The sequence below is a fragment of the Argiope bruennichi genome, chromosome 2 (assembly GCF_947563725.1).
Source record: "Argiope bruennichi chromosome 2, qqArgBrue1.1, whole genome shotgun sequence".
NCBI lineage: Eukaryota > Metazoa > Arthropoda > Arachnida > Araneae > Araneidae > Argiope > Argiope bruennichi.
The window spans coordinates 98,498,678-98,642,856 of NC_079152.1; the positions used below are offsets into that span (position 1 = coordinate 98,498,678).

Sequence of the window (144,179 nt, forward strand, 5' to 3'; positions counted from 1 at the left end):
GAGGTTAGCATTGTACCAGCCGCATATTAGTATTTCCAGATATAATAATCAAAAGGTTTATATCATCTTACCCATATTCTGCTTTAAGGAAATCAAACGTTTTCTTGATAATTACGATGTCATCTACATCTAATGATGCAATAGTTTAAATTCCCTAAAAATGTTATATTTCGTTTAAGGGATGAAATATTCATGAATAATAAAATAGATTACAAACGGTACAAAAACAAATGAATCTTTAAAAATAGCTGTATGATATCCTTATATCCATGTTCATTCAAACTAAAATTCAACGCAAATAGGAAAAACGCGCCTAATATCCTGGAATGTTAATCGGTATGAAAGTGACATTGATTTAAAAGTAATCCTTGACTGCATGAGAGAAACCATAAGAAAATTTCGCCAGTTAATGAAATTGGCGAAGATTCATGAATGCAGTTTATAAATTTTTAAGGACTCAATACGGGATCACATTCAGGTATGGCTATAACAACACTACCTTGCGAAATTGATCGAGAATTGTCTTTTAAGGGCATTCCACTGCTGAGAGGCGGCCTGGAAGGAACGTTCGCTGCTCTTACGTGAGAATAATACTGATTATCCGGAGTCACTTCTTGGTAGTGATGACTTCGAGAATCTAAGTTCAGAACCACACAGTCTCTTTGCATTGTTTGACCAGACGTATCGCAGATTGTTTCTAACGAATGGAAGGAATCTGGATTGCCTTGTGGACGCGAAGTCGCTCTATAGCTATGCTTCCCAATAGGTAATGATCCTTTCTTGGGTAAACAATCATGACTGACACTTCGACCAGGTGAAGTTTTTAAAGGCGTGTTTGCTGTACCAGAAGTCTGATCATCTTCTCTAATAGTAGGAAGACATGGACTTGACGGCCAGTCTGAAAGACGTGAGAAATCAAGTGCCACATGTGACTCTTTATCTGTAGCAACATTTGGTGAAGATGGTGATCGTGTACCCAACTTTATCTTGTCGTAATTATGAATATCTTCAGAAGTTGACGATTTAATTTCCATTTCGACGACCGTTTCTTGAGAACAACTTGACGATACAGAGGCTTCATGATGACATTCTCTACTTTTATGAGTTTTGACATCTTCCATACTCACACACCGGGCTTTACATATCGTACTTGCTGTTGGAATAGTAGGAAGGCTACCTTTTCTGGTTTTTGGTGGGATTTGGTGAAATAGTCCTACGTTCTTCTCCGGGGGAGCAACATAATCAGTTTTGTCATTTTTCTCCGTCATTATTGTACCTTGGCGATTTTCCGGATTTATTAAGCTCGTATATGAAGAGGAATGGGGCACATTGGACGACATCCCAGCAGCAGCCCATTCGCGCACTGCACCAATGGTTTTGGACGAACTTTCTTCAATGAGACTATATTTTCGACCTGAGCGAGGATCGCCGAGTTCAGAAGTTTGATTCTTAGTCTGTACTGTATTTCGCATGCGCAGTACTTTATCCCAGGTAAGAGCTTCACCACTAGAATGACGTCTGCTGTTGCTTCCGCTTTGTAAGAGAACGTTTTCTTCAAATTGTTGTACTAACATCTGTACTTCCCAATCATTAGTATTTTTTTGTGTATCTTTGTTTATTTCTTGCAGGTCTTCTTCGGAAGGATTTACTGTGTCTATAAGACTTTCTGCTACTACTGGAAAGATGGGCTTTGAAACATTTAGCCAAGGGGCTTCTTCCATATCTGGTGGAGGCGGTGGAAACTCCAAACGCCATAATTCTTCCTGCTCTTCAGCTGTTGGATCCTGTGAAAATTTGCTCATGAGATTAAAGAATAAAATGTATAAAAATATATATCACTAAAGACGTAAAGCCTTTCATAGATAGCGAATATTGTTCGTAATTCAGGAACTAATTCTCACAACTGAAAATAGAAATTTTCTGCTTTTTTTTTCTCCAGAAAAATGGACCCTGTAAGTGTTATCTAACTTTAATTTTGGCAAGAAACTTTGCTATTTATTAAAATTTTATATAAACTTGACTTTTTTTTTTAAATGAGTGCATCAATTTGGAATGCAAATGCAAATTTTTAAGATTAAATAATCTGGAATATATACAAAATATCACATTATCACTTTAAAGAAGCATAGTGCTGAATTATGGGTAGTTAAAATTTAGATTTCATAATATTAAGATGGTTTTTCTCAATACGTTTTTAAATATAATTCGTCGAGTACAATAATGCTTGTTTTGTATTAAGCTATTACATATACAAATAAAAAAAATTTGACCTTTTCCATATTTAAAATAATATTTTATAAATTTAATTAATTATTATAGATATTAATATTAAGAATTTTTTTTAAAAATTCTGAATAGAAACAATATCAAAATTTTGTTGTCTATAAGAAAAAGCTGCAACTGAAATACTGATAAGTAATGGTGAAGATATACTGAACAATTTTAAAGAATTCAGAATACCGCTATTTCAACTCTTTACAGGTGATATAAAAGTTAAAGATTGATATAAAAGTTATCTTTTCCAATAATTTCAATATAAAAAGCAAAGATGAATCAAATAAGCGAATTACCAAACAAATTCGATATTTTTAGTAATCGAATGAAAGGAGTTTTATGCATAGTTAAATGATAAGAGTCGCAGGAAGTTCTGGGAAATTCTTAACTAATAGAATAATAATAAGAAAGGATTTAAAAAAAATAGTCTAGCGAAATACAAATAAATACATTGTAGTTTCATAATTATGAACAAAAATATGAACAAATAAAATTTAAAAAAATTACGAAATGATTAAATATTGGCATTAGAATTTAATGTAATGTCATCTGTAAAACTGAAATTTAAATTATAAGTTACTTGAATCTATTTCCCTAAATGTGATTCTTTCTTTTTAAAAAGCACGCGGATATAAATGTCACATAAATAATTTTTACAACCGATATTAATTTTCCTTTGATGAAAACTTAATCATAATAATTAAATAAGAAACATAATCGAAAATCGCAAAAATAGGGTTTATTTTATATTTTTATTTTTTTAAAAACATTTGATTTTGTTTATCAACAAATCTAAAAATAATTTTGATGAACTGTTTTTATTTTACATAAATAATTTCTGCCTTTATTTTAGGATATTGGAATTTTTCAAAAATTCCAATAAGATGTGAGAAATGATATAAGGAAATATCAAAACATCAATCTTTATAAACCTGGTTTTAGTTACTGAGAATTGATTTATGAATGATGAAATTAAGATAAAAAAGCTTTGTTTGCGTTGAGTTTTATTTTTTTAATTTCTTTTCCGTAAATGAAAATGAAATAAAATATTCATTTGGACAAATAATTTGGATTGTATTTTAGGCCATAAATATTTTAATAAATGATTAAGCATTTCAGTTAAAATGATCGAATAATTAATGAAATATAAATAGTTAAAGAAACAGTTATAAGAATGTTCTATTTTCAACACTTGTGTATGTTGATACAACCCCTTAGAATTTTTATTTTGTTTATCTCATGTTTTTTTTTTTGTGTGTGTGTTTAGAATTACCTAAAATTTCATATTCTTAATATAAAAATTAGTTTAAAAGAGGAAAATTGAGGTTTGCCATTCGTAGATAAAAAGGAAACAAACATAAAGACAGCCTTTGACATAAATGGGATTTACATGTTTTTAACGAAGATATAGTATTAAATGACTAATCATATTTCGATTAATTTTAGGGAATATAGTATTTGGAAGCTTTTTTTGACCGATTGTACAGTAAAACAAACATACAAACACAGTTTTAGAAAATCCGTCAATCTTGAAAATCGATGAATGGCACTCAAAAGCAGTTAATGCGAACATAAAATGTATCGTTCTTTTCCATGTTCTTAGATAATTCCCGCTTTTTAGATTAGTTCCCGATAAAAATATGTTTTACTAACAAACGACAGTTTTTGTTTTCTGCTCTTTCTTATAGTGAATTTCTAATTATAAAATATTTATTTGGGTCATTTTGTCACTTTTGGAAATCATATTAAAATTATTTAAAGGAGTTGTAAATTTAATTAAAAGTTGCAAGTTAAATTGAAAATTAATTCAATACAGATAAAAATATATTTTATTAACAAACGAAAATTTTTTTTCCTGCTTTTTCATATGTTGAATTTCTTATTATAAAATATTTATTGGAATATTTTATTACTGTTGGAACTATATTAAAATTATTTGGTTAAGTTGTAAATTTAATTAAAAGTTGTAAGTTAAATTGAAAATTAATTCAATTTCACTGCTATAAATCGAAATTATTACTCGCTTGTGTACATTTGTAAATAAGTCTGCTTTGCGATAAGTTGATACTTTTAGGTAGTAATATTTTATGTAGACTTATTAGTTTTAAATATGAAAAAAGAATGAATTTAATTTTTTAAGAATTAATCTCATTGTTATATCTAAATTCGAGGCAAATCCCTTTCATGCGGTAAGAAATGTTGTTTCAATAATGAATGCACATGCTGCCATCGTAATTTGGCAGAAATATCGAAGTTTGGAGTGCATAATTTATCGTATAGTTAAAAGTAATTTTGGACGTGTTTTTCTTAAAGATTTTGCAATTAGAATTATTTTTGCATTTCATAAATTTATTTTAGAACAATAATTTATGCTTTCAAATTAAACATTTTCTCGATTTTATTTTTTAACTCGCATTAAACTTATGAAATGATATGTTTTTTACGATTGGAATGTTAAAGAGATTCACCTAACTTTTGCAGTATATGAGTTTTTTTTTTTTTTCATGTTCATTATAACTATGGTTGCTTTTATTTGAAGGATTGTAAAGTGTTATTGTTTAACCTAAATATTTATTTGCATGTAGACATTTATAACCGAAAATATTCGCTTAAAATTACTCTTTAATTACAAAATTTTGGTACTGATATTTAATTTTTATAAGAAGCAACGACTTTATTTTAAATAAATATTTATTTATATTACCAAAAATAAAAATAATAACTGCAATTGAATTTTTATACTTTGATGAATAATCTAAATATGATTTTGAAAACTTTTTAAATTGTTGCTTTGATTCCTTACATTTCATACAGTTTCCACTTTATTAGCATATATTGCATTCAATTAGAGTAAAATATTGGTCAGTACACAATTTATCAACAAGTTATTAATTATTTCCACTTTTTTAAATTTTTATTGTATCTTTTCATGCGATTTAAATAATAAAGTGAAAATTTGTTTCCATTATCAGTACGACACGCTTCAAATGCTTTGAGATTTGTTTTCTAAATTAAAATTTTTTTTTTTATTACAGTTCTTCAATTTTTTTTTATCTGAGATAATGCGAATAATTAAGTAATCAAAATTATTATTTATTATAATATAAATATCAAATTAATTAATACTTAATAGTTTTTTAATTAAATAAAAAACTAATAATCGTGTATTATTTGTAGTTAAATTGGAGAAGTGCTGCTTCTCCCCCCCCCCCCCACCTCCAGGTGAGTTTCTGTCTCTAATATAATATATCTCTGAAAATGGATCCATGAAATTATATTTGTCCGTGTAGAATATGCCAAACACATTTTTTTAACCATTTACTAACTATTTTGTTATTCAGTAATTGACTACCTTTTCGGTGGCATTGTGCGGGTAATTAGCGCTTGGGGCAGAGTAGAATGTTTTCGCCTTCATTCGTCATTAGTGATTTGGTTAGTGTAAATGGTATTCAGGACGCTTTGTTATTTCTTCGACATTTCATGATACTTCACTTTAAAATGGGCGAAAAAACCGCATTAAAGTTTTAGCAATCTCCATCCTTTCTGCTACTGCATTTTTTGGGGGTGGGGGATATGCTTGTAATTGATCCCATCTTATTTAATTTTTTCGTTACATATTTTCTCCGTTTAATTTTAACTGTCTAATTACCTACTTAAGAAGAAAAGAAAATAAAATTAGAAATATGTGGTTTAGACAATGATGCATTTTTGGACTAGTACTTTGCAAAGTAGCACCTCACTTAATTGAAAATGACAAATTAGTATGTTACATTCTACTTTTGTTCCATATTCCATAGACAAGTTTATTTAAGTTAACAGAACCATATGAGGTTGCCTATGACTTAGTGAAATTATAATCACGGTAAAATATATACATTAAGTTTATTTTTCATTACAACAGTGGCATCGCTGGTGGAAGAAGGAAGCAAATAAATGAAAGAGAGATGATACAGAAAAAATAGACGCTGAAATTAAACAATTTGTTGAAAATAAAGATATTAAAATTTAAATTCTGTAAAAATAATTTTCATGATACTTGGAATATTAATATTACAACTTGCTAAATCAAATTTGAAAATGCGTATGACAGTCTATACTAGTAATAATTCAAGAAGCAGGTATATTCCCTCCCTGTTTTTTCGCTGCGGATCTTCAATGAAAATCTTTGAATTCATCAGGAAGACAATAAAGTAAAAATCAATAAAAAGGTATTTCTATTGTTCTTACTTTAAATTGGGAGGATATGTTCTAATTATTATTTCAAAAAAATCTGAAAAAGAAATTACAAGATTAGAATGGCAGATAGAGAAATTAAAAAAATTTCAGAAACACTGTCTACATTTTAAAATTTTTTCAAACGGGAGTAAATTTTTTTTGGATTTTCAAAACAAATTTAAATTTAATTACAGTTGTTATTCTATTGGATGGTGTCCCCTTAAATCATCAAAAATGATACCACGGTAAAATATATGCGAAAAATTATTCAAAAAGTCCTAAAAAATTAAATAAAAAAATTCTTGATTATATTTTGAAATTCGAGTTTAGAGATGCTAATTTAATATAAAAGCAGAATTTAAATTATTTAAAAATAATTTCTACGCTTCTTTATTTCCAGATGTTAGCTCCTTGCCAAATCAACGGAAAAGTAAAAATTTTCCTTCTCACAAGAAAAAAAAAAAAAAAAAAAACCTTCTTTTTTGCCGCGGATCAGTAAAGATAATCTATGAACACAAGAGAAAATTAATTAATTAAAAATCATTGCAATATTTTTTGATAATTCTTATTTTAAGTTAGAGAGAAATGTTCAAATAATGATTTTAAAAAATTTAATAAAAGAAAAAGGAATTCGAACCTTGATTGCAGAATTTTCGTTTTAATTCTTAAATATTTTAAAGTTATTTTTGAGACTATTTTTAAACCTTTCTCTAAATTCTGTAAATTACTCCAGAAATGCAAAGCAATTTTTTTAGAGCAACAATTGTTTGTTCTCTTGATGGTACAGTTGATTTTTCTCTCTGCAATCATAAGATATCACGATCAAAAGTGTGTAAAAAAAATCATCCGCAATAACACAAAGTATTAAATAATTTCTCTACATTAAAATTTACATTCGGGCTTCGAGATGAACTGAGTCATCTTTATAATTACCTGTATACTAGGTTTTAAAGCTGTTAGTCTCTTAAGAGTATAAGCTATTCAGTTTAAAATATTATATTCGATCAGTGAATTTACTTTTGGGTGTTTTTATCCCATTCAAAATCAATTAATAAAAGATTCCTTCATTTTTTTTTGAAAATCAGTCTTCCAGTTTTGGGATATAACAAACCATTATTCAGGCAACTAAAGTTCGACGAAAAGAATATATTCGCATAAGTTTAATATTAAATCTTGTCTATTTACGATTGCTCTACTAATTTTTATATTTAGTCTAGATACCTTGCTGAAGTTTATTAATCATTTTGAAGTATCTTTGATACTTAGTTTTTTTAATGATTACAATCAGAGTCATGCTGAATTTGAAAGCACTATAATTTGTATTCATATTAAATGTTTTAAATATATTCGCACTTTTCACTATTAACCTGTTCGTCGTCCGGTACGCGTCTAGCGCGTTCAAGTGAAATTTCTCCAGGGCGGGGCGGTCATAACGCACTTCAAGCGTTCTTCTACATTTTAAAACTTTTAAATGTTTAAAAGCTTTGTAAATGTTTACTTGTTTGAGTTTTAAATTTTGTTTGTTCTAATGCGGCGAAAAATAGAGGAAAAGCAGAAATTTTCGCCGACAGGAGAGGACGACGAAAGGGTTAAATCCCCTACTGAAGAGTGAATGATTTCCTATAATTAAAGAAGTCATATTGAATTTTGATTATGGAATTTTTTTAAAAGTTTGTTTAAGTTTTTTTTTAAGTTGGTTAAGTTTAAAGTTGTTAGAAGTTTCAAAATACCGTAAAAATACAAAGATTTAAGGGTTTCAAACACAAAATACATACTACTTTTTCCAGCTCGAGGCATAAAGATAGAAGCAAAGTAATTGAATCTTTAGGACCTGCTAAGTAATGGAAGTTCATAGAAACTATCAATGAAAATTGAAAGATGCTTTCTTTATAAATGTAGAGAATAACTTTTTTTTTCAGAGACAGGATAGCAAAACACGAGCTTTAATTGAATTAGAAAATTTTGTCTCTTAATATGATTCTTCATGTGGGGATCTATGTAACTCATGTATATTTTCAACGATATTCTACCCAATTTAATTTTAAAATCTGCATCTTTTTTATTTATTGCTTGTTTTCCTGTGTGTGTGAGAGAGAGACAGTATGCAATGAGATGTTAGATGATAGTTGCACTTATTTTGTTATGTCATAGTGACGTCATGCAAAGTGACTTCACTTAATTTCTTACCTCATCTAACATCTACCTGCACGTTGTCTACAACGATGTTGAGAAGTTTAAATAGGTTTGTTTCTTTCACAACATATTCTAAAACGAAATTGTAAAATTAAATGAATTATTAAGATTAGATTTTAAATTTTCGGTTCCTTCGGAAATTTATTATTCAAAAGTTTATAAAATCATGCAATATGATCTGCTTTGATTATTTTCTAATCTGCTGACCTATTCCATTTGTGCATTATTATTAAAATATTTGCACTATGTATTATTATTAATTGAATATTTCCTATACCATTAGTTTTGATTTATCAGGTACTTCAAAAATTTATAAATGAAATATTTATTGAGTCAGGAAAGTAAATCAATTTGGACTTTCTTCCAAACTATTTATATAGATTTAGTATTATGAATTATTGTTATTATAAACTGAGACATTCTTGCACAATTTATTAAAATTTTTAGATACTTAAAAAACTTATAATTGAGAATATAAAATACTTTAAATAGATCAATTTGAAGCTTTCTTATTAATTGTTTATGTACAACAAGTGTATGTTAATTTTTTTAAAAAAATAATGTATAATTATATTTTAAGATATTCTGTATGAAGCAGGAACCTAGTCATTATTTCAAAACGAATATATTACAAAGGAATGATAGTTAAAGGTAAATTATTTTAATGTTTAATCTTCTCTATATTATTGAAAACATTATTAACTATAACTAAACCTGTGTTTCATCGTCGAGAGACATGCTTTTGGGTTCAAGTTTTCTACGAATGCTAACTTGAGTGGGCCAAGATTTCCGCTGGAATCTTAATCGATCCCTAAGAGCTAATACTTCTTCGTCTTCTAGATCTCTTTCTTCACCATCTGGTGGAATTTCATAGTCTTCTAAAGGTTCAGACTGAAAAAAAAGGAGTAAGTAATTTTTGATATTTTATTTGTTTATCATTGTAAAACAAAAATATCTATCTCTACATAAAGGTAATCTTTATATGTATGTTCTTTGTAGATTAAAAATCTACGAGAATCTCTATCTAATCTAAATCTATGAGATTCTGAGAAAAACTTAGAATCTCAGATAAATATATGAGAATACTGTTGTAGAAACTGATGGATCTTTAATTTTTTTTCTTCTGAATAGTAGAGATAGATAGAGAGAGAGAGAGAGAGAGAAAGAGAGATAGGCAAAAAAAAAAATGACGAAATATTTTTAAAAAGTGAATAATTGAAATTTACTTCTTTTCTTGATCCGTGTAAGTCTTCTTTAATTTCCGAGACTGAGATAGAGGATGCTCCTAAGCTGGACACTTCTTCAAAAGACTCCCAAGGCTGAGTTTCCTATACAGAAAGAAAATGCACAAATTTTATTTTTAATTGATTTATCATTTATTTTACGTCTTTCGAAAAGTATTTATAAATTTGTAGAAAATTAGTGCAATTGAAAATTTTGGAGAACATTTTCAAATTTCATCTGCTTTTAGTTAAATTACTGCAATTTACTTTTCATTAATTTAATTACTTTTTAAAGTTATAAGTAAGAATTAAGTAACTAATTTAAATGGTAATGCGTCCAACAAGAAAAAAAACCATGTTTTCATCTTATGGAATTCAATTTTGATTGATGATAGAAAATTCAGTTTTAAAGGAGTCTATTTTATTCATCAAGAAAATAAGAAATGATCATATATTTCAAATTTTTAAACAGCATACAGCCATGCGATTCGCAAAAATGTAATAATTAAGGGATTACAACTTTAACGTTCACTTATACTATCAGTTATTAATTTCCAACAACTTAAAAAAATTATATTTTAGGAAAATGGTACATTACATTAAAAAAATTATAAGTTATAAAAAATAATCATTTTAGTTTTATCAAAAATGAAAGCCTAGTAAATTTTTTGCCAAGTAAATTTTTTTTCTCGTTAATTTGTAATAATAAAAAGTAGTTTATTCTTTCGATATTATTAATTTATAAAATGATTCAAATATTATTACTAGTTGAAAAGTATTAATAGATTTGCAAGTTTCAGAGATTGATATTTTTATATATTTTAACATATTTAAAGAAGCTATAAATAAATAAATTAAATAAATAAAACAAGAACCAGCAGTTTTTGTTTGTTTTGTTTATATAACTAATTACGTGATACTTTTTTTTTCGTATATCGAGCATAAAATATTCAAAATACAATTGAAATATTCGAATTATTATTTATATATAATAGTCATATCATTCTTCTACTGTTCTTAATTTTCACTAAAAGTTTTGAAACTATATCAGTGCTGAAGAAAAAGGAAAAATAACTTATGAAAAACCACGATTAATAAAGTTAATGATACTAATGATTTTCAAATAATTTTAACTTTATAACAAATAAAATTTATTTGTAGGTCTCGAACTTTTCAGAAAATTTTTTATATTACTCTTTGCTGTTTTTTCTTTTTCTTTTTATATTTGAAGAAATAATAACTTTTATTGTGTTATCGATAAGAGTTGGATATTTTCTATCAACTTTGCTACAGAAAGAATTCGAAGAATATATAAATAAACTTTACCTCAGCTTTAGACATCAGCTTTTTAATGAAATTATTTTTGTTGCTTTGGTTTTGCTTTAAAATTTCATTTTCTTTCAGCAAATCTTGTTGCTGTTCCAGCTGAAATCATAAAAGGCATAAATTATTTTCTAAAAATATGGTTTCATTTAAATTTGAGAAATATATATTTGCTATCATAATTTTTAATAAAAAACTAGAATACAAATGCAATTCAAGAGATGTAGGAATTATTGTGATTTTAAAACATGTACAGTTATTGATGTAAAACTTGTATATTTTTAAAATCCTTTTAGTTATTAAATAATAACTAAAAATTATTATCCTTTTTAAACTTGCATATTTGTAAAAGAAATTTTACAAAATGATAGATTTCAGATACATGAGTTTAGAAATTTGATTTTATAAAATTTATTTAAATTACTTAGAACTTTCTAAGCAGATGCTTCTATAAATTTTCTATATAGTAGATTCCTAATTATCTGGCTTAATGTAACGGAAAAGCCAGTGGAATAACAACAGCACCAACAAAAAAACAACAACTAAAAAGCAAGAAAAAAAAAACATGAAGAGGCTGTAGTTTAAAATCTGTACACGTCTTATTCCATCATTCAAAAACTCCTTTTTTTTATACTTATTCATATATTATGATAGTACAGATTTTTCCATAAATGTTTGTCACATATTGTTTAAAACATCTTAAAAGTTTGTTTAAAAACAACAAAAATACCCCCCCCCCCAAGAATAAAAGATTTTATATGTTTTACGACAGTATTTTATAATGTCTAACTTAAATACAGGAAGCACACATTCACATACAGTATGCAGCATGGATACATACATTTTTAAAATGAACGTCAGTGGTATCTTGACAAAAAATAAAACAGTCCTCATTTCATTATGAAGAATTAATATTTTTTTTTTTTTATAAAGTCAGATAATCACGAGACAGAAATTCGACATTATCCTAGATTTGCGACATATAAAAATTCTATGTTAGATTTCTTACCGAGTATGCCTTTATCACAGTTTGCAGCTCGGTGACCATTTTGGTCAAGTAGCTTCTTAATGCCTGGTCTGATTCTGATTCGTTTGTGCTTGTTGCTGGTATATTTATGTGCTCCAAAGCAGATCCGATTATCTGAAACATCAAACAAAAGTATTTTTTAATGCAGTCTTTACATTATCTAAAATTGTGGCCAATTTGAATTTTCTATAAAAATACTAACAGACAATACTAACAGCATAGATTAAACACTAATATAGTTAGCGCCGGTGACGTATTATTTGTATGTGAGCTTTACTGAAAGTTTGAGGGCAATTTGCTCGAGATTGGTTGGCTATTGCGCTTTAATATTTTAATGAATGAGCATCTTAAGGTATGCTATAACTATATTAAATCTCATCCCGAACTCCATTTTAAGATGATAAATGAAATGCCCTCCACTTGTCAGTTGGTCTAATTTTGGAGGCAACACGATGATCAATCATATGATACTCACTTTTGACCAACATTGATTGATATAAATAGATATATTGTTTTGGTTTGAATTACTTCTATAAGATAGTGTGATACCCCATATGAGAGAAAACAAGAATTCTTATTCGCTCCTTTTTATGGCATTTTATATAGTAGTAGCAGGAAGGTCCAGTTACTAAATAAAAAAAAATGAAACTGAATGTTTAAATTTATACGATATTATACGATGTGATACCAAATGAACTGTTGCCACAGAAATTGCAATGTTGATATATTTTGGAATTAAAAATGGACATCTGATGTGAAAAATATTTATCTTGCTAATAAGGAATCTTAAAAAATTATACTTATAATTAAATTAGTTTTAAAAAAGGATTTTAATAACTAAAATGTCTATTCTTTAATTATTGTTAACCTTTAAAATTAAAAGGTTAAATAAAAATGTTCTTTTTAAAAAAAATTACTTATGTACTAAAACTTCTACAACATGCATAGAAATTTTATACATTTTTCCTAAAAAGAAATAGATTTCCCAGATTTATTCATTTTATAATAAAATAAGAAAACAGTTCTTTTATAATCTTGAAAGCTCCGCTATTTAGTACATTCCTGTATTCCTAAATTTATATCTTCATATAATAAAGATGAATGTATGTATGCCTACTGGCGATCTGCAGGCCAAATCGTTTGAGCTGAAGCTGCCAAACTTTACTCATACATACTTTAGAGCATGGGTATGTGCAGCTTGGAGCGGTTTTTTTTAGAAAAAATTAATTATAATTATAATTAATTAAAAATTAAGCAAAATTTTGGAGTTTTTTTTTTCTGCTATAACTTCAGAAAATATTAAAGAACAAAATAGCAATATAGCATTTTCATAGCAATTTAAAATTCAAGATAAAATCTTGTTAGTGCTATAAATTCTTTCTATTAAATGTCTTAAATTTAAAATTAATCTACAAATTTATTTAAGCATATTGAGCAATATATATGAAATATATTGTCCAAAAATATATTTCACAAAATAAAAAAAAATTTAACCTATAAGAAAACATTATGCATGCATGAAAAAAAAGTTTTTATCAACTTTTTGTCATCATCCCGACAAAAGATTACATTAAATCTCACTGCAAACTAAAATCTAGAAAAGTGTAACATTTAGAAGACATCTGTATGAAATGAAATAAATATTATATATTATACTTTCTGGAAAAATAATTGTAAGAAAACGTTTTCTGTGACCTTTTAAAATATCTATATTAATTATTCAATGCTTTTTGTATTGTTTAGGGAAAATATAGTTTATATATACAAGATATCCGCTCTGATTGATATATATTGATATTAATAGATATATATATATATCTAATAGGAAAAGTTATTTAAATATAGTAAATAATTATATTTTATGAAGTTTGAATCAATAAATATTCTGATAATTGCAAATTTTAAACTTTTATACATGCCCTTAGTTATGAGTTATATTTAATTAAATAATCTTGAGACAGTATCGTTTCATATAAAAAAATTCCACTCTTTTGAGATTAAAATTGACCAAGTTATGAAAGTTTGAATATTGGTGTCGTACAAAAACGCGCGATTTTAAACCACACCATTGACCTTGTCAAAGAAAATGTGCCGATCACCATCCGGGATTGCCCCACAGCTGATTAATCTAAAATGATGAAGTTATTGATTGTCCTAAAATAGTGATATTCAAAACCTCATGAATAGATCAAATATTGGGCGAAGAAAATAGAAACGGTTTTGATTTAAAAGTTAGAGTTTTACGAAAATTTTACTGAATATTATTAATAGGACCGAAGAAATATATAAAATTTGGACTGAAATTTTTTTTTCAGAAATACACTTATTGTCTGAAATGATATAAAATAAAATTATTTACGTCATTTAATTCCTTTTGAAAATAAAATTCACAATCATATTTTATATTGAATCAGAGATATTTTATTTAATAATTCTTTAAGATATTGCTCAAATTATATAAAAAAATATTCCGTAGTGCACATAAGACTTCCATACTGAACAATTCTATTTTCTGTACTCCGATTTTTGAAATAGTATGCTTGCTTCTAGCAAAAAGTTTTTGTATTAATTGAAGTTTAATCACTTCTGTTTCAAATTAGAAGTTCAAATTTCAGGGGAGATGAAGGAAAATTAGAGAAATACATAGTACATTAAACACAAAGATGTTAGGGTTCTTATATAACTATGATAAGTTATATAAGTTATATATGACCATAAAAACTTGTAACTTTAAATATTTTGAAGAAGCTATTAAGACCATGATTAGAAAATATTAAATCGAATATTTTATCTACTATTAATATTTTCAAACTAGGGGGTTAGCATTGGCGGCTAGTTATTAATAATATCATATTTATGTTCATTATATTATCATTTTAAACAATTATATGTACAATAGAAAAATATAACCAATTATTAAATTGTGTTTTGCAATTGTGTATATAACAATTATCATTCAAACTATTTCTGTCCATACAATGTGAAACAATGTCCGTTGTATTCATATTGCATTATCATCTTAAACAAAATAGATGTACAATAGAAAAAAATATAACTAATTATTGAATCGAATTTTGTGAATAAATTGTAAAACATTTATCAGTCAAACTATTTCTATCCGGGCAAATAGGAAACATTGTCCATTGTATAAGTACAGTAGTATTAATTTAAACAAAATAGATGCACGATAGAAAAAATATAACCAATTATTAAATTGTGTTTTGCGAATAACATTATATAGCAATTATCATTCAAACTATTTCTGTCCATACAATGGGAAACAATGCCCGTTGTATTCATATTGTATTATCATCTTAAACAAAATAGATGTACAATAGAAAAAATATAACTAATTATTGAATCGAGTTTTGAGAATAACATTGTATAACAATTATTAGTCAAACTATTTCTGTGCGGGTAATATGAAACAATGTCTATTGTATAAGCACTGTAGTATCACTTTAAGCAAAATAGATGTACGATAGAATAACAAATTATTGAATCGCGTTTCGTGAATAACATTGTATAACAATTATTAGTCAAACTGTTTCTGTGCGGGTAATATGAAACAATGTCTATTGTATAAGCACAGTATTATCACTTTAAGCAAAATAGATGTACGATAGAATAACAAATTATTGAATCGAGTTTTGTGAATAACATTGTATAACAATTATTAGTCAAACTATTTCTGTCCGGGCAATATGAAACAATGTCTATTGTATAAGCACAGTAGTATCACTTTAAGCGAAATAGATGTACGATAGAAAAAATATAACAAATTATTCAATTGAGCTATGTAAATAACATTGTATAACCATTATCAGTCAAATGTATTCCCGTCAAAAAGGCAAAAATAACATTTATTTTAGCTTCCATTTGCATCTGCATCTTTTGATCGTCGATCGAAATCAGTAAATTTTATCACAGCTTTAAAATTTATGAGCCCAGAGAGAGAAGAGAGAGAGAGAGAGAGAGAGAGTTTTCAGTGTCAATTCGAATTCCCATCGACGAAAACTAATTACCTCGGTTTGACACTCAGTGCTTTTGACGAAGGGGTCCTCTGCCAGGACTGAGTTTTCATCCGAGTCCTCTCGAACAGCCATCATGCGGCTCAAGCGCCCTTTCGGGGGTGAGGTTGATTTCTGCAAAACGGAATCAGTTAGTGCTTTTCTAATCTATTCAAAGCATTTGCTGACAGAACATTTTACAAATCGTTTGCATTCAATCATGGCGCATCGTTAATTCAGTTTTTATTGTTTTCAGTATATCACGATTTCGAATTATTGAATCAAAGACAATTGTCAGTAAAATCAAAGTTGTTAACTAATGACTTTCAGTAAATGCCAATTATGTAATTTCGTTTGGTTTTTTTTTGGAATAAATGACGTTTAAATTTGTTAAGAAATATTATAGAAAGTAGTTATCTTAGAGCATTAGAACTATTAAAAGTCATGATAATTGTTTTGGGTTTATAATAAAACAATACATGATTACGAAATTTTTAAAATTAATTGTTGATTTTAATGTGTCTAAATATTTCCTATTTATTTTTAATTCGCAATTTTTTCTAATTAAATGAATATTATTTGTATATTTATATACATGTTTAAACCGATTGTTTTGTGTTTCATATATTTTAAAGTATTATGTGAAAGTTATTTATAGGAATAGTTACCCAACTTGCCTGGCACAAAATGAGGGATTGGTATTAATTTTGAATTTGTTATTTCTTTGTTTGAATAAGAACATTTTTTTTGGTTGATGGGCAAATACATCTTTGATATTATTATCCTGTAAATTAATGAAAAAAACTAATTAAAGTTTATACATAATAATATTAATTCAAATATCCAAATTATAAGAATGCTTATTGACATTAAAAGTTTGATTAATCGATTTTAATTTTCCTTTATGCTTGTTACTAATATAATTTTCAGACATATTTCTAAAAAAAAATTTCACACTTTTATTTAAACTAAGATTCTTTCATTGTTAAATTAAGATAATTATGTAATCTATATTTCATTAAGTTCTTGATGTACTTCTAGATTTCTAAAATTTTATAATGTGTCTCCACTGTTGCTACAATATTTTAATATATTTAGAACTTCGTTATTTATTCGACGATTTAAAGTGGCAGTGATCAGCGGTGTAAATAACTTTATAATAGTCAGTTAAAAACTATAAACATAGTTATTAATCTCTATTTTATATCTAGATTCATAAGACCCCTAAAACAATTATAATACAATATTTTTGTTCATGAATAATATAGAACTATTTGCGACACATTCATTTCTAAAAAATAAAGCTAATGAGTCTAACAGCACTGTAACTGCAACCCATTCAATTAAATGCTTGATTTTAATTAAAATTTAATTTCAAATGAGGGGAGCCATGTAATAATAGATTTAAGAAAAAAAATAATAAAAATCAAATTAAATGCATTTCAGAATTAAAAATTATTTTAAGTTTTAATTCTGAAATGCATTTAAAACTAAAAACAGAAAAGAATAAAAATGTTTTTAAAAGACAATTTATTGATATATAATAAAGTAGAAATATTTTTTAAAATTAAAAATATAGAGATGAAAATAAAAATATAAAAATATGATGTGCTGAAAATAATATTATACTAAAATTAAGCCACAATGAATATATGTAAGGAAGTTTCTAAGCATGATTAAAAAATAAAATATAATATTAGTATGATTAAAATGTAAACAATTTTTCAGTTTCCTATTCGCCCTTTTATGACATTTTTCTGAACATTCATATTTTTGAAAAAATATGAATTTTATATTTTTCTTATTTGATGAATAAATACAAAAAATTTTCACATTTTTCTTATTCAATGAATTAAATACAAAATTTTTCATATTTTCTTATTTGATGAATTAATTACAATTTTTTTCATACTTTGATGAAAAATATGAATATGAAATATGTATTTTCTAATATGGAAAGAAAAAAAATCTAAGGTAATTTTTAAAAGCTTTATAAATTTTTTCTATCAACAAATGAATTCTCTTTAGGTCTTTTTGCTGATTAAAAGTGTTGTACAATATGATGATACATTTTAAATTTAGACCTTAAGAAAAGTAATGAACTGGAAGTGTTTATAACTAATATCATATAAGATGCCATATTTTTGGAATAAAAAAGGAAAATTAAAATGATTAAGTTCATTAGTTTTTCAGAAAAAAAGTTAGCAAAACTTTTTCATGAGATTTAGTTATCACTCATTTTTAACTTTAATTGAATGAATATAAGTTTAAAACTATGTAACTAATAGAAATACAAATCCATTTAATAACCGGAAGTAATACAAAATACTAGAATACTTACAGCTGCTTTTTTCTCTTCTTTTTCTTGCTCTTCTTGGTTTTGTTCGGAACTTGAAGAGATGACATTTTCGCTCGAAGGAGAGGGTGTTAGTGAAGAAGCATTGAGACGTTGCCTGGGTTGTGTTTTAGTTGGAGGCACAACATCTTCACTCATTTTGAAGCCAAGAGTTCGGGAGAATTGTTCCAGATAAACTCGATTCGAAACAGTTTCCTGAGAAACATCGGCATTATCGTTCTTAATATCTTCATTTGAAAGAAATTGCTGATTGGAAGAAGCTCCCTGCTGAGTTTTTATGAACAGAAAATGATTTTGAATATAGAGTAAGAATTGATATTAAATTTATTACGAGATAAGATTAAATAATTGAAAAATTATTGTCTACATATATCAATAATTTTGTAAAAAAATATTGTAAATTCTTAAAGCATCTCATATTTGTTATAAATGTATTGTGCAATGACTCGATATCAAGAATTAAATAACACGAAATGTTTTAATGTAAAAAGAAATGACTGTGAATTAAATTAGCCCATTTTATAACCAGATTTTAATTTAAAATGTTGCCCTCTAACTTAATGCTTTGGAAACTTTGGGTTTAATATTTGGGATATTAATTTAGTTTTAAATGTTTTAGTTACTTTTGTATTAATTAGCATTTTTTTAATAAACAATTAATTTATTATCAGCTGTACCTGTATATAAATTGTTTAAGTTTGTTTTTTAATTATTTTGTATTTAAAGGACCGAAAATGTAGTGATTATCGAAGGCGTTGTAAATAATTTCAACATTTTCAATGTTAACCGTTTTTCTGGTTCTACGAGATTTTTATAGCAGCATTATTTAAGATTCCCATTACCAGAATAATCAAAATTTAGGAGAGGTTTGACATCACTCTCAATATGATTATTAAAAGAAATAAACTAACCTCAATGTAATTACATGTTTAGAGAAGAACTGAAATATTTAGTGCACATTTAGTGTAAAAAAATTTGCAAAACATTATCCTTAAATTCGCAACTATTTCCAGCCCATGACCTCTGTAAGTATCGTTGAGATTAAGTCCAGATTGACCTCTTAAGTTCAAAAGCCGTTGGACATATTTTCACAGTCAAAGACAAATTTTAATATGGTAATATACTGTTTTATAGAAAAAAGTGGATAGAGATTTATTGAAACACTTGGCAATACTTGTCTATATCTAGTTACATTTGGAATTAATTGAACCTCCGGGAAAGTATTGTAAAAAGCATTGTAATCGAAGGTGATTTACAATACTTTTTTAATGAAGTTTACAAAACTTCAGTTGTTTTCAAAGTATTATCCAGATACTGAAATCAATTCGTTATTGGCTAATTCTTACCAAGGGAAGGTATATCAGTCTTTTAATATATGCTGACTTAATCAAGAATTCGGAAATCTGGAACTCCTTTTGCAATAGACAAAAATGATTCCGTTATATTTTATTAATTCTTAGATCTTCTCTTCTATTATTTGAGTTGCTAAAACTGTTTTGGAAATCGTAATTTGCAGAGTTTTTTTTGGAGAAATTTTAATATATTTGATTTTTATCTGTTTATAAAAGTATGCCTTCATATTTTTAAATACCTTTCTAAAATTAATTCATCTTATTTCCGTTCTAGAAACCTTTGCATCCAATAAGAAATAACTGGAAGACATTGGACTATATAAATTAAAATTTAAAGACAAGGAAAAGAATCTCTAATTAACAAGCATTTTGTAATGCTATACATTGAATTTATTGCTTAGCAATTACTAATACCTCTTCTCATTTTATTTGAATCATTTGCATGCTATAAAACAATTTGCCATGATTATAAATCACTGATTTATAATTAATTCAACAGATCTTGTGGAAAAATTTTAAATTCATTATAGTAATTTTCACTTTTTACACTGCACCAACAAAATTTATTGTATAAAAATTATCTTTTCCTTCACTTCCCGCAAAATGAAATTTTAATGTGCAGTTTCTTGCACACAGTGAATATCAGGATTAAGTATCAGCCCATTACTTGGTTTTCTGCTTGAGAATCTTCAGCCTTCTTTTCGTCCATCACTTTTCGAAGTAGCACCTTCTTCAAAAGTGGCAATTCGGAGGAAGTTTCCGGTAATCTGCTTTTAAGGGCCACGGGAGATTTCTTTCCATCAGGCGATCCTTCCTTTTTGGGAGATTTCTTGGGCGATTTGGGAGATGTCGATCCCTTGGGAATGACCGATGTTAGCATTGAGAAAGGATTGCTTTTAGATTTGGGAGATGATGGCTGCAAATGTTAAGGATTAGCATCAATAAGAGTTTGGTTAAAATTGAGACAAAAAAAACATAAAATGTCTCAATATGTCAAAGTTAAAATTCAGTAATATACTAGTTTCAAATCAAGATTTGGCATAGTTCGAGACAAAACAAATAATATTAAAGCAAAAAAAAAAAAAAAAAAAAAACAACAACAACAACAACAACAATTATCTTTTAATCTGTTCTGTGCAAATAGAATCTTTTTTCTTACGTATATTTCCTAATTTTTTTATCTTTACCTGTTGACTTGGGAATTAAGTGTTGTTCAGTTTTCTTCATAATGAAAATATTATATTGCATTTTATTTTTAAAAATTTCAGGAAAGAAGCCATCATCCCATTAACATTGTATTTATTTGTAACAGAACTTGCAAAGGTTTACACATAAACATATTTTCATAACTTTTCAAAATTACATTAGCTGGTTTAAGATTTGGGACAAATGCTCAGTATTTATAAAAACTGTTATCTTGCACTAAAATTTCTTTACACATAAGTAATTATTTTAAGAATTAATGGATTGATTTAAATAAAAGAGTATTTTATAAATCTTTTTCTTTAAAGCATATAGATGACAAGGGCATGCAAATTAGTTACCTTCCCAAATTATTTCTTGTATTGCGATACAAAAAAATTAGCGTTCAGTGTTTTTACTCACCTGTTGCTCTTGTTTTACTGTAAGCTCATGTTCTTTTTTAGGTGAAGACGATCTTTTTCTTCCAATATCTTCTTTTTTATGAATATTTTCTAAATAAGGACAAGTATAAACAAATTTTAGAATTTCTTTGAATAAATAGAAGTGGAAAATTACGATAGGAAAAAAAGTGAAATTTATTTATGAAATTAAAAAAATTCAATTATGTTATTCAATTTTCTAATCAAAAATTCAGTAATGAAATTTCAACTAGTGATGCTATATATAAAATGAACAGAAAAAATTTGAATAAACATACTAAAGGTTTGTTGATTATATTACCATCCCAGTTTGAAAGTGACATATAATTTGGGACAAATTTATAATTTCGAACGGAAGACAATTGTTGAGAATAATACTGGGACCGACACCCCTCAAATATGTCGAAAGTTTGATTTTTATAACTGTAATTGTCACTTTTCTTTAAAACTTTCAAAATCCGGTATTTTTTCTTAAATATAATTCGAAATTAAAGTAAAATCTTTTGATGAAATAGAATTTCACATGTCTTCTAGAATAGCATGCTCGATCTTCAAGAAACAATAACTTCATAGATTCTGCTAAAAGATATGGGAAGTGCTTAAGGAACAGATAAAGTGGTAAAGTATATAAAAGAAGTCATTAATGCGATGTAGGTTTGGTAGATAAATGGCTTAATATCCGCGAGTAAGCCTGATATTAGCATAGACAAGTAGGTATAACTCAGAAGATCAGATGAGCGATTTTCTTGATAGCAGAATAACTGATTGATAATAATGTGGGAGGACCAAAAAGAAATATCTTAGGAATAGGTACGCGTAGAATGTTAATTTTAAATTATAGAAGCAGTTCCTAGTAGATGGAAAAGTGCTAGATGCTTCTAAGTATCAAAGCAGCAGAGTATGTGTGCTATTTTTTGAATAATCAACGATGCCAATCTGATTCGCATTATACTTAAAAATGATGAGTATCAAATCACAGTAATTGTAACCAAAAAACAGCAATGAACCCTACCAACATGCTGTCAACGGACTGATGATTTCGAACAAGGTTATCTAAGATTTGTGAATGGATCTCCATGCTCAATGGAGAACCATGATAAGCCAAATTTATCGAGTTCCATTTTACAACAACATATTCATTATCAGGAAAGGGCATTTTTTCTTCACTGATAACAATGCCAATAATCACGAAAGGACGATCGTAGACGAACGTGTTAAAGAAGAGATTATCATTTGTTTGGTATAGCAGTCTTCCTTCCTAGATTTGGACCAATTTGAGCTTGTATATGAGTGCTCATGCAGGGGACTACGACATGTCAGCCATCCCCTACCTCAAGATATATTCCAAAATTTTGGATAACTCTGATTGAAGAATGGGTAATCCAATTATTAGAGCAGCTAGATAATTTATTTCTCAGTACATCCAGACTTACTGTAGTATGTAGTTTGTTAATTTTTAGAAAAACCATATGGAGATATAGAAACTGCAAAATTTTCCAGATTTCAAATTTTTTGCCATTAATTTGCTTAGTTCGGAAAAATTGTATGATAATACCGGTTATCAGGTATATATATATATATATATATATATATATATATATATATATATATATATATATATATATATATATATATATATGTGTGTGTGTGTGTGTGTGTGTGTGTGTGTGTGTGTGTGTGTGTGTGAATAACTTTTATATAAATTAACAGTTTTGGGTAAATAGATCCAGAGAAGTATCACTGAATCTTCAGTGAAGCAATCAAGTAGCTTTTTTTGGTAATTAATTTTGGTGAGGGTAACGATTGAGTTAGAGAAAGTGAGATCATATGTTGAATTCCTTCAAAGGAGTTTTTAATGCTCACATGAGAACGTCAGGACCAATTGGACGTTGGATGTCAGGGGAAAGTGGATCCTGAAGAAATTGTTAATAAGACTCCCTTTCACTAAGTAATTTCAATATTTTATGAAATTTTGTAGCAGCGGGCAGATGATGCCATAGTATAAACATTCCTCAATACCACTACATCTTCGTATGTTTGTGGAACTTGAGTTGAACTACTTGAAGTATGATGGAAAAGAACTATGTTCTCTGGAGAGAGGGAAAGTTGCATTAATTCTTTGTTTTAAGTAACTGCTATGTGCAGGATGGTGCATACGCATATCTTCAGAAGTAGACCGTTCAATTAATAGCAATTATTACTGCTTTAGAAAAATTCTTATAATATACGATGGTTTTGAATGTCATTACTTCTCTTACAATTCTTTGAAAATTCAGGAGGAAGATCAAAATTTTTAAAAATGTGGCTTCTATGATAACGTTTTAAAAAATTTAGTTAAAATCTTTCTAACGATCATTTAAAATTATATTATCTAACACCAGCACAAGCTCACCTGTTTTGGTCTCATCCTGGACACTTGTTGATCCCATCATTTCAGATTTTTTCTCTTGAGCTCCTAAAAGTCGAACTCTTTGAAGCAAGGGTAAACTTTTATTAAGTGGAGTGGATGAGTCTGCGCTATCATCTGTTGAGACTGATGAGGATTCAACGTAGCTTTTCTCTGTTTTGCGGAAGCTGCTTAGCTTCTCGCTGAAAGCTGGAATTTTAAAATAAAAGGTAGAATTATATACAAGAATTTAAAAAAATACAAATCATAAAGTTAAAAGCAATTTTTTAATGAAACTAACTTATTAAGAAAAATTTTCGAGCAAAAACGTGATTTAAGAATAGATACATTGCATTAAGAGGGTGCTAATGCTGCTACATCTAAATCACAATGAAATTATCCAAAATAATCAATTATAAATAGAATTATAAAAGAAAATCAGTTATAAAAATTATAGAAATAATCAATAATTTTAAGTTTAAATTGAATAAAATAGAATAAAATGGAATAAAAGATGTTGAACTAATGTTTTGAATTCAGCATCTCAAGGGCATATTATTTTTATATATAATATAATTTATTTTTAGTTTGCATTCTAGAATTTATTCACTTTTGTTTAATTTCCTGTTTAAAAGGTGGAATTGCGGAATTCCTTTTTCATTCACTTTTTAATGCATTGGAACTTTGAAATTTTGTAACATTTTAATACTTTCAAAAATCAGTAATAATTAACCAGTTAATTACAATCAAATATTTATTCCATGCGAAAAGCGATTGATTGTAATGAATTGAGAAAAACTAACTACTCGTTTCTATAATATTTATAATAAATATCAGAAGAAGAAAATAATAAAAATTAAAACGCTACAATAACTCGATTTTTTAGTGTATTAAAGCGCAGAAAGCAACTTTTTAATCACAAATATAAAAGCATGAGGCGTTGAAGATAGTACTATATGAAAAATTAAGCCACAATGAGTATTACAAGGAAGAAAATTCACAAGCATTCATCACAAATTAAAAGTTTAGTATTAATGCATTTAAATTGAGATATATTTTGAATATTCCTGTTTGGGCGTCATTCTTAGATAAAAATTATTTTCTACTTTTTAATTCAACAAGGCAAAAATGCTTTTAAAAATTCTCAACATTTTTGTTGATAAAATAAATTTGAGTACTAAAAATGTTCTTAAAAATCTGTTTTCTCTTTATTCAAATATTACCATCCCTCGAGTGTGAGTTAATTAGGGTTCGGAACCAAAATTCTTTATTATTATTAAATCTTTATTATTATTAATATAGTCTTTATTAAATTAGAACTTTGTTATTAATAGCATTTTTCAAATACTTTAATAAACTCATGCTAAGATGATAAATATCAAATTTGCTGAGTCGATTTAATTTCGAAACCTTTGCAGATTGCAAGGGAAAAAATAACGTGATGATATGTATTATGTTTGTTATTTTACTGCAACAGCATTTGAATCTATTATTTTATTTAAAAATAAAAGGAAAATAAGGAAAAGAAGATCGAAACATTGAGGATTAAGGTTAATTAAGTTATTTGAAGTGAAAGATTAATTGATTGTAAATAAAAGGAAATATTTTAATTTCTTTTACCCAATTGTTTTATTTATTTAATTTACCCCCATTATTCTGTAAGATCACAACTTACTTTTTACGCTTGTTGAGGAGTCTTCTCGCTTGAACTGTATTTTCCTGTAAAATTAGAAAATATATAAGTAAAACATATGTATATTTAGAAGAAATAGCATTTTTAAAAATGCAGTAAAACTGGAATCATTTCTTTAATTACTTTACAAGGATTACTGTGAAATGACCCAAGTCTCAAAGAATTGATGCAATTGGTCGATTACAGAATTAATCAGAATTCTTAAAGTATGAGGTGGGTTCAAAAATATTTGATATTGACGTGTATTGATGTACAGCAGAGTTACTCTAATTTGCTTTAAAATGTCCATCTTGCTATTAACTTTCTCAAAAATTTCTGCCAATATCGATTTGGTTGGCTGCATTTACATCCTATTTTTCAGCAATACTACAGCTATTTCAAAATGGGCTTCGCAATTTTGAACCGCAGTTATGTGATGAGGACGTCACCTGAGTCAGCTCTCTGACTCTGCAATAACCTGCACAACACCAAGGGAGGACGTTTGGCCTCAACGGATTTAACGTACCCCAGACCCACTTATACGACTTTGGTAGAATCGAGTTCCGAACCTGGAATCATTCGGCCCCGAAGCTCCCCGCGATGTCATCATTTGTTTAAAATCTCGTTCTTTTCAGCTATATTTTCAGTTAGGATAAAATTCAGAAGTCTAATTGGGCCAGATCTGGAAAGTAGAGATTATGATGAAGAGCAACACTGCTTTTGGACAAGAACCCCTGTATCATTTTCTGCTGGATCACTGCTAATTTAAAATTAAATTCGACAAGATTCTGTTGAAATCCAGTATCAAAATGGAATGAACCGATGAAATTTGTGTCACTTTGCCTCTAATCTGATTGTTATACAGCTATTCTGTATCATTTGAGTATTCAATTGGTCTCCCAGAAAATGCCTCACTCTCTACTGATTTTTGTCCATTTTTGATGCGGTTTTGACAGTTCTTTATCTATGTGGTACCCATTATTTTGTATCTGAAGGCCTATTGAATTTTGCGCATCTTTTCTATTACCGCCAAGCTTTACACAAAATTTAACGCATCAGAATTGTTTTTCATTTGTTTTTATAAAAAAACGAAAATATGATAGCATCCATTTATAATCCCTAAATTATCAACTATGTACCAGAGAGAGATATCTGCTACTCACACGAGAAAAGCATGAATTCAAGCATGTGCATTAGGTATTTGAAGATAATATCATTTGCTCATTCCCAAAAAATTACAATAGGATACTTTTTGAACAAACCTCGTATAATTACTTTATAGGAATAGATCATATTATTTTATATACATGAATTAGATAGAAATTAATTATTATTTGAAATAATTTAAATACGTGGAAGTAAAGTTACCAACTAGTAGAGTATTTTATGTTGAATATATCTTTTAAAACACATTAAAGCATTCCATATTTATCGGTAATGCTGCTCCATTATTTGTATCAATTTTTCAAGTACTTTTATGGCACAAATTTAGCTTTTAAATTATTTAAAGAACTATTCGCTCACAATTAATATAGAAAGTAATTAAAATGAAAATACTCACTGAATAAAAGTCTTAAATGACACATTTCTCCGTCTGGCGGTCGTACCGTCTGATCTCAAATTTAAATTTTCTGTTTCGCTTGTGGTCAGGGGTTTCAGTTCAATTGTCTCAGCAGAGTCACTTTCATTTCCCCTGCAAGATTAATAGATTCGTAAAAATAAAATAACTAAATTTTCATATAAATGTCAATGTTAATAAAAATTTTCAATTTATAAAAATAATAATTTGACTTCAACTAATATAATTAATAATCAACAAATGCATTAAAATGTTCACGGTATTAAAATAAGAATAACATGGAGGGCATTAACTACAAGTGGAACATAAGAGAAACTTAAACTATATTTTAAATTATCCTTAAAGTCAATGAATTTTTCAGAAACTTTGGCAGGGTTATTGTTGAAACCGATTTCAACGATGCGAAAGATTGAAAAAGGCCATTATCGCGATGGGATCTTTTATAATGCAAACAGTTATTTATATTGAAAAAATAAAAACGTTGTGCCATTCTTAAAGATTGCAATAGTAGTATGAGGATATGCCATAGAGTTTCATGAAAAAATGGCTTTGTAATTGTGTTTGAACGTTTCGTATTATTGAGTGTGCATGTGTATGGAGGATATTTTTTTTGAAAACTCTCTGAAAAAATCATCAAGAAAAAACAAAAGAACTAGCGATAATTTGATAGCAAATAGCGATAGAAATAGATAATAAATTCGTAAAACCTCTTGATTGATTCTTGATTCTCTTGATCGCGAAAAAATGATTGATATTTTTTCTTAAAGATGGATACTTAACAAGCTTTCTATTGTACTCAGTGAATTCATGAAACCTCTTGATTGACTTAGATTCTTTTTCTCGCGAATACATTACATATCTTTTGAACTTTTTCATTAGAGATGAATGCTTTAACAAATTTACTAATATACTCAGTAAATTCATGAAACCTCTTGATTGACTTTGATTCTCTTGATTGCGAATACATGATTGATCTTTTTCATTTAGAGATGGGTACTTTAACAGACTATCTAATGTACTACATGTATTTTCTTATAATTCCAAGAACGAGTTGCTTCGACAGTACTTTCGGTAAAAATGCGGTTATATTCGTGAATTTATTTTTATCATTTCAAATAAAAAATGTTGGAATTCTTGTTAAAAGAAAGAAAATCCTGATTTAAAATTTAGTCTCTATTAATCGAATTTTCGGTTATCCGAGATTATTAGATAGCTATCATCTCGGATCACTGAAATGGACTTAATAAGAATAAACTAATTATTCCTTTCCAGTGATTTGTTTTGGATAAATCCGCATTTTATGAAGCAAAAATAAGGAAAAAAGGGCATATTCACAAATCAAAATAATTTATTTTCCTGCTCCACTCAATATATTTCTTTTTGACAAACTGTCCAAAACATGATTTTTCATATTCAACTAATGTAAGAAAATATACTCTAACGAATTATTTCAATAGCTTAATGATGAAACGAAGTTAAAGCTATAAAAATCTTACGTTGCAGTTGATCGAGTTCTGAGAAGATTTTTCAGACTGCGAACATCTTTGAGCTTAGTAACCGTAGATCGGGCTTTAGGTGACTCAGATAATTCTGCTTGTTCTTGTAGGGAAGTAGGTAAAATGGGTTCGTTCGGGTTGCCAGTTCTATTGATAGTAGCTGCTAAGCGTGCTTCCATCAAACGTTTACGTCCCATTGTTTGCAATATATCCTACAATAGAAAACAAAACGAAGTAGCATTCATTTTTTTTTGTAAGCGAAGCAAAAAAAAAAAAAAAAAAAAAAAAAAATGGGTTAAAATTTTAACACATTTTCAAATATTAACATAAAAAAAATCACATCCCATTAGAAATAAATCAAATGACAGAGACCAGTATTCAGGTCGATAAATTGAAAAATAAAATCCTTGACATCAATTTTGCTGTCGTTCACATTTTTAAAAAAATTTTTGTCAAATTTTTAAAAATAATTTTATGCATAATACCTTTTATTGGTGTTATAAAACTCAAAGAGTTTTCAATGTTTGTAAAAATATTTAATCATCCGTTTTCTTCCAGTGTTAGAAACTACAGAATAAAGATCTTCGTCTAACAAGCAGCTCAATCAAATACCCAAAAAATCAAATACCCCCCCCCCTGCCAAATTTTTTTAACCACTAGAATCTATAAATATTTCTTTTTGCCTTACTAAGAACATGAGAATTTACATTGTAGTTTCAGAAAAAACACCACTATAATTATTATTGGTTGCTAAAAATTCAGTTGCTCTTGCTCTAGTAAAATAAGAAAAAATGAAAGGTTTTAACTTTAAGGTTTCACTTTAAAATTGAATTTTAAGTAAACCTGTTATTGGGAAGATGTATAACTACAATGAAGATAACGAAAGCTCTTGTGTTACGTGTCTTATACACAATGAGTTCAAATATCCTTATAAAGAAAAGTTGAATAATTTAGAAATTTAATTGATAATGAACACAACCTGAAGCCGCTAGGTTGAAGAGGGCCGCAAGTAGATCGTTTTGAAAACTTTATTTTCTTTGTTACTGAATAAATAAGTATGAAAAATTATAAATTCTGTAAAAGTTAAAATATTAGGCTATTTTTAATACTTTATCAAGCATAACTGATTGATTCCAATATGTTTCGTTAATTTTACTTCGTTATTATACAGTTCATAAAACCGAATATCTACTTCTATAATACTGTGCAGAAACAGGGATACTGCATCAAATTTGGAGCCATGATAGATAAATAAAAATTTATATTTATTAAGTTAATAAAATACAAGATATTAATAAAAAATAAATTCTTAACATATAAAAAATGTGCTGTTATTTAAAATTAAATCGACCACCTTAAAAAAAAAGGGACCTCATTGTATGTAGAAAAATATTTAAATTAGCCACTGTTAATAGTAAGCGGCAATGAATCAGCTATGCGCTTTTTCATAAACAACGATGCAGATTTAAGCTCCTCCTATTCTTTCACTCAAGCGGAATCCAAATGCTTAATTCTTAGATCAACTAGACAAACGAAGCACTGTAAGTTAGACAAAAAGAAAAAAGAAAGATAAGTTTAGCGAAACAATAAAGACATTTTAAAGAAAAGTTTTAGATCAATAGTTTTTTTTTACTTTCTTGCATAAGTAGTATACAGAAAAAATATTAATTGTCAAAAAATTCGAACTCTAAATTTTGACAAAACTGGGCATTTTGGACATCTGGAGTAGAAAATTCACGCATTTGCGTTACCATAATTGGCGTTGAAAATTCGCGCATGCGCATTGTGTTCTGATTGTTGACAAGCATTTTCAACGGATACGGACTTGGTTTTGAAGGTTTAATATGTTTTCGATAGACTATTTAAAACGATTCTGTTTATTTTTTTAGTGTTTGATGCATTTAAAACTAAACATTGTTAATGAATCGATCCGTTCTTGATGAATCTGAGAAAATTTTGTTGACAAATTCTTGAGATATTATATAAATTAAGAAAGATATTCTTTAGTGCCCATAAAATTTAAATACTCAGCAACTCTGTTTTCAGTACTCATATTTTTCTAAAAAAATGCTTCCTTTCAGTAACAAAAAATATTATTATATTTATTGCAGTGTAATCATTTCCACTTTAATTTAAAGCATAAATTCTACGGGAGCTAACAGAAAATTAGAGAGATATATATTACATTATGGCTTAAGGCCTTTATAATATTATGAGTGAATTATATGACTATTAAAATTTGAAGTTTTAAAATATTTTAATGAAGAAGCAATTAAAATGGGAGTTCCATAAAATATTTAATTATTACAATTTTAACGTGCATTAAGATTGGCGAACCGGCTGGTCGCCAAATGCGGCTAGTAATTAAATATGAAATTTTGGTGCATGATTTTGTGATTACAAATAAGTTTTGTGTCATATATTTGTTTCAATCGTTTGAGAAAAACGCGTCTGCAGTACGAATTCGATTTTCGGATACTATTAAGGGCATGCCAAGGATTTATTACGAAATAACTAGCTAAGGATCACATGATAGATTCAATAAATTGGTAAATTCACGTCAAAAGTTAATATTTTATAATTATTGTACACCAATGCCATGCAAGTTCACTGGTATAACAAGTTTATTAGAGATAACTAAGAAAGTTTTGCGGATATATCATTTCCAGCTGGTTTAAGTAATATATTTAATCAATGTATCAAATACAGTGAAAATGTTACTTGCGATGCAACATAAAGTAATATTTGATTATAATTAACATTTTTTAAAATTTCAATCCACATTCGGGAGAAAGTTTTGGAGACACCACTCTTACCTGGTTTTAATTATGGATACTTAATACTCCAAAGAATATGTTTGAAGCTGTTATTACCAAAGTTTTTACAATTCTATTTTTACTACAGCCACTTGGAATGATTTTGGTTCGTAGATCATAACTATAGAAGATTTCAATAATTTAATAAGAGTAATGCACTGATTAAACTAAAATGAACTTTCTTTAAAAAAAATCATTTTGCTATTGAAAGGAAGACTAGATACTTTAAATCGAATATGTTCCATCCATTTAAAGCTACCGACTTTAACTAATGCAGTACCGTGGAATTCATACCTATTAGCAAACACTAATAATATCGGTGTGGTCGGAGCGCTTTTAATCTAGCCCTCCCTAATGAACAAGGATTCATTATTCCACCTAATAACGGTTTGAGGTTTCCATGACCGAATCCCCTTGAATATTCAGCGCTATTTCATTATCCCCTCTCGACTTGGGCCATCAAAGAGGAGAATTGCATTAGCATAACGCTTTCAACGATCGTTAAGAAGACATATATTACAGATGAAATAGAGAAATGCCTGTCTGCAAATTGGGGAATCGGCGAATTCGAATGATGCCCTAATGGTGGCTGTTTAACGAACAGTTTTTTAGTTCACATTTTTTTGTGTGGAAATTTAAATAAAAAAATTAGATTTATTAAATTTATTTCGAAGAAAAAATGCTAGCATATATGTATTGAATCAATTCATGATAATTCAATGTGCGTAAAATGTGCATTACCAACTTAATTTGGAAATTAGAAGTGGATCTTGTATGAAAAAAAAAAGAAGTAATATCCTAGCTCAGAGAAAAGACGACGTGTGGTTAGGTGATTTGAGCAAATATTTTAATCAAGTGTTTTTAATGTAAAAGGGATGAACTCTATTAAAATAGGATACATCCTATTATTGATATATTCAAATTATAATAAAATTAAATATTATTTATTATGTATTAATTAATAAATGATAATTTATTTGATTAGAATGAATCCATAATATTTATTATAAAAGGTTAATGTTCATTAATAGAATATCAGATGTTACAGATAATTTTGTCATTTTGCATTATTAAATTTAATTAAAATGATGAAATTATTGTGAAGTAATTAAAATTAAATTTCTGTATGATTAACTAACTATTTTCCCACAAGGAATACAGAAAAATTAGGAAGAAAATTAAATAAAAAGAACAGTTGGAATTATTTTCATTCAGAAGAATATTTTTTTTATTACAGTTAAAAAAATCTTTATACTATTAAATTATATAGTTAAACGTAAAATAAAGCTTTGAGAGATTTCTAGATGTTATTTTTTGCATTTTTTACAGTAGTATATTAATTTGTTAAGTGAATTATTCTGATTTTATTGCCTGTAGCCTTTATTCTAATTATTGCATTGTTGTTCATGTTTCACAAACTTTGTAGAAAATGTATTCATTACACATTCCGCAAATATTTATTACACATCATATAAAAACATTTTGTACGAATTTTACTTAACAAGCTACACATAACATCGTACTCTCTTTTTCTAAAATGAAGCTATCAGATGCATCCATTTAAGAGTGTATTAAACGTTTGAAATATTTTTTTAACTAAAATAATAATTTGTTTAAATTTAATTTAATTGATGGTAAAACAGTTATATATTTTAATATCTTTCAAGCACTTATCGGATTTTCAATACGTAGTTCAAACAATTTACCTGAGCTTCAGGATAATCTTTCATTGCAGCAAGTATATCTTCTCTTGATAAACTGAATAGTTCTGAGTAGCCAACTGATCGAACATCCGCTGTGCGCCTTTAATACATAAGAACATCAAATTAAATATAATAATGCATACTAATTTTAGAAAATAAACAACATTAAATCAGTAAATCACATGAAAAAATTGAAAAATTTTCAGTCAGCTCTGTAGAATTATATAAATGGTATACAATTAAAATCAGAAAATTATCAATTTTATTCCAGTCATTTCCTGCTGTATATAAAGTTTCATTAAATGCTAAAATAAATATTTTAGGAGTGAAAAGCGACATTTTAAATGTATTAAAAGAAATTGCAGTCATGAGTCATTTTTTTTTATTGTCATTTGAAAATGCAGTATAGCCGTAGAAAAGGTTTGTAATTCTGCTAAAAACTTTTTACCTCAATGTAAGACTTTAGATGGGTATACACAAATCAAATAATCTAGCATTTCTGTTCATTTTATTTGTTATTGATAAAAAAAATCTGTTTATTTAAGTTTTAAGATATAGACGAGGAAAATGAAATATATATAACATTCAACATAATTATATTCACATTTATTTTTACATCTTTTTCTATTTACACAACGAGTATTTGCATTATTACGAGATAGGCTTGACGTAGTGCAATTATGTTGACAATTTTTCTTATTCTAATAGTACTTAAAGAATATATAAGAATTCTAATAATGGCTTAGCTGCTAAGGGTCATAAATGGAGATAAATAGCCTACTGAAATTGTTTTTGATCAAAACGATAATGATTAAGCACTTTCAGATTAGACTGTAAGCAATGTTTTAATATTTCGATGCTAGAAATGGAAAATATCTAAGATGTATTATTCACTTCACAACCTTTGCTTGCATTTTAAAATAAATAGCAAATTGCATATATCTTTAAAATTTAGTTAAAGTTATCCGTTAATAAATATTTCGTAACTGCCGTTAATTCAAAAGATTAATACAAAAATATAACATTGGCGTTCCTACTTTCTAATATTTTCAGACTACGTTTTTGCCTTTCAAGTGTAAAATATTAAATTATTTTCTTTGTAAAAGATGGAAATATAATAATTAATCCAAGTAATATCTAGATGAATTAATTATGAAATTACCATATGAGTATTTATAAATTTAACTATATTTTCAGAAAGGTTAAAATAACTCATCAAAATTCAGGATTTTTATTGCTTGCACAAGAAAAACACATTTAATAATAGTACCTTTAATTGACTATCATTGATGCAGATTTCAGTGAATTAGCGCTTGAATTTCAAACAAGAACAAATTATTACATAAGCTTTAAGAAAAGTTAATATGTATATTTTAACTCTAATTTAATGTAGATAGACTGTGAATGAGAATGCGAATGATGAAATATTTGGAATAAAATAAATTATCGACGCAAATAAAAGGATCCAGTGGTTGCATCTTTAAAATAATCTTTTATAGGCCTTGATTGAACATTTCAAAAATACTTTTAAACGACATTTCTATCCCAAAGTTTCCTCTTTTAAGAGAATCTTAGCATTACTATGTATATATAATTATTACTAATTCATTCAGGTAAGTGGATTCTTTTTGTGAAATTTTATCCTGTAAGTTAAATTATTAAACGTTAATTTTATTAATATATTTGATATCTCGATTGGTTAAATATTGTTTCTGCATTAAAATGTTCATTGAATTTTAATCAATGACATAAAAGTTTTTTATTGTTCTTTATTGCCCAAATTCGGCATGTATGCCATTTTTGTCCCTGACTGGGGAAATAATCATTTTTTAATTTTTCTTAATTATCTAAATATTATGTATACAAAACTGTATTAAATTAGGAAAAGGGATTAGGAATGCGTTTATTCTAGTGCTTCCTTTATATTGATTTATTATATATTATTATAATTCAATATTTAATTGCGCCCATTCTGTACATTTGCTTTTCGTTTAATTTAGTGGATGTCATTCGGCTACTTTTAAGTTAGCCGGGCTCAAATGTCGCCAATTGTGAACCAAACGCGCGAATTTGGCGTAGGAAATTTGGTGAAATTCTACATTATTTGGCAATTTTTCGCTTGTGCTCGGCTAACGAATTGTGAATCAAATGCCAATTTGGCGGAATTCTACATTATTTGGCGATTTTTCGCTTACGTCCGGCTAACGGAAAAGTATCGTCATTAGCCAAAATCTTACCAAATCTTACTTTATTTAAATGATGTTGTTCATGAAAAAAAGTTGTTGAAAGTGTTTCTTCAGTCAATAATTTTTTTTTTGTTGTAGCAGTTTCTAGTGACACAGACAGAAAATTTTTTAATATCCTATCTTTAGTTAACCTACATCCCACTAACTGTATCAGAGAGGTTATTATTTTCTTTTCAGAACACGGTCCTTTTCCAGCCTACCTCAAAAGGTTCAATCTGTCTGAGAGTGACAAATGCAGTTGTGGTGGGATTGACACGGCACTTCATTATGCTACTGAATGCATCCTCACAATCTCTTGGCATATGAAAAAACCATCACCAAGCCATGAACAAGAATGGCCGAAAAAAGTCGCCAGCAACTCCCTTTCCAGGCAAAAAAAAAATCTACAGGATAATTGAATTTATAAGTGAAAAAGGGATCTATTCTTGCCTCCCTAACTCTCAACATCCAGTGTCATACTAAAGATGAAAAAAACAAGCACCGCAGTCTCCTATCATACATTTGCATTCATAAATTTCAACCAAATAAAGTCTCTCTTCATTTCGATTAACCAAATTATTTCTCATTTGATTTTTATAACTGCATCCTCATCTTCTATGTCATAAAAATAAGTAAACACAGAATATATGTATATTTTTACACATTTTATCTTTCAGCATATTTTTATTCCAAATAATTTTTCAAAGTTGAAAATCTTTGTAATGGTTTCATCTCAATATCATTTTTTTATATGCTTATAAATTCTGTATATAGTTATTTTTGTTTCTTTCTACTGTAAATATTTTGGTGCTTAAATAAAATTCCCGTAACATGCCCACTAAACCATTCAGTGACCAGAATGATCACGGATACGGGGGTATGAGACGGCGTTCTGTTCTGTAGCAGTTTCTATGAATGCTAATATATTTATTTTCACAAAATTTGTGATAAAATTTATTATTATTTTTGAATTAAAAACAAATGTATTGACAATTCATACCTATTAAAGCCATCTAAATTCAGAATACCAATTTCTCCAAAAAAGTCTCCTGCTTTCATTTGGGTTAGAACTTTTCCAGTTTCACTGTAAAAATAACAGATTTTAAATTATTTCTTACATTATTTCTGTATAATATCACTTTCTTGTCTTTTCAGAAATAATATCAAATGAAGCAAAGAACTTACAACTAATTCGACTTTCACACTAACTATAATAATCGAAGAATAAAAGTAATAAATAAAGTAAGTAGTAAAAGTAGTAAATAAAAAAATATAAAATAAACGTGAAAAAAGACACTGTAATCTTCTATATAATTCGAAATAGCGAATAAAGATGCCAGTTATTGTGATAATTCTAAGCGCTTATCGCTTTTAGCACTTGCAAATTTACCACTTTTAGTTTTCAATTTATATATATAATCAATAACAATTTATAGCGGATGCCACAAAATTTGAATTCACTATAAAAAATACAAATTTAAATTCATTATAATAAAAATGAGTTATGATAAAATAATTTGATTTATTCAAAAGGATGGCCCAAATTATTTTCATACAATTTGCATTTTGAACTGATATCTCTACTAATATTCTGGGTAATATGAAGTAATAAGTAAGATAATTGTTTTTGATTTTGAACTTACTTTTTTATTAATGGATTCATTTTATATAGTTTAAATCATAATATTTTTGTTAGAATTCTTGTAAAATAACTTTTTAATTCTAATAAATCATAATAATCATTTTGAATTAAGAATTAAGTCCACTAGTCATAAGAAACGAAGTAAGAAAGTTTGGAGATGTATAACAACACGACTACATAAACATAAAATGGAAGTTTGGAGATGTATAACAACACGACTACATAAACATAAAATGGAACTTTAGGTTAAAATTAAAGAATAAATGATATTGTAAAATTCATATTTCAGAAATCTTAAATAAAAGAATTTTTCATTTGATTTTAAAATGGTGGATTATGATATATTTCGACATTTTTCTTAGCTATGCATTTTCGCTAACGTTATTTTTCTGAAAAATATTAAAAATGATCAAAACCGCTTTTGATCAAATATTCTATTTAACTGGGGAATTAAACGGCATAAGTCAGCATTTTAATTAAGTGAAGAATTAGAAATAGAGATATTTTTAGAAAGTTTTGTCTCTCAAAAGAAAGAAAATTCAAATAAAACATAAAAGTTTTAATATAAATATTATATTTATACTTAAAAACCCAATTACTGTAATCAACTCGATTATTTAAAACCATTATACAAATTTAGTAGTTTCAAATCAATTGGATTATCTGTTTAAAGAAATATGTTTCAACTAAAAAGAATTTAAAAATATTACAAACCATATAGTATTTTGTTATAAGACAGTTTTGTCTAGTATTCCAATAATTAAGTATTTTGGATTTCAAATTCAACCTCAACAACGGTAAAAAAGTAAGAACGAGAGGGTAGTAAGTAAATAAATATAAAAGAAAAATCTTTCATAATTTAGAAATTCTATTTTGGGAATTTAAAATATTTCTAAATATTCAAAATATTAATTGTTTTATAAAACTCATACATTAATTAAGATTGCAAACATTCAGCAATGTTTTATAGCTTTTATACTGCGGAGTACAACTTTTTTTAAGAAAAGGTCAATAATTAAATTTTGTAAATAAAATCTTGTGAACAACTGTGATTTCAGAAAATATAAGGAGATTTTAAATAGATTTTATTAGTTTAAGCCCTAACAATATGTGTATAGTGTTTATACACGTATTGTTAGGAAACCTAATTAATGAAAAATTAAAGTACTATGAATCAAAAATAATATCAGGAATATAAAAGATCATATTTAAATTCATCAGTTATGAAATCGTAATGTATAATATTTATAAAGTCCTGTGCAATTAAATCAATTCGAATTGCAAAACCAATACATCTTCATTTTCTTTCTATTTAATGAATCAAACCACATACGTTATAAATTGAATCTAATTAGTAATTCCATGAGATATTTTTAGAAGAACAATTTGTTTCTCTCTTTCTTTATAAAAGTACTAGAAGATCAGCTGCAACGTTAAAAAACAAGCTTAAAAAAAGATTAACTAGCAAAATCTTAACAATGAGCTGGTAAAATTAAAGATGTTCTAAGATTTATTCTACTTTTTTCAAAATTGCAAAAATAATTACATGTAAAAATAAAAGCAAAAGTTTAATTTTAGTTCGATGATACTGCTTATCTCCGTTACAGTTTATTTAGCCTGAATTTTTAAGAAATAAAAATGTAAAGATACGGAATTAGAATTTTCGTAATTAGAAAAATATCTCTTTAATTCTGAAAATCAAGGTTATAAAAGGAAATAAAAATTATTTTACCATCTAATTAAGATTGCCTTAAAAAAGTATTAACTTACATTATTGGTTTTGAAGCGAAATTTTCTTTCATTTTTAAATCCTTAAATAGATAGATATTATTCCGAAATATAAAATTGTAAAAGAAGTAGCTGATGTTATATTTAATGAATCATTTTTATATCACTTAAATTCCAAAAATATTTAGCGAAATGTATTTTATTTTCATACAATTTTTAAAAATTTAACTTCAAGAAATATTGAAATTTATTTTTAAAAGTATTGTACTGCAGTGCATTCCATTGTTTCAGTAACTGAGTTTATGCACACGCTCGTAGCGACGATATTAAAAGTAGTTTTTGAATGAATAAACTTTAGAAACAAAACAAAGATATAAGAATTAATCTTGAAATAATACGATTACATGACATTCGGTTGAGAAGTTTAAATCTTCTTTAATTTTTTATCCTGAATTCGAGATAATTTTTTTCTTTTCAATAAAAAAATCTATTATTAAACGTAATTGTGATTAATGTGTTCAAAAGTTCGATATTTATATACATTTTTTAATTTAATTTTAAGAAATGTTTAAAAATATTTTTAAACATTTACATTGTATTTTAATGCAATGCTTTTCATTGTTTCAACAACTATGTTTATGCACACGTTTGTAGCGACGATATTAAAAGTAATTTTTTGGGCCTTTTCGTGTGAATAAATTTTAAAAACAACACAAAAATGCGCAAAAAAGTCTTAAAACAATACGATTCTATGATATTCGGTCGAAAAGTTTCAATCATCTTTAATTTTTATTTCGAAATTTTTAGTATTTAAATCTGCAATTAAACAAAAATATTAAGTGATTGAAATTAAAATTAAAGGAGTAAAATTATTTGGAAACTCTTTAAGGTACTTTTTATGTTATTACAAGGATTGAAATAATAAAAATGTCCCAAATAGGTTTTTTCTAATTAGGAGGTTAAGCAGGGTTCAGGAGGTTGTAGTAGGACAACCTAATTAGATAACCTCCTAATTAGGTTGTTTAATTAGGAGGTTAAGTAAATTCGCAGATCAAGAGTAATTTTAAAATTTTTTTTTTTATTAAGTCTAAAAAAGAGAGTATGTGAAATAATATTTTTGGAAGTTAAGAAAAATGTGGAAATCTTGCTAATTTTAAATTAATTAAAAAGTAAAAAACAAAAATTTCTGCTCGAAATAACAAATAAGATCCTATCGTTTTAAGTATATGTGTATTGGCTGCTGCAAATCAGATGATCTACTCTGTGGAGTATCAACACGCATACGCTTACACAGATACACCGCAATCAACTAGTAGATTTTCTGACAGTCCTTACCTGATGACTTCTAATATACCATCTGCAATGATGAACATTTCTCTGGCCACTTCTCCTTTCCGACAAATGAGATCCCCCGGGGTGAAGATGTAAGCCCTCATCTTGAGCACCAAGTCATGTAAAAATTCTGGCTGACATTCCTGGAAAATACTAACCTGTAACGGAAAATTAGTGTCAGTGGTGTTCGTGATAAAAAATTAATATTGATTCGTTTTATTGCAGTAAAAGAAAAAAAATTATTTGTGTTTCTAGTTAGCTCGAAGAATCTTTTATCTTTCTTAATATATGTCTTTTAATAATCATCAAATAGATAATAAAAAGAAAAATCGTATTCTTCTTTAAATAGCGAAATTAAATATATAAAGTAAATCGTCACGTTATGAAGAATGATCTAAATGTTAGCTATGCTAAATAAAGTAAGAATAGAATTACAAGTTGAAAGCTGGATAAAGTAAGAGCTGGATTAGAGGGGAAAAATCTAACTGGAATGAATTAAATTTTCAGTACTAAATACCAGTTACTATGAAAATGAACCCTAGCTCACTCGTAGAGCTAAAAATCCTAGATAGTAAAATGCATAGAATAGAAAGATTAAATGAACGTGTTAATGATTGATAAAAGGATTTAAACTTCCTCTATTAGTACTTGTTGCTCTGTAAACAGACAGTGCAGAGGTAGTAAAATTAAACCTCATGTCCGATTAAAAAAATTCTAAAATTTGTTTTTTATTGCAAATTTTTATAATTTTAATTATTTGGTATTAAAGAAAAACTACACGAAAGAGATTTAACACACACACACACACACACACACACACACACACACACACACACACACACACACACACACACACACACACACACACACACACACACACACACACACACACACACACACACACACACACACACACACACACACTATTTTAAATAAAATAATAATAAAAAAATGTTTTTTAATGCTCTCAAATTGCCTTTGTTCTCATTTTCTTGACAAATGCACTATTTTGAATCATATAACATGGTAGATGTCTTTGGCTTTATCAATTGAAATTCTTGTTCTTCAGCAGTAAAGCAGTAACCATTATATAAATTTAGTTCAATTAAATCCATTTTGTGACTATTTGTGTTCAAGTGACTCACTTAAATTGATAATGTTGTAGGACTGTTTTTCACAAATTTATTAAGATACCTTCTGCACCATATTAATTTCAGAAAAACGTAGAAAATACGCCTTAAATTAGTGTAATTTTAATTTTTACCTATGCTTGATTGTGTACTATATAATTTGAATGACCTTACCTTCTTAAGTGTCTTGAGATTGACGTGCAAGGCGAGTTCTGTCTTCAGTTTATCGGGTAGGATTCCTAGTGCCGAGTTGATATCGCCACCGCCTTGCATGCGACCCCTGGAATCGAAATTGAATTTGAATTAAATTACCGCATTAAAAATTAGATAAACTATTATAGAAAATAAAGAAATACTTTTATATTTAAACTATTTCTTTAATAATAAATATAAATATATAAAATTAAAAATAAAATAAATCAGCGAATTTTTTTTAAATAAAAATTGTTCAACCTTTTATGGATTAAAAATATAAATTTACAAATTATAGGGATACTCAAAATATAAGTATATAGATTCAGTGTATAAATTATGAGATTAGGTAGGGGACATAATACAAGCCAAAACTACATACATAAGAAAATATAACCTGAAAAGTCTACTAGATGAACTAGAAGGAGCTGTCCACCGATTTTATTTTTGGATTTCAGCGATAGTCATTTAAATTTCCTAAGGCGTAAAAAGAGCACACAATTGTTTACGATTGATTAGATGGGAGATGTGTCTGTTACAAAGAATTATTTGCCAAATATTTAATTCTTATGTTTCCATTCTATTTCTTTATGTAATTCTTAATTTTCAGTTTTAATTTCCAAGTAATGTAAATAGTGTGAAGCAATGAAGAAATATAAAGAAAGATTAACGAAAGAAGAAATATAAAAAAAGAAAGACGATTATAAAGAAATTAAATATATTTTCAGGTCACTTACCTTGACCATGAATAGTCGTACCATCTTTGAACTCTGCGTTGCATGTTTCTTGGTACTTTATGGTGACGCATGTAAAGCTTAGCTCCATCCTGTAGGGAAAATATCACCGAGGTATTAACTAACTCTTCAAAAATATGGAAATAACGTTCATTTGTTGGATATCATATTTTAGATAAATATATAACTATTTCATTCTAAGGCATACTTGGTAAAAGATCGTCTTCATTGTGATTTTAAATGTTACAATTTTATTTAATTATTTTTAATCTTGTTAAATAATGAAACGTAATAATTATTTACCAAAAGTCGTTCAAATTCCAAACGGCTTGCGTTTCTGTTTGTTATCACTGTTCCAACTTGACCTGTAAAAAATAAGCAAAAATATATTGATTTCGATTTCTTATTTAACGAAATAAAGAAAAATATATATAAAAATCAACAAGTTTTATGCTAATTAATCTCAAGAATTTATTTCATGTGTTTATTAATTATAATAATAAACAAGAGTTTCTATATGTTTGTTGAAAAATAATTTTTGCTCACATTATTAAGGATAATCATTTTAAACTGCCCATTAATACTTTAAGTAAGAATTGAAATAATATAATTTAAAGTAGTAACTTTTAAATCTAATATTATTTTAAGTGACAGTCTCATTTCATTCTTTTAATTTAAATGAGGAATATTATGTCTAAATAAAAATGAAAAATAAAAGTGACATATTACGGAACCTTAAAATGCGCTCGTTTTTTCTATAGAATTGTTAGTTTCAGATTTCTAAAAATGAATATTTGTAAATAATTGTGATAATATGATAAAATTATGAAATTTGGATACTTATGTACTATGAACTTTATTAAAACCCATCACTAACATTAAAGATTCATTACTGGAGAAGATGAATAAATACATAGGAAAGTATAGATGCGAAGACATTTCAGACCACATTCCATAAATCTCTAGGCTACTGGAAGATATTAAAATCGACGTTCAGCATAATTTATTTAATCTTTAATTCTGAAATTATAAACAATAAATTTTATGATATTTGAGCTACTTCCTTTACAAACAGATCATAGTGTCTTCAGTTCTAGTCCTTAAGAAACAAATTCCAAAGTAATGAAAACCATATTAAGAATCATAAAGATACTGAATTAGAATTTATATATATATATGTGAAAGCCTTTCATTGTTTCTATCAATTCAAATATATCAAAGCGAAAAAAATATAAATTGCACCGTATTTCGAAGTCTAACAATACAGACACTATTATCAGAAAATGCCATTCCTTAAGATGAGTTTCTGAGTCGCTAGTTAAAAAATTCTTCGTTTAAGAATTGTTCAAGTACGAAAGAAATTGAATCAACTCTACTAAAAGGTGAAAAAGGATAAAACAATTACCCGAGAAAGGCTTGGGACGAAAAAATATTTTTTTCCGATGCGTTTCTTTATAAAGTAAAGAAATTCTTCCCTGATAAAAATTCAAGAATTTTTTTCAGTGAATTCATTATTTATAAAAAAAATAAATGTAGATACTTTATTTTTTGCTCGAAATTCTCAGATGAAATTACTAGAAATGTAAAAGTTCATTGAAGAAAAACAAAACTTTCGAAAGTATCACAACTTAACAACCAGTTTAGAGGTAAATTAGAATAATTTTAAGAATATACAGTTTAGAAGAGAAATTTATTTTCTTTGATTTCTATTTATAGATAAAAATGGGCAATAAAACAAATGGGAAGAATGAAGTGATGGATTAATGAATAGAGTAAAGTAATGTAAAGAAAATTAATGCATAAATGTAAGTTATGAAATATTCCATAATTGACATAAATAATTTTAGTATAATAAAGGGTGTCCCAAAATTAACAAAAGATTTGAATTTGCCACCATTCGTACAGTAAAGTATTGGCAACCCTATTAAAAAACCGTTTGACTGTTGATAGTTTAAGGTTAATAAAAATGGATGACACGATAGAGCAACGTGTTTTTATTGTTGAACAATATTTCAAAAATAATAAAAGTCTAGAGCCCACAATTCAAAAATTTCAGAACTTGCCCCTTAATAATACCATTGGAATTTTTATGGAGTTATTTTATGTCAAAGGTTTATGCCACAAGCACGCGTGCATTGAAAGAGGAAATTCAAAGTTGCAACAACGAAATTTCGCGACATCTACGCAAAATGTCATGGAAAATTTCGACAAAAAAGTGAGTATGTGCCAGCAAAGCCGTAGAGGCCATTTGCACTATTATTCCATTTGTACTATCCTTTGTACTTTGCGATTAAAAAATATAACAATAAAAAAATCTGTTTTTTTTTATATTTAGTTCAAATTTTGCTATAACACGCTGTTCTATCGTGTTTCCTTTCCAGGCAAAATATCCACAGTATAATCAAATTTATAAGTGAAAATGGAGACCTATTCTTGCCTCCATAGCTCTCAACATCAAGTTTCACACCAAAAAAGACTAAGGGAAAAAAACAAGCACAGCAGTCTCCTGTCATACATTTCAATCAAACAGAGATTCTCTTCATTTCCATTTCACAAATTATTTTTCATCTGATTTTTTTAAAAACTGCATTATGATCTACTATATCATAAAAAATAAGTGAACACAGATTATATGTATATTTTTACACATTTTATCTCTCAGCATTATATTTCCAAGTTTATTATTACAAATTGTATTTCTAAGTTGAAAAATTATGTAAACAGTCTCATCTCAATATAATTTTTTATACAATTGTAAATTCTGTAAATAGTTATTTTTGTTCCGTTTTCCTACTGTAAATATTTTGTTAATTAAATATAATTCCAGTAACATGCACACCAAACCGTTCAATGACCAGAATGGTCACGGATACGGGGGTATGAGACGGCGTTCTGTTCTGTTATATCTTGTAATGCTCCATTTTTACTAACCCTAAACTATCAGCTGTCAAATGGTTATTTAATAGGTTTACGAATACTTAACTGCACGAATGGTGGCAAATTCAAATTTTGTTAATTTTAGGAAACCCATTATAATATTTTAGAATAATAATCCACTACTTTGGGCACGATATACTTTTCCATAATGCCACCAAATGAAATATTATTCAAAGATCTGCTGACGTCATAATTTAATATTTGAATGAGTAGAATTAAATGCATCGGTAACTTTAACATATAGGTGAATGAAAGTGAAATTTCTGTAACGCTCACTGTTTATTAGTATAAATTGTTTGTCATTAAGTTAGCAGTTTTCTGGGACAAAGGATTTGATTTTGAATAAAGTGAGGCCAGTTATAAAATTCTAGTTTTCGTTAGTGTAGTTGCTTATATAATTGTTGTATCAACCTATAAATTTCATGAATACTGAATAGATGCGTATACGTCATGGGTATTATAATACGTAGAAATAATCTCTACACTGTGTTTTTAAATATTCAGTTCAAGACTGAATAGTTCGTATACTAACACGAGAGTAACTTGAAAAGTATATCAAAATGTCAATTACAATTATCTTGTAGCTTGTAATCACTAAAACATTCGATAAACATATTTCCTAGAAGGATGCTGACAGTTCAGAGTCGACATTTATATTTTTCTGTAACTAGACCGGCTTTACGACTACTTGCAGTATAAATAGTTAAGACAACCAAATTGTTATTGATATATATATATATAATTCTTTCAGAAAACATTGAGTGCTAGAAAAGAATTCTTTTTTTTTTGCTCGATATTGCAGAACTTTTCTGAGATATCTTAAATATTTATTTTCTTAAGTTTCTTTTTTTGTCCTTATCTTTTGAAAATTGCAACGGTCGACCAATGAAAGTGAACAGAACAACAACATTATGCATTATTAGCAAATTTCGTTGAAGTCATGATAATCGGATGATATGCTATTAGACAAATATTCATGTACGAAAAATTTTCTTTTTTTCCCTAATTTGCATTTTTGGAATAGATTTTTTCATCTAAATGTGTAATTAGTCCCTTTAAATTTAAAAATAACGTATATCTGACAATTTTAATGATAGTAAAGTGAAATTTTGTATTTAAATAGAGGAATGTAAGAAAAAATTTTACTCATTATCACGTTTTCCTGACTAGTACGTATAAAAATTTAATTTTTTAAAATTTTCTTTATCATTCTTATTTTTAGAAGTCGAACTCACTTTATGCACTGAAACTTCATAATTGGAAGTATATGCCTAGTGTAAAATTTAGAGACATAAAAATCCGCTCCACTTTTTTTGGACACCTTTATAAGCATATTCTTTCACATATTTGAATTTCATCCATTATCATTTATTATCTTTCAAAAAAGTATTTCCATAGTTATGGGCTTAAAGTTATAATTGTTTTTTAATTTTTTTGAAACTTATAAAATCCTTGAGACATTATTTCTCAGAAATTTTTTTAAAGCTTTCTGAGTGGGAGCTTTTTTTTTGCCGTTATTATTACATATCCAAATATAGATGACAATTTATTAAAAAACAATTATCTTTATAACAATGCAATAAAATAAAGGCGAGATTTTCCTTTATCAGTGCTCTGTCTCACAAATACCACGCGAAACATCATCTTTGCTATGAAAAGTCGATTTGGTTTTGCTATCTAGAGTAATTACAGCTCTCATAAAGACGCTTTATAAGAAATGAGAAAGAAATGCTTTCGCGGTAAGACACCGGCACAGTTTCAAAATCGTACAAAAATGTAGACTATATTAGAAAAGCAGACTGATTTATGGATCTCCAGAAGAAAAATATTCGCCATCTTCCTTTTTACTTACCTACTATAGTAGCAAAAATGAAGACGCCAATGAGGTAGCTTACGATAGTGAACATGTATCTGTAAATAAAAGTTTTATTAGCATATTAATAAACCATGATTATACAAAATCACAAAATCTATTAGAAAAAAAATTAAATAAAATATTAAAAACAACAAAAAATATATAAAATGATATATGAAGAATTGGTCTAATTCAAAAAAACCATTATTCATATAAAATAAGTAGTAATTTTTTGAAATAACTCGAATAATTTCAAGTATTTCTGTATGACGTGGTTGCGTATTTGAAGCTATTCAAAATGATACTAATTTCATACGAAGGTTTAGATAAGTTAACTATCATAATATTTTGCTCTAATTTACACAGAATTTAAGCTGATTATTCATCGTCACTCCATGACAATGGAGTTGTGGCACTCCATGTCATTTTATTTTTAAACAATCCGTTTAGGTTGGTCATTCATGAACACTCAACGCCACCTTCTGGCCCTATATATTATACATATATTCTAAACTTCTTTCGCCCATTTTATGGATATAAACTGGACGGATTTGGAGTGCCATCACTCTATTGACATGGAGTGAAAAGACTGTGAATGTCTAAATTATGCCCTGAAGAAATTTAGGTAGATTCTAAGGAGAGCATTTGGAAAGAACTATCCATTTTATGAAAGGTTATTTTTGGATTGTAAGTAAAAGTTGAAGAGGCTGATCTGTGTTTTGCAAGACCGAATAAACTGAGTAAAATACATATCATAATTAAAATAATAAAGCGTATTTCTTTTCAGAAAAGAATTCCCTAACTATCTAAAAGCGTAAAGCACTTAAAATATTTTAAAAAAAAGAAAAAAAAAATCTTGTATACTTTAACAACTTCAATCTGCATCATTAGTATTGTGTGAGAGATTAAATTTTCTAAATTTTTCTTCCAGAATTCATAAGACTGAAGAATTCTTGGCTTGTTATGCATCTCAAAACGGTAAAATAATGAATTATCAAGTTGCAACCTTATTAACAAAGTATGACTTGTTAAATATCTGAATTGTTTGATATTTGAGATAAGATGCTAAGATAATGGAAGAGAAGAGTTTTAAGCAGAAAAAAAGTTGGTTCTGCTAACAGATAAATAATCAAAAGAGATTATTCTGATTTTCTAAGCAGATAGAATTACTGAAGTATTTTTTCATTGTCTTTTCTGTTAATTTAAAAGTTCATATTTGTTAAGGTATCAGTAAGGCCTTTATCGTATTTCACATGTTAGTCAATTTATGTTCATTCATTTATTTAAATAATAACTATTAGTTTTTCAAATAAAGCATTTTTGGTTGAGATTCGGTAAAAGAAAATTTCATATCAATAACGTGTTCTATGACATAGTCTACTTTCTACATTGAATTTCTTTAAAAGTCTTTTAAATATTACCATCACATAGCTAAGTCTGAACTATCAACTTTTGTTTATAATGGCTCAATTTTATGTTAAAATTACTAAGAATTTCTATAGATCTGTGATAAAAACAACATATATTTTGTTCTAATTTCAGGTTTTTAAATATCTTTTATTTGTTGGCATAGTGGACAAAATTGTAAGTCAATATGTTATTTTTTGCTTAAAAAAGTTAACAAATATTTTTTTGTTAGTTTTTTTTTTATTTCAGTTCCGTTTCAGAGAATTTAAGCACTTAAAAATATAATTTATTTTGTTGTAATCAAGTTACTTTTTATTAACTAAAAAGTTGATCTATAAATTAATATAATTTGATCTCACTTTAGATTTTTAAATACCTTTTCCGCATGCAGGCTTACAAAAAATTTGTAAATTAATACGCTGTTATTTCCTTGTGGCAATAAAAAATTTAAAATTATTACTTTAATGGACAGTAATTATTCCACTTGTAATCAAATCACTTTTCATTAATTAAAAATAAACAGAGTTATTATTTTAATAGACAATAATTAAAAGAAATGCATTCAATACACTTTTTTGATTCTTTTGTTTAAATTTATGTTGATATATTTAGTTTCAAATTAATTTGTTATTTTCAAGAAATCAGTAGCCGTAAAAGGTATTAAACAAGAAAGAAAGACGACGATTAAATTATCAAAGATTAATAAAACAAAAATCATTTTTTTAAAGACAGAAATGAAAATAAAGAATGGAAAAAATATCTTTAATTACTTGAACTGCAAGGAAATCAGCGACAAATATAAAAAATGCCGCTTTTTTATTTTTTAAATAACAATTCGAGAATATTTTGTTCATATGATCTATCGCTTAAATTAAAGTTTTCTAGGAACAGAAAAATATCCTGAACACTTTTTTTAAAATTTTGAAGAAACTCGACAGCAAATAAATTAAGAAACATGATACAATTCTTTTTTATATTTGCTATTAAATGTAATGTGAAATGTTTTGTATTACATTTCACGGGACAATCATTTGAAATACTCTTCTTCTCGGAAAATATTCATTATAAATAAAATACTTGGTGTAGAAAGGAAAAAACTCTTTTTATTAGACAACGAATTTTAAAATACATATTAAATTTTTATGAATTTTAAAGCAGTGAGGACTTATTTATTCAGAATTGTTTTGAAATATTTGGTGAAAATTTAAATGTAGTTAAAGAGAACCAAACTAAGCAGATTTTTTTTTTTAGCTAGACTTTTTGAATGGAAGTCTAGCTAAAAAGAAAGACGTTAACGAAACAAAATATGATTTTAGTTTATTTCTGAGATCATTTTACATATATATATATAAGCAATTAGATTTATTAGAACGAAGCAACTCACAACAACACGAGACTGAGAACTTACCCATCACTGATGGGGCTCAGTTTTTATGCACATATAGAATATTCGAGATCATTCCAATTTGAATATTTAAGAAAGTTCTAGAACCTTCCAGATCTTAGATAAATAATAGATAACATTTTAAATAAAAGAATTCCAATCTTTGAATAAAATATCGTGCCTAGGATTTGAACTATTTAACCAACCAATCAGAAGACAGAAACTTGGTCAATTGAACCACGGCAATTGCTGGCTGTTCTGATTTCTGCGGAAATATATATATGTATACTCTTTGATACATTTTATTTTATAGCAGGGATAAAGCTATGATTTCCTGCCTTTTAATCACTTTTGAAGTTTGAATTTTGTATTTATTGACTCTAAAGCGCAATTTAGCTCAGATTAATTCAGGAGTTTCACCTAACAAATTGTAACTTATTATGAATGTTTGAAAATTTAAATTTAGAAGAATAAAATTTGAAACAAGTGGTTTTAAATTTTAATAATAGATGAATGGCTCACACGTTGAAACAAAAAGAGGATTGACAATGTCAAATTATAAAAGTAGTTAATTATTGAATAGAATGGCAATAAGCTAATAAAGTCTAGAAATATATGGAATTTCTGAATAGAATTTAACCATTTTTGAATTAATTTACTAAAAACATTATGGAGATATATAAAAACAGATATTTGAAATGGTTTTATCATATAGGAAAAAGGGCATTATCATAAAATTATGTAAAATAAAATGATTAAAATGGGCTTACTGTAAATTAGTAGCAGGTGTTGCCAGATCCCCGATGGTAGTAAGAGTTAGGGTGGACCAATAGACAGATCCCAAGTACTTCCTTGATAGTGTAGCATAATCATCGACAGGTTTACGGTAGGACCATTCTCCTACGAAATCCTCTAACTCTGACAGCAGATAGTAAAAGCAGCCAAACCAATGTGCGAGAAGCAGGAGAATGTGAATCAAGTTTACCACCCGCCATAAATTAGGATAGATGGTGCGTGATTCCACCATATAATACAAACGAAAAGATCTGTACAGCTTCAGAAATCTGTTAAGGAAACAGTGAAAATTATCTTCTTACAATGAAAAAAGCATTAATGTCTATAAATATTTCCATGAAACAAGAAAACATATTAGTGGAGTGCTTAGCGTTATTTATTAAAATGTGTTATGAATAAAGTTTATTTTATCGATGCAAATGTAGGATTGAATTGATTGCATCATAGTATCAAGCTGGCTTTGAGTAAAGCCAATTTGATTGATTTTAATGTCAGGTTGATCTAGAATAAACAATGGTAAATACATTTCGGCCGCTTTTATATCTTTGAAAAAGTTTTTCTAAACTAAAGTATTGTCGTTTGTTTAAGATTAGTTGAAAATGGGACAAGATGACTAAGAATAGGAAAATATGATAGTTGTGCTTCAATTGGTTTAGAAACATCGATATTAGTAAAGAGGCGGGGAAAATCCTCGATGGCAGAAACGGCTATTTTAATTGGGCCCCGGTGACCTGGTGGTAAGGTCTCAGCTCCTGAGCCGTAGGGTTTCAGGTTCGAGATTCGATTCCACCGAAGAACCGCCGTGTAGGGGAGTCTGTTATACGTTAAATCCATCAGGGCCACACATCCTCCCGCTGGTGTGGTGTGGGGGGTGGGGTGCCAGCTCAGATGCTGTCCTCGTCATCTGACTGTGGTTCATAATTACGAGGTCCGTCCCAAAATAGCCTTAGTGTTGCTTTAAAACGAGACGTTAATATAACTAAAACAATTTAATTGTGTCTATAGTCGCGTGCAAACATTTTTCGATTTTCGAAAAGTATTCTAGTTTATCTTGAAAAGTTTATTCGTGTAAGTGCAATCTGATGTTAATTGATGATTTAACTTAGTTAAAATATTGCCTCTCTTTGAAGGAACACTAAGATTCCTTTGGAATGGGTTTCATAATTTTGAATATCTGTCAAATGACGAGATCGACACCTGAACTGGCATTCCCCTATTTACTGTTGTACCGCAGCGTAGCATCATCATTGGACTTTGGAGGACAATTGACACCAACAAATTTAGCATGCGAAAGGACCACCTACACAGCGGTTCTTCAATGCCACTTCGGTTCGAAAGTGGAACTCTCCAATCTCCCAAGCCGAGACATTAGACAGACCTCTTTGGCTCTATAGTAGCATGACGGTGATTTATTTTTATAACTTCATATTCGCTTATAAAAAATTTTGCATTTTGCAAATGATTTATAAATGTTACAAATATTCTTGTTAAAATCTAACAAATATGCGTAGTGGGACCAAAATATTTTTTGTGGTGATTGATGGGATAGCGACAATGTTGAATTTAGACTTGATGAGCCCCTAAGCTATTTGTGATATAGAAGCATTTATTTATGCATTTCAGTAGAACATTTAAAATTTATGATATTTGCTCATTCGAAAAATTTATCTGCTTTCTCACCAAAAAGGGAAAGAGGCTTAGCTACAGTTTGTGTAATTAATACAAAATTTCGAAACTGTGTTGTGATACATATTAATTCGAACTTGCTAAAATGTGCTATTTTCTTGGCTGATTTATGGAGATGATTCGGATATGGTCGAATGGGATGGGAATTGGAATCGATGAAAATGCCGATACTTTAAACTAAATTTGAGGAAAACTAAGCTAAATACTGAGTGTTTTTACTGTAATTAATATTACTAATAAATAGTAATTACAGTAAATAATTAATTACAGTACTAATGTATACAGCCACTACTGATATTGGAAATATAATTAGGAGTGTAAGCGACGGACTCATTGCACTTTGTAGGTTAAAAAAAAGACGAAAATTATGAACCAGTTTATGACTGTTAGAACATTAATGCTATCTCATCCCACCCAGATGGGCAACATGGAGCTTTCTTTTTCAAACGAAAAATTCTTTTTTTCTTCAGATGATTGAAAATACAAAACAAATTCATTTGTATATAATAAGCTTCATTACTCTGCAATGTGATTTCTTTCAATGATTTTGTTCATAAACATTGATTTCATCAAACCTAAAATATTAGGTAACCTATTTTGCTTCACACTCCCCTGATATATATCTACGTATAATCAAATCAGTACTTAAAGCTGACTGAGCCATTTTTTGCATTGTTTATCCCATTTAATTTTAGAAATGCATTTATGAAATTTTTGCTATGCACACAAGGAGGCCAATTATGGAAATTTAGGAATGATAGGACAACGATATTTTAGACTTATTATATTATATCTCAAAAAAATTATTGAGAATATGATGGTGAATTATTTCACCGAGTTAACCGTGTAGGATCTTAATATTTTTATTATTGAAGTGAGATATGATTTAATAAAAAATCAGTATACTGATAGTACTTTCTGGGCAACAGAGCTTTCATGTTTATCGAACATCTTTTCTTTCAGTGTTTTATTACTTATTAGACTTTTTGGCTTATTAAGTAGAATTTTCTATTTCTTCAGAAACTATTAACATTAACTGTTAGTAACATAATGTTTTTAAAATTAGCTATGTATTTTTAAACATTTATTTAACCCTTTAAAGGGCCATTTTTTTTCTGGTCAAATTATGTTAAAATATTTTTAGGCTTGAAATTAGAATAAGAAAAGGGATTCATTTAGCTTATTAGATCAATTTAATTTGATTAATTAATTAATTTGTTTAATTAATAATTAAGTAACAAATCAAGATACTTCATTTTGTCTGAGATAAAGAACTGAAGCATCTAAGTCTCTGACTTACTAAAATTTTTTGTCAGAACTTATGCCAACCTACATAATTTCATACAAAGATTGATAAATTTGGTGGGAAGCATACTTCCCACGGCCCTAGAAAGGGTTAACTAACGTTAAACTTTACCAAAATATGTACTTTTAAAAGTTTAGATAAATTCCAGAGATCATTAGACATTGTCCTTAGTTTTTTGAATATATTATACAAATATATTTTATTTGAAATTTTCTTTGTTTTTATTAATTAATATTAAATTTTGTTATTCTTATTTAACTTGGGAAATAATAATCAACACTTAAAAAAAAAACCAAAAAACAAACAAACTACAACTAGCGTCTATGGGGGGGGGGTTAAATGATGACACAAAGAAACTTAATAATTTTACACTTTTAAAAAATCAAACGTGATTGTTTAATTATATCATTTAGAAAGAATGAATTTCGATATAAGTTAAAAACTTGCATAGTCTTGTTTAGAAGAACTCGAATGGAAAAAAATACATATTTTTAAAACAGTTAATGATCAAAAATAATTTTCTATTTTTTGTTTTTTTCTGTTAAATATACAAATGAAAGAAATAAATTTTTAAAGTATGTATAGATATTCCAAAAGCTTGTTCTGAGTAACAAAACTGGATAAGTGATTGACATGCCCAGAACTGTTGAATTCCAAATGAAATGAAGTGATTTCACAGATATTGTAACCTAATGTCAAAAACGTAAAAGGTAATTCTTAAAGCTCTTACCTAGGAAATCTAAGAATCGGTATAGTACCGAATTGAAGTTGTACTAAATCCACAGGTGTGATGGCTGCAATATCGAGAATGAAGCTCTTAGATTTGATGTAATGACACGCCAATTTTTTACTCTCACATACCATCAAGCCCTGTTCTAAATACCCTGTTCGGAACTGGAAGGCTATGTCTAATATAAAAACAGCGTCTGAGAAGGCATCAAAGCAGTACCACATTGTGGACCAACCTTGTTGAAGTTCTGGAAAAGCCTGTTGTGGGAAATAAAAGAATATATAATTAAAAAAAAATCATATACACATATTTGTAATCTTAATGAATAGATTTTACTCAATTAGAAGTTTGTTACATTATTCATGAAATCAGACAGAAGAGTCATTGTTGTTTGTATAAAGGTTTTTACATATTTTCCTTATTAATCATTCAGTATGTTCACCTCCTGAGTGAGAGACTACTTCTTTAGTCCTTAACCAAAAGATAGCTTTAAAATTAATTAATTATAAAAATATGCATCAGTGACTGACACTTATTTCTAAAACCTTTGTTTCTTGTTTCTTACGAAGCAAGTTTTAATAGTTAGACTATGAATGCTAAAGATATGTAATGAAATTAAATGCCTTAAAATATTAACGAGGACAATGAAACAACTTTAAATGAAAGTTTTAATTACTTTCTGGTATAAGAAGAATTGGAACTCGGGATTTTGATGAATCTCTACATTTCATACTTATGAACTTATTTCATATAATTTCATACTTACATTTCATACAAATGAAAGTTTTAATTACTTTCTGGTATAAGAAGAATTGGAACTCGGGATTTTGATGAATCTCTACATTTCATACTTATGAACTTATTTCATATAATTTCATACTTATGAACTTATTTCATATAATTTCATACTTATGAACTTATTTCATATAATTTCATACTTATGAACTTATTTCATATAATTTCATACTTATAAACTTATTTCATATAATTTCATACTTATGAACTTATTTCATATAATTTCATACTTATGAACTTATTTCATATAATTTCATACTTATGAACTTATTTCATATAATTTCATACTTACATTTCATATAAATGAAAGTTTTAATTACTTTCTGGTATAAGAAGAATTGGAACTCGGGATTTTAATGAATCTCTACATTTCATACTTTCTTTTGCCCGAAAGAAACATTTCATAACTATCGCTCACTAATGCCATGCGGCGTTGTCCAAAGTCCACAATTCTATGCAGAGAGGGAGCTGGGTAAAGATTTATTAGAGAATAGGCTAGAAGACTCCCTCTAGTTTTAAATTTTAATTTATTTAATTCATTAGGGCCATGATGACCTGGTGGTAAGGTCTCGGCTTCGGAACCGGAGGTTTCAGATTCAAGACCCGATTCCTCCGTCGTGTAAGCGGTTCTGGTGCACGTTGAATTCGTCGGGGCCAAACGTCTTCCCGCTGGTGTGGCGTGGAAGATTGTAGAGAGGGTTGCCAATTAAGGTATCGTTCTCGTCATCTGAGCGCAGCTCAAAAGTACGAGGATCGTCTCAAAATAGGCCTAGTGTTGCTTTAAAAACGGGACATTAATATAACTAGACTAAACTAATCTACTCATTTGTAAAACTGCCTGAAAGAAATAATTATAATAGCTTTTAGTACTTACTTGTCGTACTATGATGGTCCAAGCATTGTACAAAAGACAGATAGTAAGCAAGGAGAGCCAGTAAAAGAGAATGTTTTCATCCGGATTGACGACTGACCGCCAGACCCCGAGGAAGTGGCTTTTCATGATTCCTTCACCTGCTAGCCGGGAAGAGCCTTCTGCGGAGTTCTGATCTGGTACAGGACGGGTTGAAAACCGCTTCAGGAATGAATCTTCTCGCTTCAGAGGAGGCTTTTTGGACACCTGGAAGAACAGATCCCGCGTAAGCAGAAAAATTTTTTCTGAATCAATCTGCCATCTGCTGCTGACCCAAATCAGTTATTTCAATTACAGTTATGCTTCAAAGAAAGAAATCATTATAAAAGAACACGTGACCGAAGTAATTCTTGTATCAGGTATTTATACAAGTCTTCCTTATCCAATGTAATTAATAAAGTTAAAAGAGTATATACGATCAACAAAAAAAGTTTTTCTTGAAAAGCTTCGGAATTCACTCTTGTCTTGAAAAACTGCATATTGCTTCATGCTTCAAAAATAAAGTTCTATACTGATTTTTTCGCTAATATTTGGAATATGGTATTCCTAACTTTTAAGGTATACGACAAGGTTGAAAACATAAATTCGGATAAAAACTAGTTTTTTTTTAATGCAGTTTCAAAAAACAGGTACATTTTTTTTCAGCGATATCTTTATTTTGTCCCTATGTCAATTAGAAGCCATGTTATATCAAACTATTGACACGTAAATGACGCTTATTTATAAGCATTTAAAAACTTTAAATGTATTTTCTGAAGAAAGAGTTTATTTTTTTCATAATTCTACTCTACAAGTATTGTTTAGTGTAAATACTGTTGAAAAAAATTCCAAAATTTCTTAGATATTTTCATATATTACACACAAAAATTTTATTTTTGAATATAATTCTTAGATACTTGTTAGTTACATTCGAAAATATGCTACATATGTAATGCTACAAAGAAAACCAAAAAACTGTAAATGTTTCTTTCTCTAGAATAATTTTGATTTTTGTAAACAAATGCTAAAATTTAAGTTAAAACATATTTTTTCTTCAAGAACTACATATATATTTAAATTATTTCATTTTTATTCAGCATTTTATCTTTATGTTATTAAAAAATCATATAAACATTAAAAAAACCCTATCAAACCTAGTAAGTTAGTATGTTTTAAAACGTAATTACTTAACTTATGACTTAACATATTACTTAAAACATAGTACATCAGATGAAATTGGCACTTGGAATAAGGTATGCGACTACATTCGGAATGATTTTTTTTTCATAAAACGGTCGGAAATGGTTATATTTTTGAGTATTTGCATCAAAAAGATAAGAAAAAACATTTATGAAACCAAAATATACCATTTAAGAGGCAAAAGTTATTTAAAAATTGGAAAATAGGACTTTTTTTTGGCTAAAAAGAGGTAGAAAGGAAAAAATCTTAAGAGATTATCAAATGATTTGCTAAAATTTTGGAGATAGCTTAAGAAATATATTATCTAGTTCCTGAATTAAAAAAAAAACTGTATTTCTATCTGTTTTTTAAATATTCGGATTCGACTGATAAATAATACGAAATGTTCATTTCTTTTTTTCACGTTATGAAATAATAAAAGAACTTTAAAACATTTTGAAAGGAGTCGATTGCTTATTCTCCAGTTCAGGAACTGCAGAATATAATAATAAAACATTATCCAAATTTGAACAAAAAATATTTATTAGATTTTAATTTATGAGGTTTTTCATAAGAAAATTCTATCAAAAATTAGAATTTGAGAAATAGCATCTAAAGATATAAAATAGCATTAAAACATATGTATATGCAAATATAAAAATCAGTGTAAATTCCCCAAAATTAGATTTAGAAACAAAATTCTAAAGGTTTTATAAAATCGCCTGTTAGAACATTAATTATATATATATATATATATATATATATATATATATATATATATATATATATATATATATATATATATATATATATATATATATATATATATATATATATATATATATATATATATATATATATATATATATATATATATATATATATAAATCGTAATTTCGCAAAAAAATTAACTTTTCAGTGTGGTTATCTAATTTAAAATTAGACCAATGAAGTTCTGGATTATTTATCTTTTTATATCCTACAAAACTCAAAGACAACATACAAAAGACTCAGATACGTTGACATTTACATGTCGTTATTGTCTTTGATCTTGAGGGAATTGATTTTTCTCATTTGGTGGAATTAGAGCTTTATACATATCAACAATGCGTCTTGTTTGCATTTGTTTTTCTTTTCGATCATCACCGACCGTACCTTATTCTAGCATTTTAATAATTTTATTGTTATCTATTGAGAAGGAAATGACTGATAATTTATTTCCATTAGAATTAGTTGAAATGACAACGATGCATCGTTTAACATTTAAATATATCCTCAAGAGTTTTGCTACTACTATCCACGTCACATTACCATTCGTGTGTGACGAATAAATCCTCCGTACCAGTTTGGAATGTATGTGAGTGGAAAAAGAAAACTCTAAATGAATTTTAAGCATATATTATAATCATTTCGATTATGAAAAAGGTTATGTAAGGCTTTGCAGAAACTTACATAGCATCCTCATAAGATGGAACTTCAGTTTGATCGCATGAATGAAATACGAGATACTGAACAAATAGTGTAAAGTTTGGAGTGTATTTATTATTATTTGATTATAGTATGCATGACAGAATTAAGAATAATTGCATCATGATAGCACTGAATGATGATGGTACATCATGAAGGTACTGAAATTATTCCTGGTTACTGACAAGTTCTGTATTTGCTGGGTAAAAATAAATTAATTTATCTTTACAATGATACAAAACTCCTAAATATTTTGATTCAAAATCCTCACAAGATTTGCCAATTACAACACGAAATATTAACACTAAAATCTAAATGGCTATGAATTTTTTTAACAATTTTACTAAAGAGGAAGTTTTTTTTCAAATGATATTGATATTTAAAGGATGACCAATACCTGTGTGATTGCTGAGGATAGCTGGACGGTGGTACGTAATTTCAACCAACGAGACCGGCCACTAGTGGTAACGGATGTTTCTTCAGCAGGTTTTGGCGCCGTAGATGTTGATGCTACAGTGACTGAACTATCAGCTGGAGGTGAGGAAGAGAGCACAGTTGTTGGTGCTGAAAGACAAAGAATAACTTCTTTAATATAAAGCTATATTACATACAGAAAATTCAAAGAAAATGATTATAGATATGATTTAAATAGAAAATTAGTTTTCTATTTAAATTATATCTCTAAAGACAAAATCTAATAGATTCAAAGATCCTGTCAAAATATCGTAGTATGACAGAATTTTGCATTGTTTAATTTAATTGTTTTAACAGAAATATCGTGAATAACCAGAAAGAGCTGACTCCCTTCTTATTCTTTAATAATGGAATTATCCTCCATCCTACCCACATAAAATTATGGATCTTGGGATTCAGTTAGGGATTTTAGAACACATGAGATATTCATGAAGTACTTGGGATTTTTGTATTGCATTTATTTATTTATTTGAATGAGGATTTCTCAATGATAAATATCTTAGAATTGTTGAATATGAAAGATTGCTAACTCTTTGTTAATAAGCTTATTGTTATTAGTGTTTAATTTTGCAACAATTATACTTTGCTTTATTGTTTTCCTTGAAGAAGTATAGACCATGCGAAAAAATGTTTATTCAATATTCCTAATGTACAAGCAGGGATTTTTGAAAATTTAATTGCTAAGAATCTAAGTAAATAATAGTGCTATCTAAATAGATAAAAGAAAAAAAAATCTCGGATTGCCCTTTCGTAAAAATTAGTATTATAGCTTTTTTAAAAATAGAACAATTACAAAATTTAGAATAAAATATCTTTCTTCTTCATTTAGAGGGAAATCTGTCAATTTTGACGTTTATTTATCTACGTTACAAGGAGTTTTAACAGGCGCTGCTTTCTTAAAATTAGTTTAAGATGAAGCATGATATTTTAATAGCATCTCAATAACTTATTTAAAAATATTGCAAATTGACGGCATTTTTAACTTTATATTTGCGTGAAATAAAGATGAACGTGTTTGTGTGTGTTGGCACGCCACTATCTAGATCGTTGGATCTAGAACATTCAAACTTCACACATTCTTCACACAAAGTTCACACTTTTAAGGGTGGAAACGCCACTTTGGAAGGATTTAAAAAAATTATAATTAAAATGTTAAGATATTAAAAATTAAGCGAAATTTTGGCGCTGCCCTGCGATAATTACCGAAAATATTTCAGTAAAAAATTATTTTTACATCTTTTTAAAATTCAAAAAATTATCTTTCTAATAATTCTAAATTTTTTACCGTATAAATGTTTCTAAATTTAAGGAATTAAAAAAAAATTTTTTTTAACATGTTTTCTAATATGAATACAAAGATATGCAAGAATTCTGTACGAATTTTAAAAGTATCACAAATGATAATAAAAGAAAACGTAAAAATTCTGGATGAACCCCAAAGTTATTGTTAAAAGTAACTATTAAAGTTGCAGATACTTTTTTTTTTTTTTTTTTTTTTTACAATTCATTTCTAACTGAATGACCGGACCACCGCAACAGCAACATTAAGGGGAACTATGATTGAGTCCTAAGGGCTACAGTACCACTCTTCCCTTCAGAAGTACGTCCCGCCATTGATGGGAAGCAGCCGACCCCTACATTTTTTTGTCTCTAGTGTGGGGAGAACCAACCACCATACTGGAATCTTCTCATCCTCAATGATGAGGTACCCCCAATGGGAGGGGAAATGTATAATAAATAAAAAGAGTGCCTAAAGTTTGCGAAATCAAATTATATATTTATAAAAATTTGAAGTTTGAAAATATTTTGCTGAAAAAGTAAGCAATTGCAGCTAACTGGGATATGGTGGCTTAATAGTAAAGCCTTGAATTTGTAATCAGGCTTTAGATCGGCAAAAGATTTCACTAAAGATCCAGTGTGTATATTGAATCTGACGTTATTCGCCAGATATCCTTCCGTTGATGTAGCGCGGAAACTTGAAGAGGAGACGCCAGTTCAGGGGTCGCTCTCGACATCCGATCGAGGCTTATTCCAAATTAGCCGTTTTACTTTGAAACGCGACGTCAATTTAATTAAACCAAAATATATATTTCTCGTCAGATGATCGTCAAAAGTGGCTAAGTTTCTAGTAGAGAAGTATTTTCAATTGTTAAACCTAAATCAAGCTGTGTATTTTGTGTTTTTAGATATAAAGATTTTCAAAGATAAAGATTTGTTTTAAGTATCATAAATATAAAAAATAAAATGAATCATAATAAATTATAAGAAGAATAGTCTTAATTTATTAATAATTTAATTAAAGTAATCTGAATAGATTATAATTTCATAAAGCTTTAGTACAATTTAAATTATATTAAATAATGTTGCTAAATACAAATAATTTTAATTCTAAAATTATGACATAAAATAAATGGTACACATTTTAGAAACTGACTAAAATACCCCAAAAATTTAATTTTATGCTACAGTTAACATTATACTTCTAAGGAAAATAAATAAAAAAGTTAGCAAATATCTCAAAGAACAAAAGAATTGACAAAACCTTATGAACAGCAATTGTCGTAAGCCACTTTCTGTTATTACATGGATATGAATTTGCGCTAATGAGTGTCGAGAAAACTTTATTTAATGAATAAATGAGGAAGCCTTTCCCCTAAACATGTATATTATCATCGTATGTTTATAGGTTTGTTCTTATTTTGTAGTTGTGGAAATAAATATAGGCACGTTGCTGTGTTATGCCCCAGAATGTTTTCTCCTAATATTCTGATTTATAAAAAAATTTGAGGTAACCCTCTTGATAAAAAAACCCCATCTTTAAAAATCTATTTTTTGAAATAGTTTTTTTTTATTTTCCACTAATTGAAGCGGTTTTTAATAGCTATTATATAAAATATCACATATAATGTTATAAAAACATCTGAGCAAGATTAATATCTTAGTATTTTTTTCAAACTATGGTCATATTTTTAATTAATACGTTTTAATGCAAAATTTTGTTTATAAAACTGAAATTAAGGACTAATTATTAAGTCTGAACTGAAAGGTTGGCTGAAATCATATTACTGCAGGCAAAGCAAAAGGTCTTATATCAAAAAATGAAAAACGGTTGATATCATCTACTGGTGTGCATGTCTTCTAACCGATAATTGATATCATTCCTCTTGTACTATCTAATACGAGCTACTTTAATTTAATTTTAATGTCTTTACCACTTTTTGACTGTGATTTTAATGATGGTATATAGCACATCTTTTCTGTGAGATGGCTAATAAACTTGAAATTTCTTTTAAGAGAGAGCAAGAGAGTGACAGAAGTAGAGAAAGAAAGATAAAGGATGTATCATATTATTTCACTGCTTAAAAAGTCAATTAATACTTGGCATTAGAGTATAAAGTGACATGATGTAATTAATAATCTAATTCCGAAAATTTAACAAGGCCGAAAACTTAATTTTTTCCCCACAAATCTCGACTGCCTTACAAAAATGACATTTTTAATAACAGTAAAATAAAATTCTTCTTAGAAATATATAAATTTAAAGCTAAAAAAATTATAATTCACAATTCTTGCGAGAGCCAACAGAAACCAACTTCATCATATTTTTGGATCAATATATCGTATATTCAAAAATAATATTTCTGTGCAGTTAACCCATACAAATCAAATTAATCAGATAAGAATCAAATGTAAAGAATGGGAAAGATGAAAGAATAAATTTAATTCGATCACTAATTTTATTAAATATTGTGTCTTTTTAAAAATATTTTCAGTCAAGCAATGTTTTTAATCCTTCTTTTAAAATTCAATGAGATCCAAAAATTGCAAAATGTTTTAGCTACCATCTATTGAATTATGTTAACTAATTATAATCTTAACCGAAAAAAGCATACTCTATTTTTGCTTGATATTAAACAGAAATGAGTTTTTATCTAAAAGCACATTTGTAATTAACATCGAGCAATGCAATTACTTTGGATGGAAATTCGATTGCTTTCTTTTTACGTTAAGAAGAAATAAAAAAAAAAAAGATAGCTGAAAAATATGTTAATGATTTATTAACAGTAATATGTGATTAAATGCTTCTGACAAATCGTTCTTCTGAAAAATACCAAATGCGAAAAAATAATATCATGAATTGAACTAGATAAATAAATGCAATATCTACGTATTTCTGACTCTCTACAGCATTTGTGCAGTAATCGCTTTATTTATTAACTTTCATATAAATGGACTAATTAATCTCTAATTAACTTCTGTTTCTTAATAACCAGTCATCTTGATTTTTTAAAGGCTTTGATTCTGCGAACAGTGACTCTAGTAAACGATAATATTGGAAAAGGTAGCATCGTAATTGACTTTTCTGAAAAGCGTGATTTCTGTTCCCGTGTTTCAGAGAAATACGTATTCGGAGAAAACAATAAGACAACTTTGCAACTAATGCAATCATTGCTAAATACCGTTTTGGTATACTGCTTTTCTTGTTTCTTTTTAAGCACATGAATTTATAGGGAAAGTATTGCAATCATCAATAATTTCAGAGCCTTTTAATTTTTTTAATATTGTAAATTTTAACATGGCAACATCTAAATGGGCTAGTGTCTGTAAATTGCGTGATGTGATATGTATAATTCAAAAGTTGCTCAAACGCTGTAAAAAAGCATTACATTCAATCTAAAGCCAAGAAATTTGCACCTAATTATTTAGTGGTAGTAAGTGCTTCGATAAGAAATGTTACTTTCAAAATATGTATTGAATTTCAGTTAAAAACTATTCGCCATTTATGAGTTTTCCCTCAATATTTTCGGAAATCATAATAGAGCAAGACACATTTTAAAATTCAAAAATAGGATTTTTAGTGACATCCAACTAGTTCCGTAATTAATATTTCCAATTTTTTATAAATTGAAAAATATTTTTAAGAATATTTTACAACAATTATTTACTGGATTTATACTGATCCGATTTCTCTTATGACAATTTTAGATACATTATTTTTTTGTTTGCCCGTTGCTGTATAATTGAATATAATTTAAAAATAAAATATCGATAAATGAAACAACCTTAAAATTTTCACATATTATCATTTTTCAGAATACGAATTCTCTTACATTTTTTAAATTTTATTTTCTGGATTACATATGATTATTCTACAGAATTTTCAAAAATAGTTTTTACAGTTAATTCAGTAAAGTAACTCAAGAAAAAATGCTTGAAAACTGAATTATGGAAGGTTTCTTATGGAATAGATAAACTCAGATAAGATTGGTACTTCATTTCTATATGGATCTGATTATTTTGCGGATGGATGTGGATTTTCTAGCTCTGAGAAACATGCCTGATTTTAATAACTACTGCCGTTTAAATAATTGCAGCTGTCTTAAGGTATCCGACTAAGTTGAAAACATGAATTGAAATGAAAATGCTCTTTTTTGTAGTTTCAAAAAATAGGTACGTTTCTGTTTCCTATGACATCTTTATTTTGTCTCTATGTCAATTAAGCCAAGTTAAAGCTAATTATTGATATGTAAATAATGCTTATATATAAGCATTTAAAAACTTTAAATGTATTTCCTGAAGAAAGAGTTTTTTTTTCATAATTCTACTGTACGAATATTTTTATATCTTAAAAAATAATTAAGATGATAATGAAGAATAATGAAGATAAGAAGATAATCAGATAATAATAATGAAATTTATAATTAGTGCTCGTTTTGTTATACAGAATGTAAACATCGATAGATTTGACTTTGAATTTTCTAGAAGAGAATTTAGCATGGTTTAATGCAAATATTGTTGAAAAAAAATCCCAAAATTTTATAGACAATTGCATTTATATTAGACACGAACATTTTTTACTTTTGAATATAATTCTTAGATAATAGTTAGTTACCCTCTAAGATATGTTACGCATGTAATAATTTTGTTACAAAGAAAAATGAAAAATTGTAACAATTTTTCTGTAGATCAATTCTAGTTTTTATAAATAAATGCTAAATTTACATCAAAATATGCTTTTTCTACAAAAGTTTCATATATATTTAAATAAATTCACTTTTATTCATCATTTTATTTTTATATTAATAAAAAACACCTTATAAACGTTAAAATATTTGATTTTTCGGAAAATCCCCTCCGAACTTAGTCGGATACCTTAAGCTCTAAAGAGAACAGATACTTGTTTTAAAATAAAATTGAATTTAGAGAGCATTACGATCGGAATTAACTCTAAGAGAATCAATTACCGATTCTAATCAAGCGAATATCTGTCTGATCGAATATTCGTAATACCGTTAAATTGCGACAATTTCTATTAACAAGAACGTTCTCTGATATGACATTTGCTGCATATGCTCTTTTTAAATCAGAAATAGTTTTTATAATTAATTATTACATATTACTTATCATTTATCACTAATTAATTACATTATTTTATAGTTAAGATATTAGCTTGATGAATTTCAAGGTATATAAAGAAGGAAAACCCAAAATTAAAAAAAAAAAATTCAAGTGCAGGAATTAATTCTCCTAAATATATGGGAATTTTTTCCGCCATCTGAAGTTTTACTATCCATTTTGAAGATCAAGGAATGTATAATTTTTTTTAAATCGACCAATAACTCTTTGAAATTATCTGAGGAATATCTGGATATTCAGGCACGTCTCAATATTTTAATGATGTGCCATTATTTAAAAAATGTCCGTATATTTTGTAATTTTTTTCCTTCATTTATTTAGTACTGGAGTCAAATAATTCTTTTATCTTAAAAAAATGGGATTATATATTATGGTCTGTATTCTTGGATTATTACATGTATTAAAAGTGTTGCAAAATTAATCGTTCAGTGCCGCTGAATACTTCGAAGAATTTTTATTTTTGACAAACAAAATATTAATGGCCTACGCTCTAATCCTTTATTTTCCTTATTTCTATCGTTCATGATTTTAAGACCTATCTAAAACCAGATGGATAGTCTCCCGATACTTTCTCGCATAGTCTCTAATAAACATACTTTCATATTATTAATAGTACGTCATTTGGTGGAACAATAATTATGCTATAATTATTATTTAGTGATTTTTTTAGCGATTCATTGCTGTTATGCAAAGAATTCACAAGGACCAGAACGCTGATTAGTTTTATGCTTTTTGTTCTTATCAATTAAAAATCAACCCTTATTACTCAGAGGGCCTTGAATGTCCGTTACCAAGGTATATTTTAAAATTATATCTGCGGGTCAGAAAATCTACTTGTGGCAAAAGTTGCGATTGAGACAGAAGAATATTATGAAAGAAGTGGCCACTTGTCGAAGATGTAATGTAACATGTATGTCATACTCAGTCATCTGGTTAGACTAGGATGATGTTACTTCTTTCATGTATCTCAAGCAAATGAATGATTTAATTAAACACAAAAAATAATGAGGGAAATTAAATTAACGAGTCAATTAAATACAAATTGATGAGTGACTTAAATATAAATTAATGTGTGAATTAAATACAAATTAATGAGTCACTTAAATACAAATTAATGTGTGAATTAAATACAAAATAAGTGAAATTAAATTAATGAGTGACTTAAATTCAAATTAATGAGTGACTTAAATACAAAATAATGAATTAAATACAAATTAATGAATTAAATACAAATTAATGTGTGAAATAAATTCAAATTAAGTGAAATTAAATTAATGAGTAAATTAAATACAAATTAATGAGTGGAAGATCTGCACTTTACCTGTTGTTGTAATTGGTGACTTGGTAATTTGGAGAGCCTGTTGCTGAGTACTGACGCCTTGGTGGGGTGGTGGATTGATGGTGCTGTGGCTACTATCGACCATCATCACGCCACCACCACACTCCACGGACTCCTGAAAAACAAAAAATTTAACTTGGTCAGAACTCATTATCACAGAATATCAGTAAGTATATATATATATATATATAACTCGTTAAAAATTTCAATTTTATGAGTAAACGGAGAGAGAAAGTTGTTGCATCGGAAATCCTATTTTGTACAGTATTACAATAGATAACATACGGTATGCTCTGTTCAAGAATTAAAGGATCACTTATCTTTTTCTCAGCGATACATATGTTCTTATCATATTTTTTTCTCCTCAATTTAGTCTTAAAAATGTGTGACGTTAGACAGTTTGGCGTACAAACTCCCCTTTTTTCTGTTTAATAGATAAAATGCTGTTTAAAACACATTTTAAATGTTCCAAGGACTCATAGTTGACTCATAGTATAATGCAATCCTAAGCAAAGATGCAATCTAATTATAACAGAAAAAAATAGAACAGATAAAATTGATAGAAAAATTAGATAATTGAAAATAGGCTCTTAGATATTATTTTCTGAAATATGTATTGAAATATTTATCTTGATAACTAGACAATTTAAAAGATTGTTGTCTTGTATTAAAATAGTCAACTATATATTGATTTTTTTAAAGAGGATAATTTTATTACATCTATTGTATATAATTCTTTTAAAAATCACATTAAAATGACTTATCTAATGTTTTGATAAGTCATTTTTTGAAAATTTTGAGTGTAGAAAGAAAAATTATATTTGAATTTAAAAAATGTAATTGCTATAAAATTTTAATAATGATTTTTCCAAAAGGTTTTCTTCTTTAAGTTATTATGTTGCATAATATCATTTAGCATCACACAGTATCTCAAAATGCTGCATGATATGTATACATTGTATAGTATTATACTATATTATTGTATAGTGTTATTGTATGGTATTATACTATATCATATATTATTGTATAGTATTATACTATATCATATATTATTGTATAGTATTATACTATATCTTTTGTAATGAGTTTGAGTGAGAATGAGCAGTGAAATCTTTCTTAAAAATTAATATTGTTAAAGCTATAAAATTATTAGATATCGTTGTAACTACCTCGAAAAGAAACATTTTAAAAGATTAATTAGCTCAATAGTAATTATTTATATTAAAATTGAGTTAAAGAGTTTCAATAGGAAATATCTAAGAATATCCAACCGCAAGCTTACTTTTCTCACCTGTATTTTCAATTTCTTTTATCATTATCTTTAAGGAAAAAACTACTTTATCCCAACTCAAAATTCTTGAAAGAACTTCAAAGCGTGACTTTCATATCAAATGAAAGTTTATCCTTTATGTACCTAGAAGCACATTTTCAAACATAGCAGTTCGGAATAATCCATAAAAGTTTCAAAGCATGGGATCAATTATTGACGAGAACATGTCTATGACTCATAAGGTAAAATGAGTTTCTAACATCGTTAGCGCTTAAATATACACAAATGGAGAGTCTATTTAGTTTCAAAAGAAAACTACCTTTCTGAAAGTGGTTCAGTTATGAAAGATGTTAATATCGAGAATTATAGCCTCAGAATGATAAACAGCTCCTAAAATCTTTCACCTGGAATTGTTATCATTAATAGTGTTCGGGTGGCATTACAGAACATGGAGTAAATTTGGAGGGAAATTTTCTACTCGGTTTGAGTGAATGCCAGAAACTGAAATGAGTCATTAGCATTTAATGTGATTGTGATAAACTTCACTCGTTCCTATATGTTTTATTTCGATACGCAATTACACTGTGAAATAGCAATTTACGTTTAAAGAAGACAATAAAAATGATGTATGTGTTTTGGATGACAGCTTTATTTTGTGTCATTAAATCTGAAATATTTGAGATGTTGGGGGAAAATTTAACTTACAGAAAGAAATTTGTATTTGTTTCAGAAAGCGTATTGAACCAGAAAAAGAAAGTAAATTCATAACTTTAAATTAATTACTTATATGGAGCTTTCTTAACTCGAAAATTTCGATATATCAAAATTTTTATTGGAAACTTAAATTCTGAACATCAAAATAGTTTCTGTATAGCGAACAAAATTTCTATATATCGAAAAATAGCAAACTTAATTAAATTAAAATGTAATTATTGAGTGTTTTTAGGAAGAATATAAACTAAAGTAGTAAAAAAATCCTTTCTTAGATTCTCAAACCACTAAAAATTCTTGAAGAGTTAGAATTCGTTCATAAAACGGTATAACCCTAGTAGTCATTTGTTATTATTTATTTTTATTTCACTAATCATTTTCTTAGAATAAAGCGAGTTTTTTACTTGAAATTCTATTATTTTTATATTTTTAAATCGAATATAATACTAAAGAGCTTTTTTTAAATATAAAAAATTCAGCTTAATAAAAGTCGTTAAAAACTAAGTAAAAAAAAAAAAAAAAAAAAAAAAAATTAAAATGAGGCGAAAATGTACAAAACTCTGACGAATATGGTAACAAATTTTTTTGAAAAATCTCAATATTTAATTATATTTTAAAAAATATATTTTTCGACAGATTAATTGTTTTAGTTTCTTTGAACCCTAAAAATTAACAACGTCTTATATTTTCCATAATGAGCAATTTAGTTTAGTTATATTAATATTCCGTTTTAAAGCAACGCTAGGGCTATTCAGTGACAGACCTCGTAATTTTGAACCGTGGCCAGATGAAGAAGAGGACACCTGAATTGACCCACCCATCTCTACACCACGCCGCACCAGTGGGATCACGTTTGGCCCAGACGGATTTAACGTGCACCAGACCCGCACACACTACGGTTCTTCGGTGGAATCGGGTCACAAACCTGAAACTTTCCGGTTCTGCAGCCGAGACCTTACCACCAGGCCGCCGTGGCCCGAGATAGTGAGAAATATTTGAAAATATATATTCCTTTACATAGAAATTTCTATGTATCAAAATACTTCTATTGACAAGGAATCTTCATATTCAATATATAAAGGTTTGATTGTGTTTCTCTCAATCATTTTTTTATAATTTCCTCCATTCATTTAATATAAGCTATCATTGGTAAAAATTAGGTACTTCTAGAGTTGTTTCGAATGACATCATCTTAAAATTGTCAAAATCTAACAGTGGGAATAAGAAAAAAGAATGGACATATCATTGCAATGAACTAGCTTTTATCCTTCCTTGAATTATTTCTTCTACTGATTGTTTTCATTGTCTTGTTTTCGCTGTCATTATTTATCGTTTATTTTTTAAATATTGCACTCCAATGAAGGGTTTGGCGCATAGTAGCAGCAGTCAATGGCTTCAGTGCTATTTTTAAGGAGTTTGGTTTACATTTTAATGAAATATAGTATTCACTATTGGTACACACATATATCGTCGTGGAGACACTAATTTTATCCATCATTTTAATTTTGAAAGTTAGAAATACACAATAGTTTCAAGTGAAAAAAAAAGTTTTAAATGCTTCGTATTAATCATAAAAATGCTTTGTTATTTATATTTGTAAATACTCTTGGCAACATTTTTCTGGCATGAAAGTTCAACGGGTTACAGAGCTTTGTAAATCTCATTCGTTATTTTAAACCAATCAATAGCAACCTTTTGAAATGAAGTCCTTGATTGGCTGATTCTTTTTGAGGTGATCGCTGAAATGGCCTAAAATGGTTAGAAAAAGTAATATTCCAAGTTCCCTAATTTGACTCAATTTAGTAGTAGAATAGATGGATTCGAAGTGCTATATGTAAAAAATATTTAAGTACATATGACTACTAAGATCAAGCACTGAATAAAGATTCATATTTCGTAATTTTTCAGCAGTAAGTTTATTGACTGAAACATCATAAATTATAATTTTATACGTCATTCAAATTATTTTTGCAATTGGAATTATATGCTTATTACAGAAATCAGCTGTTTGAGTTAAGATCAAAGTGGATATCTGTTTTTCCAAGAATTCGCCGAGGAATATCGTTACCTTTTATATTTACCCATGCATGTCATGATTTGAAATTTTTATCTATATAAAAACAATGTATTTTGATCGCTGAGAGCGATATAACCATTTTAAAGGTTTCTTCAAAACATGGAAAATAAATTCGTCTATAACAAGTAAAATTTGAAACACAAGATTTTAAAAACTTTTATCCCTCGTAAATAAAGTTCACATAAGATGTTTTTTACATTCGCTAGTTTTACCAACCGTAAATCTTCGATTCTTTGAATTCTTAGAAGGCTCTTATCGTACACTATGGTGAATACTTTAGCAATCGTCTTGTGTTTGAGTATAAAAAGAAAACTTTGTTTTGATTGTCTTTTTTTTACATGGAATGGGAATTTCTGCTACTTGTTTCAATACATTCAAAGAAAGTATATATTTTAGATCTTTATTCTAAACACGTTTCCCCTCGAATCATAGACAAAGAAAAGATAAGCGCAGAAAAATAGCAATATAGTCTGAGATTCAACTACGTGAAATCAATTCTTGAATTCTTTGCATATAATATCTTTCTTACAATAAGATATAAGGGATTTTATATCAATTGCTATTTTTTAGCTTAAAAATGTTACTATCCAGTCTTTTCGGAACGAAATATATTAATACAATTGTATTAAAATAAAGCACTAAAACGACCTAACTGAAATTTGAATGATTTAAAAGTTTAAAATATCAATATTGCTAGCAAATTTTGATTAAAATGGTTAAAAAATATAAAAAAGCATAAAAATAATTTTTTTCCCATCATGTGCAGATGTGCAGTAGGCGTTTGAAATATGGCAGTACCAAGCATACATTTTCCACGAATAATAGAGTGATATACAAGTAAAAGCGTTTGTCATTATAGCTACATAAACACACATAAACGAAGAGAGAGAGAGAGAATGTTGATATATATATATATATATATATATATATATATATATATATATATATATATATATATATATATATATATATATATATATATATATATATATATATATATAATATATATATATATATATATATACCTATTTCTGAAACAATCTAAACTATTTCGGAAACGAAAGTAAAAAATTTTATTTCGGAATCAAACTAAAAAATTAAAAAGTAAAAAAAGTAGAAAAAGTATCATTGTATTTTGAGAGCGCAAATGCAGCTACTACTAAAACACAGATGAATCAAGACTAATTAATAATAAAAATCAAGTTAAAAGGAAAAAAAATAGAATCAAAATTAAACCAAATAAAATAAGAATCCGGCCTGAAGACTTTCTCAAGGGTCACCCATAGACAGGGATTCAAAACAAGGGATTTTTTTCTGTGAGGAGTCTGACCTGAGTCCAACAATATTGATCCCTCGTGACCCGACAATCCCCTGAAGAGATACATTATTTTTTACAGAAATGAAATAGAACAAAAATTAATAAGACAAATGAAACAAAGTAAAAAATTATGACCTCTAATAAATGAAAAAAATATAAGAACATAAAATACAAGCATAAAAACTCTCATAATCAATTATTAAAACAAAAAGGAAAGACCATACCAGCAGCAGGTAAAAATTTTATAAAAAGAACCCCATCTTGTTCATTTTATTTCTGCTTACTTCAAGGTGATAAATATTTGGAGGTTCTAAGCGCCATCTATTGAGTTAGGTAATATGCATGTTTATATAGTTGCCTTTATATAGCTGCATATAGTTATTTTCGGGTATATATATATATATATATATAAACAAAATTTGATAATAATTCCTAGTCATACTTTTAACGATATTCTGAATAATTACATATTTTTAAGGGGTCAAAAATGTTATCCAACATTAAAAGTAATTCTCATGGTCAGTAGTCAATAAGTATATGATCATATGGTAGTAATAATTAGATAATTATCGCCTGACTAATTTGAATCTGGTAGATTTCTGTATTGGAGAGATCAATTTTTGTTCAGTTAGAAAAATTAGAATCTTTAATAGATCATATAACTGATGTATCTACGTTTAAATTAACTCAATATCAGAAATTATTTTGTGATTCTAATAGCAGTATATCAGAAATCACTTTGTGATTAGCAACGCAGACTTTTCATCCAAAATAAAATAAAACTGCATAAATAATTAAATTGTCATAATTTTTTAAATAATTTTTGTTAAATGAATTATAATAAAATCTTAAAGATTAGAGCATAGCATACATTCATGGATTATGAAGATTCTAATTTAACTTCTTATAATATCGATGAATGTTTTTAAGATAAAAATTAGCTTTTCATAATAAAAGGAATGATTTAAATTTAGGTTGAAATTTGAAAATAAATTTCACTGAAATCACAATGTTTAAATTAAAATTTACATACTTTTTTTTATGATGAATTTAAATCATATTTAGAAAACACCAAATATGGAAAATGAAATATCTGAACAATTGAAATACAAATGAAATATAATTTATTATTATTAAATTTTTTTTATGAAACCGTAATATGGTGAATTCTAGATTTATTTAAAGAAAATTCTATAAACGTTCTGATACTAGATTCTAAATTTACTCGCAATTAATATATTATGATCTTTAAAATTAAAACATAGCCAGTTTAAACTTTTTAATACTATATGTTTGAACTATTTTAATACTTTATGTTTTATAAATTAAATTTTTATAGCAATATATCTTAAACATTTTAAAAGTAATAGTACTTATTAAGCTTTCTATTTTATGTCCTTAAGAAAAAAAATTATAAAGTAAACTGTCATTAAATTCAATCTTCTTGATTTAACAGTTAGAGGAATATAAAGATTTATACTTTTTCTACTCATTTTTCAAAATAAATGTTGTTGGGAAATAATTTAATTTTTTAAGTATATTTTTCTTTAAAATTATTCCTAAATCTATAAAAGACAAATATGATATATAATTTTTGAAATAAAATTAATATTTTGTTTTTAAATATAACAAAAAAATCTCATAAATATTTATTAATTTACTTGGTTTACATTCCAAATATAAATTACTCATGAATGCTTGGGTAGCGGTAGAGTGGTTACTGTGGATAGGAAAAGATTACTTTTGTTGCAAAGATAACAGTTCTTTTTAATTTAAAATTACAGAGGATCATAATTATTTTTTAGTTCACTTTTATAAAGCTATTTAGAAGTTGAACTATCTAATATTATCTTTAATTTTTCTATTACAATTTAACAAACTAAAAAAAATCTAAAAAATTTCTAATTTAGATGTACAAGATTGTTTTTGAGTATTTTAGATATAGGGTATTGAGTTACAATAATTAAAGCAGATTCAGTTGTAATAAAACTTTTAAACATGATGAAATTATCGCAAAATATTCTAAGTTTTTATAATAATTCTTATTGAAAATTTCTAAAATAGAGCCTCTTTTTGTACTGTTTTTTTATTATTGTTTAACTAGCCAAAAGTATCTGATCATGAATTTTAGCTATTGAGTTATATACCCTAGATTTCTTTTCCCGAATCAAACGATTCCAGCCATTGGGGAAATCTACACACTTCATCTTTTATTCAAAAGATGAACTCCCTTCAAATTCCGTTGAGGGATGAAAGAAAAATGGAGCTCTTTTACTTTGACCGGCGCTGTTAGAGAAAAAAGTCCCACTGAAACTGATGAAGAGGAGTTGTTATGGAATTTAGCACTCAGTATACTATGGCTCCAGTGTATGGCTGTGGCTTTAGTGCTGGAACTGTCTTACAAAGAGAAGGAAGTGAAAAAAGTTTTAGTAGTCTTATTAAGCATGGCTGTTTTCTTGATGGACGACTAAAGAAAGAGCTTTATATACCTTAAGAGACCAATTGGCTACAATGTTGAAGAATTGTTACCATCGTTCTATGTTCTTCGATTTAAAATAAGTTAAGCTCAATATGTTACCTGAGTTCTTTTGTGAAAAAAAAAAGATTTTGAGAGATTTTTTAAAGGGATGTTTTTCACCGGAGATTTTACAGTTTTTTAAAAAGCCGTGGAGAGCACTCTACTTAAGCCATTTATCACCGTATCACCGGTAGAAACACTCCTATATATTCCCTGCGCTCGAAAATACAATAAAATAAATGAAAGAAAAAAATATTTCCCCCAAAAGTGACTGCTTAAGTGAGACACTTCATCGGTGAGAATTTTTTTTTACATAATAAAATAATTAAAATTCATAATTGAAACAAAATTTTCGATTATTTTCAGTCTATAGAAGCGCCGATAACATACAATATTTTATTAAAAAAATTGTATCTGTACATTTTTTGACACATCTATCTATCTATATGTTAAATATATATAGATAGATACAAAATATCTATCTATCTATATGCATCTATCTATCTATATGTTAATTATATATAGATAAATACAAAATATCTATCTATCTATATGCATCTATCTATTTTCTTGGATATCTGTATAACTGACTGAGTAAATAATATGTACTGTTCGTTTCAGTATTCTGAGACGACCAGTTTTCGACGATTCTATCTCACTAAGGAGTGAGACGTGGAAAGATGTGAGCATTTCCGGAATTCACTTTGTTGCTAAATGTAAACATCTCCTCTTTTAATATTTCTTCTCATTCCTATTTTGTCGAACTAAACTCATCCTTACGCATGATCAAAAGTGCGGAAGGTTTTAGAATCCGTTGGCAAAAACTATCTATCTATCCATTTATATTTAAATAATAGGTGTCTGTATTTATGTATATATTCTAAAGTATGTTAATGTTATTATATATATGTAATAATTTGTCATTTTTGTACAAATAAATGCCGAATCTGACATATGCATCCTTCATCATTCTAAAATTCAAATGCCATTTACTATAAGTCCTGAAACATCTAATTATATTTGATCATTGCTTGAATGGAATCCTTTCTTAATATTGGTAATATATCTTTTTATTAGGAGCAAATTGTGAATTTAAAATCGCTGATTTCTACAGTTTTACAGGTATTCATAGTTAGTTAAAAAGACAATTTGGTAATTTTTATTATGAAAATGATCATTAAAGTATTTTTGATGATAACTTATTTGGAATAATAAAATTTTATGCAAAAAAGTTAGGTTTTAAATCTTTCATAAATAAATAAATTTTTCTAGTTCGAGAATTGATCCGTGGTTCAATTTTTTGTATCAAAACTAAGCTAATACATCGTATATAAAGAAGTAATAATGAAAAACGTTTAAAAGAAATTTTTTAAATGTAAAATTTTTTTAAGAGATTTATTTAGTAATGTTTTTTTTATGTTCTTAATGTTTTTTTAATGATGGAAAATTTTATAGTAAAAGTATTTTTTTGAATTTGAAAAAAATAGATAACGAATAATTGTAACTTTTTAATTTCTAACCATTCATGTCAATGTAAAGAATTTTTTTACAATCTATATTTCGCGTTTAAATCTATACATTTAGCTAGATGTATAATTCTATAAATTTTAATGCATTAGTGCAGCTTTAAAAAACAAAACGTAAATCTACAACAAAATAAAAAAAATTTTTTTTCGCAGGTTTTATTTTGTGAAATTATTTCATGACAAAAAACGATGTTTCCACATCAAAATTCTAATATGTATTTTCATTTTCTAGTAAGTTTCTGTTGTCAAAATACTTTAATAAGGGCTTTTAAGAGCTCTTATTAAAGTTTTTTTTCACAATTAGATGAACTAAATTATGAAGTATGCAACATATCAAAATAAACACATTATTGAAATTAATTGGAGGACATTCAGTTTTTAAAAGGGCTTAATCTAAGGGTAAATATAAAGGGAACATCTTTGAAGGTTTCTTATGTACAAAATAATATTCTTTTGTGTAATGGTCGGTGATGTTTACAAAAAAGTGTAGGTAGGAGATAATGAAAGTAATTCTCGCAAATTATCGACTGCATATTGAAATTCTTTGAAATTTAATTAAATTACCAACTTTAATGTGCAGTATGCCAAATAATAAAGATAAAGGATGTTTTGAAAACGCGTTTTTATAAGTGAATTACAAATTAATTTTTTTTAATCAAAAATACCAATGTCAAGAAAAAAAACTTTCAAATTTTGGGGTACTGATATAAATATTATAGATAAATTAGAATTTTGATCTCTTTCATAATATATTTTTATCTTTTCAATGAATATTTAGATTTTTTTTTGATATTTCATTGTCATTTAACTTTCTTGTATTAAGTTCTTCACGCCTTCACAATTTTTCTTGTAATATGACATGTATTGGCAAAAAATATTTTCTTTTTAAAATATATTAATAAAAGTGTGTTGTGAATATACTTTGATTTTTATTTAAAACTTTCAGAATTCCTCTTTCTTTGAACAGTACTGCAATGTTCCAATAAAACTATTTCAATTTATTGCCTAAATCTCCTCTAATAAAAGTTATTAAAATTAATATGATAATCTCAGAATTAGTCATTGGAAGTATTATATTATTACATTATCATCTAGCACACAATGTACAAATTTCAGAATTCTAGTACGTCAAGAAGTAAGAAAAAGTGTATGTTTTATCTTATGTCTGAAATTCAATCTTTACAAACATAAAAATAGTTGAATGAAAGTGTATAAAAAAGAGTTGCAATATTAATAAATGAAGAATCAGAGGAATAAGAATTTATATAAATATAGAAAATACAGAATTGAAGATAATAATTATCAATAAGTTTTTTAAAATGATTTTTGTAGATGATAATTTGGAGTGGCAAAATTCAATCTGCTGTTATTTATTCAATTATATCACTGTATGGTATTTTTTAAAACTATCAGACGTATATTAACAAATTGAAAATCAGTTTCAAATTCAAATTAAGTATAAATTAAATAATTTAATTCTGCGCTTTTTCAAAAGCACATAATCAAATTAGTATAAACATAAATGCGATACATAACGTGCCCTTTATAATTGAATTTCTCTTATGGAATTTATTTTATTTATGGGATATTTGCTTTAATTTTTTTTTATAAAAATAGATGCTTTAAATTGATTTCCTGAAAAAAAAATGAAAATTTTACAGATCCAAAACTAATTATGGGAAAAAAATTTTTTGCCTTTATTTAGCAGCGATATTAGATTAAAATAAGTACTTAAAAAGATTTATTAAATCAAGGAGAATGACTTTCAATTTAAGAGCGTGCTTGCTTTAGTACTTAATTTGATTTCCAGTGCATTTTTTGACATCCATATATGATAATTTTAAAAAACAAATAAATTTATTATTCTATCAAATAATTGAGAAATTTCTTATAAAAATAAATAAATGACTGGAAAGTCTAATCAATGAGGAAGTCGCAGTGGATCCTTGGTAAAAAATAATTTAATATCTTTTCAATGGGATTTAATATCTATTCCTATGAGAAATTTAAAATAACATCAAATATAAAAAAGTTATTTAAGTTGTATGGGATATGCGTTGGCGCAAAGACATCTGCATTTCTGCCAAGTCATATATAAATGCATGAAATAATACCATGTTATTATTATGAAGAAAAGAAGGTCAAAGTAAACATATATCTTCACTCAAGGCTCCCTTATTGGGATGAATTTCTCTTCGGATACTTTTAACAGACTTAATGGAAAATTTAGAGATTATTTTTACATGAAGTTTATTTTTATGCAACGTAGGAGTATTAAGTCTCAGTCTTTTTATTTTTATTCCAAATTCATACATTTCATTCCATTAAAATAAGACGCCTGCTTTTATACGCTAATTAGGTTATTAGTTCTAGTTAAGACATCAAAAGTGAAATTTTTATCAATATACTTTGTTTGCAATTCACGTAAGTTTATACCAAAAGGAATAATATTCTGAGTAAATACAAGTTAAAAATTTGAGTAGGTTTATAAGTAGCTTTGAAGTTTTATTCTAGAACTTATAAATACATATTCACCACTGAACTAATAGGTTGAAGCATAGCATGGCTGAAAAACGTGTATCGTAGCAAAAACGTTACGGACTCTGCTTGTTTTCTGCTTGTTCTGTTACCGAGAATTATTCAGTATTGGTATACATATATGCACATTAAAGACGAATTTTTCTTTGCAGTAGTCTTGTTTTTGATAGACTTCTTGAAATTCCTCGAAGTAAAATAAAAGGAAGAAAGGTTGATTTCCTCGAAATTTCTTTAAGGTAACTATAATTTCAAAAATAAGCAAAGGAGTGATGTCAGACTTGTACTTTAGGTGGTATCTAAGACTGGCATTTCACAAACAGTAGATTCCGTTCTTCTCTTACGTCATGAGTCAAGAATTTAACTTGACATGACAGATCAAGAGAATTTAAAACAACCCAAAATGTAAATTCTTTGATAATTATTATTGTTTTAAAATTTCTTTTCCGTTATGGTAGCATAGAGTAATTAAAATAATAGAATTTTTAAAAACATTTGTAAAAACTGATAATTACCTTATTTTAAATTTAAAAGTTAGGGAGCTGTTTTGTCCAGATTGCAGAACTTATGCTTCAACATAGAAGAATTTCACTTGTTTCCTCTAAAGTTCTTATACCTTAGATTAATATGAGAAAGGTGACAACTATCGCCGCAAACTTGTTGTCTAGCACACATTAATTGCACGATATATAAAAAGAATACAGATGGGTAAAATTTAAAACGCAATTTTAACATCAAGAGCGTAGATGTGCATTAAATTTTTTCGCCAAATTCACGAAAATATTGACCTTTCACTCGGCCCACACATTCTCATGTATGTAAATACAATAAATCAAGAACACAATGACTTAAATAGATGAAATTTTGTATGTGATCTGTTATCAAAATTACAGTTCTGAATCAAATTTTGGTATCAGTTGCCTAAAAATAAAGGTGACCGGAATGCACACTTAGTTTTTTTTATTACTCTTTAAAGCAGAAAATCTCATAAAGGGATTCTGAAAAAAAAAGAAAAAAAAAAGGTGCACTTGGGGTGTACATAACTCTCAATTTTTATGCAGCTCAGGTGAGAAAAAAATTCTTTATTAGGGGAGGCACGTGAGAAACTTTCAGAACGATTTCATTGCTTTGAATAATGCTTATGAAGAGGATTAGAAAATGGATTTCATAAGCCTTTTCCTTCCGATTTAGATTTCTCAACCACATTTTACCATGTTTCACCTTTGTAGACCATTAGTGGATACAGAATCTTTTCCATTGATTAGCATTAAAACTGGTTACAAGTAGAAATTCCTATTTTCAATTTCAAAGCAATATAATCTGTTTATTCGTGAACAATGCAATTAATTTGATACTAATATGATGGATAAATGCTCTCTTCATGGAGAAGGCTTTAATACATTTTAAATTAGTGAAAATGAATAACTACTATGATGTAGATTCCTGCATAAATAGAAATTAATTTTCTCCCGGAATGAGCTTCATAAGTAGCAGTGCAATCAGAGTGGCCATTTCGCATTAGATAAATGGACTAAATATAAAGCTAAGGAATGCTTTATTAAATTTGAAAACGTTGTCCTCGGTGTCGAGTGTGTTAGTGTTTATTCGGTTAAGAAAACATTAATTTAAAAGTACAAGTTTAAACAGCTAATTAAAATGGATTGAAGAACTTGTTTGAAAGAAGTTTTAGACAAATAAAGATTTTTGTTTCTGCTGTAATTTTATAAGAGATAAAAAGAATTTTGTTTGATTTTATTTGATTGACTAAGGATTTTATTTTATTGAAAAAGTGCTTTATTTAAATAAAAATTAAACAAACATCTTTTGGAATTCAGTATTTAAGTAAAATTTAAGTTTTTCACAAAAATAATAGAAATATGATAGGAGAAATAATCTAGATTTATTATATTTTTTTCCCGTTTACAAATATTTAAAATATTAAAATATTAATTATTTCTTAGTATAAATTGTAGATTTGTATAAAATATTAAATAAAATGATTTTAAACTGCACATATTTTATATTATGCTTTTTTACATATTGTAAACTTTATATATATTATAATTATATGCAATATATTACTTATATTATATACATATTTACATTATTTATATTTTGATTCAAATATGTTTTATAATTTATTATATTTTTATTTAGCATAGTATATATTTTTTATGATAAAATTCTTATATTATATAATGTTTTTAATATAATAATTTTTTAAACAGCATATTTTATTTTTATACACACACACACACACACACACACACACGCACGCACACACCCACCCACGCACACGCACACACAAACACACATGCATACACACACAAACACACATGCACACGCACACACACACACATACATACACACAAACACACATGCACACGCACGCACACGCACGCACACACACACGCACATACGCACACGCACATACGCACACGCACAAACACACATGCACGCATGCACACGCACACACACACAAACACACATGCACACGTACACACACACACATGCACACGTACACACACATGCACACGTACACACACACATGCACACGTACACACACACATGCACACGTACACACACATGCACACGTACACACATACATACACACAGACACACATGCACACGCACGCACACACATGCACACGCACGCACACACATGCACACACACACATACGCACACGCACACGCACGCACAAACACACATGCACGCATGCACACGCACGCACACACAAGCACACAAACACACATGCACACGCACGCACACACACATACGCACACACACACGCACGCACAAACACACATGCACACGCACGCACACACACACAAACACACATGCACACGTACACACACACACGTACACACACGCACGCACACATTGCATCTTTTTTTTAACTATGGTGTCAAAAGAATGTCATTCCCACTCCCAATGAGATTCATCAGTCATAACCCATAAACAAAGGAATTTAAAATATTTTCATTTAATACTTTAAATAAAAATGCCTATTTTCTGACTATAGTGCAGATATTTATGAAGACAGTCATATATACATATCATGTTGCCAATGAAGCACTGAAATATAAGTGCGTTGGTGAATTTTATATCCTTATTATCATAAATAAATACAAAAAAATTAAAGTGAATAAGAATTTCTATGACTTATTGAGAAAAAATATTCATAAAGTGTCTTTTCATTAAAAAATGAAACTCTTTTATATAATTACATTTACATACAATTTATTTTTATGTGAACTAAGTGATTTTAATATTTTAAATTCGATATATTATAAATAACAATATTCAAATAAAATTTATTGAAATATTGTATTTATTCCTGAAAAAGTATCTTTATTATAACAATTACATGTCGTAGATGCATTTATATTTGGAATTTCCATTTCCCAAATTATTTAGCGATGCCAATTGAAACTGTGAGGAGAGAATGTAAAATGATAATCTAACAATGCATGTAAATCTTAATCTAACAATGAATGTAAATGATAATCTATTTACTGATTTACAAAATCAATAAATATCTCCAAAGCAGACCTATTACAAACACAAATGGTTTAATTTCAGATAAATATTATTTACAGATTTCTTATTCAAATCTGAACCAGTTCTTTTCGCAGATGTTCTTCAGATCATCACGTCGCTGGAGATTTTGGCACCTCATTAAGTATGCCGTCAATCTCTGTCTGTCTTCGATTTTTATTTCTTATGTGCGAAATTTCTGCATTGAACTTTCCATAGATTTTTTAGATCCCTCTTACATATCAATACATTTTTATAACAGGAAATTTGCTATTATATATTGAGAACTAATGATAGAAAGCAATTTATATTTTAAAAACAAATCATATGTCATCACATCGCATTCATCTGTCATCACATTCAGACTCATACAGAATTGTAATGTTTAGTTGATATATCTGCTTAGTTTGAAAATTATGCATGTTTTAGACCTTCATTTCACTTATGCTTGTAGATAAGATGTTTCGAACTTTCTGAATCTACCACATAAATAAGATTAAAAATTATAAGTCCCATTTTAAAAGTATACTACGCTTGGAAATCAATACATCTTAAAAGGAGACGTTATAATCAACTTGTACAGGTACATTTTATATTTACGTTATTCAATTATATACGAAAATGGAACTTTTAAATTATAATATATAACTCTACTGTATATTATATTAAATATTGGGTAATAGTGTAAGATAGAAAATATTATGATTTATTGTTGATAGGGATTAAAGTTATGTATGCCTGTTTCATTATAAAGATAAATAAAAATAAGATATATTTATCCATTCAAGCAGCAAATGCAGCTTTAAAAAATAATCCCAGAGGATTTCTGCTCATACTTTAACTCTCTCTTCTGAGATTTAAATGTTATACTGACATGGGGATTATCCATTACGCACATGAATGCCTGAGTTGATGATGCCTTTTGGGCTCATGCAAATTTGTGAGCATTTTTTATGACTTTCACCATCCAAACGTGGTATATCATCATATCCCATTTCTTATTCTTCTTGTTGTCTGATAACAGCCCTATAAGTCTTTCAGACCATTAAACGAATATTTTGCATATATTTATCTAATAATAAAGATTACATTTACCTTGAAAATCCATTTAAATCTTTCATATAAACATTGTACCATCCACAATGATGCTATTAACATTGAAAAAATAATGTAAAATTTAGCTTCCATATAATATATGATAAGCTTTAATAATGCTGAAATCCTTAGCAAAATTAAATTTGATTATCCGAAACATTTCAATTTAATGCATATAATAATCTTTTTTATCGATACACTTTCAATTTTTAACGTCTGCAGAAAAGATCTAAAACATTGTGAATTCCTACCTTATATATATATATATATCGCTCAATTGATTTCTGAGATGATGTGGCACGCTTTTCTAAAGCTATAACAAGATCAAACCTTGTAGCTGTCAGAAGTCTTCGGGTTACTGTATTATGTGCATCACAAATGGCGTCACAAGTCACTATCATACAACGTAGTAAAATATTATATTTATGAATTTACATACAGGTAAAAAAGAAAAGACATCGTATTATATATTGTTACTATAATCTTTCGGTGTTTTCATGATGATTGTCCAACAATCTCGTTATCGAATAGCGATGATTTATTCTACAAGAAAACATACATGAAGCGTGCACAAAAAAAGCTCTTGCTGAAATCAACAAGACACACACGCAGGCGGAAGATTATTAAATGGAAAAAGCTCAGTGAAAATAAGCAGAGAGATGACCCAGCGATCAATATTCCACAGGGAGAATTCTCACCTCTGTATACGCCTCCGCTTTTATAGTCTACATAATAAAATTCAGAATTCCCTAAAAAGATCCTGAAACTCATATTTTAATATATCTCAATTGTTATATTTTCTAGAACCTTCATTTTTTAAACTCCAAAGTCATCTGCAAATTTGTCACCTAGATCTTAGACCAATGACTTGAATTCGATTCAGCATCTCAAGAATATTTGCAAGTCTCTTTTTCTACAATGAAAGTAACTGTTCTTGGAAATAATATCATAGATTGGTAACGATATTATAAAAATGATTCAATCCAGTTTAAAAAAATACATAAATGCCATCTGTTAAATTGTCGACATATTTATTTGGTTGACACTGAGCATTAATATTTTTGTTATTTACAAATATAAAGCAATTATCAAATTTGCATAAACGTTTACTTCGTTTAAGCATTTTAAGATTTGCTTTTTTTTTGGAAGAAAAGTTGCAAACCAAATTATGAAGCTATATTTTGTGAATTTTCAGTGAATTTTAGATATGTAGATGACGTTTTTTTCTTAAACACAATTCAACTATTAAGAAATTTTGAGTGCCATTACACTTAAGAAAATGTGCGTTTGATTTTAGTAAGAAAATATTACATTTTGATTCTCTTTATTTTATTTCTAGGAAATGGTTTGCTTATACATTATTTATCGCATATATTAGCATTTTCATCATTAGAAAATATAACTTAAGCATCTTAGCTAATAAAACGTCTTTATTTAAAAAAATAGCCCCCCTTTTTTTTAAAAGTAGTATCATATGAGTAATTACTAGATTTTTTCTAAATCAGACAGTCTCAAAAGATTTGCTCTTTTGGGGCTCTCTAGGCGGAGCAGGAGTGAATGAAAAAAAAAGGAGTTTCCTTTTACTCTCTAGGAAAGGAAAAAAAATAGTAAAATAAGTAAAAAGCGTGTCGGTGAAAAGAAACGGTAATTTTTTGGCATCTTCAGCTTCTTCATTTGCCTAATAGTTGATGGCAGAAAGAAAACAGAAAGTTTAGCTTCTTTTTCTTTTTATTCTTCAGGCGAATGAAATCGATTTCAAAAGGAAGATGTTTAAAGAGAAAGAAAAAAAATCATTTAATCGAAAGTGAACAGAAACATTTCCATTCTTTCATGAGAAAAAATGGCAGGAAAAAAAAAAGAACAGAAAAGAGCAAGGTAGATAGAACAAATGCAAGGGCGAGCGGATGAAGAACAGACGACGTTGTCCCGACGTCGCATTCGAAAGACTAAACCGACTCGACAGGCTTTCTTGTAAAATAAATCTGAAAAGATGCGTCCTTTTCTTTACTTTTTCTCTAAGGAAATGGGGAGAGAGTAACAGATTCAGATATGGAGTAAACAAAATGGGCTGAGAGTGTACTCTTTTTTCAATAAAAAGAATTCTTTAATACAATTGTTTCAACTTCAGAAACATCCGGCGAACGTTTTCAGACAGTAGCGATAATTCTTCAATTTTTCTGAAGTGGATATTCGATAGAAATGAATAAAAGAGATTCAAGATTTGCTGCATAGTTTGTTTTCGTATAATTAAATAGTTGGAAATGGAAAGCAATTGGATTTTTATGCTTATATATTGATTGCTTTTGATTATTGGCTATGACAAGTTAAGAGTTCAATCAGCGGCTGTATTTCCTCTTAATGTCATGTAAAATTAAGCAATATTATCTTTAAAATCAGCTTCATAGTTAAGAAAATCACTGAGGCATTTTTAACAATACTTTTCTATTAATCGATTTTATCCAAGATTAAATATTGACATAGATTTTCGTGTTAAAATCGTATTGTAAAATTCATTTCCTAGTTCAAATTCTTAGGGTAAACATATCGACAGACGGTCAGCCCCAAAATAAATTTCGTTCAGTATTTTGTCCTATTTTATCTTTATATATTGATAGCTTTTTATTATTACTTATGGCAAGTTAAAAGTTTCAATCAGTGATTTTATTTTCTCTTACTGTCATGTGTAACTAAGCTATATGATATTTAAAATTAACATCATATCGTTGTCAAAAATGTCCTTGAGACATTTTCAACAATACTTTTTTCTATTGATCGATTTTATGCAAAAATAAATATTGGCATAGATTTTCATATAAAAATCGTATTACAAAATGCCTCTTCCTTTTCAAATTAGTAGAGTAAACATTTTGAGAGATGGTCAACTCCAAAAAGTAAATTTCGTTCAGAATGTTGTCCAATTCTAAAGCTTTGGTGATAAAATTATATGCCAAATTTCATCGATTTGGCTCGTTTCTTATGAACACAAGATACTCTACAGAATTACTAAAATATTTTCACTCTATTTTGCTGTATTCATCGTATTATTTTATTCATAAGCAGATAGATTTTTTTTGTGCCCGAAAAAACTGAAATTTGATAGAGAACTATGATTGTAGTGAATAAACCAAATAACAAATATCGTCTCTGTCTCGTTGTTATTTTCAGTTATAGTGCTCACAGATAGACAGGCTTTACAAGGATTGTAAACAAGACATTCATCAAATTTTCGAGGTCAGATATTTTGATGATTTCCATTTTCCCTCTCTGATAATTCATAGACATCATGCTTTTGAATTATAAAATCATTTCAAAATCAATCAATGTAACACATTTATGTCAGATTTTATTAGAGTTATTGAGCATGTTATATCATGATATATATTCACAGTGCGTCATGCACTCATTTTTAGTTTACTTATATTAACGTCCCGTTTTAAAAATAACACTACAGCTATTTTGGGACTGACCTTATAATTTTGCACCGTGGTCAGATGACTAGGAAGACACCTGAGGTGATACCCCATCTCTCAGTGTCCACAACAGACAAGCAGAAGCACATTTGTCCTGACAGATTAGGCGTACACCAAGACCTCTTATACGGCGGTTTTTCGGTAGAATTGGGTGCCGAACCTAAAACTCTCCAGCTCCGAAGCCGAGACCTTATCACCAGGCTACCACGGCCCACAAGTGCCTAGCTTAGTAAAAGACGTAATGTCCTACTACTTCCACCAAGATATCTGTATTTAAAAGTAAATTACAAACACTGAAACATCAGCAAAATGCAGTATTCAGTTATCTTTAAATTCTTTTACCTGCCAACCAAACAGTCTATAAGTTACAATTAATCAAATTAATAAAGTGAAAGATATGTTAGGAAAGTATTTCAGAGAAATATGAGTTTCATTAATCTTGTTTACCGTTGCAACTTCAATAACATAACGTATTTTAGTGTTATTATGTTATTGATTCAATATAATAACAAATATATGTAGTGGAGAATTTTTTTTATTTCATGCAATTATATTTTGTCTTTCAGTATAACATCGAATCTGTAAATATGTTACGTGTACAGGCAAATATGCTAAGTCACTTGATATCGGAGTTTTGACTTGTAAGTGTAATAACAAAAACGTTTCTGACATCTTATAATAGGGCAAATAGATTTAAATTGAAAAATAAATACTTCTAAAAGAATTATAACGAAGTAAATAGCTTCAAAATTTAATTCCTGCACGAAGGATTTATTGCAAACCTTCTTATTTATCAAGCACAAAGATTCATATTTTTTGATTAAAAATTAATAATTAAATTTTTTATTTCCTAATTTTATCACACAAATGATACATTACAACATACAAATTATACATTATGACAAACTTTAAATTAAATGGTTAATTAAAAATAATAAAATTACTTAATAAGTAATTACGTAAGATTTATGATTTACTTAATGCGAACTATTTTCAAAACCCTACTTTAAAATGTATTTATTTTAATAAAACTTTGGGCAAATAACTCTATTAGCCAATTCTTCAAATTAATTATTATGTCATATTGAAACTTTTATGCAATATATTTTTGTTGATTTAGTCTGATGTAAGAAAATTATACTCTAAATTACAGTCTATAATCACACTACTCTAAAGTTCAGTACTCTAAAGTACAGTTTATAATATTGAACTCGAAATCTATAAAACATTGACTGATTCGAAATAGCATATTAATGTTATTTTCATCAAAAATAAAGCAATTATCTGCTTATTATTCCCTATTTGCCAATTATGTAGTTTATAATAGAAAGTCAGCCATGAAAATAAATCCATCTCCCTGAATATATGATATTTTTATACTAATATGGATATTAGTATAAAATGGGGAATTATTAGTATTATAAATATGGATATTTTTAATACTAATTGCTTGATAAAAATGAACTGTCTAAACAGTAACAGTTGATATACACCAAATTAACTACTGCTGGTAATTTTGTATCAGTTGTTAGGGACGAGGAAAACGTACGACTGAATCGAACACTAAAGAAGAAAGTAACTGGACACTTTAACTTAACTACTTGGCTCGAATCTATATCACCGAAGAAGGGTAAAACAGGATCTTAAGCCTTCTCATTTCAGTGTCGTCTGAATAACCCCCACATAGAACCCTTCATGAAGCTCTTCGTCCGAGATCATTATCTTCATTGACTACTCTCTTTCAAGAAGTAAGTTAAATGGTATTAGATTTAGGGGGAAGCAGGAGGCTTTGTGATGTCCTCTTTAGTTAATTTTGATAGATTACGGGATGCAGAATTGCCGATTGTCTCCCGCGTCACAAATTGCAGCGGATTCTTTTGTAACAACCCGTACTTATGGATACAAAGAGATAGATAAAGCACCGAACAGGGTTTCAAAATTGTGAAAGAGGAGTAAAAATTGTGTTTCTGAAAGGATTTTTAACTGCTATATTTCTTAATGGCGGAGAGGTGAATTTTTAATCTGTCATTTCACATGCGCTAGACTCCCAGTTATAGAACTTAACGTGGTAGAAGAGCTGGGAAGATAAGAGTTCAATAGGCGGACCATTTTAAATGCTAACTTTCCAACCCATTCATAAACGTTTTTTCTAATATCAGAATGCACTCTTATTTATATTTTCTAATTTCTTAGAGCTATTCACTTACTTAGTTATGCAATGTATTTACTTTTTATCTTATAAAGTTATTGAAAGAAAAAAATGGAGTTCAAGAATAAAAATACCGTACGCATTTTAAAATAAATTCCATAATAAATAAAATAAATTCCATTAAAATAAATTCCTCACTCAATAGCAAGAAAGGCATAATCAAGGCCATTGTACTTTACGAAATACATACATTTTTTTTATATAAATAGAACAATGAAGAAAAGTATAGGCTTAATTTTCATAAAAGTTATTTTATTGCTTATTGATAAGTTGTTACGCTGAAGTTAAACGATAGACCTAACATTACGGGATTATTCTTTATTTTTAGAAATTCTTGTAGGCAGCAAGGTATACGATAAATTGCATCAAGATTATTGTTAATCCCTTTATTTTGGAATTTTTTTCTTTTTAGCTGAATAATTCAGAGTAGAGAGTTAACTTTATTTGTAAAATAACCATTTCATAAGGTAGGAAAGGAATATATTAAAATAACTGAAGGTTAAATGCTTCACTTCAATTTATTTCATACATTTATTTCATTTATATTCCTCGATTCTTTATAATCATTTTGTATTTTTAATATCATGCTAATGAGATTTAGCAACAATTTTCCTATTTCATAGTCTGCGGCTGCATTTTCTTTATAATACTCAGTATGAGATAGGATTGAATGTTCAGCCAAATGAAGGAATTAAGCCAAATGGAAAAATCAAATCCTAAGCCAAATGAAAATAAATAAATAAATTTGAATGTCTGTGAAATTCATATCTAGTAATCACAAGTGTTCTTGCTGTTTTAGGTCTGTCAACCTCTTAGCGTGATGATTAAGAAATTCAATGATCTGAAAGAAAAAAAATGGCTGATGATGTTTACAATAGAATTAAACTTCTTCATCATATTTTGAACGAAATTTGAGAAAGAGAAACCCGTTTATTTGTTGATCGGTATACATGCGAATGTCAACGGAAAAATCCAACATGCCAGACAGATGAAAATTACAACAAACATGCCAGACAAATAAAATTGTGTTCTTAAAATTAGAATAGTAGAATATCAAATTTCTGTCCAAAAACATAATCAGACCAACTGTTTTCAGAATTCTGTAGATATCTGGACTAGGCGCAAAGATACGATATAATTCTAGAAAATTATTTGCTGAAACTATAAAAAGGTGAAAGACTGATGTGAAATAAGTCAGCAGTTGAGTAGTATATGAGAAAGAAGAAGAGAGTTGCATTAGTTTAAACCTCGCAGTCGAGATTTAAAATTGGTTTCGACGTTTTAGAAGTGGTGATTTCAATACGGTTTACAAAGAATGTCTGGTCAGCCGGCACAGTGAGGAATTGGAAGCATTAGCTGACGAACGTTTCAAGGGTAGGATTCATGGACAAAAAGCTACTTGCATAACTGTTCTGTTGAAATAAAAAAAAACGTTAAAAAACAAAACATAGGCAATGTGGTAACTTTAAATGCTAAATTTTTTTTAAACATGAAAAAATAGAGAAGAGAGGCACAAATCTCGATATTTTTTGTAAAAATAATGAAATGTAGAGAGAATATAATTTGAATTATGTAGGACAGATTGGTACAGAAATTAGTAAAGGGATTAATGGTCTAAATTGGTTATTAAGAACTTTAGGAAAATAAATTCTTACGATTACGAATTTCCATTAATAACTTTAGAATTTATACTTTGAATGAAAGTTTTATTGTTTTGAAAGTTAGACGCTTTTTAGAAGGTTGGATTTAAAGAATATTTATATACGCAAGCTTAAAACTTCTTTCCTGTAGGGATTTAATAGTTAACAAAGCGGTAAAGAATATGCAAGTTTTGATAATGTATGTATTTATAATAAATCTATCATTTTTAAATATCTTTTAGATCGAGAAGAGAATGAGGAGAGATTCAGGAGAGGTAGCGTGAAAACAAGAATTCTATTATTATTTTTGAGGAATTTCAAAGCTACCGTAATTTGGAAAATCATTGGAAAACCTTGTAAGAATGAAAAAGTATTTGTATTAAAAAACAATAAAATAAAATAGCAAGCCAATAATAATTTTGATGATCTAAGATTTAAAACTTTTTTCACTGGATTCGTTGTCACTGGTCACCGTTTGGCAATGCCTGCAATCAGCTTAGAGAATATTATGTTATAAAATATTTGGATTTTTTTAGGGTTATGAAATACCGAGAATAGTGCATCTTTACACTGATTTATCACACGAAAAATTATTAGAAGTATGTTAATCTATGCATGACAAATTTTTAAATAAAGATGTTAGCAGATATACTGTTTGGACCGAAGTTTATGTTCAATATTTTGGAAAAATTACTGCTTTAAAAGATCGATATTTATAGACAGACCAAAGCATTCCGATGAGAATGATTTTTTTTCTGGGGTTTAGACTAGTATCTTTCTAAATCACTGCGAAAGTCAAAATAATCAAATATAATTTTTTAAACGATTTTAGGTATTTAAACGATTTGTTTTTATTAAACAACGAAAATTATGAATTTATTATAAATTGGTTTCCAAAGAATTTAAATTTGAATGACTAATCAATGTCAGGAGAAAGTGAAATACTTAGAAATTAGTATAGATCTATCAAATGGTGTCAACTTGATGGGGGATTTATGATAAAAGAGAATAATTTTATTTCAAAACGAATAAATTATGTTACTTTTATTCAACATTAAATACTAAAACTGAAAAACTTAATTTTTTTTTACAATCTAGCAGAATTAAAAAAAAATTAAAATTAAATCTACGATCGCAAATTTCAAGTTGTCATGTGAGAACATTATTATTTTTTAAGTCATTATTTGTCTTAATTAATTTGTCATTAACACGTTTAAATCGGTTTGAAATAATCAGGAGACTTTTCTATCGGTCTCTATCCATCCCCCCTCTCTCTCTATATATAATGATAATTTTTTTAGACTTTCATTTTCAATTTTTCTTGCTGGCAAACAAAATTTTGGAGCTCGACCGATTTCATAAAATAAAAACCATGATGTCATAGTTCTACGTCAATCTTTTAAAAACGTATCTGCTGTCAAAGAAGCATTCATAATAATAAAGCAATACTGATAAAAGAAGGTCACCCTTTTAAAAACGCATCTGCTTTCAAAGAAGCATACATAATAATATTGCAATACTGGTAAAAGCAAGTAAAAATATATGCGATTAGAAGACGATGATGAAAATTGCCATTTATGCTTTATTCCTTGCCTACGCGATTTCGAGCTTCAAAGCTCCTAACGAAAACAGCATCGTGTTTTTACAAGATACAAATATAGTAACAGGGATTATTATATAGACTTAACAGATAAACATCTTAAGAATCTACACTACAATGATTTTCCGAAAAAATACTGCATCTTTGAAGGTTTTGTTCTAGGCAGATATTGAGATCTTTTAACAAGCTATTTTCTTTACAGAGAATAGCCTAAGTTATTTCTGTAACTTTTTTTGGGGATGTCTTCTTTCTTCTTTATTTTATGTTTCTTCTTGAATTTAAGAGATGGCTGTAGGGTTCGTGTAAAAATTGCGGAGCATCAAAGATATTCATTCGTCGTCATATGGCGTTGATCATATATTTTTGCTTAAAGAGATGTATTTTACACCTGGATATATATTGCCTATTCCATTTCCACAGTATTTGACATGTTTAAATTCTCTTGATTATTTGCATTTATTTTTCTTTTACGGAAATTTTTAAAAATTTCTGTATACATCTTTTTGTACATATCTTTTGGAGCTTTCCAGGCACAGCGGCTATTCAATTAAATACTTATAATTTTTATTATATGTGTATATTGATTTTTTTATATTTTGTACTAATTTTTTGAGACTTAAACTTCTCAGGATTTTCAGGTCATTAGGAATAAATTTTCAGACGTAGAAAAAACAAAATACCTAATTCTTCCAGAAAAATTCACTTTTGATTCCCGCCTGAAGGTGATTTGGCATCCAGGTCAAAATTTTGAAATTCCTGGCTTTTTCCTTTCGCATATTTAAATTGATCTTTGTGTTGATATCTTTGATCTTTTGTAAGCGGTAACACTTGCCGAGCTCTAAGCACAACGACTGTTCAATTAATTTTATCGTTGTTCTTCGACATATTTAATATTAATTATTATTCGTTTTGTTCTTTCTATTGATTCTACCAAGATACATACAACACACAAGATGAATTTTCTAACTCTTTGAATGTTGATAGCACAACAGGCTCCAAACATTTAAATGCACTCGGTATGCATCATATGCAAGGAAATTGGAATCATACTAATTGAAGCCGAGAGATAATGAACAGTGATTTTTCACGTATGAACATGCTTCAACGCATGAAAAGAAAAGTATTTTTTATTGCTTCATCATTTCATTCGACATTAATAGATAAGATATGATAACTCCAAGCATAAAAAATCTTGTTTTTCAGTGTCAAAAATCCTGATGTAACAAAATCGACGGCAATGTCATATATTTAAAATTTGAAACTCTTGCTCTGTATTTGGAGGGACTAGTTTGATGTTGTGTGTTATGAGTTGCTTCACGTTAATGAAACTATCACTGGTGAATGCTATCGAAAACAAATGATGCATTTAAATCTTGAATTGAAAGTAAAATGTCCGCACTTCAAACAAAGACATGTTGAAATATTTTTTTAATATGATAGGCTTTCGACTACATTGTTGCTGGTGTTGTCAAAAATATTGATAGAAACGTTGAAATGGGATGTTTTACTCCATCCACCACATTAACCAGATATTGCTCCATCCGATTTCGACTTATTCCGATTCACAAATCATGGTTTGATTAACAGCGTTTCCCATCAAACGAGGATATTAAAAATTGGATAGATTGGTGGATAGTATCAAAAGATGAATTGTTCTTTCGATGTGGAATCCAAAACAATGGGAAAAAGTAGTGACCACGACTGATAATGCTTTAAAAAGCAACAATTTGCACTATTTTTCCCAATATAACCTTGAATTTATAAAATATATGAAAAAATTAACTAACAATTCTGTTAAAACTGTAATCAATCTTCTGACTATTGCACTGATAAAAAACTCACAAAAACACATTGGAAGTTCGATTTTTGCAAATAAATTTCCTGCATTTCTTGATTATTTACTAATACCTAGTGTCCTAATATTTACGGATTAAGAGAAAAGAACACATCTACCTCATTTTAACGCTATTAAAATTAGAAGTGTGCAAAGTTTACTATAAAGTTATAAAAGGTTTCTTAAAAAATACTTTTATTATGCTAAAAAAATCCAGATGGAAACAAATTGATCAATTATTAGTTTTCTGAGTGTTAAAAAAGTTTAAAGGTAAAAAGCTTTTGATTAAAATCATTATTTGCCAAAAGAAACATCAACAAGAAATATTATTGAACTCTTGATCAATCTTCCGACTTTTTACTCACTCGCATGCCTTTCTACGTGATTTGATCACTAACGAGAAACACTAAAAAAAGTATATACACGAAGAAAGCCGTCCGCGCATCGAATTATTGATTCAAATACATGAAAGTATTTTTAACCTTTGCCTTGCGTCAATCCTTAAATCTCTACTAAACCCATGGAAAGTGATTTTGTATTACGCAGAACAATTGAATTTGTCTGACAAGATCTCTGCGCTTCCTGGGGAATAGGCAAGAGCTCTAAAGTGATTAGCTTGACTGTCGGGGCTTTTGTTTTTCCTCTGCTGGAGTTTTTCTTCGTTGTTAGAGGATACTCGAGGGGTTGGCCAAAGTTTATCTTCCGTCTTCTATCGAAAAGTGATTGCGTAATGAGAAAGAACGCCGACAATTAGTGCATGGCCTTTGCGGTTTGCGGGATGTCCTTCCGGGGAATATCCTCACGGAGAAAAGTAATCAATAGTGTCTTGTTAGTTTCAGAAAAAAAACTTCATTTTAATGAAGGATAAACGTGATTGCGTGTAAAAAAGTAAGGATTTTTTTTACATGAAGTTTCTGTCTTTCAGTTACATGAGTTTCTTTACTAAATTCTTTATTTTGGTTTTAAATAGTTAAATAACTTTTAATATCCATTTTAGACATAAATACAATGCTTCTATTCTTTACAGCTAATATGCTTTTGAATGTGCTCATATGATATGTATAAGTTGCACTGTAGCCATTTTGATCGATTGTGAGCGATAAATACAAAATTACAACACTATATAAGAAAATCTCGTCGCATTATCTTTTTAGATGTTTAAAACTCTAGATAGTTATGATTTTCATGCAATTTTGAGACATGATTTGATTTCCATTAAAGAGGTTTTGAAATACAGAGAGCAAATTATCTAAAATAATGCATTTTACACTTCTATCTATATTCAAAAATATTTCCTAATAGGTAATTGGATATTAAATTATGTATAAAAACTTTGATAGAAATCAAATGAAGCCAATGTGTCCAGCTAACCAGTCGATTGCCAAAATCGGCTAGTTGGCGTATATAGAAAAATTTAGCAATAAAAGATTTAGAATAATATATTGTTTTCCATATGAGTTGAAAATTACTGAAAACTATATTGCAACCTCATGCTTTAAAAGAATAATTATGGAATTTTGTGCAAATATTTATTCACTGAAGAAAAATAAATGTCTCCTCCAATATTAAAGATATAATAATAAATTGCTACTCCAGTGCAATATTGACGCAATGTTAGTAACTGTATTATATCTTTAATATGCATCTGATTGTCCTCATTCCATTTATAAATATATTAGAGCAATATATCATATGACTGTATTAAAACTTATAATGGCTTATAATGTCTGCAATAATAATTCTATGTTTCTTAATAACTTTATACACTGCATATCTTTCAGAACAAATGAATGTAAGAAAGTTTTCTTCATATTTCATGAATAATACAAAATGCATATGTTACTGAATAAATATTAATAGAAATACATGTGGAAAAAATTCAAAGGTATTAAAATTTATTTATTTCAAGTGGAGGTGTAATCACAACGGCTTAGTTTTGAAAATACTTAATAAATTATATCTGAAATAAGCATTTGTAAATCTATTAATAATAAAAGAAACGTGATTCTCTCTGTGTGTGTTAGCTTCTACAGAACAAACCGTTTGACTTAGAGCTACCAAATTTGATTCACTTATGCCTTGAAAGGTGAGATTAAGCATCGCGGAGCACATTTTTTGAAAATACAATTAAACTTTTAATCAACTAAAAATAGGCAAAATTTTGGTATTTTCCCGCTACAACATTCAAAAATAGTGAAGCACAAAAATTATTTTGAAACCACATTAAAATCTGAAGATATATCTTTTCAATGATTTTTACCATATATTTTTTTTTTTCTATTTTTAATCAATTAAAAAATTGTACCCTTATTTTATAACAATGCATTTCATCGTTGAAGTGAAGCTGAAACTATTTTCATTTTTAGCGTTAATGATTCATCTTGGGATTTTATTTATTGTTCAGGATGAAAATATGAAATTCCATCTTATTTTCCCATAATGAGTAGATTTCTTTTTATAGCCTTCCTTTAATATCCTGTTTGAAATTAATTGCTCTTGCAATTACGGTTAACTACAAAAAAAGCGATGATAGATTTTAAAAAAAATGCAAGCATTTTTAAGTTTTGCTATATTTTAATGTAATGTAATTGAATACATAAAATATATATTAATATTTTAAATTACTTATTAAAAATATATTAAATTACTTCCTTATCTTAATGCACTCACTTTTTTATTGATCTAGAGAATTTTTATTGAATAATTTTTTGAGTTGTTACACAAATTATAAAAAAAAATATTCTACAGTATTAATTTTTGCAAGATTAAAGAGATACATTGAATAGAACGGTATGAGATTTTTAAAATAATATATTTTATTTCTTTATTTAATTTTAAATTAAAAATATTCTGTTAAGAAAATTACCCAAACTAAGCTATATAAAATATTTAATTAAAAATTTTGCAATTATTAATCCTGGCAAATCATCTGGTCTCTAAAGGCGACTAATATGTAATAAACATGCGTTAGAAAAATAATGAGGAATTTCAACAAATGGAGAAAATAGATAAATTCGAATATGAATTTCTTAAAAATTGTTATATGGCATTAATAAATGCTTTTTAAATACGTTTTTACTTTTTATTTACAATTTTATCAAATATTTTCTTTTTGAATATTTCTTATCGATGGACCAATGATTAAAAAGTCCTATGCTAAAAAGGGCACATACTTTCAGCAATTCATTCTTGCAGTTATTTTTTTTTATAGAGGTAGACGCAATAATAAAGCTGAAAGGTTATATCGAATGCAATGCGAGCAAATGAATACAACACTTTTTGCATTAGCATTAATAAAATAATCAAATATATAAATTGCAGCATCCCCTGTCGTAATTTTTTTTATTTATATAATTATAAGAACTCTTTTGTGTGAATATCTAATTTTATTTTTGCCATACGAGGCCAGACAGATTAAAGCTTCAATACCAGATTTAGCACAGTAGCTATAAGGATTAGCACAAGTGGGAATAAAGCTGTGAAAATTATTTTAAAATGGGACTTATCATTATTTATTTATTTAACGTTAAATGTTAAATTCGACAAATAATGTTTTCACATATTCGTAAATTTTTCTAACATATTCTCATTGGAGAATAATATTTTTTTATTATTGCAAATTCCAACAGATTTTCATTTAAATAGTTGGGATTTAAAGTTATTGCGGAAATTTTCTAATTCTAAATGTTTTACTTATTATTTAATCAAAGTACTTTTCTTTTGTACGTAATTGAGTTAATGTTTTATAATAATAAATTATGCAAATCACGCCAGACGAAATTTTATTTTCACAATGTTTATTATAAGAATCATTCTGTTATATTTTCGTGTTTTAATTCATCATTTTTGCATTAATTTATGTTTTTGTCAATTGATATATTATTCTAATGAGTGCATATTTTTGTAAATCGTTATCTGTTTCTATTTTTATAAGAGATTCTTTTAACAGATCAAATAAATTAATTATTACTGCTGTTTACCGGTTTCCCTATATTTCTTTCAGCATCTACATATATAAATAGAATTTCTAATGATACTTTCAAAGAAACTTGCTTTCTTCAATAATTAATTCAGTTATCTTCAGCTGCTAATTGGAAACAACCAAAACATCAGGAACGAAAGAACAAAACAGAAGGGAGGAACATGTCAGAAATTGCCCAAAAGAGACAAGTCACATTGCAGCGAAAAGCTGCAGAACGAAAAAGCAGACTAGAATCATATGATGAAAAGAAAGTTGATGGAAGATAATGAGAAATTGAATAGCCACATAATTTAAGAGTTTAAGCTAAAAGACTACAAACTAAAGAAAAAAAAATCGTGAAATGGGTGTACATAATTATAATTCTAGTTGTTTTTATGAATCTGAAAACATGAATATGAGATCCATGAAAATATTTGTTATTTTCTCGTATACCTTATATAGAGAACGTATAGCAACCGTCAAAAAATTCGAATTCAAAATTTTGACAAATCTCCAAATTTTAGACCTCCCTAAGTTTCGGAAAATACATTTCTGGGAAATGTCAGCTCGTCTGTCTATGACAAAGATAATTCAAAAATGCTTTGAGCTAGATGACTGAAATTTGGTAAATGGCCCTCACACCAAATTTACAAATTTCTATCAAATTTTCATTAGCATCTGTTCTGAGAAAGTTTGTCTGTCTGGCTGTTCGAATATAAATTAAACGAAGAGAGCTGGACAGATCAGATTAGGTACAAAGATAGATAAAGTTAGGTAAGATTAGGTAGATAAGATTAGGTATAAAGATTTAACATCGATAATGTAGAACCTGACAAATATTTTTACAAATCCCAACTATGGGTTAATTGTCAATCGGTCTGTACTTTCAGAAGCATGTAAATGCTATAATTCAAAACCGCAATGACTTAAATATATTAAATTTCATATGAGATTTTGTGACTACAGTGCAGTTTTGTAAAAAATCTTTGTTCCAATCGATTGAGAAAAACGTGTCTGAAGCACAAATTCGAATTACGGATACTATTAACAGTATGCCAGGAATTAATCGCCAAAAAACTCGCTAAAAATGACACGATAAATTCAGTAAAAATGCCAAATTCACGGAAAAAGTTAAATTTTCGTAATTATTATATTCTCCAAGGTTATGCAAGGTCATGAGAAGTTTATCAGAGAGTTTGCGAGAAAGATTTGTGATTTTATTATTAGGATTCTAAAAACACATATTTTTTGACGTTGATCTACAAAGAAATACAAAAGAATAGAAGAAATACAAAATTTCATATATTATACACAAAAATTTTATTTAAGTTCTTAGATAATAGTTAGTTATACTCTAAGTTATGTTACAAAGAAAAATGAAAGACTATAATAATTCTTTTTTCTAGAACAATCCTAGTTTTTTTAAAAATAAATGATAAAATTTACATCAAAATATGATTTTTCTTCAAAAGTTACATATATATTTAAATATTGTCACTTTTATTCATCATTTTATCCTTATATTAATAAAAAGCATCATATACACTTTCAAATATTTGTTTTTTTTAATCCCCTCTGAACCTAGTCATATACCTTAACAGAACTCCATTTTATCTTAAACATAAACATTTTGCTTCGTTTTTGAAATTTATTAATTAATTAATTAATTAATTTATTAATTTAATTATTATTTTTAAGTTATCTTTTTTTATTATTTGCAAACCTAAATAAAAATAGGAAAATCCAGAATAAGATGAATTTAAAAGGCGAAACGCTTACTGCATATTAAAAATATTTTTTTGCATCTAATATCAGCTTTCCTCTAAATAAAAAACATAAAGGTGTTTCTTTTCTTGTTAAGGTAAACTATTTTATGCACACATTTTTCTTACATATCTTTTTTACTTGAATGGAAAGGAAAATAAAAATACATTTAAGGATATATTACTATGATATGCAGATTCATTAAGAAGATAAAAGATTTTATATAATCCTTCTCACGTAAATTAATTAAAAGTATATAAGATAATTATTTAGATAAGAACAGTTCATTTTCAAACAAACAAAGCATTTTTCTTTCGTTTTTACCAAATTTAGAACAAATAGTTCCATGTTTAAAAACACTAATTTGATGACGATTTCGAATTGTATTAGATAATGCTCACGATTCACTGCATCAGCTAAAATGAATGACTTGGAATTATGCTTTTCCGCTTCGCTTAGTTTTTGTGATTTTGTGAAAAATCTATTATTGTTCTTATATATGTGTGATCATTAATTCAATGAATGTAAATGATTTATTTTCATATTTGTCCAATTGTATTTAATCGACATCCTTTGATTCGGGTTATATCGTGAGATAGGTATATTGATCGGCAACAAATGCATTTTTTTTTATAATTGTTTGTTAAGGTTTAGAAGAAACTCACATGTACTTCCTTTAATGATACTCATTAGCTTTGTTGGATAAAATTATGATGGATCGGCTTGGAATGCATCAAATACAGATATAAGTGACGACTGAAGACACGGTCATCGGATACAAATCAGAAAAAGTTTTACTTATTCGGAGGCAACAAGATGTATTTGGCGTTCAATTTCTTATTACAGAGAGGATAACTGAGGAGCAACATACCTTACTGTTGACTTATTTGGCTCAAAATTTAGCACTGATGTGCCGCTTCTGTTTTAAATTCACAAACGAAAATTGACGTAACTAAATTCTGTGTTTTTGAGTAAATTTAAAAAGATTTGAAACATTTCTGTAATGGTTTTAAATACATCATCAGATAACATCTTTTTGATATCGTTATTGTGTATTACCGAATAAAATGCTATTAGTCTTTCTTCGAGTGAATTTGTTTTAAATAATTGTTCTTTATTGTCCTTATAACTTACTATAGCGCTTTCAATTGCATTTCTAAACATTTCGCAGCATGCCACACTCTTTAAAACCTTCGATAAGCACAATATTTTTATATACACGGAGAAAACTGAATAGGTTATACCTTCTACAATAGCTTGCATACTTTACAGGTTCCATTTTTCGGGGCAGTCGTTTTGGTTGATTTCTTTTTAGAATTTTGGCAAATAAAAAGTAATGAAACATTGTAAAACAAACAAACAAATAAGAGAAACGTTGCATTATAAAAATCCTCTATCGTAATATGAAGAGCAGACCACATCAAACGTCGCCCGAAGTAAAGGACATATAACGAATTTTGCTAAATAGGAAACTTCGTTAATGGAAGAATGTTGAATATAGTCGCCACTGTACATGCATTGTAAATGAGAAATTTAAATACTTTTACTGATTATTCATGGACCTTATGAATGTGTTCCAAAATTATAATTCCAACTAACTCTACAGCAAGGTTTCAACAAGATAGAATTTTATATATTTCAACAGATAAAAAATTTATTGATTTATGACGAATCATTGATCCAGTCTGAAATTTAACTTGACCCAGTTTGAAAAATAGCAGAAGATTGGTCTGCTGTATAAAATAGACGAAACTCTGCAGTAGACGATTGGTCTACTGCAGAATACTGTAAGCAGGAAATCTCTAGCTCAAGATTAGATTTCATCGAAAATCTGTTATGTAGGCAAGTTTACTGCAAACTAAATTTGGCAAGGGAGTTCAGAGGTCTTTACTTTGATGTGATTTGGTAGTTTTGAGAGTGAGAAACCGGATCATTTTTCTTTATCTCACAAATGTTAAAAATTATAATTCCTAATAAAATCGCGACGAGGTTCTAACTTATTCCGGAAATAATTATATATTGAAGTTAACTATTGTGTTTCATACAATAATTCGAAAAATAAATTTAGCGTTTTCCTGACATTTTTATATAAAATTGGTCATATTAAAATTGATTTTTCTTTAAAAAACAATACACAGTTATGATACTTCCAGTAGAAATTTCACTTTTACATGGAATACCAACAGCAATAAAAATTATTTGCTAATTTTACAAAAAACAATAAGTAAACAAGACATTAAACTTATTTATAAGATGTAAAAATCTGAACATTGGTTTCTTTCTTTTATCGGAATAAATTTTTTATTTCTACTTATCAACTCTTTCATCCAAATCCTGAATCTTTTGAATCATAATAAAATAACTATTTGAAAAATTCTGTCCTTAAACACTAATAAAGAAAAAAATTGGAGAGAGTCAGAAACAGCGCTTCTCATCAAATATTTTCAAAATACTTCAATTTTTTTTTTAAATCTAAAAAGCTAAAATCTTGCAGAAAGAGAATTAGAATGTATAATGTAGAAGCCAATTTCTCTGCCCCAATAGCTTATGGGTATATCCTGAAGAGGAGGACTTGAAAAAAAACTATTACAAATGTACCTGAACAGGAACTGAATCTAAATTAAGTACATTACTATTTGAATTCAAAACAGTTTAATACTTTTTTTATTTTGGGAATAATATAGGATAGTTAATGCAAAAGAGAGGTATATAAAAACATTACTTTTAGTATATCGAATTATTCTAGAATCGGTATTGGATTTCTCAAAGTATTGGAAGTTGGATTTGTAATTTATTGGATAATCTATTAATAAATAATCTTTCTTAAATAAATAATATTTTGTATTTAAGAAAGCCAATTTAGTTGTAAAGTGCTTGAAATCTTTAATAGTCTTCTATGGACATTGATTTTATTTTGTTTCGTTCGCGTTTTATGGGTGTAAGGGTAAAGTTATGAAATATTTTTTTCACTCCATTTTTGATGTACCAGAGTTCGAAAATTTTGCATGGTTGGTGTTTTAATGACATAAAATATTTTAATATCTTCAAGGATTAATTATGCCAATCGGTTAATTATACTAAATTTTGATTGAATTATGGGCAATAACTTGTTGTAAATTATTAAAAAAATTAACTTTAGGATTCCAAAATGTTTATAACAACGGATTATAAGATATTTTGAAGAATTAATTTAAAATATTCTATTTTTTATAAGAATATAAAAAAACAACAACAAAAAAACAACAATACATGGAACATTGAAAACATCATTTCTAAAGGAACAAATACACGATGAATACTATGATAGAATATCCTCGGATATTCATTTTTCTTCGATTTGTCTTATCCTCTTTATTTACGTCAAATATTAAAATACATTATTATTATAAATTCGAATCGTCACACATTTACATTTTTGTACCATACATATTTTGTTAAACTGCTATTTATATTAAAAATTATATTGCACTTTTTAAAACACCGATAAAAATATGTTTTTTACAATTTTACTTTTTTTTTATTCTATACTGTTTTACTTCCTGAAAATATTGCACAAATTGTGAAATGGGACTTTCGGTATTTTATCAGGGGTTTGCTTTTAAATCTCCAACTATAGTCCATAGTATATTATGTAATTAAACTTCAAATTAAATCACTTGGTAGCTCTGCTGGCCAAAAGCAAAAATTCCAATGCAAAAAGTATTTAAATCATTTTTATTGTAGCTCTGTTATGATCAGGTGACTTTTTGAATAATATAATAATATTTTGCACAATAAAAATAAAATACATTTTACAAAATATACTTGAATGAATGTGAATTAATTGTATTGTTATAAACATAACAATGTACTTTCTGTTAAATTGGGGAAGTTTCAGGGAAAATGACGACTTTTAAGAAAACATTGATAATGCTCAAATATTACAACTTTATTGAACATCTATAGATAATAAATGTATCAGGCAATTATGTTCATAAACAGTAATTTCACGATTTTTTTTCTATTTATCGATCTAAACTTTAAGAATCCATCTTTTATTTTCTGTTTCCTAGTTCTAGAGTGGTGGAATATTAGTTTCCTATTGTAATAATTATTTTTGCTATATAGTTTCAAAGCAAAATCTCAAAATTCTGTTCTATGTGAACAGACGTTCCATTAAACAAAAAGTATGGAATTTTAGTCTATCCGAAAATAGTATATATCTATCTATTGCTCAACAAGTATAGTTTAAAAGAGTCAATCCTTGTACAAATCAACATGGAAGAGCTACGCTACCGGTTTATTTTGAAATCCAATGAATATTTTATGAGGAAAAAATGAATATATAGGCACAATAAGGAGTTAACACAAAGTACAATTACATGTGAAATAATATGCATCTTTAGGCTCATTATGTGAACTTGCTTGACTCAATATTACAAACGATTATTAATTATAAGCTAATTACAATTAAAAAATGATTCGTTGAACCTTCCCTATTCTTTTAAGTGATACATATTTCTTTAAAATAGAAAAGCAGACGATTTTTGAATGAAATTTTTTGCATACCCGGAAAATTTTTTTTGTACTGTAATGGTTTTTTTTAATATTTAAAACTTAACATCGATAAGTATCGAAGACTTAGAAACCTATGCACACTAAGTTTTGTATCTAGAGAAGAAAGCGAAAGAGAGAGAGAAGCGAGGTATTCAGAATTAAGATGAATGAAAGACATTAATGTTCTTTCCAGACGCGCTATTCCGATTTTGATGTTGCTAAGTCTAGGCAGCTTAGGTAGGCTGCCATAAATATCAATTTGGTCCCAGGGTCAAATGGTCATAACCATAAAATATGAAACTGGAAGGTTGCACCTTAATTCGGGTTATGTAACCTTTCTAATCAGCGGAAGTCAGTTCTTGCATTCTTTTATTATGAATGTTTATATTATTGAATTCGCAGTAAACATAATTTATCCGTTTCAGTTCATTTGTGAGTTCGTAGCTCATAGTATGTATCTATGAAATAAATGTTTCTATAATAATAATATATACTTATATAAAGCTCAATGTGTATGTGTGTGTGTGTGTGTGTTGGCGCTCTACAGGCAGACCGTTTGACCTACAGCTACCAAATTTGGTACATGTATACCTTGGAGGTCGGGAATGTGCACCTGGGGTTTCTTTTTTAAAATTTTTAATTAGAATTTTAACTATTAATTAAAAACTAACTTTCCCGCCAAAAATTCTTTTCATTTTCCCCGCCGCCAAATGAGTAAGGCTTCAGTTTTTTTCCCAACAGTAATGAGGCTAGGCTTAACATTTTCACAGGCTTAACATTATTTCACACGATTCTGTTTATTTTCTTAATGTTTGATGCCCTTAAAATTAAAAATTGTTAATGAATGGATCTTTCAGATTCATTCTGAAGTACTTTTGAATTAAAATAAAACAGGATAAAGGAGATAAAAAATTTCTAATCTGCATAGCGTTACCCCAACTGGCGTAGAAAAATTCACGCATTTGCGTTACCATAACTGGCGTTGAAAATTCACGCATGTGCATTGTGTTCTGATTGCTGACAACGGATACGGACGTTTTGAAAGCTTAACCCGTTTTCGACCGATTATTTTAAACGATTCCGTTTATTTTTTTAGAGTTTCATGCATTTGAAACTAAATATTGTTAATTAATTGATCTGTTCATGACGAATCTGAGAAAATTTTGTAGAATACTTCTTGAGATATTACATAAATTAAGAAAGATATTCTTTAGTGTCTATAAGGTTTAGTTTAAATACTTAGCGACTCTGTTTTCAGTACTCATATTTTAAAAAAAATGCTTCGTTTCAGTAAAAAATTTTCTTATATTAATTGCAATTTGACCATTTCCACTTTAATTTAAAGCATAAATTCTACGGGAGCTAAAAGAAAATTAGAGAGATACATATTGCATTATGGTTGAAGGCCTTTATAATATTATGAAGGAACTATATGACTATCAAAATTTGTAGCTTTAAAATATTTTGATGAAGAAGCTATTAAAATAGGAGTTAAGTAAAATATTTAATTATTAAAATTTTAACGAACATTAAGATTGGTGAACCGGCTAGTTCCAATGCGGCTAGTTTATAAAATAAAAAGATCAACGAAACCTGTAAAGCGTATCATTTTAAATGATAATAAGAATAAATAATTTTGTGTTTTTTTTCTATTATTTAATGCCAAGATGTGAATATTCTGTTTTTTTCATATTTTCTGATAAAATCCTAATGTATTTTTTGTGTTTTTTTCCAGATTTTCAGCAAAGAGCTTTAGATGTTATTTATATAAAATATATTTAGTAAATTAAATAATTACAGCTGATAATTTACATGCCATTCAATCAGCCTTTTAATTCAGATAATGTATTTTGAAAATAGAATACATTACAGCATTTAAATATTAGAATCAACTATATTGAATCAAAAATAAAGAAGCGATAATTTGGCGCAAATATTTTTAATTAGGTATTAAATGAGAAGAAAAGTTACGTCATATGATTTTAATAGTTAAAATGATTTTATATTTAGCAGATATTAATACATGATCTATATTAAAAAGCTCCAACGGAACTATAACATAGGAGCTAAAAATATCCCTGCCTCTTTGGCTTATCTTTATCGGATTCGCATGTCCTAAATTTCTGTTCAGGCGTCAAGTAAACTGAAACATTTGGAGAAAATTTGGCCTTCATTTAATTAGAAATCATGAAAAACACCAATATTTCTCATGTATGTCTTCTAAATATTACATTACAAATTAAATACTAAAGCAAATATTGTATGTTTAAAATTATACACATAAGAAGCGAAAAAAATCCAACATGCTTATTAAAAATACTTTTCTAGTTAGAACTTCATACTTTGATTTTTATGTATTTTTAAAAAAAGAGTTTAAATTTTTGATAAAAAATTGGAGTTCGATTATCTATGGAAATTGTATGGAAAGCGATCAGCTGCTTCTAATGATATTTTGCTGCTTTATTAATTAGTTAAGTGAAAGAGGGAAGTAAGTGTAGCTGTAAAAAATTGAAATGAAGCAATTTGAAGCCTTCGCATGGCGGTTTGTTTAAATTTGCCTCTTTGAATTCGCCAATAAATAATAAGAGAGATTTCTGTGCCACATACAATATTTTCATTGTTGTAAAGGAATTCAAATCATTTCACTATTCCGTCATATTTTTTTTTCCTAAAATTTTCTTCCACTGATTTTAATCAAGTTATAAGAAGGTCAGCTCATTTTTATTTCATTTTGAGAAGATTTCTGTTTAAAATATAGAATAAAAATTTCGAAATTTTTCTGTATTTACAGTCGAATTTATCTTCAGAAGCAAGCAATGAAAAGTATTTTTTAATGTTCAGTCATTTTCTTGTAATATAACTGAATGCATAAAAATACATTCTTCTTTCAGGTGAAGTTTCGGTTTTTTGTGAATTTTTATTATAGTAGAGAAACTTTTATTGAACAATTTTTTCATTTATTATATAAATCATAAAGAGCATTATTTAATATATACAAAACTACAATATTGAATATTCCTGGTTTCTGAATTTTTTTGTTGTTGCTTGAACGCGATTCGGTTTACCATCACTTAAAATCAAATGTCACTTCTCTTTTCAAATCAAAATTAAAATTTTAGGGCAATTGATACTAGATTAGGGAATTACAAAGTGTAATAACTACAACTGTGCGAATTTTCTAAAACATTGTGAGGCATATATCAATCAAAATTTGGTTTAAAAATACTTTGCTGAAATAATCAATTAAAACTAAATGGCATATAAAGGATTTAATCGAAACTTTTCAGTCAATTATTTTGGCAAGCTAGTTGATTGCAAAGGCGAATAGCATGCAATAAAAAAGTCACGTACTTTGCAAAATAAGAATAATTTTTATTGATTGAGCAGAATTATAATATGTATAAAGCGGTAAACATATCTTCAATTTTTGAATTATAAAATTTAAAGTAGAATATAATTTTAATTATAATATAGAAGATCATATAAAAATGATGTGTATACATTTTAAGTATATTCCTTATCTAGTGACTAACTTGAATACGGACTGTATCTATTTTTTGTTTTATCTTTTCTTTTTTAATATTTAAAACCAGCGAAGATTACTTTTGTGTATAGCTTCCATAAAATATGAAAAACTGAAGTGCGCATAAAAAGATACAATGAATTAGGAAGTTTTTACGGTAATTGTTAATTTAAATGCAATCATATGGTATGGTTACTTTCGGTTTTGCATATATCTAAAATGATTTCTACAACTTTAACTTCTGTGAAGCCAAAAAGAAGGATATTTCAGGAAAGGAAGAAAATAACTGACTTTCTAGAATTTTCTTAAACAAATTGAATACTCATAATAAATAAAAGCAAGTTTAAAAAATATTAAATAAATACATCGCAGATGCATATGCATACAATATGCAATACATGTATGTCAAAAAAGCAAAAAATTTTTTTTTGAACTTTGAAGTCACGGAATTTATGAAGAAAATAATTGCTGCACATATCTGCATCCTTAGTATCTTCTTCTCGAGTTCTGTATTTCTGTTACACGTAAACATGCATTTTGATACAGCCGTGATTTGTTAGAAAAATATCTTAAAACTCTCAATGGGAATAAGCGAAGAAATAAAACGACCAAAATGTCCCCAAGCATCATTTATATGCAAGGAATGTCTCGGTATATATTTGCATATCTTGTAACAGCTCCGCAGCAAAGAGAGACTAAATCTAATGATTTTCTTTAAAGGTTCCAAGATATCTGGTTCAAAGTCAGCAACCATTTTTAACCACTCATAAGTTGTAAAATACATTGAAATATGTTTATAAAAGTACATTGAAGTCATAGATGTATTTGAGGGCATAAGTATTTAAATACACCAATCCTATTATTTTTACTTAATTAAAGTTTGTGACATGCATTGGAATTTTTTATTATAAATGTTATTATCCAAATCGACTCATCTTGTAAAAACGGTGAAATAATCATCAATTTTTTGAATAAAATTAACAGTTTCATCATTTGTAGAAAATCAAAAATAAATTTAATATCCTTATGTAAAAAATTCAATGTACAATTGCAAATTTAAAAGAACGCTTTATAGTAAAGGAGAAAAAAAAATTGATTTCAGTTTGATCAAACCCAAAATAACAACTAAGAAACCAAATTTATATATATGTATACATATAAATAAAAATAAAAATCCTGAAGTTTTCGTTAGCACATCAATTATGGAATGCTTTTAATTCTAAAAAAATAAATGTAGATATTTTTTTTTGTTATACAAATGAAATCTAAAAAAATGTGAGATTTATAACTGAAAAACAAAATCAAAATATTTTTTTATATAAACTAAAACTGATCCAGCATTAAAGATATTTTAAATGAAAAGTTAATGCTCATCAAATACAAGATCTTTATCTTATATTTTTTGTATGCTATGCACATAATTTGGATATGTATATGTTTTAAAGTGCATATTATAAGTTTCTAATCAATGTTTTTAATCCAAATGATTTTCTGTGTTTAAATATTAGTTTTGAAGAAGAATATAAATTTATTTTAAAATTATTACAAAAACACCAAAAACAGTCTTTAATGAAAAAAGAAAATATTGTGTTAATTTAACCAAAATATTGCAGTCTTCAAAATGTTTGTAAAATCATTTATCATTTTGAAAATCTTATAAAGCTACGCATTTTTTAACAAATGCTTCAGCAGAATTTTAATCGAATTATTTCATTCAGCAGATCTAATTGATAATTATTTTATTATATTAAAATCAAGTGTTCCTGCTATGTCGAGGATAATTATGATAATCCTTTTCAAAAAAGAACATTTTTTAAAAGTATATGCACATCTTTAGATTGTTTAAATGTGATTTTGACTAGAACGAATCTTTAAGAGTGTAAATATTATGTGCAAAATTCTAAATATTAGAAATGAATTATTGAGGTGAAAAATCAGGTATTCAGGATTCAATAAATTCTACTAAAGAGGGGAAAAAATAGAGATAATAAGAAAATCAAATCTAATTATTATGTATTTTAGAGCAATGGTATGTTACAAAGCAGAGCAGTGTTAAAATAATAAAAATAGGAGTGATTAAAAAAACTGATTTGTATAAATAAACTTCTAGTTCACAAAAATACAGTTTTTATAGCAAAATCAAGAGACTGAAAAAAATAGAAAAATCTCGAGTTAGTGATAAAAGTATTTTATATAAATTCGAATTTAACAACAAATTGACATTGACAACAAATTTTTAATTTTTTTAGAAATGTTTAAAGATTAAATATTTGCTTATTTTTACTGATTTCTACTTCTTGATCTTTAACATATCTCATAAATAATAAATATAAATGTCATAAAATTTTTGAATTTTAGCTTTTAACTCAAATTTACTACCAGATATGTTTTCTCGTATGGTATTAAAATTTAATTAAATTTAATCGATTAACTACAATAAAGTTTTAAAAAGATAAAAATATATCGTTACTGTCGCGAAATATGAGTATAGCATTTTAGATAAAATCAATAAACGTGGTTTTTTCATCTCTTTATACCTTTAAAAAAAAAAAACTAACGAAACTGGAATTTTTAAGGGGAAGCGATAATGAAATTATTTTTTAAATTAAATGCTTTATTAATTATTAGCATTTTTATTTGAGCTCGTGGATTGTAAAAGGGGATGTTTTAATTAAATATATATCTCAATAGTAAATAATAATAATAATAATAACAATAATATAATATAGTATAATATAGTAAATATATACATATAATATAGTATATATATATATAATAATATAGTCTAATATAGTAAATAATAATTTTATATAATTAAATATCTATCTATCTCTTAAATATATCTATCTATCTAAAGCAGAGTAGTTTATAATAAAAAAAAGCCTTTTTCGATAGGTAATATGAAACTAAACTTAGAAGGAAATTATAGCCACTTAATTTAAATACCGATTGCACTAAGACTAAAAAAAAGTAAAATGCAGTAAATAATGTGAAAAATGTGAAAAAATATTTGGGGAAGTTAGAATACGAAACCAATATATATGTTTTTCAGATAAATATTCTTACTCCAGCATTTAATATCTTCTTTCTTTTTCAACAGAAAAATTCTTCAACTGCCACAATAGTTGGCCAATCTGTTAAAGTCTTGCCAAATTTTATGCTCATATGGTATGTATGAGGGATATTTTCTCTCATTCTTTTCTCTTTTATTTTGGTGAAATTGCTGGGAACTTTTGAGGAGTGTACGCTTATTGTCGAAAGTCCGAGAGTAAATATTTTACGTGTCATCACCAAGAAATCCTTTCCGAAAAAAATATTTATTGATTTAGACAAATATTATTGATTAGACATACATAGCTTCTCTAATACAAAAAATTTCAGTCTTATCTGTGAATTTCATTATTTTCTTATAACGCTGTAGCCACAAAACGTTGAAATCTGGAATCATATGTCATTATCTAATTATTCCTATTTTGACCCAATTAAGAATAATGTAGAAGCCCTAACTTTTCAAAAAAAGAAGTGCAAAAATCTGGGTTTATTTTCCTCAACTATTCTAATACAGCTTATGTAAAATTCACCATCATTTTTTTCCCTTTTGAAATGAATTTTCATTTTTTTTCTTGTAAGCAATGGCTAAATCATATAATACTTTATAGAAACAATAAAAACTCATTGTTTTGCTTCGTCCTAGTTTCTTTCCCTGAATTGGTTATGCAAATGTTGTAAATAAACAAATGCCCAATTATATATATATATATATATATATATATATATATATATATATATATATATATATATATATATATATATATATATATATATATATATATATATATATATATATATATATATATATATATATATATATATATATATATCCATGTATATGTGTGTGTGTGTGCGTGATGCCAGGTGACACTTCCCGTCATTGAACATCACCTCTGGCGGAGGAAACGAGAGTTGCTGTCATTTGACGCCTGGACGTGGCGAGGTGAAGACGAATTATTACGACGTATTGTTCAAAAGAAGAACTTTTATGTTACCTCTGAACTTGATTATCGTAGTCTGATCCTGTAAATTTGTCATCTTCAATTTGTTCATCATAATGTGTGTATCATCATTTACTTAACTACATTGTCACTCATTAAATTCTCAAATATCATGTAACTTGAACTTGTTATTGCTTGGCCATCACTCCCACATATATTAGTTAAATTAGAATACAATTATGCAGGTTCATATTTTTTTTCTTATGCATTTCTTTTATCTTATAGGCGTGATCGCGTTATAAGGTAATAAAAGTGTCAAAAGTACAATATTTTATTTTATCTAGACATGCCACATTTCCTTCTTCATGTTTACAAATTCTCTAAAACGCTTATAAACATTAAATTGTTGGCTATTTCAAATTACCGTATTTGAAAATATGTTATAATTTAAAGATTACTATCAAGGCATTGGAATATTCTATTTGCTTGAGTACTTAAAAGGGGAGCCAGAATGTTGTCATTGTAGTATAATACAAAAAAAAAAAAAAAAAAAAAAAGGAACACGGAAGATTAGATTTACGAATGGGAAGCAGTTAAGCAATTTATGAAGCCTAAACTTCTTCTGTTATTTACCAACAGCCCACCGTTTTCATGGATAACAAAATAAGTAGCCTCCATTACGAGATAGTGGACGATTTCTTCCCTCATAGAGCAAACGTTTTGAGATTTAAACTTCTTTTCTCTGCAACAACTTCCCATAAAAGTAAAGCCGCTGTTACGATTTGTTATTCCGAATACAAAGGTAAAAGGGAGGAATGTTTTCTCTTTTAGATATTTTGTGTAAATTAATAATGAGACCATAAAATTAAATATCTGCTACTGCTTGGCCAATGCAAATATTATACCATATTAACATTAATAAAGTAATTTAGTTTAAACTAACAAACCACTTTCATAATTTATTTTGATGACTTTCAGATGAGTAACAATGATTTATTGTTGAAACCTTTCTTTTATATACTAATACGCAAGAAAAAAAATTAATAGAAATATAATCTTACGAAAAAAAAACACTTTTAACTCCTAATGAGATATTTATTTAGGAAAAAATTAAGTTTAGTATGATAATGATTTTAAGTTATCCATGAATATTTTTCAGGACGAATCTGAAAATTTTGAACAGTAATAAGTGAAGAATAAGTCCTCTCAGCAGAAATTTCCACTCAGTTTCCAACCATTCCAATAGAAAGACATTATATCCTGAGGCGTGGTTAAACATGCATGATCGTGGAAGATTGGAGATCTTTGACCCTTCTGGGTTTGTAAGTCTATTGCAAGTCTGTCATTAGACCACCATTAAGCCATCATTCCTAAAATTCAAGAATTTCATGCAAAATGTACTTTTTCTTAAGAGGCTTTCATTATTATTTCCAATCAATTGTTGAATTCTAAGTTATTATATTTCTTTTAATAATTATACTTTTGCATATTTTAAAAGTAAAATTTTGTTAAATTTTAAATGTTTAAAAGTTTTTTTTTCTTGGCTACTTTACAAAATTGTTGTAATCTTTATAATATTGCTATAAATCATCTTCATCTAATTACAAAAACACTACTTTTATGTGTCTTCGAACCCTTTTTATTGTAATGTTCTCCCGTTTGGCAATTAATGTTTTAAAATCGAAAATCTGCACATATCTCCTGGGCGAATAAATTAATGGATTTTCAAAAAATGAAACTGATGTTCAATAAATCTATACATAGAAAAATTTTGCTAAATCCTGATAAAATTTGAATTGAAAATAAATTAAAAATTAAGAAAGAATGTGGAGTTTTCCCATAAAATTGTTGCAGAAAATCCTTGCAGTAGGCATACAATGAAAGATCAAGTGAAAGACTACCCCTCCCCCCCACCATGAATCCGTCGCTGAAATTTTTAAGACCTTCGTTTTCAAGGTTCGCTATGTTTCAGAGGAAACGCCATTATTCAAGTCTTAATGGAGCTATCTCCGAGATTCTCGAATATTTTGAGTCCTTCACTTTCGTCACCAAATTCATCGCTTTGTCACCAAATATCAGCCAAGATTGCCGCCAAATCATCACCAAGACCAAGGGTCATTGCCTCAGCTTCCATTTTCTTCCAGTCTATAAAACTAACATTCTTGCCAGAAAACTTAATGCGCAGGGAAAAAATTTCATAGCATCTCTTGAAAATGTTATATGTTACAAATGTGGTTTTTATAACTATTTCGGTATTCAAAAAATTATTTTTTAAATGATCCAATTTAATTGCAGACTCCTTTTTCTGTTCTTTGAATTCAAATAATATTTTTCCTTATTATGATGATTGTGAAAATAGTCATACATTTACCAGATTTTATTCTCTATTCACATTGTGCGAGATGAAATATTATTTTTAATAGTAATTTTGATTGCTAGGCAATATACTTTACGCTGCTATGCTTTATCTTATTATTTTTCCATTTATCTACTTTTTCTGTCTTTGATGTTTTATTTTGCAGACAATTTTGTGAAGGTCTGTGCGTTTGAAAGGTTTGTTAATTTTCAATGAAAAGAAAAAAAAATATAAAAATAGAAGTTTTCTTTCTTTAATATATTAATTCTAAGGCAGATTCTCCTTTATCTAGTTAATCTCTAATTTTATATAATTATCTCCTGTATCTAATTAATCTCTAATTTTATATAATTATCTCCTTTATCTAGTTAATCTTTAATTTTATATAACTATCTCCTTTATCTAGTTAAGAATATATAGTTTCATATATTCTTTTAGTGAATGATTAATGAAGTGATTTTTGATTCATTTCATTTATTCATTCCGTAAGTATTTTTAAAAAATTCATTTCAAAATGTTTTTTGGCATTAATTACAAACTGATATATTTTATAAAGTGAAAGCTGATATTTGGATTTGGCTTTATAATTATTGATTTTTAGCTTCATTATTATTCTGTAATTATCACGTTTCGTTTTTTTTAATATTTTCTCTGAGAAGAATGATATATATATATTTTATTTTTCACTAAATTTATTAATTACGAAATGGCAAAAAATCAAATCTTTTAATTGATATTTTGACTCGAAAACATAGTATTACCTTCATATTCCATATTTTCGTAGCAATATATCCTCAAAATTGGCATTAAATTTGACATGATCAAATTATAATGTTTATTTTGAAGTCAGGTATGGGAAAAGATACGTCATTTGTGTAAATAAACAGATCGATTTTCATTAAAATAATATTTTTAGTTTTATCAACCAACAAACGTGCAATTTTAAATGGTTGAGCATTTCATATCAATGAATTAACAGCAGAAAAAGTTTTTCGTCCTATTTGCCGTAAAAAAAAATATAAAGCGTGACCCAAAATGGTTCCTCCGGGTAAGTAAAATTCAAGCTTGACGCGCTTATTTTGCTATGAATATTCTTTACCAAGGATTACGAAACAGAATTTGTTGAGGTTTTGCTTGACAGCCAGAAATTGCAAGGATTATAAGATCTCTAATATTATTCCGTTTTGTGCAACACTTCAGTGATATTCATTCGCATCAGGCGAACATTTCTAAAAAATGTTGAATTTTAGGCAATATATTTTCGATGTCTGGTTTAAAATAAAAATAAAGTAGCCTTAGAGTTAAGATAATACTTTTATATTTCAAAATATAAAATTGTATTTTACTTTACCCTATTAATTGTATGCTTTTTCCTTCCCAATTTCATGAAGCTACTTTTTCAGAGAGTACAAGAGTTTCGAATTCTACATTTGTTCAAGTTTGACATTATATGTTGCAAATATTCCTCCTTTATAGTATAACCATAAAAGATTAAAACTATTTTTGTGAAACTTCCTTCAATAAATTTTTTTTCATGGAAACAAAACTGTAATTATAGACTGGCATGCGTTTAAAAAGCAATTTTCAAAGTGAATTTAAGGGTGAGCGCATGGATAATGATTAATTTTATTTGTTGGAGTATCATCATTATTTCAAGATGCATTATGCTTTGAAAAAGAGCAAAAAAGTCTGCAATATGCATATAATATAGTTAAATTATTTTAATTACTAAAATAACTAGCAAAAATGTCCCAGTTTATAGTTTTAACTCACAAATAATTACTAAAAATGTTACTTGTATTTCTATATATATTTCTTTTAGTAAGGTTTATTCATGTATTATCTAGAAGTAGATACTTATTGATATTTTAAATGACAAATGAAAATGATGTATTATTAGACACTAAAATTTAATAAAGCTAACTGAGCAATATGAAAATGATACATTGTCAGGATATGAATGTTAGGAATGAGTACAGTTAGATATTCGAAGCTTTTTTCAAAAAGAAATGTACTATTTTAATTAAAACAGTTTTTGAAAAACACATTTTTATTAGTGTGCTAAAAAGTCAATAAAAAATTTAACATTATTTTAATTTTTAGTCCTTAAATCATAATTTATTATATTATGGATTCTTAAAATTAAATCCTTATGAAATTCAGTATCAACCACCGCCAATCTTATGGAATTTAATCTTAAATTAATTGATTAGTTGATAATTAAATATTGAAAATGATAATAAAAACCCGCAGGGGTAGTTCCTTCGAAATTATCTTGCTTATTTTTAATAAATGTACTCTTTTTAACCGTATGTCATGGGCGGAAATAATTATGAAAGTGCTAATCACAGCAAATAGAGTGCGATCTTTGGCGACTTTCTTGGTGACTAATAGCTAGTATGTAGTTAATGCAAAAGTACGCAAGCAAAGAACACCAAATGTATATTTTGAATTTATTTTTATAGAACGATTAAAGCAAGTATTTGACATAGAACTATAACTGTAGGAACCAACTCATACACCAGTTTTCATACATTTAGGTGATTGCATTTTTGAATTATCAAATTTATATTCTTGGGAAAGTACAGACCTACAGACAGAAAAAAAAATCTGTCCACGACTTATCTCTTTTCGTTTTGTAGTTGTCGCGTTAACTTATATTCGGACAGCCAGACAAATAGATTTTCTGAACGGGAATTTAGTTCAAGATCTGACAGAAGTCTAGTAAATTTGTTGTAAATACTATATGGCAAATAATCTAGCTCAAAGTAAATTTAAAGCTCAAAGTGTTTTTGAGTTATCACATTGCCAGACAGACATAGTTGTAAAAATGTGTGTTTTTGGATTCAAGAAGATCTGAAACGTGGTGAGTTGTCAAAATCTTGAGTTAGTATTTTTTTTGTTGAATACAATACTTTCACTTTATATATATACCATAGATTATATATGAGAAAATAAAAGGCGTGTTATCATTAAAATTCCACAAATGTGCACATTTCAAATCTCTATCACGCTAGGAAGAGATGCATAAGATAATTGCAAAATTAAATTTTTACAAGCATGAAACAATGAAATTAAATAAAAGTTTATTAAAAAAATCTCTTGTTTTCATTAACTATTGATTTCCATCAATTGTGGAAAATCTGGCAACCGTTTCACAAGTTTAGGTGTGATATTATAATTAGATCATTAAAACGGAAAGTTTCGTTTCCTAATTTTTACATTCAACTTTTGGGAAGATGATTAAAAGGGATTGCCATTAACAACACCTAATAGGCAGAAATAGCAAATTATTAATTGATTTAGGCATTCTTTTATATCGGCTATTTATCAAATCTCCAAATTGGAAGTTTCTCTTTCCTTTCACAGTACCAATCATACTACAGTCTTAATTCCCCCCCCCTCTGAGATTGAGGAACAACATGAGCAGTACCCTGAGCAGTCACTGGAGAAGTAAGCGAGTTCTCGCTTCTTTGATGATGTATGATATAGCGATATGATCACGTTGGCGCTGTTCTAATTACAAATAAGATTACTTGTTGGAGGGACTGGCGCATTAGTGGTTAATGACTATTTTTTCACTGACCTTAGAGTTCGCATTGTTATTTAAGAAGGTCAACCTTTCATATATACTACATAAAATGATGCTAGGTCGAGATAACTTTTTATGTCTATCCTCGGTCTCATTTAGACTGAGAGCTTATTTCTTTTTTGATGAAATAGTAATGTTCTGTTGAACTATGTATGAAAAAGAATCGAAGAAAAAATATTTGAATAAGGAACAATGAAGTTTATTGTTGATATTAATATTTAAATATGAAATTATTGTCTAATATCACCGGGAGGCTTTGCATTTAATGCCTTTTAACTTGTTTTGTTTGAATTTGTGTAATAAACTATACTATCAAAGTATTTGGATATTTTTAGATTTGGACATTTGTTCAAATTTATCCAGAACTGTTGTACTTGAACTTCTTTCATGTTCAGAACATAAATATACTTGCTATTATATTTTACAATAGAGACTCAGTCACAAGGGCATTAGAGAATTGTCCAGAAAATAACGAATAAGTAAACGATTTATTCATCTTTTTTTTCAGAGGAGGCTGATAACGTAGAGTAAATCGTTTTCTTCTTCATTCATTACATTTGGGGATAATATAAAGTTTTTTCTTTTAAATAAATCTGAAATTTTCCTATATGTTTTTATGTTTATAAAAGGCTGAATTTACAATTAAATTATAAGGAACTTATAGAGTATGCGACAATGTAGCATCGAGGCACTGTATTAAAACTCAACATCATTATTTGTATTCAATAATTTTCATTTGCGGATATGTTCATTATAGCATATATTTCTTACATATTTTCGAAGCATATATACAAGACTAGTTGAATATCATTTATGCATAAAAAAATCAGTTATGCAAAATATAGAAAGACATTGGAATTCCTACTAGCTGAATATCAATTACTCTCTAAGAGAAGCGTTATTTATTTTATTATTACAATTGTTTGTACAAACAATAGAAATGAATCTTAACATATATTGTTTTTCTAATCTAACTAAAAGAATTCTAATATATTAGGAGAAGGGAGGTGGAGAAAAATTTACGATATTCCGTTGATTCGACGAGACCCTATCAACAACATTTTACTGGAATTGTTGATCATTGTTTATAATTACACAGGGATATTTAGCATATGAATAAATAGAGTATTTATTCATTATTATATTACTTTAAAAATTAAATAGCAGTTTGGTATATCAAGGGCTTTGAGAAAATCTTCCTTATTTAGCTTCTCTTATTAGACCAACTGAAATACTACGAAGTTTAAAATTAATATCTCTTCGGAGTTTGAATTGGAATTGAACTGGAATTTTTATTTAAGTAACCCTATATATGTCGCTTTGAAATTTTTTATGAATAACTTTCCAATATTTTAATTAAATCCATTTTACATATGTGCAGTAAAAATATTTATAATTAATATTTATATTTCAATGAATATTTAAAGTGTCTTGTAAGCATTTTAAATGATTCTGTGGTAACATTTAATATTTCTATGTAAATTAAGTATAATTTGGTTGGAAAATATGCATGCTATATGCAAAAAAAAAAAAAAAAAGGAAAAGTTTTGAGTATTTAAAAATACTACTTTGAAAACGAGTGCTTATTTTATGAAAATGTTCATAAGTTTTGTGATTAAGCAAAATCATCATTGATTAAACCTGCAAACCGTTTTTCTGTATAATGGGTTGAACTGAAATAATTTCCTTCTTCATCATTTTTTGACAGTACAAGAAATATCACCATTCATTGTAAATTGTAAAATGAATCATATTCTTTTCATAGTCGATGCTCAAAGGGCAGTGTACTTACCGCGAAGAATTTGAAAAGTTTTGAAAATCTGAAAGTACTCAGAATACTTTTTTTACTACAGTATATTTAACAAAATGTACGAGGAGGGGATCCAAAAAAAGTTTACAAGGCAAAGGAAAAATCATTTATTAGCAATAGACACAAGATACAATGGTAATTAAGAGACATATGTGGCGGTCACGTCTCTACATAATCACTAAACCTGTTGAGGAATTTATCACACCTCTGGACCAATCTGTTTAACCCGTCTTGGTAATAACAGGTCTCTGGCTATTGAGCCAATTCTCGGCACCTTTTTGTACATCATAGTCTGATATGAACCTTGTTTCGGATAAGTTTTTGTTCAATGCCGGGAAAAGGAAATTGTCACTGGGAGCCAAATCCGGGCTGTATGGGGTGTAGTGGCTTCAAAACTTTCACCTAAACATTTCCAGCAGTCTTTCTTCCCGTTTCAAAAGAACGACACCATTTCTCCACCTGTTGTCTATTCATTGCTTCGCCCCCCGTACACTTTAACGATTTGTCAGTGAGTGTCCAATGGGGACGCATTCTTGGCCCACAAAAATTGTATAACGGCTCGCACCTTTGTGCGAGACCACTTCTCTAAACGTCTTGCCATTATTGTCGCTGTTTCAGGTCTCAGTACTAACACTATCTGCTCGAACGACTAGTCTAAGACAGCTAGTGTCATCTGTCTCCACTTTGGGTAACAATATATCCATCCACAATTTCTACTTTCCAAATACTGCTGCTTGTAAACTTTTTTTGGAATCACCCCTCGTATATAAATTTTTCTTTAAGGAACATAATTTTGGAGTTCTTTGAGAATATATCTATATTTTTAATAAAGCATTTTCTAGCTTCATTGTATAAGCTTTCTTGTAAACGGCGTGATGCGGATCTCTCTATTTAATTTATGATTCAATATCTTATACAATGAAGGATTTTAACCAGGCAGAATATGAAATATATTAGAGATAGATATATTATATAAGCTTTCTTAAATGTTTTAGATAATTGTATGAATTTTACATAATTAATATATGCAATATCTTTAAAGATGGGAATCAATAATTGCGAAATGAATTGGTAATCAATTCGTGACAAAGAATAGTTTTATAAAGGACTCCTTTTAAGTTTAATATAAAAATAAAATGTTTAATATATTTAGATATTGTCTTTCTTCCAACGAGACATTACTTTTTATAAACAGCAGGAAATGATTTTTCCGCCTTTAACATTAGCTTTCATACTATAATTACTTAAAAATGTAGAATTGCTATCTTTTTATTTTTATTCACATTCAAATTTCTAGTTCCAGAGTTCTAAAAAGATTTAAAGGTTTGTCATATAATAGGCATTAATATTTTTTTTTTATAAGCACATTCAAACATTTTATTTTGTCATGAAATTATTATCCTTTGAAAATTACTTCATACTCAATCGTCGCTTTCTATCAAGAATTTTAATTAAAAACACCTAAACTTCTTTAACTAGATTAATTTCTTAATGTAAACAGTTTATTAAAAATCAATACGTATGAGATATCACCGAGTTATGTGTTTTCGAATATTTTATTAAACTATTTTCAACAGATTATAAAATTTATAAAAGCATCCAAATGCTAGTAAAATTTATTCTTGGAATTTCAAGAACTGAGCAGAAACGAAAGGAGGGGAAAAAATAAACACGACAACGATACTGAAACCTAAATTAAATATGGAATTATTTCCTAAAATTTTTAGAGCTTTGCCTTTTGCAATTAAATAAGCCCTTTTAACCCTTTCTTTGGAATTATGGGATTATTTTGCGTTGCAGATGATAATGCTTTAAAGCTATCATGCTAAATAATACATGAGTGAACTTGATGCAATTGACTATTATATCTTAATTTCAAATAATTATTAGTAAATTTAATCACCAGAAAAAATTATTTTTATTAATTTCTTTATACATCTGCGTGTACGGAGTATGAAAAGAGTAAACTCGACAAAAGTTGGACGGATGGAATTTGGTATGAGATCTTTAAATAAAAATAGTAGACTTCTCATAAAATTAAAATAGTCTCAAGGATGTTTTGTTTTTGTCAATCATCAATTTATTTCGTCACTAGAAGAATAATATAAATTATTTTATTATAATCCCATAGAGTGCTTAGAAATATTTTAATTCAAAACTTTTACTAGATCGATTGATGAAAGTTGACATAGATATGCTTCTCCAAATTTGTCACTAAATCGCATTTTACTAGGGATTCATGGGCAGATTATCTGCCTGTCTAATTGTCTCTAACCTCTTTTAGTAAATGATTTTATTTAATCTCTCCCAGTTGCAAAGTTCAAGTTAGTTTAATTACATTAATTCCGTTTTAAAGCAACACTAGGGATATTTTGGGACGACACATTCAATTTTGAACCACGATCAGATGACGAGGACGGCACCTGAGCTGGATCCCCCCCCCTCTCCAAATTTCCACATCACACAAGAGGGAGACGTTTGATCCTGACCATGCACCATACCTGCTTATACGGTCCTTCGATGGAATCGGGACTCAAACCTGAACCCCTCTAGTGCTGAAGCTGAGACCTTACCACCAAGCCACCGTGACACCTACACGGTGTAGAGAATGTAGTGCTGTCATGAAAATATTTGGTTTCGAATTTTTACGAAATTACGCATTTCAGACTTCTCTCTTTTAATAATTATCGAGAATAATTATAAAAGCAAAGAATCACGAATAAGTCATAAATTAATTATTTATTTGGACTAATAAAAATTATTGTACTTTCTCAAAATATACCAGATAAAAATAAATTTGCTTTCACTCGCATTCTTATAAGTTAGAGGTAACAGATAAAAGCATGGATGGCAAATTGAAATTCCAGCATGAAAGGTTTTTTTTTACTCCACTGATACACAGTTTGTGAATAAGTCAGCTTAAATTTAAACAGCTGTTTTTATACCCTCTCTAGGTACAACAACTTTAATGATATTCAATTCCTTCAGATTATCAAAGTTGAGAACATTAATAAAATGGCGAATAAGGTAATGCTTGATAATTACATTTCTCCGAAGCGAACGACGTTATTCTACAAATAAGCTACCTGTTTTTCAGTTGTTTACAATGTAAGTACGAACTCTTTGACTCGTATCTGATAAATTTAAAAATACGTAATGGATTGCACTTTCGGTACTTTGTAAAATACCTTATGATCAAACTATTCGAGGAATATGTTCTGCGAGCTTGAAAATTGTTAGCTGAACCTGCACTGAATAAATTAATTACCATATGTTGTTAAAATGAACACGCGTCAACTCAGTTGAAAGAGATTGATATAACTGATAGTAACAAAAAGTTCTTGACTTAAAATTTCTTAAATAGAAACACACACACACACAAAAAAGAATCGATTTTATAAAAAAAAATCTAAAAAAATTAAGACAGCTTTATTCTGTTGGCTTTGAAATTTGTCATATAATTTCAGTAATTATCCTGCGTTTATTATTTAATATAAGAAACGAGACAGGAAAAACGAAATTTCCTCAAATATTAATGAGGACAATGAATCATTTTTTTCCAATTATATAATTTTTTTTTTCATTTTCTCGTATAGGAGGACACCTCAGAAATGAGGATAAGAATCTTCCGGCAAGGTGGTTGGTTCTCGCTACCCTGGTGAGTACAGAAATGGTGGGAATCGGCATCCGATGACAGAATGAACTTCCCACAGGAGGGGCTGTACAGTGGCCGTTGATGGCACTCAGGATTCAACCTTTATTCCCGCCAATGCTGCACGGCAGTGAGGTGAGTCAGATTAAATCCGTATGCCTTAGTTGCGGGCCAGTGAAGCCAATTTTGTAGTTTATCATTTCATAAAAAAAGCTAACTAATATGATATTTGCTATCTGATTTTGATCTGCTATTTACATTTAAAAATTCTATTTCCAGTATAAAGATATAATGATACTTTTTAAACATATTTAGATTTTAATATCCTTTTAACATTAAACATATTTGGATTTTAGGATTATCCATTTTTTTAATAGCAGGTGCCAAAAAATACAGTTACAGAATTCGCAGAAAAATTGCAAGTGTTAGGAATAAATGCAAATAAAATATTAAATATGGTAAGCTATTCTAACAATACTTTGTGAGAAACAAGCAGGTTTATAAAACATCACACATCAAACTAAATTTTTAAAACTCGTCATGCTATCAATCTTACTCTAAGATTGAACGGAATTCTTCTTTTTTATAAACAGTACAATTTTATTTTACATAACTACTCATTATCCAATTGACGAAACTACATTTTCCAATACATTTCATCTAGTCATGGAAAATAATTTTTATCTCAAAAATCTCCTCCAATTTGAGTGAATTGGAGAAGACTCCCTCTTTCCTCCCTCCCTGATAAAAGACTTTAAAAAGAACAATAAATCATTCGTGTTGATGCTATCGATCTTTCCCTTCTAGGTATGTGCTATCAATTTCATAGCTCTGGCATACCTCATCGTTGAGAAATGGGATCTTTTAGTTTTCTATTTCTAGTAGAAAATGCAGCTGTATATGCCTATTCATCTTCAGTGGGATCACTCTTTGCTGGATCTGTGATGGAAAATTCTCTCTACCAATATCAATCTTTTTTTTTTCGTTGATAAGAAAATAAAAATGAATGGACTTGGAGAAAGTGGTTGGACAAAGTAAACTAGAAGGACAGGGATACTTGGAAGCTGTTTTTAGAGGAAAGAAAATGATAGGAGTTGTCGCTTAAACTGACTGTGGGGATACACAGCTGTAACGGATTGCCGCTATTGCTTTTTTCTTCGAAATACCTCCAGCGCTGTTATCGCGTAGGATTAAAAAGAGGTATATACATATATAAAATATGAATTCCTTACAGTCACGTTATTTGAGTATTTTATGAAAAAAATGGGGATATTTTTTATTGATGAATGCAAATACATGTCAATTTTTATTACTTGTACGCGCATTAAAGAAAACTTCCAATCTTTATTTAATAATTATTTTTTATTATACAATTATCATTTAACAATCTTTTGTGTAATAATATGAAGTTTTTCAGCTTTATAAATAATGTGAAGTAAACTTATTAATGAATATTAAATGTTACTTATTTTGAATTAATCTATATTTTCTTGTATAAGAAATATACAGCTATAGAAAATAATATAATAATAATAATAAAAAAAATTCTGATCTCAAAATTCTTATGAGCCACCAAATTTTAGAATTTTTTGAAAAAATTAAGTTTGTTTCCCTCCCTCATTTAAAAAAAAAACAGGTATGTTGTCTTAACATCAGTATTTCAGATTTATGTCACTTTTTGCTTGCAATTAGTCTAAGAACAGTCTGTCTGCACTTCTGTGTCCGTTAACACAGACGGGCGGGCTTTTTTCTTAAATAAGATAGAAACATAAATTTTGCATATAATATTGTTATTAGAATTTTAGATTAATATTTTATTTTTGACTAATTCGCCAACTGAATAGTCAAAAAATTTGATTAATGATTTTTTTACCTGTTTATGTGTGAATATGATATCTCTAAAACGTAGCAAGGTAGATAACTGTAATTCTAGACGTCGTAATTACAAACCTGCTTAAATATTTAAAAAAAAGAAACAATCGATCCAAGTTAAGAGGCACTAGAAATTGATCAGATTGTTTTTCACTATTCTGTGAAACTAAATGTGAGCACCTTGAAATGAATAATAATACGAGAAAATCATGAACAAAACATTCTCTTTGGATTTCAGTAAATTTAGATAATACTTTACATTTGAAATAAAAAAATTATCTTAAAATTAATATTTTTGGTTGAATTTACTTTTTTAATGTTTTTTAAAAATATTTTTTTCGTTTTCTGAAAAAGAAATAAAAATGTCATAGATAATAAAGGATTGAAGTTCATATTTCTTTAAAATATTATTAATGTATTATTATAATTAAAAGTTACTGCATTTGTATTATACTAGATATTATTCTATCCTATTTTTGAGAAAGAAAAGTATCAAACAATTTTTATGATGCAGAACCAAGTTTCAATGCACAATTCCTTTCAGCTTTGTAGTTTCAGTTCCCCGTTATGCTTCTACGGGTTACACTTAAAAACTGAAGACCTCGAAATTGTTTTAGTTACATGGATTGTTCTTTGTTACAAAATAATTGAATTTCAACAAAACATTAATCTTTTACTGAAAAAATTCAACGCAGTTTTCAAAGAATGTATTTAGATCATATGATAATGATTAAAGTTTTATCACAACTTTTTTCACCAATTTTGGAAAATGAGGAATTACTTAATTGACGCATGTTGAAAATCCAGGTTAAGACTTAATGGAATCATCAAGTAAAAAAGAAAATTTTCTCGGAAAGTGTACTTCAGGATGAATACAAGATAATGAAATTATATTCGAAAATGAGCTTTATAAAGTAAATGTAAATGCTTTTACTATGTCACCAAAGATTAAGTATTATTTTTTAAACTACTTCATAAATAAAAATATAGTTTTCCCTCATAAAACAGGCTTATGCTTCCATATTACTTGCATACATGAAAAGAAATTAAAACAGATACTTATATAAATTAAACCTATTGATTAACAGAAAAAGCTTTTTCGTATTAAATGCTTTCTGTATTGTCATTTAGTTTCCAGTTTATAATTGTTATAATGAATAAGAAAGGAAACCAAATATTAAAATATTATGATAATATTTTAATATTTAAAGTACTATTTTGCTATTGTTCAAAATATAGAACTTTAGAAATTAACTCAAAATTATCAACTTATTCGAGTTCTTCATGTATTATATTCGCTCAGAAACAAGCCTAATATTAATAATATTTTAAATCGACATTTTACATTCAGTAATGTTAATAGAAAAACATCTGCTGGTTAATGGGAAAAATTGTAATTGTGAAGGGAATTAAATTTAGAGAAACTTCAGATAATTAACTCATTTTTCATAGGTATACTAACTTTTTGAAAAGAAAACATCAAAATTAAATACATCAGAAGCCGAACTGATGAAGACAAGATTGATAAGCCTGAAAACTAATAAACCGAAAAGTAATGAATTTGTTTTCGATAAAAGAAGATAATGTATCATTCGAAAACATTTAACTAAAATGGACTCTTAGAAGATAATTTAAAAGGAATATCAGAAATTAACTATTACACATAATAAATACAACGAAATATTTAAAGAAAAATGGTTATTAGAAGATACATATGTAATCACATTTTTTTAAGACTTTACCACAATGTAATAAAGCTTACTGAATTTTTAGAAATTTAAAAATCTTATTTAAACTCAGTTTCTCCATTATTATTTGATCTGCTAATAATATATTAATAAAATTTTCAACGAATTTTAAAGAAATTGATTATATTTGACATCCATGAAAGTAAATTCACCGAAATTAGCGGATTAATATCTTTTAAATATCATTTAATGTAATAATTGATAAAATTAAGTTGTATTGACTAAAAGCTGTTGTTGGTACTACTTAAAAATAAAAAAGAAACATTTTTTTTAAAAAAAATATTTAATCATAGTAGTAAAAAAGTAAAACTCAGTAATTTTTAATCGAAAACTTGATGATCAAATGACATTTCTCGACTAAGTACTACAGTTTACTAAGTAGAAAAAATTAATATTTATTGAAATTAATATATAAATTTATAATTAAGAATTTTAAAAGTATTAAAATACTGCTTTGTCATTGATTAAATAAATAACTGTGCAGAGTTGCAGAAGTCTAATATATCAGGAAGTGAGTAAAAAATTGGTTGCAAAATTCCAAATTTACAAACATGAAAACATTTGGGAATATGTACATAAAAGTATTTAATAACCACCTGTATTTCATGTTAGAAAAAACATGAACGAAAGAAAAAATTATATCGAAGATATTCCCAATAATCAAGAAATATAATCTCTGTTATGTTTACTGAGTTGAAATATTGGGAATTATAATTTAAAATTGTTATAACGATTAGTTTCAGACTTGATTAAAATATCTGTTTTTGTTGAAACACGATTATTTTCTAGAATTATTTAATTGCCAATTAAACTAAACATTTTCTTAATGACTTTTACATTAATGAGTAATCTGTATGCTTGAAATGGTTTTCCCGGAGGAAAAATCGTTTGGGAAAGACATTTGGAATGGCTGACAAAGGTACGTATTGTTTATACATTAATCTCTAGATATCAAACCCAAAGATAATCTGCTGAATTCATTAATTAGCTGTACACTGCCAGCAGAAAAGTTTTCTATTCCCCTTAAATCCGTATAAAGTATTCTTTCAAACTTCTTAGCAAGATAATACGTGTCTTACAGCAAAGTAGTATTTGATATTTTAAATGTCAAACTCGATAAAATGGCATAATTATTTAACAAAGGCTATAAAAGGAATCTTGCTTTTTGAAAGTCCACACGCACTCAATATTCTATTTCTAGTCTAAAAATATGAAAATTCAACTGATGCACAGAAAAAAAAATACCATACAATATAAAACATATAATAGAATGTTTCTTTTTTTTTCAAAAGGTTGGCAAAAAAACAATGAGAATTATTTCTTCTTTTGTGTTTCGTGAGCTATATAAAACGAAGAATTCTATAGTTCTAAGTATTTTTTAACTTTTGATAAGCGATAAAAACAAAGATTACGTTGGGCGGGAAATGTTAACTACAGATAAATAAAGAAAACTATAAAATGCAAGTAAAAAATCTCAAACTTTAAAAAAGAAAATATTTTTTTAAATTAAGGATTTCAAGAAAAACGTTTAAGTTGAATTACTTCTGTCATTAGAATGAAGTTGAAAAATTTCTGTTATTCTTTTCGTTTACTTAACTTTATTCTTAAATATTTCATATTCAAAATACAAAAAAGCTACAAATAAAGTCACATTGAAACCAAAAATTCTAGAATTCTTATTATCTAAGAGTATTATTATTATCTATAGTCTTATTATCTAAGAGAGTTTTATTAAACTTTTCCTTATACATTTATATCGAAAGATAAAATTTAATTTCTTGTGAAAAATAACAACAAAATTTAAAGTCGAAAATGAGACTTATATTTTATTCTTTAAACATATCTGAAATAATTTTTATTTCGTTCAATTTATCGATATAAATTTTGACGATTTCCAGACATTTTTATACAGGTAAATTGATTTAGATGCGAATTCGAATTACTTGGAAATCTTAAAAGAACTAAAATAAAAATTAAAAGAAAGAGAGACAAAAGAAACAAAAAACTTACATTTACAAAAACATCGTTTCAATTCGAATCCTTTGAAAAAAAAAATACTTTTTTAAATAGTAAAATTCGTTTATTGAAACTTTTGATAAATATTATGTAAAGCCCTGAAACTGTAATATGTTAAAAAAACACCAGAAAATATAACAGGAAGTAATGCAGAAAAATATAAATTCCATTTTAGCTAAAAAAATGAATGTTCTTAAGCATTAATAAAACAGAAGACAATATTTTAACGTTGAAATATTTCTATTTATTATTTTTTCTCTATTGAATAAAATTACAGCGAATATCTGCATTTGTTTGCATTTGATAGCTAAAAAAAAGTATCTCCCTTTTAAGACTGAGTTTAAAGAATGAAGAAATCTTCAACATTTTTCGCCATGGAATTGTACAATTCCAATGCCACAATTCAAAAGAAGCAACATTACAGGGAAATGGTTGAAATTCTCCCTGAAAGATATCAGGGGTGATGCATTTATGCATTTGTGGTGACCGTTTCGACAAAGAAGGGTGTTGGGGACATGTATTCTCTAAGTGTACTTTATAGATAACAAGTCTGATAAATCCATGATTTATTCTTCGATGTTAAAACACACAGTAATGTCACTGGAAAGAGATGTTGGTAAGTTGTTTCTCCCTTTTTTTCTCTGTTGGAATGATCTTATTTTCCTCTTTTAAGAGGCTTGGAAAAAAGAAATTCTCAAATTTTCTCGCTAAATCCTTTTCTGAGAATTAAAACCTAAATTCTATAATGGTGTTGTATGACGGTAAAGTCTTCGCGCTCATTTCGGAGAGTCAAGATTTGAATAGATTTTTAACTATTCAAATCAATTTTGTACTGTACTTTCAAAACTGATTTCAAATAATATTCTTTCACTTAAATGTTTGTATTAGTTTTATTATATTTTGAACTTTAATTACAAATGCATTGCCTTTTTAAATAATTGAAACACAAATGAAATAATGTTTCATAAATAGAATTTGCACGAAAAAATACTTCGATAGAGAAATGCTTAAATATATAGAAATCAGAATAAAAGCTATCTTTATTTTGCTCAAATTATATTGTTTATTACCATTATTATTTGGTTATAAAACACTCGAGCAATAAATTGAAATCTTTGTTATTCTTTTTATTCTGAGAAATTAATGCTCAAGTAATTTTGTTTATTACTATTATTATTTGAATGATAGAACGCTCAAGCATCAAATTGAAATCTTTGTTATTCTTTTTATTCTGAGAAATTAATGCTCAAGTAGTTTTGTTTATTACTATTATTATTTGAATGATAGAACGCTCAAGCATCAAATTGAAATTTTTGTTAATCTTTTTAATCAAGGAAATTAATCTTTTTAATCAGAATTTTATATGTATTCAGGGAAAATCGATTGGCAGCTCTTGTGACAATCGTTTAATTTAATTTGCTCAGTACTTGTTGTACTGTACTTGCAAAATTGATTTCAAACTATGTTCTGACTCTTAAACTTTTACATTAATTTTATTATTTTTTAAGTTAAATTACAAATGCCTATTTTTTTAATACCAGATACAGATTTGAAACAATGTTTAAGAATTGGCCTTTGCACGAAAGGGCACTTTGATAGTGAAGGATTATTCTTTTTATAAGCATAAAATGTGTATATTTTTTTCGTTGCTTGAACGTATAGAATTCAGAATTTTCATTTTGCTCAAACTATATCATTTGTTATCATTATTATTAAGTTTCAGTACAAGCGATCATTCAATTGAAATCTTTGTTAATCTTTTTATTCTGGGAAATTAATGCTCAAACGGTTTTATTTATTACCCTTATTATTTAATTGGTAGAATACTCAAGCATCAAATATGAAATCTTTGTTAATCTTTTTAATCAAGGAAATTAATCTTTTTAATCAGAATTTTATATATATTCAGGGAAAATCGATCAGCTCAGTAATTAGCTTAATGAAATGTAAAGAGCATGACCTTAACATAAGTTTACTTTCTGTGTTTTTAATGAATTACTAATATTCATTGAAAATTGGGTATCGCAATAAGTGTCACGTGCCTGCACAAATACAAAGCTTTATTATCTACAACGGTTGGCAATATTTTAACAGTTGAAAGCGCACGTGTTTTCACTTTCCAAAGGCAAGGAAATAGCCTCAGTATTGTTTTAATCTTTTTTTCTGGGAATAAAATATGAATTCAGCAGTGCTATGCCATCAAAGGAATGAAAGCAAACGAATTCAATTTGCAAAAGAATGGTGAATTTAAGGAAGTTTGCAGGATATTCACAAAGAAGGAGAAATAAATTTCAAGACGCCCATTTAGCATAATGATGTTTAGAAAGAGGTATAACCTTTGAGGACATGAATATAACCCTAACGAGGCAGCTCAACGGGTAATTTACATCTAAGCCTGCAATTACATTATTTACATACCTGTAAACGTTATTCTTAAAAAATTAGCATTTATCATTTTTTTCTACACATTTATTGTTCTTCTTTCGGTAAGATTGTTTAGATTGAGATTTGGTAAGATTGTAAAATTAAGTCCTGGACACAGGGACTTCCACTGAACAGATTTTACTCAATATATAATAGAAATTTGAAAATTTATTGTTTTTGTTGTTGCTAATCCCCCTTAAATTGAATACCCATTCAAACCAAGTCCAAGAAAGAGGGGTGCAGTAGCTTCTGAGGGTAAAGACCCTTGAGCGCCCGTGGGCAGAAGTCTGACTTTAGCTCATATGAATAGGATATTCACACACTCGCTTGCACAATCCCCTTTTTACAAGGGAGGGGCACTGTCACACACCTCACAAATTTGTTGTAAAGACCGTATACCAAATTTCAAGCTCAAACCTTATTTGAGTTATCTTGTCACAGACAGACAGATGGACATTATCCAAGAATGTGTTTTAAGAACTGAGGGAGGTCTAAAGCTTGAATTTTGTTAAAATCTCGAATTCGAATTTTTGATGATTACTATATTTACCATGTATACGCATATTAGGAATACGTGGAGAGAATACTACAAGATATACTGCGAGAATATATACGAGAAAGTTAAAACTGGTGTATTGTTATAATGCTAACACACTGATATCAAAGTATGTTGGCATTTTGTTAGAAATACCTCCGTTTCAAACTCTCAAATGTAAAGTTGCTAAAAATCTTTCTTTACTCGAGAGTAAAAGTTTGATTGGCGAAGAAATCCTCAGCTATAACTTCATGCCATACTGCTGAAGAATGCCAAATTCAAAAAAAGGCTAGAGAATTTAGACTACGTGAGAATAGTTGAATTTCTCTCTCAAAGATATCAGTGAATGTATCTAGGCATTTTGGGGTGTGATGTCGACAAAAGAAGGAGCTCTAGTGAAATGCATTCTCTAAGTGTGTCTTGGAGACAAAAGGTGCATAGAAGCATGATTTATTCCATAACCTTAAAACACCCTGTTATGCTTTGGGTTGACGTAGGTCTATGTTGTTTTCCTTTTTTAGGAAGATCGGAGTTTACATTCTAAAAAGAATTTAATCAGGCAATCAGATTCCTTAGTTTGATAATTGAATGCATTAAATAAGAATAATCAATTTTGTTTTTAGTATCAATAAAGTTGATGCATTCCTGTAAAATTCTTTTGTAGAATATCAATCATCTGTCTATTTTATTTCTATAAAGAAATCTGTCGTTTCCTTCTGGAAAAATCACTGAGAATTATGTTTATGAATCGGTATAATTTTAAACACCCTGACCTCAAAATTATTAATATCGTTAGGCTAGAAATGTTGCTAAATAAGTTAGAATTCTTTATGATTTTTTTAGTAACACATTCAGGAAGACTCAAAAAGTGATCTTGGTGATACAGAAATATTTCTGTAAACAATAAATGATCAAACTCCAAATTGATTTATTTAAAAACAAAAGTATCTGTTGATTTTTAAAAGAAAAATTTGCCTCTAATGTTTTTTTAGAACATAATTGACAGTATTTTCTGTCCAGGATTCAAAATTAGCGATTCAATTCAGGATTTTTTTCAAAATGTATCTGACATAATAATATCAATATAATTTTATTATTTTAAAAATGAAAGGGTTAATTTGGGAATATTTTCAGAAGAGCATTCTTTGATTCCTATTAATAAACTATTCAATTCAAATTAATGCTACAAAAGCATATTTTGCATATTTTTAATTTCGCAATAAAATGTAATCATCTATCATTTGAAAACCTTAAAGTATTCTTACAAGTGAGGAATAGTTAAGAAAAGAATAGCATTTTTGACTATTTTCTGAAGAACAAAATAATAGAAATTGAACAAGCTTTAAAGTCTTTTCTGTACATCAAGAATATCTTTATTGTAACTGAAATTGATTTGAGGTGGAGCAATTAGCTGCTAAACACCAATGTAAAATATGCGCAAAAGATTAAATGTCAGGAACTTGCACTATCCAATAATATTTTTCTCCTGAAAAATTCTATGTATTCTATATATTCTATTCTATATATAATTAAGTAAATTCTGGATATTCAGTAAATCCTTGCTCGTCTCGAATCAAATTGTGGAATTCGCTTTACTACTATTATTATAGTTAAAATGATTTGTTACCTTCCCACCTTGGGATATCACAAAAATAACAAATAGCTTCAGGCATGATGGTTGCTTTCGGCTTTTTTCGTGGGTGTAGGGACATCCTTTTAAAAGAGAGTGCACTGTGGCCCGTAAGGGCTATCAAATTCCATATCAGTCCTTTCGTGCAGCCGAGACGATGGATATTCAGCCCCCCCCCCCCCGGAAACAGGAGATAGCCTTGCTTTGATAGGGTAGAGAGGGTAATACTGAGGGTCAAGCCGGGCCGAGCCGGAAATAAAATTCCCTTTTAGTATATTTGTTAATTTTAAATATTTCTAAAAAATCATAAAATATTGAAAAATAATCATATTGAAAAGCAGTTTTGGGAATTAATTATTCCAAAGAGCATATTTTTTGGGATGTAAAAAAGTTTAGACAGAAAGCTACTGGTTGGCGACACGATAAAGAGCGATTATGTTAGAATCTGAAAATAAATTTTTATTTATAGTTTTACACTTTTTTAGTAAGTGAATTATATGGGTTTTCATTCAGAATATCATAGGGCAAAATTCATCGGACAAATCTTTGCTTGAAAAGCTTTCACATTTTAATCATAAATTAAAATCGATTATTTTGCAGAAATTTCTGCAGTGGAATAATATGCAAACTTCAAATGGTAATGTAATATTTACAAGGTTAATTTTAAGCAATTTTTGATAGAATTAGTATTCTAGAGAAACGTTTGTGTTCTGGTAGATTGCTTTAGGGTGAATCTTGTCTTCCATTTTGTGTGCTATTTTAATATCCGAAATGAATGTAATGGTGTTTGACGCAATAAAAGAAAACATCAGCCAGAATGAAATATACGAATTTTTTAAAGGTGTGTAATATTTTTTTTTTTTGTAATCTTGATTCTGTATCTATACAATCTGCAGTAATATCATAAACTTTATATCAAAGGAAAGCAACAAATTGAAACTTTTGAAGACGAACACAATCCTCCATTGCAATCGAAATGAATTGATTGCTTAATATCTTATGGACAAACTATCATTCATTTTGTGGTCTTGAAAATGTCATCGCTTAACATTGTTGTATCTGAGAGACGTTTCGTTCCGTGATTGTTTCATTCTTAAAGGTAATAGTGTGAAGCGGATTCTTTTAGTTTACGCTTTATTTCCCAATGGCATTTCCACTACATAAATAATTAATTTGCACAGTTACTACAAAAAATATTTAACGTTTCTGCGATTGCTTTTTGTTTCATCTTTGAGAACAAAAGAACATTCTACAATAAGATTTATGTAGAATAAGGCAAGAAGTCACATTTGCATTCTAATAAAATCTTTTCTGATCCTGACATTTGGAGAAGCCAACATGATTAGCAGGAACTGTAAGTTTCCACGTCCGTCCGATTGCCAGTTCCCTCTGGAGGACATCTGGTTGTGGAGATATTTGGACTGAGGAGGACCAGACATACTGATGAATTTTGGTATATAATTTAATCATTAGAATTGTACAAGTATATAACATTTTGGACCAGTTCTTACACGAAACAAATAACAATGGAGTATTTTGGGAGATTTTATATGCCTTATTGTGCATTTGTGAATATGTTAATGAAATCATAAAAGTAAATTTTAATAAAAAAAATCCATCAATATTTTTATAATATCTTCTACTGGCGATAATCTGGCACGTCCATACTATTACTTGTTATCAACTGACTTGCTCAATTATATCAATGAATTTAATATATGCAAGTCGTTTATTTGAATAATTATTATAATTATATTTTAGATTAATAACTTGCAATCAAAGTTATCCAAATATAATTTTCGATTGAAATTTCTGAACATGAAAAACCGTATTTCTCGACAAATTAAAGATGAGATTGAATACTTAAAAAAATAATTATCAAAAATTAAATGAAAATTTTCTAAAAGTATTTTTTAGTTCAATATATAAGATAAAATAATCAAGCCCAAAATAAAAAAATGAAAGGCATATGCATCTAAAAGTTCTAGTTATGAACTTGGTAAAAGTTAACCTAGTTAAGCTCTGAATTTCATTCTTTTCGTTCTATCAGTGATCATATCGAAAAAAATTGTGAAGAATTGCGAATTTTCATCAAGGCTATTATTAAAATGGTTTAAATGCGTCCAAGTGGTTATGCTCAAAGTTTCATAATTTGGTTAGCTTTAGTCATAAAAGCCATGATGAAAACTGGATTTTTTTAAAAAATTTAAAATTGTAGTATTTTAAGAATACTTTTCTAAGTACGACTAAAAAAACTGCGACCCTGTTTAAAAATTTATATTTCGTAATTTTTCAGAAATACTAATTTGACTGAAAGTTTGTAAATTATATGCCATTTATGATATAAACCGTTATGATAATATTATTGATAGTAGTTTATAAATTTACAACTGCATTCTAGTAAAATGTTCATCCAAAATTTACAACTGGACTACCGCTAATGGTTTGAATATTCTGTTACGATTAGAGTGCGAATTCTATATAATAATGCAATAATAGCATAGACATCATTTAATTAATTATTTACATAACTTTTTATTTAATATTATTTTAATCATTTGAATGCATAACAAAAATCTCCTATAAAAGCTCCAATAAAAAATACGATGGCATTTAAAATTGAATTTAAAATTAAAATGCGCTGCGAGTTTCATTTACTACATAGTGTAACACAATTAATTATGAAAAATTATGATAATGTTAAATTGTTGATTTTATGAGATTTATTCTCAGTAAAATGCAAAAAGAACAAAACAATTATTTTGTATAACTTCAAAACTATTTTTTTCAAAAACCATCGGATAATTTCTTGTACTATATTTCAATTGTTTTGAGCTTTACAGTTATTTATTGAAGTTAAATTTATCAAATTCTCAAGGGTGGAAATGAACCATTTCGTAGCATATTTTTATTATTTATTTTACTTTGGTATTCCCAAGGATGGATGATAGAAAAGAAAAGAACTTTTGTTTTCAGCTTCCGTCGACTTTCAAAGTGCCCCCAAAGGATCAGAACAAAAGGAAGTTGGAGAAAAATTCTTTTTGATTCTTAAGAAATAAGGACACTGGAGTTCTTCTTGAAAAGGCAGAATTTGATCTCATGAATTTCACATTCCTACATATGTTATTGCTGCTTAATTTGATGATATCGGAAAGATTGTCAGAAATGATTAAAATGCTCTCGTCAAAAATATTAAATCAGTTAGATATTCGATTTTGAATAAGTAATGGATATTGGAGTATGAATTTTGTTTAAATGATTAAATTGTGGATGATATTTTATAAAAGACTCCGTTATTGTCATAATACATTTGTGTGGTAGAATATTTGTTGTATTGGCAATCGAGAAATTTAAATGTTATATTGTAATCTTGTTATCAAAATCTTGTTCTGACAAAAAACATTTCTTTTTTTGTATTTTTCCCATTAATGATAATCCATTGTCCCTAAATCTGAATTTTTATAAGATTAGAAAATATATCAAATAAAAAGAGCGCATCAAAAAACAAACAACAAATTTGAAAAAAAAAAAAAAAGATTTTAGGGAAAGTAATTAGGGATTTCTTTAACGTATTATTCTGCTTTCCATGAAATGGATTTGACGGTAAAAAATATCGTTGTGATTGTAAACAACAAAATTTTTTGTTTAGAATCACAACAGTACTTTTTACCTTGCTTGTTGTTATTTAAACAAGATTGTTATTTTCAATTTCTAGAAAATAATATTAAGAATTTCTGAAACGAAAAAGAATAACAAAATAAAAGCAAAATATTCATTTCGAAATAAAAATATTAAAAATTAAACAAAACTATTGCTTTTCTTGAAATATGCAACTAATATTTAAAGAATGAAAGATGACTAAAATTTTGTGATTTAAATCTTTTTTTAAGATATTAAGTAATTATACCTTAATGTAAACATATCAATTATTTTAAATTAAATAGATTACTTCAATTAGTTCCCGTCTCAATTTGGAACTGAACCATAAATAATAATTGAATTTTTGGGAATAATATATACGATCCTTTAAATATGATAAAATAAATAATTTTACAAAACATTCAAGAAAAATTAAAAGTAAAATCACCTATGAACAAATCCTTATTAATTGGAATTTACAATAGAAATTATTTCGCAGCAAATCCTTCAAAATCATACTTAAAATTCAGATATGAAAATGTTTTTACATGAATTTGTGTTATATTTTGATTTAAATAATCACATTATGATTTTCATCAAAATAGAATAAAACTGATTCGGTATTATTTATTTGTCAAATTTAGTCTAATATTCCGAAAAATGCGTCAAATTTAGTCTAATAATAAGCTATATACCAATTTTCATATATCTAACTTATTCCTAAGATAAATATGCATTTTTCTGACAAATAATGTGTTCCAAAATCTAACGTACATATATTATTATGGAGTAAGGATCATATAATTTTATCGATTCAATTTTTTTAAGTTTCAAAATTATTTCATTCAAAAACTGACTTGCAGATATAGATATAACAGTTATTTTTCTCGGATTCGATAGTATGAAATAAAAAATATATATAAATATTTAAAATTCGAATTTTTTTTTGTTGTCTATTGTACTTTGCATATGCGAGAAAATAGAAAAACCTTTAAATAGGTATTATTTTACTTTTTATTAAGTATTATTTTTCAACTACTAAAAGCGAATATAAACTATCTGAAACTTAAAAAGAAAGTCATACAATAACATTGAAACTTTTTACTAACATATTATTCACTAACTTGGTTTTTAAAGTGAAAGTAATATTTGTGAGTTAGATTAACATTTTACCCTTTTTAATTGCATGTTTATCTTAACTAATTTTGAGGCAAGGGTTTAGACCATATTGTTCCGGTTATAGTTACAGAAAAATGGAAATTTAATTGTTTTAAATTTTTTCTGGAAGATTCTGAAGTTGTTTTTCAAAATTAAAAATAAAGTATGGGTTTGAAATGTGCTAAGATTTTTTTGTTTGTTTAACCTTTCTCTTATTCTGATATGCCATCAGCATTTATTGCACTTCATACAATCTATCATTTTGTCCTTATATCGTATTTTCATTTTTTTTTCACAAAAGAATATTAGAGACAAATTCACTAAAATTTTAATAAACTCTTTTTTTATAAAAAATATTCAAAAAATAGTAATCAATTATAAACGATTTTTTTCTTAAAAATTAGATTTAACGAATAATAGTATACATATAGTTAAAAATAATAACTACTTTGACCTTTAGCCCTTATAATCTTTCGAGAAATAATATGAAGCATTTTTGATGAAATTGAAAGTTTACGAACAATTATTAGGAATTTGACATTTAATATGAGAATTATTTTTATGCAAAAATCTTGAAAGTTATATTGAAATAAGATATCATTTTCTGTTTTTCATTTGCAGTTTAAAAGTTTTCGCATTTGAAATTAAGAATCGTCTGAGACCAAATATTAAATATTTGTCGGTTAGGATGCAAATTAATTTTATGCAATTCCATTTAAATAAAAACATTATTTTTGACTTTTTACTTATGGTTGTTAAATAATATTCGTGTTCGAAATTCAAACTTGGAGACCAGGCGCCTGTGCCCAATATGCTGCGGTTTCTGTGCAGCCGTAAAGAGGAACTTTTATCGCCCAGTTTTATTAAAAGCGGACGCCATTTCGATAGGAATTTAGGAAAAGAATGTCCGACACTTTTCGAGGGCGAGCATAAAACTTTCAATGACATCAATCGATAAAATCTTCTATCCGTGAAGGGAGATATACTTTTATAAATTTCTATATTTATTTCTAATTCTTTTAGGATATGTCGACATTTGGTACCGAAGTCTATTTTTCCAACATGTCTTTGTCCATGAGGCCGTGAAAGGAGAATAAAGAGTTTATTATTGGAGCTAGCTGAGGCTCGACCATTGTTCATAACTATCTTCCAGGACCAGAATATTTTCTGCTATCGTGAAAAGTAAAAAGAAATAAAGAAACTTATAGAGAGAGAGGGGGGAGAGGAAGACATAAAATGTGTGGAAGTTGTGCTATGAAGAAACTTTAATTTCGATGGGTATGTTAGTTTGTGAAATCCAATTAAAATCTCTCATGAAAATATTCTTAGTGGAATTCCTAGAAACTGAACTAGAAGTGATATGAAACAGAATTACAGGTGTATTTATAGATTGTAGAAATTTCCAGTTGATAAGATTTTATTTTTTTACTCTAATTTAATGGATTGTGTATCTAATCATTCTCAGTAGAAAGAAGAAAAAGTGAAAGGTCTTCTTATTTTGCAAATCATTCTAGAAAATTCTTCTCATTCATTCGGTATAATTTAATATTGGGCCAGAAAGGTTATTATTTTCTTCTTTGAATATGATCATTTTTCTCCTTATTTTAAAAGATTCAACCTTTTTTTCTTATGCAGCAAATGTGAAATTGGCACAACACTGCAGTATTCTATGGAATGTGCCTTAATAGCCTCGAGGCACATGAAGAAATAGACACTAAGTCTCGATCATGAATACCTAAACAGAAAATTCCAGACCTTCTTTTACAGGAAAAGAAGTTCAGGATTCATTATATATAGCATATATATCAATGAAAATTGATAACTGCTTCCCTAGTCTCAAATGCAAGTAAGTAAGTAAATGCAAGATTTCAAATAAAATTTTTAACTAATTATATGATTGAGATAAAGATGAAACAGTAAAGCTGTTATTTGAACATTTTTAAAATTAGGTTCAATCTTTATTGCAACAAAAATTAATTTTATGAATAGCTTTCGAAAAAAGCTATAAAAATAGAGACATGTTTTAAAAAATCATTTTCCTTTGAACATTCTATATTCAAAGAACATTTGAGACGAAATTTCTAGAAATTTAGGATGCATGTTTGAATTTTCCAAGTTTCTCCTTTATTATTAACCAGACGGACGTTCTTTCATGGATTAAGTAATCACGTAGCCTTTTCTTTGAATGTAAATCTATAATTTATATTTCAAAAATTAGAAATCTCGTAAATTCAAGTGGAATACAAATGAAAGGAACAGCATTTTAATAGCTAATTACACTTCAATTGAATCCATTAAGACCGTAATTTTCAATTAATCTAGATGATTGCAGTATAATTTTTAATTTTAATTTAATGAAACATATATAGGAAATATAAAAATTATATATATTCACTGTTGATCAATGAAACGAATTATTTATAAAGATTTTTTTCTAATGATTGAATAAGATAAGAGTTTGAGCTGATGAATGTCAAATTAATCTTTTTCAAAAAGAATGCTACAGTGATGATGATTCTGTAGGATGTATAAATTATATCAACTGTTAATTTATGCTAGTGTAATAATTATAATAAATATAAATTATTAATACTTTTATTATAATTATTTATTTATTTGAAACAATCCCATTGCAGAGATTAACTCCATTTATAGAGTGCATTAATCAAAAACACAAGCCATAAAGGAAATTAAAACATACATAAAAAGGGAACAACAAATAATAAATAATTACAGAATTTAAACCATGCATAAATAAAATGCAAACAATTAACAAGGATCAGAATGTAAAATAGAGATAATTATAATACCAACATAAAAGTATTATTACAGTTAATTTTATAAGATTATAAATTATCTATCTCAATTAAAGTTCGAGATAAGTTTTTATTTAATGATTTTCGATTTATTTGAATGCAAAGATATCATTTGCATAATAAGATGATTATTTTTTGTCAAGTATGAAATTGTATGGAATTTTCTAGTATATATATTTTCTATTTAACATCAAAAAAGATTTAAACTAGTTAAAAACCTCTCTGCTAATACTAATTTTAAGAGTCAGAAGAAACTGTCATTTATTCGTTGAGAAAGCACCAGAGCTGTTTTTCGTTTGTAATAAAGACATGGGATATTATGTATTCATGAAGAATTATTTGATATGCATTATTAATTAGTTAATAATTCAATATAAATATCTGTTTTTAATGAATGAGTTTCTATTTAATAAAGATCTGATTGTATTGAGTACGGTCCTTATTTATCTAAAATGATGATATTTTATATTTTTTATAAAATATTTCAGCAGTACTTATAAAGTTCATCAATTATATTTGAAGGAAATCTTTTTTTTTGTAACTTCGAAATTTCGGAGAAGTTTCTATTGAGCATAAAAGAAGATTTAAATAAATATAAAAAAAGACACTGCTGATTGCAACGTTGAAGAAACGCCAAAGAAGCAGCAATGCAGTTTCTCCATTTTAAATTCTAGAAACAAATGCATGGAATGTTACTCAAGAGAAACAAGGAATAAATCGTAAGTACAACAAATTGGATAACGAGGTAGCGAATAAAAGCTTTTCTGAGAGGTTAAAAACAACAATGAAAATGAAAGCAGAAAGACAAGATAAAAAAAACAGCTCTCAAATGCAGAATTTACTTGAAAGCATAGTTAGTGGAAAGAAATAGTGTCTCTTCCAAGGGTTGCTTTTCTATTAATTTAAGGAAGATTTAAGCTGAAGTTTGCTTCAAACTCTTTTAAAAAAAGTATAAGGCTTAGGTAGTAATGAAAAGCAAATGACTTTACTTTTTTTAATAATTGCAATGAAAAAGAAAATAACGCCATTCTTCATATAAGAAAATAAAAGTAGATTTTCATTAATTGATGTGTGTCAAGCGAGTAGATTGTTTTTTTATAAAGGGTATGCGATATTAGGTAATTAAAAATGAATTAACGCCCACGTTACGGAAACTGAACTACCACGTAAAAAGTGGATTGTCACTTTCTAGAATGTTCTAATTTTTCTCTAGTATATTAAATATTTTTAAAAGTTCTTTCCGCAAGTGAATGAAACCTAAAAGTATATAATTTGGATTATTTTTAGAATTAGTTAATCTAAATATTCATATTTTCATTTAATTATAATTAATTTAAAATAAAAAAAAAATGTTGAATGAAAGAATGAAACATTGTCTGCTAAAGTTACGTAGAAACTTTCAAGTTTTGTAACTTATAAATATGTATAAAACATTTGTCAAAAATGACTAAATGCATACAGTGAAAAAAAAATGCAATCAATTTAGAAATAATCTAAAGAAAGCCATTTATTTTTTCATTCATATTGACTTTCACAGATTTTTCTTTTTGAAAAAACGGCTATGTTTGCCAAAGAGAGTCATTTTTCATTAATCCGATTTCTTGCAAAATTTAAACATTGAAAGTAATTTTTTTAACTAGACAGCAAAACCATGACAACTATTAGGTATTTATTGACACATCTCAAAGGTAATCTAGAGTTTATAATTATATTCATGTGTTAAAAATTAATCGAAAATCTTTATTATTAAGTATAACTTTACATACAATTAAGATTTTCTGATATTGTTATTCAGCCTTTCATTTTGAAATCAAACATTGGTTTGATATTTCCTTAAATTGATTACATGACATAACTATTTTTTGTCATTTAACTGGCGGCATTTTGATAATCGATATCGCATTTAATTCCTGTTTACCCCAGTGATGAATGATTCCTGTTTTTATATAATACGTTAATTATTTTCCTCAGATAAAACGAAACTGTTAAGATAATTTACATAAATATATACATATATGCATTTTCATTTAAATACTTTTAATAAAAAAAAAGATGAAACAGTGCATACAATTCATTATATAATGTTCATCAAATAGTAATAAATTATAATGCAATAATTAAAAATGAAAAATAAAAGATTTATTACTAATAATAACTTTAAAAAATAGAACTCATTTTTTGCGAACATAATTCTTGATTCCAGAAAAGTAAATAAATGAATCCATTGCCAGTCAATCAACAGAAAATTTTTACAAAGATAATAAGTATTAAAGGAGGGAATTAACTAAAAATATAGCATACAATTTCATCAATTACTAAATAAACAGCAACTGTTAAAAGTTAATGTCCGGTATGCCGGACACCACGTCTGAAGGAAGTTGAAGTCTAATGTGAGTGGTAACGCATAGGAAAATAAATATCCAAGAACTCTTTAAAATCTTAAAAGTAGATATTGTTTGAATAACATAAATTAATGAACTAAATCATCATGCAATATTTCGCTTCTTTCTCTAGAAGAATTTGAAGCATGTTTAGAATTTTGTTGTATAAATCATATGTCAAAATTCATCTGCTTTTCGAAGTCTAGAATTATTGTTTACATGCAGAAAAACACACAGAGGAAATTCCAAATAAGTAAAAAATAAAAATATAATATCGATCTCCTTCAAAATTTTCACAGTAAAATTTTTTGATGATTCAGCACATCATTGTTTTATATAGAAGAACGTAACTATATTTTTTTATGAAAAAATTTCCTGATTAAGCATCATAGCAACTTAAAATGAAATTTATTTTAAAAGAATATAATACAGGGAAAATCACAAATTTATATTATCACAAAAATTATGTCACATACAATGCTATTTATGCTGACATATGAAGCGTTCATAATTATTTTGAATTTAAAATTGGTGTTAAGAGTA

At 27.6% G+C, this 144,179-nt stretch overlaps 1 protein-coding gene and 1 long non-coding RNA gene across 2 annotated transcripts; both read right to left on the reverse strand.

Annotated features, from left to right (window-relative positions):
* Window positions 1-449: 449 nt before the first annotated feature.
* On the reverse strand, window positions 450-74,473 carry LOC129962263 (uncharacterized). Its single transcript, XM_056076008.1, has 25 exons — window positions 74,414-74,473; window positions 66,873-67,005; window positions 59,058-59,224; window positions 56,000-56,242; window positions 54,331-54,587; window positions 50,584-50,877; window positions 47,020-47,078; window positions 42,534-42,595; window positions 42,234-42,322; window positions 41,479-41,584; window positions 40,178-40,332; window positions 36,473-36,556; window positions 33,251-33,347; window positions 28,729-28,940; window positions 27,215-27,346; window positions 25,657-25,700; window positions 23,988-24,191; window positions 21,579-21,667; window positions 20,641-20,889; window positions 18,607-18,885; window positions 16,281-16,400; window positions 12,238-12,369; window positions 9,909-10,010; window positions 9,397-9,573; window positions 450-1,784 (listed from the first exon to the last, which is right to left on the reverse strand). The coding sequence occupies exons 1-25, from the start codon at window positions 74,471-74,473 to the stop codon at window positions 450-452; spliced, it is 4,881 nt and encodes a 1,626-aa protein (XP_055931983.1).
* LOC129961605 (uncharacterized) lies at window positions 24,108-27,338 on the reverse strand. The gene is made up of 3 exons (XR_008783803.1): window positions 27,215-27,338; window positions 25,657-25,700; window positions 24,108-24,191 (listed from the first exon to the last, which is right to left on the reverse strand). It is a non-coding gene; the product is annotated as an uncharacterized LOC129961605 (long non-coding RNA).
* Window positions 74,474-144,179: the final 69,706 nt, after the last annotated feature.

Coding starts and splice junctions, on each gene's coding strand:
- LOC129962263 (XM_056076008.1), bottom strand. CDS start 74,473: ATGAAGTGTGTAGATTTCCCCAATGGCTGGAATCGTTTGATTCGGGAA. Junction 50,878..54,330: donor CCGATTCTTAGATTTCCTAG/GTAAGAGCTTTA, acceptor TTTCCTTAACAG/ATTTCTGAAGCTGTACAGAT. Junction 20,890..21,578: donor CAGTAAAACAAGAGCAACAG/GTGAGTAAAAAC, acceptor TAACATTTGCAG/CCATCATCTCCCAAATCTAA.